Below are 144,179 nucleotides of genomic sequence, written 5' to 3'. Positions count from 1 at the left end.
TGCATTATATCCGATAGGGAATTGAACAATTGTTCTTTTGAGGACAAATAAAACACTTAGTTTGAAGAGTTAATGGTTTTGGGTACCAGTAGCAGTATGGTATATCTCCCAGATGGTCTCGAGGTACGATGCTGGCCTAACAAGCCAGTCGTCGTAGGTTCAAGTCTCGTCTCGGGAGAGACTGTTAGTGTCAGTAGGATCGTAGCGCTAGCCCTGCAATTGTCCTGTACACTAAATGGTCGGCCGCGAAGTCTGTGTATAAATAAACAGAAGGTCATGTTCCGAATCGGAATGTAACACCAAGGCTTTGCTTTGCTTTGTAGCAGTATGGTAACAGCCTCAGCGGTAGGTGCAGCCGGTACTTCCATGAGGCGGATGTTATAAGGAAGTAAATGGAAGCAGCACGGCGAAACAGTTCGGGTGTGCTTAGACGCGCGTCGTTTTTCGTTGTTGATATTATTCCCCACATGAAACGACGCGCTTTCGTACGATAGCGGCGGTATAAGCGGTAGATGCATTTGTCAACACCTACTTTAGTAAAGCTGAGTCTAATTTTCAATGTGAAAACACCTTTCTATTGTATTGGCCGTGCGCATTAGGCCTCTGCCAGGCTAAACGCGAAAAGCGGCGCGAACCGATTCGCCCGGCCGTAGGTTAATGTACAGCCGTAAATAGAGCTGTGTAATAGTATTATACTTCAACCTTGCGGTCGTGGCTTTGCACACAACCCTCCTGTGATTTTTTTTTTAATTTTCAAATTATTGGTATTCTTTTGAAGGGTTACTATGTCTGTATTAATAACCAGTCCGTTATTTGTTTGCCTACTGGTTACATTGTAAGTCTTTAAATAATATCTTTCTTAGATAAATCGACCAGCTCAAACCGATGTAGGGGTATGAGGTGGGACCATCATCATCATCAAATCAAATAACTGTACTATTGAAAAATTACAATTTCAATGCATATAAAAATTGCTACACACCTAAAAAAATCCAAACTGCTTATTTACTCGAGCAAAAAGGTTTATAATCCCTATCATGCTCTTGACGTTTTCATAGTCTATCCTCATTGAGTTTCAACAGGTACTGCCTTATTCCACCACTTGACAACCTAATTTTAATGGCAATGCCATGACATTACAGAAATTATTGGACATGTAACTATAAATTAACGTTCATAATCAACTGACAGTGGTTTGGCTAACTTTAGTTTTCATTTACATGCTTGATATCTTTGATACTATGTCCTCCTTACATCTCAAAATTGCCTTCCGCCCTTTATTAGGTTTTTGGCGGCTTTGTCGATGCACCTGCACCAGAACCTTCAGCCTAACTAGCCTAACTAGACTAACAGACATAACACTTCGAACAAATTTCCAATAAAATCATCGTTCGGATGATTTCAGTACTTTATGTCAGTAACACTAGCACCACAGACTAACAGACGTAACACTGGAACCTAGCTCCATCGCCACAGAAAAACGATCATTTCGAATTTCCAATCGAATAACAGTCATCGCGCGAAAACGCCGTCTGGGGCGCTTTCATGCAATTTCACCCACATTTTGTGGTTCCCCATTTGAAACATGCAGTAACGCTAGCGCTGATGTCGAAATACATGACGCAGCGCGAACACGGCAGCAGATGGTGCTAGTGTTACTAACGTAAAGTACTAGAATCATCCGGACGATGATTTTATTGAACATTTGTTCGAAGTGTTATGTCTGTTAGTCTGTGCTAGCACCATCTGCTGCCGTGTTCGCGCCGCGTTATGTATTTCGACATCAGCGCTAGCGTTACTGCATGTGTCAAATAGGGAACTACAAAATATGTATGAGATTGCATGACTGCGCTCCGGGCGGCGTTCTCGCGCGATGACTGTAATTCGATTAGAAATTTGAAATGATCGTTTTTTTTTGTGACGATGGAGCTAGATTCCAGTGTTACGTCTGTTAGTCTGTGCTGTAGCCATGTGCACCAGAACTTTTAACACGTGTGCCAAATATTGGTTAAGACGCAGTTAGCTTTGATTTCCTTAAGACTGGCTTCATACCAGGCGAGAGTGGAGAACCACAGACTAACAGACATAACACCTCGAACAAATTTTCAATAAAATCATCGTTTGGATGATTCCAGTACTTTACGTTAGTAACACTAGCACCATCTGCTGCCGTGTTCGCGCTGCGTCATGTATTTCGACATCAGCGCCAGCGTTACTGCATGTGTCAAATGGGGAACTACAAAATATGTATGAGATTGCATGACAGCGCCCCAGACGACGTTTTCGCGCGATGAATGTTGTTCGATTGAAAATTTGAAATGAACGTTTTTTGTGGCGATGGAGCTAGGTTCCAGTGTTACGTTTGTTAGTCTGTGGGAGAACTAAAAGCAAAGGTTACTTGTAGTCAGAACAGAACAGGACACACAAAAAATAACAAACTTTAGTGTACCTCAGGTTCAGAGTTTGCTTGGGAAAAAGGCAATTTGAGTAACTTTCGTTTGTCGTGCGCGTGACTGAAAGACAAGCAAACTATATATATATTCCGATTCCGATATCTATCATAAATACCTAAGCTACTAACAAACCCCATTGTTTTAAAAAAATGAGGTGCTTTCTTGCAATCATTAGCGATATTGCCTACTGTGCAACGCACGGGCTGTTTAAATTAGACGTCAATGATCAATTTGAAAACAAACTTCAAATTGTTGTTTATGCTATAGAAATCGACCTTCCGAATTTCGTTTAGCAGTTAGTCTCCAAAGTTTTTTTTTTCTCGAAAAAAGTTCCCATACAAAATTCTAGCTCAATCGTGTTGCAGCCTCTCTTCCAGAACCAGATATAGGTGTGTTGGGGCAGGTCGAGGTTCAGCGTCGTTGGTTATTGGGTATTCTTGATCCCAGAATCATTAAACTTGCCACGCATAAGACTTCTCAGCAATCAAAAACTATCGTGGACTTTTATCACAAGAAAGAACTTTATTTTTATACTCTACTGCGTATTATATTTGGACCACTTAATTTTATTCACGGAGCTATGGCAAGGCTAACCTTTCTTTATCGGATGTCGCTTATCAACTGAACTGGTGGCGACGATCACGATCTAGCATCGGCGCCACGATCGAGTAATTGATAAATGAGAGAGAGAGAATTCAATTCAGTGCTGATGGGTTCGGATCACATGATCGAACAAACTAAATAATCTAAACAAACAGGTGCTTATTACGAGAGTCACTTCACGGTGAAATCAGAGTGAAGTGAATACAGCCCTATTACCAGACTCACGTGAGTGAGAAAAACGTTGCAAAGTGAAATCTGCCGTAAAATCTGGGTGCCATATCACTAGGGATACCATCCGTCCTGATTTAGCGGGACATTTCCTGATTTTGTAATCCATTTGGAACGACCTGATTTACTTTTCATATTTTAGCATTTGTCCTGATTTTTCTGAATGATGCCGGATATTCAAAAAAGTAGCAAATTGTTCAGTATTTTCATCCTTACTCCGGGAAGAAACGAACTTATTTCGAAAGAATTTTTTCTTTGGTTGAATCTTGACGAGAGAAATTGTCTAGTCGTTGAAACCGTTAAACGTTTTTTGACAATTGTAAGGTTTAATTCAAACAGTTTACTAGTGTTGCATTTTTTAGGTATTCACTAACGCCTAATGAATCAAAGTTGCCAAATTAAATCGTATTTTGAAGTGCAAATCTCAAAATACGTGTTTTATTTATTGATACCTCAAAAAATAAAAATAGCTTAGATCAAATTTTTGCTGGAAAAAAGTTGTCCTGATTTTTAACTCTGACCAAATGGTAACCCTAGTTACACGTCAATTTGATTTAATTTCGTTCCAGAATTTTTTACCTGTATGTATGTATGTAAGTAGTAGCCACCATCAGTTCAAGGCTATGCCTACGGATGCAAGAAGATTGACTGTAGAATCGAATTTGTTAATCTGGCAACCTTCACGTTTATGTTGTTCCGAAGGGCCAAAAAGGATTGGGTGGACCCGTAAGCAAATTCTCTTACGCGCTTTCCACGGTTAGTGAAGACTTCCCCTCCAACATAAACATCCAGTTACATAATCAACACCTACGCCGTACAAACTGAACTTGCCTGATGGTTTGTTTGTTAGAAGGGTGCATTAAACATTTCTCAGGCCTTTAGGGAGAAAAACAGTTTCTCCCAGGTGATTCAGGCAGTCACACCACGTCCGTCCTCCAGCCATCAATTTGTTTAATACCCTGATGCCCCTCCCACCCGTGTTATATGATGTATGAAATATGTTTAAGCTTTATACAATATACTATAGTATAATAAATTGATAATTCAGCGAGAAGAACATACCTTAGTATTGATTAATTCATTACTTGCATGAATCCTACGCTCCGTGTATTTCATAGGAAACCGTATCCATACTACTCACCAATCTCGCCTTGTTTTAGTTCCTTCCTTTAACTTCTTCTACACTTATCCTCCGCTGTCTTGGCCTTCCATGATTCCGATGCTCACTTCTCATGTAAATATACAAGGATATGCCTTTTAATAGTATTAATTTGATTTACTTTGAACTTTTAGCTTTCACTTTTGACCTGCATTCTTTACATTTAACTATTTACTTTTAGCTTTAGATTGCAACTTAATTTTTTTGTTTTTTATTTTGAGCTCTAAACTTCGAACCTTAAAGGTTAAAAACTTTTTTTTTGTTTAATTTTTCATTTCAAAGCTTAACTTTTATCTTTTACCTTTTAATTTTTGCCTTTAAATCTTTATTTTCGGAGTTTTAGTTTTGATTTTTTTTTAATTTCTTATGTTTACCTTTTACTTTTCTTTTATATTGAATTTTTAACTTTGAACATTATTTCTGTTAATTTTTTTTACTATTATTTTTTTAACTTTTGCTTAGTGATTATTTATACTTTTTGCTTTTAATTTCCATTTTTTTTCCATCTTTTATAATAAATTAAAAGTATTTTTTTCTACGCCAGTTGCCTATTACTTTTTACATGTACTTTAAATGTTTTGTAGTTGAAAACTGGTTTTTTATGATCATTAATCTGATTTTTTTTCCAATATTTACATCATATTTTACTGTGTATTTTTTTTTATTATTTATTCTTTTTGTTCAAATATTATATTTATTTTTCTTATTATGTTGAGCCAGCGTCAAGACACTTATTGTATTCGAGTTTACGTTGACCGACCAGTGCTGATCTCTATTCCAGTAACTCTATACTAATCTGTTTTTTTCCTTATTATTTCCCAAGTCGACTTCTAAACTCCGTTATTGTAACTTCCAATCGCGAAACGCATCTCTACTAATGTTTTGTGTTAAGGTCTGTGATTGTACGCGTTTGTGTGAATGTATGCTTCTGAATGTATTATATATGTGTCCCATATATGAATGTATGTTTGCAATGCTTAGGTTCTTGTCTGTATGTGCACGTTTTGCGGGCCTAGTGTGTTACTGTTTTTTGTTTTGTTTTTTTTTTTATGTATGTAAACGCATGTACTTTATACATGTATTTTTTTACCCTTGCTGCTGATCTCACTTCTCACATCCCTGCATTCTCGTCCGTTTCTAACTCTCCGTCTGAAATTTCGCTATTTTCCTTTCCATATATTTCCTCTGCTTTATTTTTTAGTCTCTCCTTGTTTATTACCAGTTGGTGCCATTCTGTGTCACTGCTGTATTGCTGCAAATCATGTTCTAGTGAGTTTTTCCATGTAAAACTTGGTCTCCCTTTTTTTTCTTTCTGAAGTTTAGTCTGTATGCTAACTTTAGTGGATGGTTGTTTTCTCTCCTTTGAATGTGACCATAGTATTTGATACGACCCAATCTAATCCTTCGATTTATTGTTCTACCTGATAATGCCTTTCTCTTATTTAGTTCGCTTACTTTTTGCTTTCTGCAGTGCTTCCAAATATCCCTTAAAATCATTTTTTCGTATCTTGCCAGTTGTTGCCTATTCCTTTTCGTCAAGGTAGTTACTTTAGTTCCATATGCCATTGCTGGTGCTATGACCGTATTGTATATTAGTTTGCCAATATCCCAAGGTGGATTGAATTTTCTGCAAAATTCGACTACTGTCTTCGATGCTCTTGTTGCATTAACGCATCTCTGCCTTGTTTATCGGTACTTTATTGTTACCCGCTTTCTCTTTCGTATAACTTTCAGGTTCGGATGGCGAATTTTATGACGCTCACGCAGCCAACAAGTTAGATGACGTTTCCGCGGATAATCTGCACAGATTCCCCAGCGTTAACCAAGAGCACAATGACGAAACAAAAGCTAATCGTGTCGGTAGTAGTGATGCATTAGGCGAAGCGGAAATCAATTTTCTAGCTAAATTAAGGCAACGACAGCGGGAAAGCCAGCCGGTTCCGGCGGTAGGCATATTGGCGAGGAATCCCGTGAAAGATCAGACAGCGGCAGCAGAAAACTATGACGACTGGCAGTTGCAATTGCTTGCCAGTTTGAATAATCCTGCCTCATTTGCCGCTCTCGAAGAGATAAATCAGACACCGTCCTTCGATGGTGACCTTGGCACAGTGCTGAAGTTTCTGGCACAGTACACCGGTGAAGCAGCGGCGTTCGATCCAATGACACCGGATGAGTTCAACGATAACGGTGGAAAGCGGGCAGCCGCATTGAGATCCACCATGGCTAGACGGTCCCATTCCTCCAAGGAACCTGAACCCTTCGCGCCGTCTATCAGTATTGGTGAGTTTTACGGTACGGTCGAGCAGAAGTATATTTATTTTCTAACTTTTATTCGATTAATGAAATGTTATAAATGCACTTGCATGGCTGTATGTTACATTTGATTATAATATTAGTATCGTTATAGTTTCTTTAATTGACTGATATCAATTATAGGTATTCATCTGTATCAGAAAAAATCTGAGTGTTTTATTATTATGACAATCATTACATCTATTTTCTCAGATATAAATCTTAATGAATAGGTTATTTGAACAAATGTGTGAAAATAACATGTTTTGGAGATCTTGACAATTCAGATTTATCAATTCAGTTAAAATTCGATAGAAAAGTATTCAATTTTGTATTTTTTTTGGAACGTTTTAATCGTTTAAATGTTTCTAAATTCCGGGTACATTTCGAAATTCTGGAGAAACTCATACTTAGTACCTCGGTTCTAATCTGGTAATGTCATTCGATGGCTTTGCATGCTATCGAAATAATAAACATGCTCCATAAAATCCTCCATTTCATGAATCTTATCTTACCGGACGTAATTGTTCGGCAAAGGTAGGTGAAAAGTACTCTATGCCTTTTTTGTATGCTCATGCATCTACCTACGCTGCCTAGCAGACAAGTCTTTCCTAGACGTATGCTCAATTCATGTTTGATGTTCTAAAAGACCGTATCAATTGTGCAAACATTCTTGGAAAACTCCAATTCAATACCCCTATGCGAGCCCTTCGTCCAGCTGAATTTTTTCGCAGATCGAATCACCCTCTATGGAATGAACAAACCGATATGGCCCTACACGTTGGATGTGTCTTGTAATCATTTTAATGTGTCATATATGTTTGATTTTCGTCGAAATATGTGTTTAGACTAATAACTAGTAGATAAGTTAAATTTATACCCAATTCAAACACTTTACTACATCTGGACACTATTGAAACCATGATGCATTGAAATACCACATTGAATAGCTAATACGTTTACAAGCATCACCACAAACTTTCATATTATTCAATAAATTGTTTTCGAGTTTAATAGACGCAAGTTTTGCCCTAGAGCTCAAACTGAAAAAAAATAAAGATTATAGCTTTTTAACCATTTCTGTGAATCTTGGTGATTAATTTTTCAGGGTCAATTCAACATTAGGAAAAATTAAAAATATCGAAATTCATTTCCATTGCATTGCACCATTCACGGTCCACTCATCCATGCATGTAAGCCGTCATGCAAGCCTTGTTCATCACCACTTGGCGTTTCTTTGGTTGTTACTCGCAATCTATAAAGTACAATTTTGGAAGTAACAAAAATGTCATTTTTTAACCGCCTGCTGCATGTGCACTCCGTAGTCCTTCTAACACCACTAAAATAGTTTCTAATTACCAGCTAAAGACCGTGGGCAAATGGCTGGGCAGTGCGCACCACCAGTACTTCTTGTATTTGCAGGCATAAAATTGTGGTCCGTAGCATCCTGCCCAGCAGCTTCTATCCCCACATCCTACGACCTTTATTTGTGCGAAATTTTACTTTGCTATACACTACAGCAAATATTTGCTCAAAACTCTGTTTGCTTGAAGTATAGCAAAGCCTCTTTGCTCATTTGATAGCAAACAATATTTCGTCTGTCGTAAAGCAGGTATTAGACGAAGCAAATATTTGCTATTTTTCAATACAGATTTAATTTTGTGCAAATGAAAATCGTACCAAAAATAGCAAATATTTGCTTCGTCTAATACCTGCTAAGAAAGGGTGATCTCAAATAAGAAAGTGCGTTTTTAGTTTGCCTTAATGATTAATGGCCTTAACGGAAACTCGTAGCATGTGGAGGCGATTGGGAGAAAAAAAACGAACGAGTATGTTACGGTTAACTTTTCTCAGAACTAGAAGATTTCTATGATCTGGCAGTAAAAAGCACCCACCATTGTACTAAAAAATTCGCATATACATACTATATTTTACACACTTTTTTGTGGATATATTCTTCTTCTAAACATATAAAAATGCAGTCTGTCTGTCTGTCTGTCTGATCCATATAAGCTCTGAAACTACTGCACCGATCGGTGTGAAATTTTGTATATAGGGGTTTTAGGGGCCGGAACCAAATTTGGCATGTGGATATTTTTAGGAGTAACAAACATGTCCATAATAGTTTGACACCCCTTCCTCTTCTGGAAGGGTGGGGTTTCCTACACATGAAACACAACACGTAATTTGATATGTTGAGGTTTTTGAGAGCAAGGAAAATTTGCATGGTGGTTCGACACCCCTCCCTCTTCTGATAGGGCAGGTTCATGCAAATGAAAATCAAATTTTTCCACAACTCAAGAACTAATCAAATAAATGGAACCAAATTTGGTATGTTGGGGTTTCAATAAGGACGTGCTCACAGATTTATCATGTGTGAAGACATTTTCGTGTAGTGTGAAGATATATGGAAAAATAACCTGTCATCCTTGTGCCATGATTTCTTGTCGGCAGTGATATATTTAAATCACTTACGGTTGGTAAATTTTGAAATCGATTTTTCCGATAGTTCTGTTGTTTAAATTAAATAAAGTCGACGAGCATGTATTTCTTTTGATATTTCCTATCAAATAAAATAATAATATACATACCCCTAAAAATACCTTATTGTAGGGTAAGCAGTGCGATCCGACTGACACTAACAGTATTTCCCGTGCCAGAATTCTAATAAACGACGATTGGGTTGTTAGATCAGCTGGGTGATGAATGTGTCAAATTCATACAGTGTTCACAGATTTTGTTTTGCTCGGATGAAAGGCCAACACTAGATTCTGCCCCGTATGCTCTACAGCTCAAATTTTAATGTTAATTAATTAAGAGCATAATTATAATCGAGTTATAACTACATGTTAAATTAATTTCCATTGATTTTCGTCAGCATGGTTTTCGAAATGTTTACTCCGTTTCTTGGAACCTAATGAATTGGAACAAGCCATTGTTATTTTCTTTCGAATAAATGTTCTAATTTGATGTCACAAATCAAGAACGATGTGTTTACTTAAACAACAATTGATTGATCACAGGTGACGATATATTAATTGTTAACCAGCAGGTACATTGGTTGTTTTCAATTAGAGACAAATATCCTATATATAGCAGCCAGCTTCCATGGCATGCATCTCATCAGTCATTCCTGGTTTTTACCTGCTGGCATTGTTTCACTCGAAATGCACCTGAACGATGGCAGCCCGTGTAGGCGTTTTACTCGAAAGAAAGTCTACTAATCCATTTACATGGCTAACAATGATCTAATTTTTTAATCACCGCAGCACATGATGAATGGCTTGTACTGTAGAGCATACTGATATGTAGCATGCAAATTTAGATTGATTTATGGTGTGTAATACTCGTGAATGCTATTGTGAATGATTGTTTCGTGTGTGGTTGTATAAAATAGGTGTGAGATTTTTTATGTTGATGATACTATTTTGATTGTTTTTAGGGGCGCTTACAAATCTGGGCGATTTTTTTCAACACTTGAAGCACAACCTCGAATCGCTAGAATCCAAAAACCTTTCCCACGACCAGGTCAAACTGCTTGAAGGTCACAACATGGTTTCGAATCTTCGGAAAGGTAGGTAAAATTCATTCCAAAACTGAGAAGCTAATATATTAAACGATCCATTAACTGGCGGTTAACAATTCACTTGCAGAATTTATCGAAGACTACCCAAAGCCTACAGGCAGTGCAGCATTTCTTCACGCCATTCGGTAAGAAATAAATTCAAGACTAAGATTTTGTTCTTTCCAAAAACGTTTGGTTTTGTTTGCAGCAATTATCGTCCTTCTCACCGAATACGAGCGCTAGTATCAACCGTACCGGATCTTTACCGAGGAACAAATTATCACAATCCGGCGTGGAAGTATATCGGAATAGGAAAATGAGCTTCCCGATGATTTTTCGTCAACTTTCCTCGACATCATGTTAATAGATCGTGCTGAATAGACTACTGGGCTTGCCATACGAATTCCGTTATAAGCTTATTTACTTTGAATCGAACTCTGACTATCAATGGTACAATGATTAAAAAAAAACCTATCCAAGAACAGTGCTGATACAGAAAATATAGTGCAATGATGGCTGATATACCGTGGATCAAAATATTCATGTCAGTAGACTTTAATGAGCTAAGGAATACCTTCGATGTGTGGAATAAATTAACTTTTTCTCTCAATATCGACGTGGCAGTTTCCCTTGTTCACTACATAAAGTTTATTTTTGTTCGAGATACAATGACTGTATTGAGAGTTGTAAACAAAATAGATTATTATGAAGTATGAAAGGACTGGCGTAAAATATTTACGCGCTACACTACGCTCTCGGAATTTGGCTATCTGTTTATTAGACACAGACCTCACCCACGCACATAGGAGTACGTAGAACAAAAACCTGGCCAAAATTATTCTAATGAGTTTTCAGATAGCAAATGCGTCGAATGCTATGTATTTAGACATAAAAACTTATTATTAACAAGATTCAATCAAGTTAGATCACCTAGCAGTGATAAAAGAACTTTCCTCTGCTATTACTCTGGAATTAAAATAAGAAAGCTTCTACAAATATAGTGAGAGCATGACCTGGTGTTTACTTTTTTGCCAGTAATAGATTATGCTGCTCTTAAAGCGTCTTTTGAATCATTCGCTTTGGAAGGATCGTCTGATATGCTCTTGATAATGTTGGAAATCGTAGTACTCCTAGCAGATCTTTGAGTCTTGAAAAGTTCCCATTGGGAACTGCGTAACACAATTCATCCAATGGTACATTTTCTCTTAGCATTTGCGTTCTGCTCAAGAGACGCAATCGATCACTGCAATCAATGCTTTGCTTGGACGACATGAATGCGAAGCTTCTGACCAACTTTACAATTTTATGGCTGGGCTCAACAATTTTTCTCGTTTTGCGAAGCTGTCAATCTTTGTTTAAACTAACTTTTGAAGCGATTGTCAACTGAGTGTTTTTTGGAGGACATTTCAGGATTTTTTGTAAAATTTGGACTGCTGCGATCATTGTTTTTATATCTTGTGGTAATATTTGAGAGTTTCTTTAAGTTTTTCCTCCAGAAACAGAAACCTTTTATCAATCGAATGTTAAAGTGCTTAATCAACCCGAATAGGGTATTTCTGAAGAAAGCTCGGCAAGTTATGATATAATATTAAAAAAAACAATAAAATTTTTACAATGGATGTATACAAAGGCATGATAAGTGCTCTCATTCAATAGAAAAAATAGACTTGGTGGGAACCCAAACAAAAATCCCTTTTTGTGAAAATTTTGTCAAGCAACAGAGACTGAAAAACACGTGTATGGCAAGGCCTTTTTTCGATGCACTTTTTACAGCCTATACAACACATTACCAGTATAAATTTACTTAACATACCTTTATTGTCACCGCCCATATCAAATTTGCATACAAGAATCACTTTAAAGTTATAATAACATCAGTGGAAGTTTTTATTTATCGTAGAACAATTTTGTGACAATTTGTGGCTGTCATTTCGATTCGAACAGTTTCATTTTCACTTGATTCCTTCCGGCTACTGTCATCGAATCACTCCTTTCTCTCTTTCGCGTTTGCTGTTCATCGGATCGTTTCAAATGAAACTGATGACTATTTCAATTGACGGAAAGAGTGACGGAGAGAGATATTCTTTCATTTACTTCAGCGTCTCAATTGAAACTAGCACCGCATCGCGTCGTTTGATGATAGTTTTCTAATGCCGCAAGCCGCAGTTAAAACGGCAATGGCATCCAATAAAAACGTCACGCAAATTCCGATCAATATTTCGGATTTTTTTTTGCTGTTGATCACTGTTGCTGCGTTTCCACTTCGGATTGTGAAACCGGTTTAGGTGTTCTTCGTTTCATATCGTCACGGTTTTCATTTCTCCCTCGACCATATATTTAAGGGAACCTATACATTAGAGAAATGACAAGACACTCACCGTTAAGGCAACTGTCAACATCAAAACGGGCGAGCTGTATAATTTTGCATTGCCGTTATCCGTTTTGATGTTGATAGTTGCCTTAACGGTGAGTGTCTTGTCATTTCTCTAATGTATAGGTTCCCTAATATATTTGCGCGAAGTACTGTATGGAAGCTCCCTGTCTTCGTTAGCGCTCATTGTCATTTTCGATTGAGAATCGTCATGTGAGAGTGACGGTGATAATCTTTTCTTTCAATTGAAACGCATTCGTATCAGTTTCTAGCCCTTCAGTTGTCAAAATCAAAGCAAGAGCTGCCGAGTAGTTTTCATGTGACTCACGAAGAGCTTGGGAATGATACAAAAGCTTTTCAATTGAAAGCGACGGGTCAAAGCGTCACTATAACCTGATAATTGTCAATTGAAAATGACTTTGTCAGGCTCTGGTAGTAAGTATCAGAGAATGCAAAAAGGATCAATATCACGAGGTACACTGATATTTTTGTTTTTGTATTTTGGCCAGGTTTTTGACTGAAATACTCCTACGTGCCACCGTCAACTGTATAGTTGCTATGTTTACTAGACAAGCGTCATACCGAAATATCAAAATGTTTCATAAGAGTTATTTAAAACTGAGTTATTAATTTGAAAATTAGTAAGAGAAGTTGCACGAGGAGAAATATTTGCACACATGCATTTTCAGCTGATTTTGATCAATGGCAAGCGAACTTTTGTGAGGAATTAAACATTCAATGCTCTGTATGTTTCTTTCATTTCTACTTATTTGTTATCATCTTTTAATCTTTTTTGACTTTTTCCTAGAAAGGTGTAGTTATCACTGGAAAAACTAAAGGTATGAAAGTGCTCCAAAGGGCCGAATGTCGTTTATCACTCGTGTGTGTATGTGTGTGTGTAACGCTCTCCCAATCTCACTCGATTTTCTCAGAGATAGCTGGACCGATTTTCATGAAATCAATTGCAAATGAAAGGTCTAGATGCCCCATGAGATCCTATTGAATTTTATTATAATCGGATTTTTAGTTTAGAGGTTATGTATCAAAATGTAAAAATCACGAAACAACAGTATCTCAGAAACTGAACAAAATTGATTTCAAATGAACGGGCTACCTAAAAACCCTTATCTTTTGAATTTTATGAAGATTGGACATGTGGTTCAAAATTTATGGAAAGAAATGTGTTCTGGGGACTATTTAATCTCACTTATGTTTCTCAGAGATGGCTGGACCGATTTTCATAAAATCAGTGTCATATGGAAGGTCTCGTTGCCCCATAAGACGCTATTGATTTTTTTTAAAAAGGAACATTACTTTGCCTGTTATGTTTAAAAATGTGAAATACAGCTGTGAAAAGAAACATATTCCTTTTCTCACTCACTTTTCTCAGAGATGGCTGAACCGATTTTCACAAAATTAGTGTCAAATGAAAACTCTAGCAGCCTCATAACGCTTTATTGAATTTCATTGTGATCGGACAGTAACTTTGTCTGTAATGTATCAAAATGAGAAAATCACGAAACTTCATTATCTCAGAAACTATACAACCAATTTGAACAGCATTGATATCAAATGAACGGGCTAGTTGGGGTTTAACTGATGAATTTTATAATGATTGAACACGTGATTTAAAATTTGTGAAAAGAAACGTGTTCCGAGGATTTTTCAAATTTACTCGTTTTCTTAAAGATGGCTGAACTAATTTCAACAATCTTATTGTCAAAAGAAAGGATTGGGCAGCTAAGTTCCCATTTCATATGATTATAATCGGACTTTTATTTCAACCGTTATGTATTAAATTGTAAAAACAACGTAAGTCTATTATCTCAAAGACTACAAGACTTATTTCAACCTAACTACGGACTGTATCTCAAGCTTACAAGTAACAAAACTCATTACAATTTGATATGTGGTTCAAAAGCTAGGCAAAGAAACGAAATTGATTCATCAAAATATGTGGCATCAACATAATTCAAATTGCATATTGCTCTAATGAAGTCATGCTTGTCATTTCTCCTTAGAAAATCTTTAAAGTGCAGGAGAACATACTTGCATTGCGGAAACAACTGCTCTCACACTAAAGAGCAGATTAACGCACATGATAGAAGAGAACGACGAACGATTTTTATCTGATGAGCTTCCAGAAGCACCCCGCTGAAATCTCTCTCATGCGTGACAATGAACTATGGTGTACTTTCTCACACGCATGGACATTACGCACAATTATTACACAGCAGAGCTTGAGCATGGCAGAAGAGGAAAAGAGATTGGGAGAAAAAAAATAGACTGCGTTGCACGTGCCGGTTTAGTTTACCTATGTCGAATTCGTTTTGGCGGTGTAGCTACACGAGGACTACAGTTTTGCCCGGTAGGTTTTTTTTCACTTTCCGGACTACTCGCCAGTGAACACTGTGGTGTACTTCTGCGTATTCTCTGTAGAGTGATTCACCACTCTTGTTTCTATCAGATGGAGGTGAGCTGGAAGTGTGTTATCTCTCTGTAAGTTGGTTGTAATACACTTTGGAGTGGAGAAAGAAGCAGTGTGGTGAAAGCATTGCTACCTACACACAGGCACATACTGAAAGGGAAGTGCGCGGTGAATTTTATCTTCGCTCTTTCCGCATACTGAGGAGAATGACAAGCATGAATGAAGTATGGAGCTGACTCCCGGCCTCTCAGCATTCTCCCGGTTCTTGAAAAACGCACATTGGGTAATATTTCTCCTTTTTATGCTGTTCCCCGAAACCGGAAGCTACTACAGTCATACCTCGATATAAGGCAACCTCTATATAACGTAACTTTTTAAAATGTATTGAAATTGAAAATTAATGATACAGCAACTGTTTTTGGGCTAAAAATTGCTTCAAAAGATGTTTGTAGTAAGTTTTGAAACCAATGAAACCAACGCGAAAATTGTCCAAAATGGGCATAAGGAAGGTTTGAAAATACTAATACGTGATGGGAAATAGGTTTTCCTTCAGTAACAATTCACAGTCTTGCATCAATTAAAAAAAAAGTTTTTTGCTTGGTAAAATTTTCTCTAAATGGGCATAAGAAAGGATTAAAAATACTGATAGGTGATGGGAAATAGGTTTTTGCGCATCTGTGAGTAACTACCAAGAGTATTGCATCAATTAAAATAAATATTTTGCTTGTTGAAAATTGTCCTAAATGGGCATAAGAATGGTTTAAAAATACTGATAGGTGATGGGAAATAGGTTTTCACGCAACGTTGAATAATGTTTTGTATCAATAGAAAAACAATTTTTTTTTGCTTCTGAAAATATTTCTATCTGGGCATAAGAAAGGTTTAAAAATACTGATAGGTTATGGAGAATAGGTTTTCGCGCATCTTTGAGTAACCATTAACATTCTTGCATAAATTAAAAAAAAAATTCTGCTTCGATATAACGTAACAAAAATAAAAATTAAGTTGCCTTATATCGAGGTATGACTGTATCTAAAAATTTTAAACGGCGTCTGAAGTTGAATTCAGGCCTCTGGGTATCATACGGTTCCACAAATACTGATATTTGATGATATTTGGTCACTGTAGGCTGTTGTTCAGAAACAGAATGTCGCCACATTTTTTCCCAAAAAATATAATTAAGTCATGTAGTTATTTTTTATGTAAATGCAGTCAAACGCAAAAAAAATTGATTAGGGTATATTTATTTGTTTGTTTTTAAGCCTAGACGTAAACTACTTTTTTTTCTTCAATTCTGTGTGTGTGTCGAATTTTTAGTTTGTATATTATTTGTCGAAATGTGAAAATCACGAAAGTTCATTATCTCAGAAACTATTATTTTTTCTGATTTTCATAAAATCAGTGTCATATGGAAGGTCTAGTTACCCCATAAGACCCTATTGATTTGTTTTGCAATCGGACTATTACTTTGCCTGTTTTGTTTAAAAATGTGAAATCTAGCTATGAAAAGAAACATATTCCGAAGACTAGTTAAGCTCATTCATTTTCCTCAGAGATTGCTGATCCGATTTTCACAAGATTAGTGTCAATTTTACTGTAACCAGACTGTAACTTCGTCTGTAATGTATCAAAATGTGAAAATCACGAATCTTCATTATCTTAGAAACTACACAACCGATTTGAACAATATTGATATCAGATGAACGAGCTAGTTAAGGGTTAACTTAAAAATTATAATGATTGAATACGTGGTTCAAAAGTTCGGCTGCCCTATAGGTTTCCATTTCATTTGATCATAATCGGACTTTTATGTCAACCGTTATGTTATCAATTGTAAAAACAATGAAAGTTTATTATCTCAAAGATTACACGACTTATTTGAACGAACCTATTGTCTTACGAACAAGTTATCTCTCACCCTTACAAGTAACAAGCTTCATAACAATTTGGTATGTGAAGGAACAATTTGATATGGAAAGAAACGAAATTCAAGTTTATTTAAAATTATACCTGCTTTGAAAAAAATATGTGCCCCCAACAAAATTTAAATTTGGTATTGTACTATTTGAACGTTCCTGGTATTGCTAGTGATTGAAGAGTTCGAAATTAATATTCATTTCTTTTATTTCGCTTTTTCTTTAGCACTAACATAACGTCAAATGTCGCATTTTATTTTATACTTCAATTGTTAATTCAGAAACAACATCAATATTTTAGAACCCAAAGAGTGAATATACCTTCAAAGGATTGAAGTGCTCGTGTAAATCTATTTTAACGAATAATATGTTCGAATGAGGAAGGCTGGGTCTCACCGCTAGGTGGATTAATTTGGGGTTTTCTTATACTCTCACTCGTGTGGATGAAAAGATGTTCGATTCTAACAAAAGTTAAACTTATTATACATATTTTCCGGGAGACGATTATTTTGAACACCTCTCTTAAGTAAAAATTGAGTTGCTTTATAAATGAAACTATCTATCATAGATACAGCATAACCAATTTTGTTGAAAAGGGAAATTAAATTAAAAATTATTCGTTATACATTTCACACAATAGTTTGGCCCACGCGTGAGAGGAGTGCTTAAAAACTAGAAAAGCTGAATTTCTATAAAATCCCTTTCACAAAGAATACTCACTCTTCACATTCCTCACTGTCATCCGCCGCCTGAATAGCAGTGCGTGCCCTAAAGGGCCATCAATATGATATGACCAAAACCATGTTCCTACCGCTTACAACTGTATGGACATTCAACATCGCTTATTCCATTGCTTTAAACCTACGTAGTAGTGTATGAAAACATTTAGTTTTTTTGTTTGCTCACAATTAGATGTTTAGTATTATTGATGGGTCAGTGCACTCATCTGGACAACCGGAACATAATGATTAATTGTTATTAACAGCTCATTTTGTGCCAGGCAACTGCTTTTGCATTTTTGAATGTTTTATCACTAATATACTCCGGCGACACTCACCCCAGCACCTCCCCATGTTACCTACTTATCCATTAATTTAGTTATTCATAAACGCACCGGTCAGCAGAAAAACTATTTGAAAGCATTTATGAACAGATTCAATATCATATACCTATGTACAATGCAGCAGCAGTTAGCAACTTTGACTTGGTTTTTTACATCCTGAGGCTGAAGTAGATATTTTCCACATCATGCAGTGTGCAGGAGAGCTGAATTCTTTCCATTCAAAATTAGTGCTGTTGCTAACGCATCAAAAGTATAGTAAGTATGTATGTATGTATAGGTTTGCCAAGCCCATTAGTTAATCAAGTTCCAACAATATTTTCAAAGCACTTTCGCGGCACACAGGTCAGCAGTTCGTGTTTTCTGATGAACAACTCTTTGTCTTGCTACAGCCGCATAATGTCCAAAATGATCGGTTATGGGCGCCAACGTTGACCAGCTTTCCCGGTGTCACATAATCATCCTGCGGTACCAGAGCGCCACGTCAGTTGGTTTGGGGGCCATATCCAGGTGTGGGAGCTTCCAACTGGTATTTATCGGGAAAACATGAAAATCAACGTCGCGTACCAGAATACCAAGGTTCTGGAGAAGGTTGAGGCCTGGCACTTCGGGAGCGCTACACAAAGGATCATTACGTCTTCCAACAGGACGGCGCACCGGCTGACACGAAGAATATCGCTTTAGCGTGAGGTCAAATCGTTCGTATACTGTAGCGACTACTGTGCTGGAAAGAAGGCCCCGTTTCAGCTCTGACTGACCAAAACATGCGTTTGACAAGGCCCTACATTTTACAATAGTACAAAACAAAACTGTCTATTAAAGTTGCTATGCTACGTTGCAGAACTTTATGTTTTCCACTTCGTTACTGAGAAAACGTCAAAATGGGCTGCGTGCACTGTCCGCCATTACCGCTCGTGGAAAGCTGGATATGTGAGGCTGAAACTGACACCAATATTAATACACATAACGCAACGATGAAAAGTTGTATCCAAACTTTTTGAACAGCCTGTAAATGAAAACACGTTTGGTGGAACCGGTTTTTTTCTTCAAATTGAACTCTTTCACAAGTCCATATAATGTGCATTTGAGGTGTGAAACAATTAATGGAGTGTAACCGTGTGTGTGCCCCACCCCAAAACACGACCCGTGAGTTTCCGAAGCCGGACGCAACAGAACACAGGATCGTCACTTTCTTGTCGGGACATCAGAAAACAACTCCAAATCGTGCATCGTCAATGGTGAGTCGTGAAATGCGGTCAGAGTGAATGTTCAATTAGTGATCAAAATCACAAGCGTGTCGAGAAAGTGTTTAACCCGTAAAGACCCGGGACGGAACTTGTTTTTCGAAAATGCTCGTTCTCAGCACTGGAACGGTCGATTTGGGAAAACTTGGAATTTTATTCAAGGGGAATACTGCCCTTCCAAGCATAGTTGTCCCCAGTAGCGTAGCTAGGGGGGTGCGGTTGGTGCGGTCCGCACCAGGCCCACCACTCAAGGGGGCCCCCAAATCTTGCGAAGATCGAACCGGTCAACATGCCCATCTGTTAAGTTCAGATGTATTTGTACTCGCCACTCTGCTCTCGTGATCCACACGGACAAAGTATACGTGATACCGGTGTTCATTTTTACCATGATTCGTGATTCGACTGACGCCGAAGTTGAATGTTTTGCGATCGCAGAAAACATTCGATGCAACGAGGAAACACGCAACGAGGGAGCGATTTTTTGCGATGCTAAAAGCCAGTCTTGGTAAAGCACGCACCGCACTAGAAGCGGAACAAAAATTGAGCTCTTGCTTGCTAGTATCACGCACTTGAGCTGGGTGCTTCAGTCGATGATTCGGCACGCGAAGAATGAAGAATACCACCACAGAGCGGATATCTCTGCGTTGGTGTTTTTCCAAAGTTGCGTAGAGCGCACAGTGTAGCCCCGAATCATTTTGCATGCTTTTATGCTTCGTGGCATCTCCGTCTCCTTGTACTCTGCACTCTTTGCTATGTATATTACACGTTGCGGCCAATGCAGAGGGTGGGCGCTGACGACGTATGTGGGTGAGTGGGTGACTATATATTTGTGTTGTTTTGGAAATTAAATGTCATGAATTCAATGAAATGAAATGTAATGAAATTTTATGTAATGAAGCAGCAAAATAATGCTCTGTTTAATAGTTTCAAAAAAAACATGCCGCCAAAAATTTCCACTCGCCACAGTTGCAATTACTTGGATTTGTTTGTTTCGTTCTCACATTTGATGTTTTTTCACACGACTACTATACCACGAGCGCAAACCAGGAGGCTTATTTACGTCTTATGAAAAAATGAAACAAGGCTAAAAGCAAGGTGTTCTACGGGGTGTTGTTCTCTAAATATAGAAAACTAGATATAGGCATTAGAACCGGGGCGTATTACTCCTTAATATGAGATTTAAATTGCTTTATTTTTTTGAGCCTTCAGCCAGAAAATATAGTAGAGAATAATCAACACAATATTTTGATACTTTACGTCGTTTCAGGAAGCATCATCACCAATCTTGATTAAAAAAACGAGTTTATATGAAAAAAAAAATACAAAATTCCTGAACAAACTTGGTAAAGCACGCAAAGCATCTCAAGCAGAGCTTGATTGTAGTTCTACCTTCATACCCCACACGCATTCGGGCTAGGTGCTTTGGTTTTCAGCTTGGCGCGCAACAAATTAAGAAGAGCATCACACAGCAAATGTGGTCCCCGTGGCTCTGTGGTTACCGATGTCGGTCGGCTAGCTCTCCCACACGGTTGTGATATCGGGTTCGATTCCCGAACGAGTCGAGGATCTTTTCTAGCTGGAAATTTTCTCGACTCAGCACTGGGGCACGGTGTATCGTTGTACTTATCCTACACATACAAAATGTGCCAAAAAAATATCGGTAACGAATTCTCTCAACTAATCTAGTTGATCGAGACCGCTATTGGCCCCAAGGCTAAGCGTGCGATATTGTTTTTTTTTTTTTGTTTATCACACAGCAAATATCTCTTCACGGATCAAAACAAAACGAAAAAGAAAAAAACGCTCAACGTGCCTCTCGGTGACAAACACAAGGTTACCGCACTGCATTCGTAGCTTCTTTAGCTCTTGCGTCGAGCTGGTGCTTGCTACGAATGTCGCATAAGAAGATAATACGCTCGTGGTGCTGGGTGTTTGTAATTTGGCGGATTTTAAATCTGTAATTTTTGATTTTTCCAACCAGATGGAACGGAATATGAGTATCTAAATTTACCTAATTTTTGATTTTGCGGACAACGGAATAAATAAATAGAAAAATATAAATTTTTTGTTTGTCTCAATTTGTTTAATGAAAGAAAAAACTGTTCCGTCATTTTCATTGGGGGCCCACATTTTTGTACCGCACCAGGCCCACCAAGCCATAGCTACGCCACTGGTTGTCCCAGCGTGCATAAGGTTTGTGTACACTCAAAATATTTTTCACATTATTGTTACGTGAAATTTCCTGTACTTATTCATTTTCTGTCATTTTGCATGATTTATGTGACAAACATAACATCTACGTGAAAATCACATGCATACTATGTTTTATCACGTAGTATCTACGTGAACTTTCCAACGTCAAACAGAATGTCATAGATGAAGTATCGCGTGAACTCTCTATGTGAAAATACACAGAAATCAAAATGGCGAAGCTGTTGTCTAACTCAGTCTCTGACAATAAAATAGAATTTCTCGACGGCCTGCCAATAAGTGAGCTTTCGAAAAACCGTACGAATTTGACATCGAGCCTGGAGCTTACAGGTTTCACACAGATTTAGTTCAAAGGTCGAGGAGTTTCCTATACATAAGCAGTTGCAGCTTACAATAGTTATCGCCGGCAAATGTCGTAATATTTGTCCGTTTTTATGTCGTTTGATTCATTTACGAATCGGCGATTTTGCATGGCCGTGCGATTTAGCAAGCAATATTTCTATAATTTCTAAAAACTATTTGTCGTCTCTTAAGAATCGGGGAAACAAAATTTGGAAATTTTACGTTGTATCAATCGTAGTAGCTAGCAGATAATCGAATGCTTTCCATTTTACCGGTAGTTGAGTTCTACGTGAAAGTCACATAAAATGCATATGTCTGCTGTATAAGATTCATAAGATAAATCATTTCACCAGATCATGATGAACTCAAATGACAATCACGTAGAATCTACGTGAAAATGACAGTGGAAAATATTCACATAACTTTTCCGGTAATTATGACGTGAAAATTATTTTAAGTGTAGAACATGGGACTACTATGATTGGAACGGCAGAATGTAGCTCTAAGTTTTGGTAAAGATGCCACCCCTCTGGACCCCTCCCTGTTTTCGTGAGACGCAATATTGTCTGTGTTTTTTTCTAATTTTTCAAACAGATTGAGCAAACACTGGGAATTTTCATACGTATCAATTGCTCCATATATCAAATCATATCAGGTAGATGAAATATGGTATGTAAGAGTGAATTTTGGAGTTTCTAAATTATTTCAGTACAAAATCACAAAACTACGTACTTTTATAAAAATTCAAACAACAAAACCGTTTTTCAAATTTTAAGCTCTACATTTTTGCGGTGAGGTCTCTTGAATCCATACGCGATGAAATATTTTTTTTAGCATGCAAACATTTTGAGAAAAAAACAGTTAAAATTTACCAAAGTACGTATTTTCATGGAAACCTGATTTCCCAGTCTCCCACGGTAGGTTTCAACTTAGCTCTTCAATTTTCAAGCTCTATATTTCTAGAGTTTTCATAAGAACTCGCACTTTAGTGAAATCAAACTCGTTTTTTCTAAATTTGTGCATGCTAGAATAAATCTTTCAGTATCTTTGGATTCAGAAGACGTTACTCTAGAAACATAGAGCTTGAAAATTGAAGAGCTAAGTTGAAAACTGCTGTGGGAGACTGAGTAAATCAGGTTTCCATGAAAATACGTACTTTAGTGAATGTAAACTCATTTTTCTCAAAATATTTGCATACTCGCGTCTCACGAAAACAGAGAGGGATCCTGCGGGGTGGCATCTTTACCAAAATTTAGAGCTACTATTCCCCTTGAATAAAATTCCAAGTTTTCCCAAATCGGCCGTTTCAGTGCTGAGAACGAGCATTTTCAAAAAACAAGTTCCGTCCCGAGTCTTTACGGATTAGGTTACTAAATTAAGTTCAAAAAAAACTATCCAGATCTAACGCCAGGGATTTCCATTCTGCACTTGATCGGAAAAGTAAGCGATTTAAGCGCCACCTTGAATAAGGACCGCCCAATGTTTTTTTGCCCGGTATGAGAATAAGACCTAACCACAGGTAAGTTCTTGTTCAAACGCGTTAAAGCTGTCTCCAAATCAAAAAAACAATGGTTTGAGTCTGTGGTTTAAGCTTTAGCGTAGATAACAACCAAACAGGTTGGAAAACGTAACGCAATACTTATCGTTTGCCTTGCTCGTCATTCTTCTCCTTCTTTTCAAAAAACGTTTCGTTTTGCTGTCACCATGAGCACGGTAAACCAGGGTAAACCTAAGACAAGACGTGACAGCTGGTCACCGTTACATTCAACCAATTTGAACCGGCTGCTGATTGGCTGAATTCGATAACGCAATCGTCACGTAGAAAATACAACGAGGTTACTTTTCACTGTAAAGCAGTGATGCTGGAGAGTCATAATTTAGCTATTATAATTGTTCATAAATAATGATGCAAAAGTATGTAAGGTACATGATATTACCGAGTAATGTATTTCACTGTTATAACTTAAAAAATGCATTGATTAATCGTTTATTACTATTTCGGTTGAAGTCCAAGAAACTTCGAAAGAAAAAATTTGGGTACCAAGAAAATTAGGAAGAAAAAATTTGATAGTAGAAGTATGCTTTATTGAACATAAAATAATAAATAAGAATTGAGTGCTATTCGCCTATATATTGCAATTTTAATTTGTTTGATTTTCATTGACCTGCAAGAGTTGTTAAAAATAATCAGTCTGGCATCAACGGTATGGAACGTTCAAAAAAATTTCGACGGGGATGACGGCCGTTACGAAAAGAAAAATAAGAAGCCAGCTGTCGCGTCTTGTCTTAGCGGTAAACTACCGGCGGCGTTCAATGTGAGTGTTTGGAAAGAGCGTGCTCAAAATTGCTCCAAGTTTTGTAGCCTTGTTCTCAGTGTCCTTTTACTCCTATCCGATCCGGGTGGAGTGATAGGGTGAGTATTGATTGCGAGGACTGTCCTTTTTGTACCACCGGTCGCTCTCACCGAGTTTTACTCACCGAACGACAGACTCGTAGAAATAGGCAAACCGCAGCAATATACCGAGGCAGCTCAACATTTTCCTTCATCGTTTATCATAACACATTTTCCACTGTGATTGAACGCAAGCTAAAGCTGCGATCTCGTCGCGCGTGGTGGAGCCGCCTGGTTCCAACATAAGTACATGTGAAAAAGTCTATAGCCAACACAAACGAGAGTGTATAGCCCTCATCACCCATCGTCCGTCTGGTGCAAAGCTCTCCTTCCTGGTGCGTTTTGTGTGTTTTCCTGGTTATGTTGCGGAGGCTGCAAGGTTTGCCTTGTTGAGAAAAATTTTCTCGTTTCGATGGCTTGCGGAAAACTTTGAAAAGAAAACGATAGTGTAGTGTTATTATGTGAAAGTATTGAAAACATTTGCAGCACATATTTCAGCTAGTGCTCCTGGTTTTTTTTTCGCTCGTTGATAAACAAAAGTTTGTGAGACTTAGCTCCAGCATCTATGTCAACTAGTGCTAGTTAGGATTTCGAATTATATCCCCTGTAGAATAATCCTTCCAAAGGCTTCAAGGGTGAAAATAATCTATAAGAATTAATTTCGCAGTTGAAAGCGAAGACAGTTAGCGGTGATCAACAAATGAGTTAGTTTCGATGGAGAATAAGTAGGTAGTACGACCTTATGTGAATTACAATCGATCCTTCAAAAAAGCTGCGAACAAAAAAATTAATGAAGTTGTTCCCTTATTCCTCCGCAGTTCATTTTTTTGGTCATATTTTTGTTTGACAGTGTTTTGTCCGATAACAGCACAAAAAATAACCTCTGCTTGTTTACTGCGAAAGAAACGGTGTAAGCTAACTTGGCCCGCAGATATTAGCTTTGAAAAATTCTCGGTAGAAATTTAAAAGGGGCATCCCTGATTCGACGGTGTGTGCTAATGTTTAACTGTGCTTAAACTTGATCTGTATCTGTGTCAGCAGTTGTTTCCAGACGTGACTTTAACCACATTGGGTGAGCCGCAGAACAAAGCAAACGGAAAAACGAGCGAGAGTGAGAGATAGTGCTTTCCCGAGCGAAACACCTCTATCCCTCCCTGAGCCGCGATTGCTGTTGCTAATTTACGCACAGAGAAGCCTTGCTTCTACTGCACCGCAAACCTCGGAAGAAAATCAGGATATCATATTTATCAACGAAGTGGACAAAAATGTCGGCAAATGATGCAAACTTTATGTTGTTTTCCAACATTAGCGATTGTTCCTACGTATCATGTTATTGGTAAGTGTAAAACGAGTCATATCGCTGCTTTGCTTTTCCGGATTTTTCTTGCTTTAATAGGGATATCAACAGGCGCACAGGGAGCGCGCCCTGCAGGGGTGAATGTGCGCCCCGGTAAACTTCGACGATTGATGGGTGATGTGCGTTTTATTCTATTTTGATTAACCTGCCAAATGGGAAATGATTACTAAGCGATTTCTGCTTCGAATGGGTAATGTGCGTGGGAATTTGCTTAGTGGTGTGGAAATCGTCACTGTACTGTTTCTGTTCTGGATCCAGCTGCGAAGCTAGGTGTGCGCCCCCTTTCAATTTGTATTGTGCTGTTACTAACTTTGCATGCATTATTAGACTGTTATATTATGTTACTTCGTATTGTCTAACACATAACCGTGTTTGAAATCATTAGGTCAAAATCTAACCAGAGCAATCGAGTTATATACTATTCCGATTTATTTGAACATAATTCTCAATCATGCTCTATTGTACATATTCTATACTATATTTTATATTTTTTTCGTACTCTGTCGTCATAGTGTTTTATGATACATAGGTACATTGAACCTAAAAGTGAATGGTATGTCATATTATCTTTCGCTATTTCGTAGGACAATCAATCGGAATTTCAATGCATACCAGTAATTTTGTCTCATGTGGAATGAATCACCACTTTCGGCTAAGTGTTCAGCTGACGAGACACGCAGAGACTACCATTAGCGCCACGTTGTCTATGATTACTCGTACACGACGCAACATGACATCATCCTTTTATACGTATTCAGAAGGCTCGGTATTACATTCAGTACTTAGGCGGGTAGACAGCTTTTAGTGTCGAAACCGTAGACATGGTAATTGTGGAAATCATCATCGGGGAGCTTGATACCTTAGCTCGATTTGGTTTCATTTGAAAAAAAAGAGATATTGTGACCAGTTTCTTAATACCTATTTTGAAAGGTTAGGCATAATAAACATGGTTGTTTCATCATTAGTTTCAGTAAGGGGCTATCCACATACCACGTGGACAGCTTTGAGGGGGGGGGGGGGTTGGCTAATGTCCACGGTCCATACAAATTTTTTAGAATTTATATGGACAGTTGTCCACGGAGGGGGAGGGGGAGGGTCAAAATCGCTAAAAATCTGTCCACGTGGTATGTGGATGGCCCCTAAGTCCAACAATTGCAGACTATCGTATGGAAAAATTTCTCTCGCAGTAAGAAGGAGAACATAGCTTGAATATATTCAGAAACATTCAAAATATGCAAATCACACCTCATATGCACCACAGAGGAAAAAATAAGTAAAATGGAAGCTAAAATTTGCATATAATATGAGACATCCGATGTCGGCTTTCAACGCCCGTTATGAAACCCCTGCTGATGCGTGTTGTTCGCCCTTCAATCGAGTCCTAAGGACTGAAAGAAAAAAAAATCAAAGCTTATATAAAAAGTAAGATATAGATGTGCTGAATTTTTGGTACACTCTAGTATGCACTAGCCAGTGGAAAAGGAATTCCAACATTAGAGTGAATGATTTTAGCGAAAATGTGGAACACTTTTTGCAATGACAGCCTTTAGCTAAACACGACAAATGGCAGCTTTTAGCGATGGCTGAATTGTTATATTCTGTTAGAGGTTTTTTTCTGCTCCGACATTGAATCTCAATAACGTGCGTTTCAGATATGAAACAATATTTTACTAAGAGCTTCTCAGCAAAATTAGCTGATAGCGCTGCAAGGAAAGGATGAATAACTGTGAAAAATGACAAGAAATTGAACACCGGCTACGATTCCAAATAATTTATTCTATGCCAAAATGATACATCGAGCATTTCCTACGTAAATGGTTTCTGGCCGGTCTAGCACTTTTCTTGCTGCGGACCATGTCCTGAATGATAAATCTAGCGCTTATTGTTAGTGCTGTGTACGGGTTCATACATCAACATTTCCGATTGGAAAGACTCTGGAGAAACAGAAAATTAATGAGGGTTTCCTGTTGACCGTACTAAGAGATACGAAGTCTGCAACGTCTTTCTTTATTTCGAAAAGATGTAAACCAGTTTTAGCTTTTGTTCCCTTTGTAAAACATTCTTCCCTTTTATCTCCTCAACATTTCATCAATTTTTTACAAGACGCAACGTATGTTATTTATTTATAATTTTAATCATGAAACAATACAGCCGCCCCTGTAAATTCCTTAACAGAAAAAAAGTCGAAAAAATGTTTTCATAACAAGAGCATGCGAAGGATCACAACACAATAACATGTGAATAGGAATGCTTTTTTTGTGTGCCACCGTGAGCTTCACCACTGTGAAAACGAGAGCTGTATCGGCTCGCAATTTTCTTCCAGCAGCTCGTTTAGAGGTTATGATGCTTTATCATGCCAGTGGTTCTGTCTACAACGGAAATCACTTGGGAGTTTCGATGTTTGGTTTGGAACTCGAATGTGGATGTGTGCGAATAGAATGCCTACAGCGAGTGAAGGTACGAAGGGGTTTCTATTCCGAGCAACCCACGCAAGCGCTACGTGTATCCATAATAAATCGAATTCACGTTTGCGTTGTCGAAAACGGCACTGTACCTACACTTGAAATATTTTATAGCTTAACGGAAGCTTACCTTTTGTTTTGTATATGGGCGAGAGAACAACATATTGGTACTAGGCTGTATTGTGCGTATTCCTAGTATATTTTTTTTTCGAAAATTTATTCGCCCATTTTTGGTCAGTCTCAGATTGTGATAGAATCTCAATCAGGATGAAATTATTAATTTATAACTGAATGTGCTTCAAATATCAAGCTGTTTCACATTAAAGGATATCCGCAAATTTTGATTAAAAAATATCATCAGTAAAAATGGATTCTGGTTTCTGGAAATCAGCCAAGAGTGACTAAACATCACCCAATATATTATATATATTCCCGGAATCAGGACTCAGGCTTAGAAACCGAGAATCAGCCTCAATTGTCAATCAAATCCAACATGGTGACTTCAGGTTTCCTGAAAACACCCTTAAATGAACCAATTACATCCAATGTAGACCACAGACACCTTTTCGAACTCAAGATGGCTTCTTCAGATTTCTGAAATACAGTTGATTTGTGTTGTGTGATCGTCACTGGTGGGAAGTGTTATTTTTCTTATTTCATCAAAAGAGAACGGCAGGCTTCCATAGTTAAAAAAAGTTTACCGGAAATGCTGCTCTACATGGAACAATTGTTCCGTCGCCTCGAAAACGACGATTTCGATGTTAGAGACTGTCTTCAGAAAGGAAAATCGAAAAGCCTTCGAAGATGCTGAATTGGAGGAATTGTTCGATTATGAATGAAGGAACAGCACCTTCGGTATTAGAGGATTTACCCGTCTAGCCATTTTCAAGCGATTGCATGCTTCTCCAAAATAAAGTTGTATTTTTGTTAAAAAAAACCGCGAGAATTTAGTTGCGCACTTAATCCAATGTGAGCAATTTCGTATCTAAGTATTAACTCTAGAGGCCATTTTAACAAACAATTGCGATTACGACACCCAGTTTTTGTAAAACAGTCTAAATTCCGCAATACTCATATTATACAACACATACCATAGTGTACTATACACTATACCACACAAATACACATACCATACACACTTATACGAATTACATATAAATAGCACACACATCACACACGCTATACACACACCCACACTTACTCTTATCACGCTATACACACACACACACAAAGCAAAGCCTTAGTGCTACATTCCGTATCGGAATTTGACCTTCTGTTTTACTATACACAGACTTCGCCGACGACTGTTAAGTGTATAGAACAATTGCGGGGCTAGCGCTACGATCCTACTGACACTGACAGTCTCTCTGACAGCCGAGACTCGAACCTACGACGACTGGCTTGTTAGACCAGCGTCGTACCTTGAGACCAACTGGGAGAACTGGGAGAAAGCCATCTAATATCAAAGCAAATTTCGAAAAGCGAAGTTGCATGTACTTGGGTGAATTTTCGGTTTTCTAAAAGGAGCTGCGCATGGTCGTGGGTTCAAATCTTAGTAGGATCAGGCCATGTGACTTAGGCATGGGTTATTCTCAGGCTTCCCATCAACTTACCTATACGCTGAATTCAATTACATCGTGGTGTGACTTCATCTTAACAAAAAAATGATTTTCTGTTATCCAGCTTTCCACGAGCGGTAATGGCGGACAGTGCTCGCAGCCTATTTTGACGTTTTCTGTCAATATTCAATCGCAGTAACGGAGTAGACAATATAACAACGCCGTAACGTAGCATAGCAACTTCAACAAACAAGGGGCGTTTGGTTATTCAATCTTCTTCGTGTGTATGCCAAATCTAAATAAACCAAACTGTTCATTAAAGTTACTATGCTTCGTGGCAACATTTTCATGTTTTTCACTCCGCTATCGCCATTGAAAATTACTTGACCTCCAGAAGACGTCAAAATAAGGTGCGTGTCCCCTAAGGCTGTGCGAGATTTCGAATGATTTCGTTTAATTTCGCAAAACTCGAAATTTCCCGAAATTTCGGTTTCGCGAAATTGCCGAAAAATTCCGTTGAATTTCGCTAAATTCCGCCTAAAATTTCGCAAAATAAAACTTCCAATTTCGACGATTACGAAATTTCGGACCAAATTTCCGATGCACATTATTACATTATTTTGGTTTGTGCTCATTGCGACTATAAATTAAATTGAATATATCTCAGATATCTGGTATACTAAGTCAGACATAGAAGAATAAACTCTCAGCCGGTAATTTTTGTTTTTAAAGACAAAACCGTAACATCATGCGGGAGGTATATTTTATTCACGCAGAGCATGAAATTCATGTCATCACTGTCATATTCGAGGAATATGAAGGCGTCCAAATGCGCTACAAGGTATCTAGTAATTTGTTTGTAGGAATAAATTTTACGCATCTTTTACGTACCTCAGAATGTGGTTATATTTGCAGCCCACAAGGTTAAAGAGGTCACTTTTTGTCTTTCGTTTAGGAGGGCATAGCAATTTCTGTCAAAACTAAAGCTCTGAAGCTCTATCTTAGAGGCCAAATGTTCTATGCTACTCGACTTGTAAAAATTTTCAAGCGTTTTTTCGGATTTCTCTGTGTTAGAGGACTCCTCTTCGCACACCGTATTGTATTTAAATGTGTTATTTCGGATAGTTCATTGCTATCACTAGGCTGACCAGATATTATGCCTTATAGTGTGCAGACAGAGTGATCGATGTGTCAAGCAGAAAAAGCTGTAATTGCCTGAGTTTTAAGTATTGTTTCAAAACACTCTGACTTCAAAGTCAGCATAGGTTTCAAATCAAAAATATTTTAAACGTGTTACCAAAAAAGTATACTTTATCAACGAATGAATAAAAAGTACATGGTTCGCTCTCTATTTTGTTTGTTTGTTTGTTTGTTTGTTGCATTACAACATTCCATCTTAACTGTTGATTGGTTGAAAGAAAAATAATTTTTGGTTTGTTTCAAAGGGGCCGTTCCCAAACCACGTAGTCATATATAGGGAGAGGGGGGGGGGGTATCAAAAAACCACGAAAAATCACGCGGGAGTGTGGGGGTTAACGAATAGACCGCGTAGTCTTTTTTTTGACTTTTAATTTATTATTATAAGTCTGACTTATAAATTATTATTTTTTATTAATAAATTTATTTGACACGACTAATTAATAAGTGTCACGGAAAGTTTGAGAGTTGTCAGCAATTAACTGTAATCAAATTTTTGAAACATATTTCAAATTTATCCTAACGAAGAAATTTTTTTTTGTTTTAAACAGGCTTTGCCTTATATGGCATTTACTTCTTTAGAAAAATAGTTCTATTTTGCAATGCATCGGGATTTATGTTATTTTTCCTGGAAGTATATTTCAATACTCAACGACCGGTAAAAACAATATATAAGACCTGGATGTTCGTGAACTGAAGGAAGAAAGAAAGATGTTTATATTTTGTTCGACATTCAAAAACTTTGTAATTTATTAAAAAACTCAACAACAAATCAAAAATCATTTTGAATATCCTCAACAGAAAAGCGTATTTTAAATTACTTCCAGGTAAGGAAATTATTATATTTGTTAAAGACAATGAAATATCATCAAGAATTAAACAACCATTATCTATTTGTTATTTTGGTTTTGAGAAAATGATATTACTGAAAATTCTATTTACAATTTGCGCAATAACTAATAATCAGTTTTCCTGAACCTTCATTTTTTTATAAACTTTTCATACTTTATTGTTTATATATTTGCAGAATAAGATCACAGAACAAAAAACCACGAAAGACCACGGGGGAGTAGGGGGTTATAAATGGGATCAAAATATGACCACGTAGTTAAGGAATGGTCCCAAATGAATTTTATTATTTTTGGTGTCGCAGAAAATCACAGGGCATATATTTTTAGGACAAAATTATTTTCTACAACCTTACCAGAGACACTAGTTATGCCAGTCAAACAAACCGATTTAGCTGAAAAAATAATTTTAATCTCCAATTGGACACTAGGGTGGGACAAAAAATAAATGTTAGCTCCCATGCACTTTTTATGTTCCTTATGGGTCTCATAACAACTGTGTAACTTTTCAGATCGATCGGTGAAACGCCTGATTTGCGCCTGATTTTTTAAGTTCCCATACGATTTTATATGGGAAAATCCACTATTTCAATACTTATTTTCTAGAGATGTCAAATTGGCTCTTAAAAAATATCAATACATGATATTTGTAGGAGATTTTCCTGAGAAAAACTCTTCTGAAGACCGTAAGGCGCTACAATGCTTATAGAAACAGCTATTCACCCCAAACTGGTTGAATGTCTGACGGACGGCTCACCATTGAAATTTTCCAGCAACACTGCTACAGTATGCTGCTATTGCAAACTTGTTTAAGTATGAGAAATAATTTCGCTTGGAATCAATTTTCAAAGTATGATTTTTGCTCATAGTATCTTCGGGGAAGCCTACAAGATAAATTTGAGCTATATCATTTCTCATCACATGGTTGAATTTGCAACAGCAGCATGCTGCAGCAGTATTGCTAGTAAAATTCAATGGTGAGCCGTTCGTCAGATATTAGTTCAGTCTGGGGTGAAAATCTTTTTTCACAAGAAAGGTAGCGCCTTGCGGTCTTGAGAAGAGTTTTTCCCAGGAAAATTTCCTATAAATATCATGTATTGATATATTTTTAGGATCCAACTGGACATCGCTTTAGAATAAGTTTTGAAAAAGTGGTTTTTCCCATATAAAATCGTATGGAAGCTTTAAAAATCGGGCGTTTCACCGATCGATCTGAAAAGTTACACAGTTGTTATAGGACCCATAGGGAACACGAAAAGTGCATGGGAGCGAAAAAATAACACCATCGTTTTTTTCCCATATAACCGTGTGTCTATTGGACACTCTGTGGGTAATTAAAATATTTTCATAATCGAAACAGTTGGTTTGATTGGCATAGTGCCTTTGGCAAAGTTGTAGATAATAATATTGTCCTTCCAAAAATAAACATGTTGTAAATTTTTTTTAAGTATAACTTTTTTTTTACTTCTTCATCGCTTTGGTAATTTTTTTGTAATTTTTATACAAAAAAAAAATTTTGAAAAATATGCTTTTTTATATTAATTTTAATGCTTCTTTTACATTAATAAAAATGAATTTTTTAGAGTTTCTTTTATCGGAAAGATAAAATTACTGTCTAAAACTTTTCCAGAGACGTCACACTGATCAAAAAACTTTTGGCTCTGAAAATATTTATAATCACAATAACCCTCCCAAAATAGCATTTTAAATAGCTTTTCAGCCTATAGAAACGTTTATGCAAAGTTTAGGCCAAATCGAAAATGACAAAAACTGGGACATTTTTTGTGGAACTGCTCAGTTAAAAAGTAATTTTAAGTTATATTAAAAAATGTGCAAAAATATTGAAAACTTCAAAGTTTACAGAATAGTTAACTTAAATTTTGTTTTCCTCGAATTGATAAAGATGTCACTTAGTCTAGTCTGACTAAACGGTGTTGAGAAAAATTCAATTACACTTGTGAATTTTGCTACTTTTAGAGAATGCAGAAATGCATCAGAAGGCCGCCGAGGAATTGCTTATCGGATTCGTCGCTTTTACGTTTGCATAGGGAAAATCTCTTTGGAAAAGTTATCTTTGCTAGGAACACCAAAACTCACAGGAATGGTTGAAAACCTACCTACCATCTCTCATGTTTTCCAGTTCGAGCTCTAGGACAAAACTTGGATTTTGAATGATGAAAGTGCTATGAAAGAAGGATTACTATTTTAAACATAGTTGCATTCAAACCAAAAGAATCAGTTTTTCAGAATTTTATTAAATTATTATTTACAAAGACATTTCGAGTTTGACCTTTATCAAGATTTTAGTTTTCAACATTTTTGATTTTCTCGTCATTGTCGGTTTATAGATATCTGAATTCCTACGTTACTCTTTGTCGACCAGGTAAGCACCTTGCGATCAGCTGCTGAAGGGTACTTCGTTAGCGTACGCTCCAACGTTACAAATCATTGTAATGCTATGTTTCAGGAACATTTATTTATTTTTCGCGAAATTTAGAGACCAATTTCGTTTCGTCTCGAGAACTCGAAATCCACCTTGATTTCGTTTCGACTAATTCGGCGAAACCGAAATTAAGGGTTAATTTAGTTTCGTTTCGACACCAGAAAAGCCAGTTTCGCACACCCCTAGCGTGCACTGTTCGCCATTACCGCTCGTGGAAAGCTGGATACATGAAACGGGCCAGAAGGACGTTCAACGAAACTTCTACAGGGCAGGCTTGTTATTCTCCTCAACATGTGAACAGAGCAGAGTGAATATTCGCCGCTCACTTCTTACCCAACGTATAGCATTTTTTTTACACCGAACTTTTTATTCTGCTTTGGTTTACTGCCGCTCGCAGAAAAATTACACCACAGTTGAGCAAAGCAAGAATGCTGAATGTGAAAAGTGAGAATACACAGAAGTACACACACTGCTTAGATGAATTAAACAGGATTCGAAAAGCAAACACGCGTGACGGGATGCTGGGTTAATTTTTCTTTAGTTTCGAAATGCAAAGCAAACAACGCAATCTACTTTCCTACCTATATGTTACGCTCATTTGATATATGCTTAAGAAACTCACAGTCAAAGCACTTGTGAGAAAGCTCACATCAGTTCATTATCTCCCTAGAAAGATATTTAAGATTCCATCGTGGTGTGTTTTAAGAATATTAAAAAATCGTCGTAGTAGGTTACCTAGGTATCCGCTGTAGTTGTTTACGTGCAAAATTGGTAACCTAGGTAACCACTGCGGTGCTCGATTTATGTCAATTGTGTCGGAATAATTCAACATTTTCAGTATGATTTTTTCGTATTAACAGAAACTGATTTGGCAACTTTTGATAATCTTCAATGCCGTGAAAACAGATGAAAATACATACCTTCTGTTGAAATTTAGGATTTGTAAAAATTGATCTCATATATTTCTGCTGATTTAAGCTTGCTTTTGGAAGTTTGAGGTGACCATTATAAAGATTAAAGTATTCTTAGTGTAGTGAGTGATTTTGTTTAGTGATTAAAATTAAAAGTGGTCCGCTAATGACGAAAAAAAACTTCGGTTGGCTGCTGAATGAGTCCCGTTGTAGCCGTAGGGAAGTAGGTAGGTGATTGAAATAAATGAGTTTTCGAGTGCAGATGCCCGACTATAATATCTCTGTCTGTCTGTCTGTCTGATTCATACAGACTTGGAAACTACTGAACCGATCGGCGTAAAATTTTGTATGTAGGGGTTTTAGGGACCGAGAAAGGTGACTAAGATAGTTCAAGACCCCTCCCTCTTCTGTAAGGGGGGGGGGGGGGTTACAAACAAATGAAACACAAATTTCTGCACATCTTGAGAACTAACCAAATAAATGGAACCAAATTTGGCAGGTGAATGTGTTTAGGGGTAACAAACATGTTCATAATGTTCCGACACCCCTCCTTCTTCTGGAAGGGAGGGGGGGGGGGGGTTTCCACACAAATGCACTTTTGAGCACTATCACTAAAAGAAATTCGGAGGTTAATTGTTCCCATATGAGCAAAGCCCATGCCCTACATTCCGTTGACCCTAAACTACGCGACTCATGGAAGTTATAAGCATTCGAAATCTTCCTTTCTCATTTTTACGTTTCTCAGTATAGTGAAGAACGATGTGATCCTGTTGTGAACGCTGTTGCATTGTTTTTGACTGCTGAAAGGCTCGAAAAGGAAACAAATGATTTTCAATTGAAAGCTAAGGTAAACAGCATCACTATCGTCTGACTTTTTTTAAATTGAAAATGACTTTGAGCGATGACCGAGACAGAGCCATAAGACAGAAAAGATAGATTCATATTTTGCGTTAAGAATTCCGTCAATTGAAACAATTATCAGTTGCATTCGAAATGAACCGGTGGACACCAGACGGATAAGAAACTCGTTTGACAACGAAAATGTTCATCGTCGTTTGATGGCAGGTAGCCGAAAGATATGAAATAAAAATGAAACTGCCCGAATCGAAATTTCCGGCCTGGTCGTAAAAAGGATTGGGTTTTCAATCGAGATAACATTCACTTTTAGTTCTAACTCCGATCGCAATGCGGATATGTAAATAATATTGAAATCACACAGCTGGCCAATGCTAACTGAAAATAGATTGGAATATACATCTATTACTCTCATTGCAAAAGAAAGAAGACAAATGGATAAATGTAAAACTACCACAAACATTTATCTGCAGCGCGCAAGAGCTTACAGTATGGATTACATCTGATTTAGTGCTCTGAATAACAGGCTAATATCCTGCGTAACACTATTTCAGCATGGTTCTTTGTATTCAATATTACTAGCAACACAGCGTTTCCTATATAAATGTGATACTACAAGTACTTTTTTACAATCATTAGTAAGTTTTTTTCATTCCACAATCATTTGTTTTAAATTCATATTGATTTATTTTCGCTTTCCTTGTGTGACCAATGTACAAAATAAATACGCATGATGATGCGCTCCGCCCGAGTTAACAGTTGCGGATAACGGACAAACCGCGACATAACGAACCGAATCCGTTTCGACATGTTCGCCTCGGGGACATATCCGACAATTCGAAGCGAGTGGCTGTCGGTATGCATGTCAATTAGAGCGAACAGTAAAACTGATTAAGAGCGACAGTCGATGTAAACTTTGTGCCAGCGAACAAACGGGACACCAGGAAGGACGAGCAATATTCTAATCGGGCTGATAATCCGTACAAGATTGATGAGTTTGATACTCATTTATTGTATATATGTGTCTGTTGAACCGAATAATTATGGCGTCTGTATCGTGTTTTCCTGTGACTGATTCAAATTATGATGAATGCTTGTTTTTGATATATGTTGACACTAAACTTTGCTTTTCACAACAATCGTTAAGGTGCCGCCACACGTACGCTAATTCCCTTAGTTTCTAAGTCTTAGTTGATTGTAAAAAGCATTTTTTCATCACTGAATAGTAGGCTATGAACTATTCGGGCATGACGGAGTAGTTCAGGGTCTATATGTTATAGCTTTTGACAGTAAAATAGTCTCTGTCTATTTTCATCCAAATAATGCGCGTAAAAAAATTTTTGAAAAGTCTTTTTCATGTTGTTGAAAATATTGCATCCAAGCTGTTACCTAAAGTAAAACTCCACATATACGATGATTTCAATCAACGCAACATTGATTTTATTCCGGACGTCGATAACCACAGTATTTTACTTCCAATTATTGGCGAAAACGAAACGCTGCAACTGCTCTTTGATAAAACCTCTAGTTTTGGTCTTAATCAAATAAATCATGTGAAAAATGGACAAAATTGTTATCTAGATCTGTTAATGTCCAACATTAGTGAAGACTTTTGTGTGACGAATTCATTACAACCATTATGGAAAAACGAAGTTTATCATTCAGCAATAGAGTTTTCTTTTTTTGTGCATGTGATTAAAAGACCTGATGAATATGAATTCGAAGAGGTTTTTGACTTTCAGTCAGCAAACTATGATGAATTAGAACATAAACCAAATAGTATCAACTGGCAAGATGTATTGTGTGAAGGGGAAAACGTCGATTCGGCTGTAGAAAATTTTTATAAGATATTATCTGATTTATTTATTAGCGATATACCATTGAAAAGAAGAAGACGTCATGGCAATTCCAAATACCCAGTCTGGTACAATAGACAAATTAAAAACTTAAAAAATCGCAAACAAAAAGCACACAGAATATAAAACGCATAATAATCGTGGTGCTTTAACAACTTATCTTAACATTTGCGGCGAATTAAACGATGCCATTAGTAACGCGTTTGAAGAGTTCACACTAAAAACTGAGCTTGAAATCAAATCTTGTCCAGAAATTTTTTTCAAATATGTTAAATCGAAGTTAAAATCTGAAAATTTTCCCTCGAAAATGCAACTGCATGACAAAGTTGAAGAGAACCCGGCAGACATCTCCGATCTATTTGCTGATTTTTTTCAACAAAATTATACAACATTCTCAGAATCTGATCGTGACTATACATCCTTCACCAACTCTCCTGAGTTTCCCAACTATTTCAATATTTAGCTATTTCATTTAGCTAAAGAGCTAACTTCCCCACTGTTCTTTATTTTAAATTTGTCGCTGGAATCACAACTAACTTACTCGAGTTTATTAACTTCTCTTTGAACGCAATGGATAAAGGAAATTATATTGAAACCTTATATACTGACTTCAGTAAAGCTTTCGATCGCATTGGTATACCCCTGCTTCTCTTCAAGTTACGAAAAATTGGAATTCATTCACAATTACTCAAATTGATTGAATCGTATCTGACAGATCGTCAACAAACAGTCAAATTTAAAGGTAGACTTTCGAAACCTATTCAGGTAACCTCAGGAGTTCCTCAAGGCTTTCACTTGAGCCCTCTACTATTTATATTGTTTGTAAACGACATTTCCTTTATTCTAAAGCATGTAAAAACTCTTATTTATGCCGACGACATAAAACTTTTTATTGAAATTAAAAACGATGATGATGTAAACATTTTCCGTAACGAGATAAAATATTTTTATATTTGGCCTTCTTCAGCTAAACGTAAAAAAATGTAGTTCTATGGCTTTTAGCAGAAAAAGAAACATACCATGCATTATTATTTACTTAGGAGATCAGGTAGTAGAGAAATGTGAACGAGTTAGGGACTTGGGAGTCATACTCGACTCAAAATTAACATTTACTGATCATTACCATACAATTATCAATAAGGCTAGTAACATGCTCAGTTTTATAAAACGTTTCTGCTATAACTTCCAAGATCCATACACAATAAAAACACTTTATAATTCCCATGTCAGGTCACTTTTAGAATACTGTAGCATTGTATGGCCTCCGTTTTCTGCAACACATGTAGACAGAATAGAATCAGTGCAAAAGCAATTCCTGTTATATGCACTTCGTAATCTACGATGGACATCATTTCCCCTGCCATCATATGACGAACGCTGCAGACTTATCGACATCCAATCATTAAAAGCCCGTCGTGAATTCGCAATGATGTCATTTGTTAACGATATCGTATCTCAGCGTGTCGATTCACCCGAAATAGTATCAAAACTCAATTTGTATGTGCCTTCTAGAAATTTACGAGCTCGGACTTTGTTTTCTTTAAATCATCAACGAAACAATTATGCTAAATACGGGCCCATTAATCAAATGATGTTAGTGTATAACCAACACTGTGAAGCAATTGACTTCTATATGTTGAAAACTAAATTAAAACAATATTTCGATTCAACGCGCAATTTAAATCGATAGAAAATAATTATTGTAATAATCCGAATTAAGTGAAGAAACCATTATTCAATTATGTATAAACTCTTTTTCTTTCTTTAATTTGCATAAATAACATATAGCATGTAAGTTAGTTATAAACATATGTAGTCTACTTTTGTTTGACGAAATAAATAAATAATTAAATCCCGCGTTATGATGAAAAAAATGCTTTTTACAATCAACTATGACTTAGAAACTAAGGGAATTAGCGTCCGTGTGGCGGCACCTTTAGAATCATGTCAACTGCAAGCTATCCTTCTCAGCAGAAATTTAAACGTACTGTAAAGCTAGCGTTTCAACCTCGACCAAGGGTTAACTTCGAAGAACGTATTTAAAAAAGCAATTCAAATGTAATTTCTGCCATACGGTTTGAAAAAGTCCAATCTCATGTCGGAAATCTCCCTCCCTACTCGTACTTAATAAAAAAATAAAAAATATCTCGTGCCATTACAAAGGATAACACTGGCAGTGTCGATTAAATTGCCATGCCGTCAGGGCTTTTCCAGCAATAATGGCTACTAGTAACAACAGTGCTCCGACCCCAATGGAGCAGAAAAAAAAATTATTAGATCGCGTGTTATACTCTTATCACCGACTTCGGACCTTCATCAATTCCCAGCACAGTTCATCTCCACTTCATTGGTTTAGTTCCACCTTGTAGCCAGTTTTCATACAACCCTGCCGATCGCTATTGGGAAACAAGGCCTTGCGTTCAGGTCAGGACCTAACATTCTATGCCTGAGCTACCGACCGTCGTCGCCATTCAGATGCCGTATGACCCAGCAGCAAACATTGGCTGTAAGTTGTGGCGAGTTTGTGTATATATATGTATGTATGTGTTTGTGGGGTTGCAGAGCAGTAAGACCGAGCATCAAACACATGTTTCCACCCCATTATGTTGCATGTTAGCCACAATCATCATCGACCCGAGAGCACGGAACTCAAGCGGAAAAACTTGCCGCTCTAACGTAGCAAAAACCAAGCCATATATCACGAGGCTGGGTTTATTAGACCATCCTAAAGGTGGTCATTTTTCTTCCAGTGAAATACTTTCCGTGCGAAGTAACGCTAGGGAGAGAGAGAGAGAGAGAGAGTTGATAGTTCGATATATTCTAGTAATTTGTGCTTTACTATAGACCAATCAAACTACAACCTGATTAGCGATACAACGCAAAAAGCAGGATTGGTAGGCTCACTTTCAAATCATAACAAATCGAGCATCCCTGCTTCACACACCCTTGGGTGTCTACCGGCAATAAGCTTTCCCCCCAAGAAGCTAGTCACGGAAAAGCTACTCCGTATCGACGCCACGAGAGCTGGTTGACCTGTTGACAACGACCCGCAAGAAAAAGCTAACCGGTGTGTAGCGAATATACAGGGTGTAGCAGCAGGATTTCCGCACGGCATAAGTTCAAAAAGATTAAAACCACAAGACATTGTGAAAACTATTATTTATTTTTTGAGATTGTGATTGTCTATTGGTTTTTTTTTTTCGCAATAAATCTGATCATCCGGTGATCTTAAGTTTATTTGTTATTGCTGTAAAAAGGCATTCAACACTTATGGTAACTTATTCCAACATGAACGGTTTGTTAATGCCAGGAGCATATTGAGATCATTGGAAGACTGTTGGTGTGTCTCAGTGACGTGTATTAAGTCCACTTTTTATTACGTATGCCAACAACATGAGAATAGTTTTGCGTTTCTCTAGCATAGATCTTTATGCCGCGATGAAATTGTGCCAGCTATCCCATTGAGTTATCCAATGGAGGTTGAAAGACCCTAGGAGTATCCTAGGATATTTGACTAAAAAGATAGATATTCTAACTATGAATGTGCAAATCAACTTTTCAGGCGCTGAAACGAAATTAGCCCTCAATTTCGGTATCTGGGCGATTCATCGGGTCAGATCGCACAATATTCTCCTAATTGATACTCACGTTGAAATTATCATTTTATTAAATGAAATTCATAGATATAAAATAGATACATGAAATTGCAACAATCGACAACTAAATAAATCCGGAAATTTAATTTACACAAGGAAGAGTTGAATTTTCCCATGACTTTAAGTTATAACAAAACTTCTGGTAAATAGTCCAGGATGTAGAAATAAAAATCAAGCTTTTTGCTTAAAACTAGGAAAATAATATTCAATCAAAAAACGGTTAAATTTTTTTATTTAAATTTCTTTTCTAGTAAAACTTGACATTATTCCATAACTTGATGGAAAATGTAAGACAAGTTTGTGCTCAAATGTAAGGTATTTTAAAAATAATCAAATTCTAATGATGACCAGTGATGGGAAAGAATCACCTCTTGTGATTTTGAATACATATAGAGCAAGCCTAAGATGCGTTGAAATCGGCGTCAGTATGCGAACAACAAAGTATCGGTGTGGGTGCACTCTCTTTGCTTACCCTTTTACGAATAAAATTAGTAAACCGTTTCCGAAAGGTTTCTGTTCACTCACATGGAAAATGCTGCAACGTGACTTGGGAAAATAATTATATGAATACATCATTCATTGCATCGAAATTGTTCGAAAATATTGTTAATCGAAGTCTTCTAGCTGGAACGAAGCGTTATATTTCTACAGAACAGCATGGTTTTATACCTGGACTTTCGGCTACCACGAATTTGTTGGAATGTACGCATACTCGTTTTACACAACTGGAAGTAAAATGCCAAGTGGACGTTGTTTCGTTAACTTGAGTGGTGTACCTCAAGGAAGTAACTTTGGGCCGTTGGTTTTCACAATGTTTTCAAATGACGTCGGTATTTCACTTGGTGATAGATGTAAACTTTTATATGCGCGGATGACCTAAAATTATATTTCGTCGAGAAGTGCATAGAAGATTGTCACCTTTTGCAACACCGCTTGCATCAAAGTGATTTTCAGCATTCCTAAATGCTCTGTAATGACATTCCATCGCAGCCTATAATTTTTAATTACCACATCGATGGAGTCATGCTCAACAGAGTTGGAGAGCTGGATGACTTGGGTGTGATAATTCCTTGAAAGCTTTGTATTGCTCTTTACTGCTACCCATCTTAGAGAATACTTCACTAGTTTGGCATCCACATCAACTGATCTGCAGTCTACGAATCGAAAGTGTTTGAAAACGATTTGTCCCAATTGCTTTAAAAAACTTGCCATGGCGTGACCCACAGAATTTGCCTCCATACGGTGATCGATGCAAGCTTATCAATCTTGACACTAGGCGACGGAAGATTCAGCAAGCAACATTTGTCGCTAAGGGCATCCTTAACAGTGCGCTACTATTCAAGTTGTTATGGCGATTGTGTACAGCGCGGCTCTTTTGCTTACTCAAGCGTTTTCACACCGGTCGTTGCCATTGTCTCTGTTTGACGTTTCTCCAGCATAAACCTTTGGCAGCGCTACTTTCGGGCTGCCAAATTTGAGAGCGCGATGCTTGCCGGAGGCTCGGCTGCTATTTCTATAGCGCGTTTAGCAGCGACCGGTACGGTATGAAGTGAGGATAGAGCGCTGCCAAACGGGGTATAGAAGCGCACCGTTAAGGATGCCCTAAGCTTCTGAACAATGACTGTCCTAGACTGCTATCATTACTCAATATGCGTGTCTCATCGCGTGCTCTAAGGACTACTACTCTTATCCAAACATGGTTTCATCGCACAGCGTTTGGATTTAATAAGCCTATGTAGTCGATGATGCGTGCATTTACTTCTGCTGGAGATCTTTGAATCCAGTTAATTCTCAAGTAAAGTAGCAAGATCCGTTTGTTTTACATTATGACGTTAACGATAATGATACATTGCTTTTTCGATTTTATCAACAGTCACTTTTATCACTACTCGCCAAGTTCACGTTCGACTTTCTCAGGCTTTTTCCGCTTTTATCACGCTTTTTCCAAAAAAATCTAAATCAAGAATAATGTACTTCCAGTTGTAGAAATTGTATTTGAAACATAATTTTCATGTGTATAGTTTTATGAACACAATTTGTTTGATCAATTTTCTGACTAGGGCAACCAAATGTCATATATGTTACAATTTATTTGTGCCATAATTTTGTGACAAATGAACCGTGAAATTCGTATTTCATTGACTTTGGAGCAAAAATTACGCATTATTCGAATTCAAGCTGTTTCGTTATTTTACATCAGCTAACATTAGACTTTTCTAACCATGCTTAAGAATGGGCAGTACAAATCATATTGATATTGCATATATAATTGCCTTGAGAAAGTTCGAAAGTTCGCAAAAATGCTATGGAAATAAATATTATGAATCAATTTTTTCGTTTGTTTCTTTTTTTTTTTTTTTCTTCACATAACATTTATTTGACACGGCACAAATACAATTTAATGTTTAACGGCGCCAATTATATCTGATGACTTAAAAACTAAAGCAAATTTTTTATCCTCGCTGCCGACTACGAGCTGAAATTAAGTCTAACTTAAAACTAGCATGGGATTTCCAATCAGTGTTTTGTTGTTCAATGGTCGTCTGATAATCGTCGAATGGCATGTATGGATTCGTTCTGCTGAGCCACGATGTCGTGAGTTGGGACAGAGGCTCGTAGTCCTTGGGTCCTGGTTCTGTTGTGCGGGGTCTGGTTGCTGGTTTTGTGCTTAAGGTTCAAACGTGTTCTTGTCGTTTTGTTGGGTGTAGACGGAGGGGAACGGGACTAGACTGGGGCGTGGATGGATTTCAGGAAAACGTATATAAGGGACATGTAGGATAGGTCACGGCTCGCCAAGACATCACGAACAGGAACAGCCGGCTGTCTACCCTCGGCCTGCAGGGAAGCTATTAATTTAGACCTGGCGTCACGGTGTACAGGGCATGACCAAACCACATGCTCTATGTCGTGATAACCTTCACCACAGGCACAGATACCACTTTCCCCGAGCCCAACACGACGGAGGAGCGCGTCAAATCTATAGTGATTGGACATAAGCCGGGACATCACGCAAATGAAATCCCGACCTACATCCAACCCCTTGAACCACGGGTTCGTCGATACTTTGGGGATTATGGAATGTAACCACCTTCCCAATTCCCCTCTGGTCCAAGCATTTTGCCAACTGATGATCGTATTCTGACGTACAAGTGCGAAAAATTCATTAAAGGCAATTGGTCTTTCATAAATATCACCGTTTGTTGCGCCCACCTTAGCCAAAGAGTCCGCTTTCTCATTACCCGGTATCGAGCAGTGAGAAGGGACCCACGCTAAGGTAATCTGAGTAGATTTTTCGGATAAAGCACTCAGATGTTCCCGTATTTTCCCCAGGAAATACGGAGAGTGCTTAACATCTTTCATCGATCGGAGAGCCTCAATGGAACTGAGACTGTCCGTAAAGATGAAATAATGGTCCGTGGGCATTTTTTCGATAATCCCTAGGGTGTACTGAATTGCAGCTAATTCTGCGACGTAAACAGAAGCAGGATTATCGAGCTTATGGGAGACGGTTAAATTGTTATTGAAGATACCGAAGCCAGTGGACCCATCAAGAAGTGATCCGTCAGTGTAGTACATATTGTCGCAGTTGATGTTTCGATATTTATTGGAAAAAATTTTAGGGATCTGCTGCACGCGTAAATGATCCGGGATTCCACGAGTTTCTTCTATCATGGATGTATCGAAAAACACAGTAGAATCAGAAGTATTTGATAAGTCGACACGATTTGGAATATTCGAAGAAGGGTTAATATTTTGGGACATGTGATTGAAATACAATGTCATAAAACGGGTTTGAGAATTAAGTTCGATTAACCTTTCAAAATTTTCAATCACGGGACGGTTCAAGACCTCACATTTGATTAGAATACGAGAAGACAGGCTCCAGAAGCGGTTTTTCAATGGTAGTACTCCAGCTAAAACCTCCAAACTCATTGTATGGGTCGACTGCATGCAACCTAAGGCGATACGCAAACAACGATATTGTATTCGCTCCAGTTTGATCAAATGTGTGTTTGCTGCGGAGCGGAAGCAGAAACACCCGTATTCAATAACAGACAATATCGTTGTTTGGTAAAGCCTTATAAGGTCTCCTGGATGGGCTCCCCACCATTGTCCGGTTATTGTACGAAGAAAATTCACTCTTTGTTGACATTTTTTCATCAGATACCTCACGTGACAACCCCAGGTGCCTTTAGAGTCGAACCAGACACCAAGATATTTGTGTACCAAAACCTGAGAAATCGTTTTACCCATTAATTGTGTTTGAAGCTGAGCAGGTTCATGCTTCCTAGAAAAAACTACTATCTCAGTCTTCTCCGGAGAGAATTCGATACCTAGCTGTAAAGCCCAAGCAGACAAATTGTCCAAGGTATCTTGCAATGGTCCTTGCAAATCGGCAGCTTTGGCTCCTGTAACAGAGATTACACTGTCGTCTGCAAGTTGTCTTATCGTGCATGAATTTGCCAGACATTCGTCGATGTCATTTACATAAAAGTTGTAAAGAAGGGGGCTTAAACATGAGCCCTGGGGAAGACCCATGTAGCTAATGCGAAAAGTTGCCAAATCGCCATGCGTAAAATGCATGTGCTTTTCGGACAACAAGTTGTGCAAAAAATTGTTCAAAATTGGAGAAAATCCTTGTCGGTGAAGTTTACCCGAAAGAATGTCAATAGAAACGGAATCAAAAGCCCCCTTAATGTCCAAGAACGCAGACGCCATTTGTTCTTTACGAGCATACGCCAGCTGAATATCTGTTGAAAGCAACGCAAGACAATCATTCGTCCCTTTGGCACGGCGGAAGCCAAATTGAGTTTCTGATAGTAGACCATTTGATTCGACCCAGTGGTCTAAACGACGGAGTATCATTTTTTCCATCAATTTCCGGATACAGGATAGCATTGCAATCGGCCTATAAGAGTTGTGATTAGAAGCTGGTTTCCCTGGTTTTTGGATGGCGATCACCTTCACTTGCCTCCAATCCTGCGGTACAATGTTTTGCTCCAGGAACTTATTGAACAAGTTCAACAAGCGCCTCTTGGCATTGCCGGGTAGATTCTTCAACAAGTTGAATTTGATTCTATCTAATCCAGGCGCGTTATTGTTACAGGACAGGAGGGCAACTGAAAGTTCTGCCATCGTAAAAGGTGATTCTATCGCGTCGTGGCCCGGAGACGCATCGCGAACAATATTTTGCTCAGGAACAGAGTCCGGACATACTTTCCTGGCAAAATCAAATATCCACCTACTTGAAGACTCCTCGCTTTCGTTGACCGTTACGCGATTCCGCATTCTTCGGGCTGTGTTCCAAAGAGTGCTCATCGATGTCTCCCTCGACGTCTCGTTCACGAACCGACGCCAATATCCACGTTTCTTTGCTTTAGCCAAGCTTTTAAGCTTGGTATCAAGCTCCGAATACCGTAAATAGTCGCCAGGTATACCTCCCGTCTGGTAGGCCTTAAACGCGTCGGATCTTTGCGTGTAGACATCGGAGCACTCTTGGTCCCACCACGGAGTGGGAGGCCGTTCTTTGATCGTTACGCCGGGATATTTCTTCGTTTGGGCTTGCAACGCGGCGTCGAGAATCAAGCCCGCGAGGAGGTTGTATTCTTCAAGTGGTGAATGATGTTGAATCGACTCGACCGCTTTTGAAATCATTTCCTCGTATAACTTCCAATCGACATTTCGTGTGAGGTCATACGGAATGTCAATTGGTCGCATGCGAGTTGACCCGTTAGTAATTGAAATAAGAATAGGCAGATGGTCGCTACCGTGAGGATCGAGGATTACCTTCCATGTGCAATCCAACCGTAGCGACGTCGAACATAAGGATAGATCCAAAGCGCTTGGGCGCGCTGGAGGTTTCGGGATACGTGTCATTTCACCGTTGTTTAAAATAGTCATGTCGAAGTCATCGCAAAGGTTATAGATTAAAGAGGAGCGGTTATCATTGTATGGGGAACCCCAAGCCACGCCATGAGAGTTGAAGTCTCCCAAAATCAAACGTGGCGAGGGAAGAAGTTCTATTAAATCAAAGAGCAGCCGTTGCCCAACCTGTGCTCTGGGGGGAATATATATTGAGGCAATACAAAGCTCTTTACCTTGTATTGTCATTTGACATGCGACAACTTCGATGCCTGGAATCGAGGGGAGGTTAATACGATAGAAAGAATAGCACTTTTTAATCCCTAAAAGTACTCCTCCATATGGGGTGTCTCGATCAAGGCGAATAATATTAAAATCATGGAAGTTGAGATCAATATTTGAAGTAAGCCAAGTTTCACAAAGGGAAAATGCATCGCATTTGTTTTTATTTATCAAAACTTTAAACGAATCAATTTTTGGTAAAATACTTCTACAATTCCACTGTAAGACAGAGATAGAATCCTTCATATACGCAGTTGAATTAGGCATCGAAGGATACAATCGCTGCAAGGAGAGGCCATTGGGCAGTCAACTGCTTCAAAAATGATCTAACTGTTGGGAGGAATGCTGTAAGAAAAATTTTAATTGGATCGGGTACATTGAAAGTTTCAAAAATCCAGTCCACAATGTCAGAAAATTTCACTAATCCAGAGTTTGTTTCATCAACTGGGAGTGTAAAAGGAGCAACTGGGGTTTTAGATGTTCCTGGCAGTGCTGGGAACTCCTTCTGGGACTTTAAATTTGCCAGCCCAGGAGGAGTTTGCTTCGGTTTTTCCGCAGCACTGTTTGGTTTGTTTGTAACCTTCATTTCACTTTGAGAAATCTTAGGACCTTTTCTGGGAAGTTTAGGAGAGGAAACACTTTTCCTCTTTCTAGACTCCCCAGGATTGGCGTAAGATGCTCCCGCTGGTGAATCGTCAGAATCGGTTTCCTCAGAGGGCAACAGACCGAAGGGGTTCGAAGTAACGGGAGAAGTGGTAACGGTCTTCTTCAGCATGTCAGCGTAGGAACGCTTTGAACGCTCTTTGAGAGACCGTTTTATTTTATCCCTGCGCTGCATGTACACCGCACATGTCGAGAGCTCATGCAGATTTTCTCCGCAGTGAATACACTTTTCAGCGTTAACACTGCAAGAATCTTCCGCATGAGACTCCCCACACTTGCCACAACGTGCCTTATTGCAGCAGTAGGCGGCTGTATGGCCTAACTGCTTGCAATTCAGGCAGTTCATGACGCGGGGCACGTAGAGCCTCACAGGGAGACGAACCCGGTGGATCGAGACGTGGCTAGGTAGTGCAGACCCGGCGAACGTAACTCGAAACGAGTCTGACGGAGTGTATACTGTTTTGCCACCGATGATCGATGCTGACCGCAATTGCTTGCAGTCGAGCACCTTTACTTCGGGACACGTTTTGTTCTTAAAGCACCCTTTGGCACTTTGCAGTATACACTCGACGGACAGACTCGAATCGGTTATGACACCGTCGATCTCCACGTCTCGTGCGGGTATGTAAACGCGATACTCGCGTGTGAAGAGCTCAGAGCAAGCTATATCGTTGGCCTCTTTCAGGTTACCGACCACGACACGGAGCTTGTTAGGCCGGACCTTGGAAATTTCGGTCACGCCCTTGTACTCCTTCGTCAGGTCTTTAGAAATCTGCAAGAGGTTCAACTTTTTCGATTTCGGTCCTGCCTTTGGCCGAAAATAAACAGTATAGCTGCCCTGGGCTCCGTCTGGGTAAAGCCTGGGGCGAGGGGGGACTGAAGAATGAACAGGGGAGGGGGTAACAGAAGGGTCAGGGTCTGAGGGGTTCGGGGATGGTGGCGCGGGAGGCGAGGGATCTACATCCATCGCGCTATGTTTAGCGCACTAGCGCTGACAAGAACACGTACCTTTTTATTTCTCCCTTCCAGTAAGGTTGGTTGTCCGATCGTTCGAAGTAGCAGCCGTTACAGCCAGCAGCACCAATACAGCAGCACCAAACAGCCACCAGCAGCGAGCCAGGTGTGAGGTCACTCCGCACAGCGATACGACTCGCTGACACTGATGGCTTCTTCTTTTTCCTCGTTTGTGTCTCGTCCACTGCTGTAGCACAATCCAGCCAGCAGCCAAATCGGCTTACGCACCAGCTGGCAGTCACGATGCGAAACAGTTGCACAAAGGAACGACCTTGAACCCGGATTTATTTCACTCGACCAGGCAAACAATGCCAACACTTGTTCACACGTCTTTTGTTTTATACTCTATCGGACCGATCACCAAACACGTCCAGTACTGATGCGTGTTCGGCACAGAATGACGTTTGTTTCTTGAACATATTTAATTGAATCCAACTCAAAAAATTCAATTTTTATTATTTCGCTAAATTCACGGTTTCGACAAATTCTCGGTGAATTTTTTTTGACCGTGATAAAATCGAAAAAGCACTGTATATTAATATTCATTGAGACTTTATATTAGATGGATAAAATAAACTAATAACTAACTAAATAAACCGTCATTCTGTGCCGAACACGCATCACTATCGGACGTGTTTGGTGCTCCGATAGAATATAAAACAAAAGACGCGTGAGCAAGTGTTGGCATTGTTTGCCTGGTCGAGTGAAGGTTCAAGGTCGCCCGCCTTTGTGCAACTGTTTCGCATCGTGGCTGTTTGCTGGTGCGTAAGCCGATTTGGCTGCTAAGTGATTTGTGCTACAGCAGTGGACGAGAATCTCAACACAAAGGAGGAAAAAGAAGAAGCCAACAGTTGACAGCGAGTTGTGTCGCTGTGCTGAGTGATCGCACACCCGGCTCGCTGCTGGTGGCTGTTTGGAGCTGCTGTATTGGTGCTCCTGGCTGTAACGGCTGCAGCTTCGACCGTTCTGACGACCAACCCTGCTGAAAGGAGAAGTAAAGAGGTACGTGTTCTGTCGGCGCTAGTGCGCTAGATTTAGCGCGATGGATGTAGATCCCTCGCCTCCCGTGCCACCATCCCCGAACCCCTCCGACCCTGTCCCTCCTGCCAACCCTTCCTCTGTTAATTCTCCAGTCCCCTCTCGCCCCAGGCTTTACCCGGACGGATCTCAGGGCAGCTTTACTGTTTTCTTTCGGCCAAAAGCAGGACCGAAATCGAAACCGTTAAACATACCCGGTGTACATGCAGCGCAGAGATAAAATCAAGCGGTCACTTAAGGAGCGTTCAAAGCGATCTTACGCTGAGATGCTGAAGAAGACCGTGACCACTTCTACCATAACATCGAACCCCTTTGATCTGTTGTCCTCTGATGAAACCGATTCTGACGATTCACCAGCGGGAACATCTTATGCCAATCCTGGGGCGTCTAGAAAGAGGAAAAATATTTCCTCTCCTAAACTTTCCCGAAAAGGTCCTAAGATTCCCCAAAGTGAAATGAAAGTTACAAACAAACCAAACAAACCAAATTTAAAGTCCCAGAAGGAGTTCCCAGCACTGCCAGGAACATCTAAAACCCCAGTTGTTCCTACTGCACACCCAGTTGATGAAACAAACTCTGGATTTGTGAAATTCTCTGACATTGTGGACTGGATCTTTGAAAATTCCAATATACCCGATCCAATTAAAGTTTTTCTTACAGCATTCCTCCTAACAGTTAGATCATTTTTGAAGCAGTTGACTGCCCAATGGCCCCTCCTTGCAGCGATTGTATCCTTCGATGCCTAATTCTATCTCTGTCTTACAGTGGAATTGTAGAAGTATTTTACCAAAAATGGATTCATTTAAAGTTTTAATAAATAGAAACAAATGCGATGCATTTTCCCTTTGTGAAACTTGGCTTACTTCAAATATTGATCTCAACTTCCATGATTTTAATATTATTCGCCTTGATCGAGACACCCCATATGGAGGAGTACTTCTAGGGATTAAAAAGTGCTATTCTTTCTATCGTATTAACCTCCCCTCGATTCCAGGCATCGAAGTTGTCGCATGTCAAATGACAATACAAGGTAAAGAGCTTTGTATTGCCTCAATATATATTCCTCCCAGAGCACAGGTTGGGCAACGGTTGCTCTTTGATTTAATAGAACTTCTTCCCTCGCCACGTTTGATTTTGGGAGACTTCAACTCTCATGGTGTGGCTTGGGGTTCCCCCTACAATGATAACCGCTCCTCTTTAATCTATAACCTTTGCGATGACTTCGACATGACTATTTTGAACAACGGTGAAATGTCACGTATCCCGAAACCTCCAGCGCGCCCAAGCGCTTTGGATCTATCCTTATGTTCGACGTCGCTACGGTTGGATTGCACATGGAAGGTAATCCTCGATCCTCACGGTAGCGACCATTTGCCTATTCTTATTTCAATTACTAACGGGTCAACCCGCATGCGACCAATTGACATTCCGTATGACCTCACACGGAATGTCGATTGGAAGTTATACGAGGAAATGATTTCAAAAGCGGTCGAGTCGATTCATCATCATCCACCACTTGAAGAATACAACCTCCTCGCGGGCTTAATCCTCGACGCCGCGTTGCAAGCCCAAACGAAGAAATATCCCGGCGTAACGATCAAAGAGCGGCCTCCAACTCCGTGGTGGGACAAAGAGTGCTCCGATGTCTACACGCAAAGATCCGACGCGTTTTTGGCCTTCCAGAAGGGAGGTATATCCGACGACTATATACGGTATTCGGAGCTTAATACCAAGCTTAAAAGCCTGGCTAAAGCAAAGAAACGCGGATATTGGCGTCGGTTCGTGAACGAGACGTCGAGGGAGACATCGATGAGCACTTTTTGGAACACAGCCCGAAGAATGCGGAATCGCGTAACGGTCAACGAAAGCGAGGAGTCTTCAAGTCGGTGGATATTTGATTTTGCCAGGAAAGTATGTCCGGACTCTGTTCCTGCGCAAAACTTTGTTCGCGATACGTCTCCGGGTCACGACGCGATAGAATCACCTTTTACGATGGCAGAATTTTCAGTTGCCCTCCTGTCCTGTAACAATAACGCGCCTGAGTTAAATAGAATCAAATTCAACTTGTTGAAGAATCTACCCGGCAATGCCAAGAGGCGCTTGTTGAACTTGTTCAATAAGTTCCTTGGAACAAAACATTGTATCGCAGGATTGGAGGCAAGTGAAGGTGATCGCTATCCAAAAACCAGGGAAACCAGCTTCCGATCACAACTCTTATAGGCCGATTGCAATGCTATCCTGTATCCGGAAATTGATGGAAAAAATGATACTCCGTCGTTTAGACCACGAGGTCGAATCAAATGGTCTACTATCAGATACTCAATTTGGCTTCCGCCGTGCAAAAGGGACGAATGATTGTCTTGCGTTGCTTTCAACAGATATTCAGCTGGCGTATGCTCGCAAAGAACAAATGGCGTCTGCGTTCTTGGACATTAAGGGGGCTTTTGATTCCGTTTCTATTGACATTCTTTCGGGTAAACTTCACCGACAAGGATTTTCTCCAATTTTGAAAAAAAATTGCACAATTTGCTGTCCTAAAAGCACATGCATTTTACGCACAGCGATTTGGCAACTTTTCGCATTAGCTGCATGGGTCTTCCCCAGGGCTCATGTTTAAGCCCCCTTCTTTACAACTTTTATGTAAATGACATCGACGAATGTCTGGCAAATTCATGCACGATAAGACAACTTGCAGACGACAGTGTAATCTCTGTTACAGGAGCCAAAGCTGCCGATGTGCAAGGACCATTGCAAGATATCTTGGACAATTTGTCTGCTTGGGCTTTACAGCTAGGTATCGAATTCTCTCCGGAGAAGACTGAGATAGTAGTTTTTTCTAGGAAGCATGAACCTGCTCAGCTTCAAACACAATCAATGGGTAAAACGATTTCTCAGGTTTTGGTACACAAATATCTTGGTGTCTGGTTCGACTCTAAAGGCACCTGGGGTTGTCACGTTAGGTATCTGATGAAAAAATGTCAACAAAGAGTGAATTTTCTTCGTACAATAACCAGACAATGGTGGGGGACCTCATAAGGCTTTACCAAACAACGATATTGTCTGTCATTGAGTACGGGTGTTTCTGCTTCCGCTCCGCAGCAAACACACATTTGATCAAACTGGAGCGAATACAATATCGTTGTTTGCGTATCGCCTTGGGTTGCATACAGACGACCCATACGATGAGTTTGGAGGTCTTAGCTGGAGTACTACCATTGAAAAACCGCTTCTGGAGCCTGTCTTCTCGCATTCTTATCAAATGTGAGGTCTTGAACTGTCCTGTGATTGAAAATTTTGAAAGGTTAATCGAACTTAATTCTCAAACTCGTTTTATGACATTGTATTTCAATCACATGTCCCAAAATATAAACCCTTCTTCGAATATTCCAAATCGTGTCAACTTATCAAATACTTCGGATTCTACTGTGTTTTTCGATACATCCATGATAGAAGAAACTCGTGGAATCCCGGATCATTTACGCGTGCAGCAGATCCCCAAAATTTTTTTCCAATGAATATCGAAACATCAACTGCGACAATATGTTCTACACTGACGGATCACTTCTTGATGGGTCCACTGGCTTCGGTATTTTCAATAACAATTTAACCGTCTCCCATAAGCTCGATAATCCTGCTTCTGTTTACGTCGCAGAATTAGCTGCAATTCAGTACACCCTAGGGATTATCGAAAAAATGCCCACGGACCATTATTTCATCTTTACGGACAGTCTCAGTTCCATTGAGGCTCTCCGATCGATGAAAGATGTTAAGCACTCTCCGTATTTCCTGGGGAAAATACGGGAACATCTGAGTGCTTTATCCGAAAAATCTACTCAGATTACCTTAGCGTGGGTCCCTTCTCACTGCTCGATACCGGGTAATGAGAAAGCGGACTTTTTGGCTAAGGTGGGCGCAACAAACGGTGATATTTATGAAAGACCAATTGCCTTTATTGAATTTTTCGCATTTGTACGTCAGAATACGATCATCAGTTGGCAAAATTCTTGGACCAAGGGGGAACTGGGAAGGTGGTTACATTCCATAATCCCCAAGGTATCGACGAACCCGTGGTTCAAGGGGTTGGATGTAGGTCGGGATTTCATTTGCGTGATGTCCCGGCTTATGTCCAATCACTATAGATTTGACGCGCATCTCCGTCGTGTTGGGCTCGGAGAGAGTGGTGTCTGTGCCTGTGGTGAAGGTTATCACGACATAGAGCACGTTGTTTGGTCATGCCCTGTACACCGTGACGCCAGGTCTAAATTAATAGCTTCCCTGCAGGCCGAAGGTGGGCAGTCGGCTGTTCCTGTTCGTGATGTCTTGGCGAGCCGTGACCTATCCTACATGTCCCTTATATACGTTTTCCTGAAATCCATCCACGCCCCAGTTTAGTCCTATCCCCTTCCGCCTACATCCAACCTAACGACAAGAACACGTTAAGACCCCGGATCCGGAAACAGCAATCAGACCCGCACGATACTCTCAAGGTCCGAGGGAGACAATCAAATATGCCAGTCCGTAATGTCTTGGCCCAGCAGCGGAACAAATTTAATTTGCTGCTTACCTATGGCAATGGAAACCATCATACAGTAAACCAGTGCTTTTAATGCAAAATATTATAGCTTTAAGTTAGATTTAGTTTCAGCTCGTAGGCGGCAGCGAGGATAAAAAATTTGTTTTTAGTTATTAAGATACTTTAGAAAGTAAGTTACCAGATATAATTGACGCCGTTAAACATTAAATTGTATTTGTGCCGTGTCAAATAAATTATAGATGAACAAAAAAAATAAATAAACCGTCTCAGGAGTCTTCCAAAGGTTCAATCAAAAATGTCGAGCATTTTACTATAATTCATCTCAAAACCGATTTATGTAAACTAAAATGAACACATGTACTGAACTACTTTATAAATTTGATTTTGTTCCGATAACTGTAGCCAATTACCCGATTAATCTAAATAGTCGCAATAATTATCGGCTCACTCTATACCACTTATAGGAGTATGTGATATGCTTCTTATTCATCCGTACTTCTAAAAATATTAGATGTAGTGAATGTGTTGGATTTTTTAAGTGTAGTGAAACTTTGAGCTCGATTATCTTTGTTTTTTAACAACGCTCTTGTGGTTTGCACGAAAATTTGAGACTTATTTTACGGTAGAAAACCCCATTTGTACTTACCGAATGTCAATGCTCAATTTTAACAGCATATTATAGAAAGATTTTCCAGTTTTCGTACTCCAAGCTGCCTGCTTCACTTCGATTAACGTATAGTTGAGTGATCTGCGCCTTTTACCATCGCACTGGAATTCATAGTATTCTTGCGGCCAGGGAATATATTAAAGCGCGCTTATCTAGGAAATATATTGAACTAGCTTAAGCAAATTTGACAGTTTTTCGAAATCATTCACCAATACATGTACACAAAAATGATATTATTACTGGCAAACATGCGACTACTGTAGTGATTATTGTATATCAAAAGACGATAAAAGCATAATCATGCCTCAAGATAAAATATGCGTCTTAGCTGGGACACATTCGTTATCCAGGTTTCAATGTAATTTGGCATCTGGAAGGCAAAAACTTGATTAGGGAGACTTTGTGAAAATGTTTAGACGTTTGGCAAATTTCTGAGTTATTTCAAATCCACTGGAAGAATGAAAAAATATATCATATTTTTTGCACCACAAACCAGTCACTTTTCAAATTATGCATCCTATGTATAAACTTTGCAAAAAAAATATTATGAATTATTTTACAGTAAAAATGTTACCAAAGTACGTAATTGAATTTATCTATGCTTGGAATGGGCTGGAAATAATCTAACAATACGTTACATATCCTACAATTTTCGCACGAATAATCAGTTACTTTTCCATCGATCCGAAACTGCGATTAGTCATCCGTACCACCATCGTTAATGCTAATCCGGGACGAGTTTCCACTGTCGCAGTTACCGCAAACACTCTTGATTGGCTTTCATCTACTTGTACCCTATGAGGCCTGTAAGCCGGCCCACAACTCTTGGCAGCTAGCTCTAACAGATTAACTATCACTAGTGACTGCTTTTAACCTCAACCATCGATTGCTACTGTTGCTTTTCTTCGAAGCAATGATGGTGATGATGATGATGATGATGATGATGGTGATGATGATGATGATGATGATGATGATGATGATGATGATGATGATGATGATGATGATGATGTTGAAAAGTATGATACCATTGTTACAGATGTGAGCGTGTGTTTAAAACTTCTCAACTGTGTAAGATGGTGCAAGGCATGGGATTCAAGTTTTAAGACAATACGTTACATATCCTACAATTTTCGCACGAATAATCAGTTACTTTTCCATCGATCCGAAACTGCGATTAGTCATCCGTACCACCATCGTTAATGCTAATCCGGGACGAGTTTCCACTGTCGCAGTTACCGCAAACACTCTTGATTGGCTTTCATCTACTTGTACCCTATGAGGCCTGTAAGCCGGCCCACAACTCTTGGCAGCTAGCTCTAACAGATTAACTATCACTAGTGACTGCTTTTAACCTCAACCATCGATTGCTACTGTTGCTTTTCTTCGAAGCAATGATGGTGATGATGATGATGATGATGATGATGATGATGATGATGATGATGATGATGATGATGATGATGATGTTGAAAAGTATGATACCATTGTTACAGATGTGAGCGTGTGTTTAAAACTTCTCAACTGTGTAAGATGGTGCAAGGCATGGGATTCAAGTTTTAAGATTATCGCACCTGAAACAAAAAAGCACCTGTCTCAGAGTATGATAAATGGCTAATGTGCAATCATGATTACTTTATCTGTTAGAGGTCGACCTTGTCGGAGCCTCCGGTTACAATAATGCTAATTTTTTTTGCTCCAGTGAAAGCAAACAGAGAGCATTAACTTTCACAGTCTGAAAGATAGGAGTATTCCATGCTGTAGGGTTTACTTTACGTTACAGAAAACAATAGGAGGCAATCTTCTAGATAACACACTTGTTTATTGCGTCGAACCACATTTCCTATGATGTTTAATCATATTATCGACGGAGCTCCAACTACTGTAAATACTATCAACCTTGATGAAATAATGCACAACTGTTCATTTCTTGTACCTCTAACCTGTGATTATAGTGCACTCGATAGCAACTAAAACTGGCCATCATCACATCGGAAAGCGATATGGGCGTTGCTTCACGTCTTCTCTGGCTGCAAGTGACACAGAAAAGTTCTTCTATAGAGTTATCAAACATTCATGTATGCATATTTCACATACTTGCGCAAAGAACTCACAGGATGTTGTCCGCCTTATTGTATTACGTGCAGTTGCAGTTTTGGCAAATATGAACTTCCAACAGAGCACGACCACGTAGCGGTTCAACTTTTCCATGTACCATGCGTCCCCTTCGAATTGATTCCAGTGGAGAAGCATGGTAGCTCATGTTTATGTTGGATTTTGTTTCGATTGGTTTCAGGGCTGAGGCTACTCACGACGGCATGACTTTGAGTACGACTGACTTCAGCGTATGGAATGGAAAGTAAACCTCAATGTTACGTTAAGATTTTGTTTTCGTGAAGTTTAATATATATTTTAGTCTGGTCTAAAAAATCACAAATTCATTTCATGAAGAACTTCATATCAGATCCGTAGACAGAACATGTAAACAAAAGCAATTAGTTTATGTTGTCAACAGCAACCTAAGGCAAATCAATGTTCAGAACGCGTTTATTTTGCGTATATCTACTCACACTGCGGCCGCGTTTCCCTGAAAATCATATTACAGCTGACCATAAGAATTGAATCCCTTTATCAAGTTGATGTAAACCACATCTCCAAGGTGTTCGCAAGAAACACCCCCGCGGAATGCAGAAAGCATGTAACGAACACTGCTGGCAGTATCATCCTATACATATGTTGCCGCAAACTGCACCGTCTGTGCACTCTCTGCTTTGCAAGCTCTGCAGTGGGATAATGCTGTTGACTTGTAACAGGGTAACCATAAATCCGGCCATCCAGCTCCTGTCGCCGACGCCCGACAATAAAACCGTTGCAACACACGTACATCGGAGTGCTGTGGTAAAAGTATAAACCTTTGAGGACCCATTATTTACAGCATAGCTATGAACGTCATTAATCATAAGAACAAAACAAGGTTGATATTCGAATTTTGAACATTAAAATGTACCTATAGAATCTCTTTTATTCAAAGTGAACCTATCACTGAACATCTGCACTTAAAGGGATAGTCAGTGAGTGTAAAGCAAATTAGGATTATCATATTCCTAACGGACGACCTGTTGTTAGTGTGGCTGCAACAGTACAGGTTGTAAAAGTGCTTGCGGAATGGAATTAGAATGCACTTCAGTTGCCACGCGCCTTGGGGCCGACGTGAAACCTGGGTAGAACGACAAATTGAACAAATGTATTTAAAACTGTATTAAGCAGCTGGCAGTTAAACTGAAGCAGTAGGTCAACCAGGAGGGGAAATCAAGGATTAATTTGAAATAAAGAGTTATAGCACTTGGTAAAATAAGTACTGGAAAAAATTTACCATATTCTTCATTTCTGAATGTACATCTGAATTTTCATTTTAAAAAAATGATTTTTACAATTTTGACGTAGAACTACCTCTTCCGGCAAGCTTCTAAGGAAGGGTGTAAAATAAAAGTGTGAAATAGAAACATGCAATAATTTTTGTCCAATTTCAAATGCTTATAACTCGGTAAAATTGCAATAGATTTCCTTCATTTTTGCAGCAATTGTTTGGAAAGTTAATTACGCGTCCAACAAAATGATGACTGCCAAGCCATACATCAGATTTCGCAGATTTCGACCAATAAGAGCTGAAAACGAGGTCAAATACCATTCATTATAGGTATTTCAGAAACCTTAATGATGCAGGGAGTCCGTAAATTGACTTCAGACGGCATTTTAAGGTCCATAATGGCAACTTTTGGATTCCAATATGGGTATTTTCGTACCCAAGATGAAGATTACATACAGGGTGTTAGGGAGCTAGCCTAAAATCTTTTAAGGGGTGATAGTAGACCCAATTTGATGAAAAAAAAGTACACAGCATGCACTGCGTACTAGATCAATGCTCGAAACACGGTGGAGCAGAACATTGTTAATCTTACTACACTGAATGAAGTCGCAGCTTACTGCTTTTAAATAGCAGCCTAACTGAAAGAGTTAGACGCTTGGTGTCAGAGAACAACTTGTAGAGTAGACTTTGATGTTTAATTTAGTTAACAACAGAACCCATGTCCTTAACACATTTCAGAGAAAATTGCAGTTTAGTTCTAAAAAAACATTTCATTTTACATTTGTTCCTTTCTAAGTGCTTCTTATTCTATCAAATTCGATGTTATCAGGACACTATTGATTACGAAATTTTCTCAGCTTTCCAACAGAATTAAGCTAGCTATTATACTCTTTGTGCTAGACCTCATTAACGGCGAACATAACCGAAAACCTAGAAAAGTGAATAACTCTGCAGTAGTTAAATTTTGGCCATATGCGTAGGAGGATTTTTGTCATCAAATAGGGTCATCCCTTAAAGGATTTTAAGTGAGCCCCCTAACACCCTGTATTTTACTTGTATGGCGACAGATCATAGAGATCCTATGCCGAATCCAGAATACGCCTTCATAAAACTCGGTCTTGGGCTGTTCCTCTCCAGTCTCCCCTTTATTTTGTTAGGGAATTAGGATTACGTTGTCCATTGATGTGAACTTTTTGGCGTGTTGTGGGCACTCTCCATACGTTTTATCAAGAAGCTCGAAGTACTCCTTTACGTTGCCGCTTTCATAACGTACGTGTTGATAATGCTGTATTTGGAGAATTTGCCCTTGATTCTCAATACGCATTGACGGTCATTAAGGGGCCTTCAACTACTGACCTACCTCCACATTTGCCTTCCGCAGCTCACTGGCCAAGACGCCAGCGCGTGCTGGTTCGAGCATAGTCCTAATACTCCAAGTGCCAAGTTTCCGATTGTTGTCCTTTTTAGTTTGCCTAGGTGTATACCGATTGTTCCGATTCGCATTATTTTCTTGATTGTTCGTAGTAGGGTAGGGAAAAATTTTTTAAGCAGCTTCAAGGGCCGCCTAAGTATTGAGACAAAATACTCGAAATGTGTGAGGTGAAATACAAACATAAGTATATCCATTCGTTTACTATCTTTTTCTCTGTTAGCACTTGTTTTCAGAATGTAGAAGTAGAACTGATTTAGCAAATTTCAACAATACATAATTCATGTTTCCAATCAAAGGGCACTATTTCAATCACCCCTAACCTGTTTCAAGCAGTTTGTATCTGTATTACAGGGGATTTTCTTCTGCACTGAAATGAAACCTGAATGGAGCAATTTTGCTTGTTTATTCGATTGATGTTTATTTTAAGATTTTTCTGTGTTTAACGGTATTCTATTTATTCGTAAGACATCTAGTCAATCAGAGATTCGGTTTATAGCCATTGCATTTTCCGATATTGATCACGATTCAGAAGTTTGATGCCCGTTTTCTTCGACGGATTTGAATAGGTGCCACTGCTAAAGTCGTTACTCACCCTATATTTGCTTCAGCATAAGACCGTTACTAGGGTCGTGATGCCAAGTCTCACGACGGAATTGCCATTTAAGGAGAACAAATGAGATGATGCACAGAGGTAAAAAATATACCCTAGATTCTATTTTGTAATGCCGGATGGCAACTTTCGGTTTAAGAAAAACAGCCAAAAATGGCCAAATACGCCCTAAAATTGGTTTTTCTGGAATCGTGATGATCGCTAGAAACCGAAAAGCAACTCCAGAAAGCATTTAAAAATATTCGGGATGAAGCACAGAAGCCAAAAATCGGCACAATTTTAAAATTCATGATTATGGCTTCCAAATTCTTGAGAACACCCTAGAAGGACCGAATACTTACTAACCAATATAGGTATTTTCGGAATCGTAATGAGGCCCAAACATTCAACTCCAGAAGCTATTTTGAAGTTCCAGATGGTGATTTCCGATGTCACCAAATATCATCAAATAGGTGTAATTCTAAAAACGAAAATGACCCAAAAGTCAGAAATCGATTCCAGACGCCATTTTAAATTCAATACAGAGATTTATGATTTCTTGTAAAAAGCCCAAAATTACCAAATACCACCTAACGTGAGTATTTCCGGAATCAAGATGAGGAATAAACTCCAGACGCCATTTTGAAAACAACATAAAATGACCAAATTCGATCAAATATGGGTATTCTCGTAATCAAAATGAGGTCAACAATTCATCAAGACGCCATTTTGAAATTCGAAGTGGCGAAGTGGTTCTGGGATCAAGATGATGTCCAGAGACCGGAAATTAAATCCATACGCCATTTTAAATCCAAGATAGCGACTTCCTTTTTGGTTCGTTTGTTTGTCGCAAAACGCCAGTTAAGCAGGTATTAGACGACGCAAATATTTGCTATTTTTGGTACGATTTTATTTGCACATAACAAAATCTGTATTCAAAAATAGCAAATATTTGCTTCGTCTAATACCTGCTTTAGCCATGAACTGCATCTCGTTGATAACTGTCTTTCGTGTCTTCTAGAGGTTCCGCTTGACGATAGCCCAGTATTTTACTATACAGCGGAACCACAGGAAACAAATGGCCTGCCACACGACACGAGATATTTCTTTGCAAACTTTGACAGCCTAATGTAGCGATTTGTAGTTACCACCTTTTTGTAAGTTGACAGTCCGGCTCGTTTTTAAGCTCGATTCACAGTTGTAGACGACACTCCCAGCTTGCTTGCAATATCTCGGACGAAAAGTTTAGGATTCCGCTTTAAACTGCTGACCACATTTTCGTTATGTCTGTGGCCTTCGGATTTCGATTCCCCCCCCCCCCCCATCCTGTCTTGATGGCAGTCGGAAAACGTTCTCCAAACAGCCTTGTTATGTTAGTGATGGTTGATTTGGCCACATTTAGCAATTTTGCCAACTTGGTGTGCGAGAAGTTCAGATTTTTGCAATGCGCGAGCAAAATTTCGATACCTTACTTCGACGCCATTTTCACAACTAAAGAGCGAATGTCAGAATCAAACATAAGGCATGATACTATATATACATCTCTTCAAAATGAGGTGTGTTCAGGATTTTTTTCACACGATAAAAATAATGTGGCTAACACTCTTTAATGTTATTAGACATTTTCTTTAAGCCATTTCAGCATTTTCTTAGCATTATCTTAAGAGTGCATGCTGTTCAATCTCTTTTCTATATTTTTTAACTGAAAATACTATTGATCCCGACACCTATAGGATGAATAGTTCGGTTGAGACTTATTCGGGGGTGAAGGAACTCAACAATCGACCATCTGTTTATTTTTGATAGTACATCTTTTTACAGATACCTATAAACATTTTATATACAGTGCCAAATAAGTTCGAACCGTACTAGAATTAACTATAGTTATTAGAAATTCAGTCCAGGTATATCACACGCACCATATTGTAGCCGAATTCGTGATTGCGGGGGCTCGGGTCCCAATCTTGTGTGGAACCTCAAAATAGTGAACGAGTCTAAACCTTTATTTATGTTTGCAAATTTAACAAAAAGAAATGTCAGAAATTTTTAGAACATCTTTTTACGAGGTAAAAATTTATCAGTTATATACTCATTGAGCGTTGACCGCACTCTGCTGCCGCTTTTGAATCGACTCAGTGTTAGTGTTAGATCGACGGCACGCAGAACAACGACTGAAACACCGGCGCTAGTATTAGTGATATATTTTCGCACCGGTGTTTCATACTTCGGCAAACACTGGAGGCTTTAGCTTCGTGAAAACGCTGTTCCTAAGTCACAGCAACAAACGTCGCGTCATACTTCAAATACATTACTCACTCAGTGCTGCGATGTTTGGACATGGCTGCGTGAATTGACATCTTTCATTGTTTATAGTCGTCCGCAATTTATTTTTTAATCAATTTCAGACCTTTTTCCAGTTTCGTTCAAAATTATTATACACTAAGGTCTGTTTTTACGCGGGTTGCTTTTTTCCATTACAAAAATGGTACAGGGTATCTACCTCATTTCAATCACTTTTCTGTTTAAGGCCAAAAGTAATCATATATCCGTTTAAAAAATCACGTTTTACTATACTGTACACAATTACTGTTTTAAAATAAAAACGCAAAAACTTTCAGTTGCATTCACCGGAGGCATTTGGTTTAAGTTGGTTTTAAGTTAAATAAAAAATATAATCAATTAGAGAGCTTGAATCAGGCGACCGCGATGACATATATAAAATAATTGAACATGCTTCCCATGCGTGGACACGCGCTTCTTACACGTCTACTTGAAGAATGCAACACCGGTGGCATCAGGGTTCTACTTACACATTGCACAGCGCTCTTATGAAGTACGTTTATTTTCAATTTATGGCAATAATAGTAGATTGAACAAGTATATTTTCATAAGCTTTCGTTCTCTCTTTGCCATTGGTGAAAAAAATCAAATACTGTAGAAAATATAAATTGGCTGAAAGAAAAAAGAATTTGGAAGGCAATTATTAACAACTAGATTCAAAAGCTCATTTTAACATTTTTGTAATTTAACTTAATAAAATTAACGAGACTTGTTGTTAGAAAATATAATAAAAATAAACAGACGAAATTCGACCACTTACTAAAAGGGGGTTGAAAATTCAACTTAGACTACCGAGAGTTAGTAAAACACTATAAGGCTAATACAAATTTCGAATTCTTTTTATGTCCAAGGTTATCAAAGTTAGCAAAGGGGGTGGCAAAAAATAAATAACACCGAGACGAAAAAAAAAATATCTTTGATCAAAGTTTGTGTGCAAGTTATGACGTTTGTAACTTGCACTCAAATAAATGTTGAAAAATAACACTTAATTATTATTATTATTTATTTTGCTAGCCTTTTGACGACACTCTCGCTGTCACTGGACTTGTTTGTTAAAAAGGTTAGCAGTCGGGTAAGGAACGGCTTAAGCAGTAGCGCCTATTTTATTCAGTCGCAGAAAACAGGCCTCAAACTCCTGCTTTTTGATCAATATCGACAATTTCCATGATGGACACGAAAACTTTGATTGTCAAGCTGTCTTACGAATATAAGTAATACCGTTAATCACAAAGGAATCTGTGAACAAACATCATTTGAAACAAATCGACCTATATTGCAGCCTTTCAAGAGTCACTTCGGGTGTTGCAAAAAAAACGCCTGCAAAACAGATGGAAACTGCTTAAAATAGGTTCGTGGTGATTGGAATAGTGTCCCTCGATTGGTAACTTTCATTGATTATTGTTAAAGTTTGCTAACCTAGTTTTACAATCTGTAAACAAGCTCTGACAGAGAAAACGATAAAGAACCGATTGATATACTACTGTTTGAATTTCACCCAGCACATTTCGAGTATTTCGTCTGAATACACAGACGGTTCCTAAAGCTGCTTAGAATATGTTCCCTATCCTATATAATTTTGTCACGTTCAAAAATTCATTCTCTGCAACAAATCCCAAAAATACCATTCGGATACAGTATAAATCTTTAGAGTTTTTTTACTTTTTTACATCGTTTAAATGCTGAAATAAATATACCTTTTAAACAGTCATATTTTAGTTCAAAATATCCAAATATCCGTTAAAACTTCATGGCATCTCTAGTTTAAAATAAATACAAAATTCCAATCAAATCGAAAACTCACGTTTCGTCATGTAGCAATGATTTAAAACAATCAAATTCAACTTGCGGCATATTTTTCTGAGAAACAACTACTAAGCAAGTCGATTTGCTAAACGTCTTCTCGAGAACTGCGAAGAAGAATAAAAACCTATTCCAATCCCGACGAAAAAAAATGCAGAAGAATTCCCAAGAGCGGAAAACTGAATGTGCACCGGAAGTGTATGCGCATTAAAACACCATATAAACTTGAAAGTAGTAGTAAAACAGAAATGATGTATGCAACTGCCATATTGCCATATTGCCATATTGGCCTGAAGTAGAGATTAACGAAGTGTAACAGACATTGATTCACCGTAATTTCACTGTTAATGCATAGTACTCGAGTACGTGATTTTAATGACATTGCCATTAAACCCCTTATACGGGAACTTTCGACAAACTATAAAAAACCGGCACTCCGTAGGGTGGATTCGCTACCAAGCGATTCCAAAAGTTTCTTCCGATTCGTAAGAGTTTTGAGTAATGCCTCATGGATGTCCAACTTTTGTCGATGATTTCAGGCAAACTTTTCAATAACTGAATAGAACGTCTGCTAACTGTGAAGAGTGGTGTAGTTTTGTGTCTGCGCTTCTCCATTCAAAGCTGCCGACCTCAATTGGAGCTCCCGGTTCCGTTTCGAGACTCTTTTTGAATAGCGAAGTATATAGTTTCGATGCGGCACGTAGCCTGAATGACTATGAAATATTTTCGAGTTTACTCCACTAAATATTTTTTTATTTAGAAAAGAAGTATGCTCTGCTTAAGCACATGATGCTCTGTTCGTTTTTATCGGATATACATAGTTAGAAGGTCATATTGGTGGTTAAAATTTGGTATTTGAGGCTATGAAAAGCTCAACTAAATTAGTTTTTGTGATGTTCAAATATAATGCTTTTTGAAGTATTGAGTTGGCTGGCATGCCAAAGATTTTCCTAATTTAGATACTCGAGTCCACAAGCAATCGTACGAGAACTAAAGCAGACAGAAACCCGATTAGGCGAAATAGTCTGACGTTTATGCAATCAGCAAGCTTACAGATACACATAAACCAGCAAAATTGGCTTCTGCTAGAGTACACTACTGCAAACCTCCAGCCTGCCAACACGACAAAAATCCATCAGAAGATTGCTAAGAATCGTAGCATTGCAGAAAGAAGAGATGAAACTCCTTTTTGGCTCTAGACAAATTGCGCTTCGGCTTCGATATTGCTCTCAGAACATATGTAAGGTTAGGAGGGTGCCCAAGATGGGTTTTCTTTTAGTAGCTGCCATCAGAACCTATTTTTTACCACAGTCAATGTTATAAACACTTGCTCTTCTTTGCGGGCAAAGAGAAATAGAAACAATCGACTGGCACTTGGCAGGCAGACGACGTACGGGTCAGTGTTAAATGTACATAATGGGATTTTGGCTCGTGTATAGAAAGTAAACAAACGTGAAGAGAAAAAAACAATATCTGGGACGGAGAATTGGCAGGCGAAAGTGGTGAATCGGAAGTGAAATTGCTTCAGATACTAAAGTGCTAAGTGTCCTGCATACGGTATACGATATACACGACCATAAAATGAAGGCAGATAAGTTATCCGTTTATTCTCTTTGGGGAAACGTTCGGGTGTGTAATGTATCGTTTTTTGAAATGCTCGAAGCATGAGAATGCCTTCTTCTTATATAGGAATTATTTTATTTGCTTACCTCCGACTATGCATCACTCTCGAGATAGCAGCTGGTGCGGTTTGGCAATTTTTCCGAAAAAGAAAGATTACTGTCTTGAATCTCAAAGAGGACTGATTACTTTATCTTTATCGCTTTATACTTTATCGCTAATATTCGCAAAAAGGAAAATATCGAAAATATGGTAGAGATGGAATTCAAACGAAGCAAGTCAAACAGTTCTAACTAGTCGGCCCAATTATCATCCGCTAGCCATCGGAGCCACGTTTAATTATGGATCATAGCTGATCACAGTGGAAGCATTTATCACACCCACTAGTCAAATTTCCATCGGAATGATGAATTCGGAATGTGGTTCCATCCATTAGAGCGAAGTGGGTGGACATTAGGCGAAACGAAAACCTGACCGACTCTAGAGCAGACAAAAATGCAAATCTGTTCAATGCATAATGGTCCTCCAGCCTGCCGTCCGTCTCCCTAACGCCCGGGAAAATGTCGCAGTCATTTTCGTCGTAGGCTGGTATATTATATACTGTGGGACAGGATTATAAACGAATGAATAAAAGATTTATTACGCTATTTTGACGATACGCTTTATGGTTCTGATTTCACGAGAACTGGAATTCCCTGGTTGATGTCATAACACTAAAGTATATTGTGTGTTTGACTTCTGGAGTCCGTACGCTCTGGAATGAATTCTCTATTAACTTCTGTTGACAGTACGAGGAAGCTGGCTCTTATGGATCTTATTGTATTGATTCGCTTCTATCGTTTTTATGTTTGGAATAAACACAAAATCTGTCACATAGTTATCTTTACCAGGCACGGCGATAAACCTGATTTCTAACTATACGTGGCATTAGACATTCTTGTACACAGTTCAATGTTCAAACAGTTAACAACAACCATATCCATTAAGAATTGTTGTAGCAGCATCCACTGACCGAGCTAACTTTTATAAGTTAATTAAGCCGTACCGATGCTGATGCTGATACTCACTTTCTTACTTACGTGTTCCATCTGGTCCACTCATCTCGCTCGTTGCGCCCATCGCCTTTGTTGCGCGTTGATGCTGATACTGATAGCAAAACAGTTGTTCGTTGTTACATTCCTTGAAATGCTTAAATATGAATCAATCAAAAGTCCCTTGTGAGGAACCTATTTATTGTGCAATTTTCAGCGTATCGCCAATATGTACGGCAAATAACAACGTTGCTGCTACTTTGGGGAGCAGGTATATCAGTTCTGGGAAAGAAGAACGTTAGATCGCTTGACCTAAGATTGACGTCTTCACAAGTGCCAACGAAGAGGTAAAACTTTTCGTTGAAAGTAGCAATAATCGGAATTCATCTTGGCTGAGTGATTGGGGTAAGCATGTTGAAAAATCTAGATTGTTTATGAAGCCTGCGGCTATCAGGTATTGGTACTAGGGCACAGTAGTATTTCAAACGTTCATTGCAAATATTGGTAATTGGTAAATACAATCGAAGGAAAACAAATATTCGATTAGTTGTGCGTGCGTGTACCTTCTATCGGACGAACATGGGGAAGTCAACTAACTTTTTACAAATAACCAATTGTTTCTATTGTTCACATTTTTATTCATTACTTGTAGTTGGTGTTGCTGTGAGTTTTGTCATTCAGCTTAGTGAAACATTTTGTACAATTAGACAGTTCTCAAGTGAATTAGACTAGACTCAAGTGAAATTGAACAAACAAAGTAAAAGTGCAAATAAAATGTATCAAAAATGTTTGAATACTCAGTGGTACTAGTAAATGGTATTAAAAATTTCCTCTATCTGCCACACAATTTTTGATCGTGTTTGGAAGAAAGAAATAACATTGTCCTAAAAAGAATAGAATCTGTTACTAATCGTATAAATAAATTATATTTTATGTTGATAGAACTACAGATGGTTTGACAAATTGCATAGGGTACAATGGCAGACAAAAGCTATATGATAAATATCACCATAGAGCTCAAACAAAAAAAAGAAAAATTATTTGTAGCTTGTTAACGGTTTCTGTGAAAGCTGGTGCCTCTAGCAAGCGCGGAAGAGCTTTAAATGGTCGCATAAACATCGCTAAAGCAACACAGCGTGTGCGAAATCACAAATATACTGCTAGCCAACAATCACTGTCAACTGATTGGAGCGGAAAGTCTCTTTCATTCTCAACTCGTTCGTTGAAAGCTCAATTTCAAAGATTTCAAATTCAACTGGAAGTCCTTTTATGACAGTGGAAGTTTGCGGTGCTGCCGCAGAGTAATTACTCGCCGGGATCGTCGCTTCTACGTTTACTTATGGGTGAACTTCATTTAAAATCTTGGCTAGGAGCATCAAAATTTCAAACAGGGATGGTTAAAAAGCTGTAACCTTTCCCATTTCCTTTCACCTTTTTTAACCTTTCACTTTTTGAGCAATTTTTTTCCGCTTATGTCCACCAGTTTCAACACAGGTTTAAAAGTGGAAAAGGGAGTATTTGAATATTTTCATCAGCTTTTCCCAGTTTTTTAAAAATCGGGAGACGCCATCTTGGATTTCAAAATGATCATTTTATTTTATTTTTCAATTTGTGAGTACCTATAGTCCCGGCCCTAGAAATATCAATATTGCTTCAACTTGCTGTTTTTTTAATGTCATGCCATTTCCGAAAAATTAGAAAGTATTTGAGCATTATCCTAACTTTCGCCAAGCTTTCCAAAAAACGAATTTCGTTATCTTAGAATCAAAAATGCTATCAAACAATATTTGCTCTTTGGACGTCATTCAGGTTGAAACCAAAAGGCACTATTAAAACATCGTCGAATATTGATTTCCGGCTTTAGACGTCATCCTGCTTCTAGAAATAAAGGTTTTGTTTCAACTTTCCCAATTTTACCCAAATTTTCCGAAGACAAAAGTCATAATCACAAATATTTTTTTCAACTCGTTATGTAATATCGAATTCATCTTAAAACGAATCATGTTTTTGTAACAATAAATTTACGTTGTGTATTGGGAATCGACCGTGTATTGATATTGAAGGGTTTTCGGCTAAGCGGTCTTTAATAAATTCACCAGAAAAGTGACTTTTATTGATTTTTTTTTATTCTCGCTTATTTTCCGTCGGTCTATTTCCGCCACTGTTGTGGCCAATCACCGACGCCCAGGGAGGCGACTCCACACCCAGGACCCTAACTCACGACCCGTTTATTAACGGACCGGCGCCAACGGCTTTACTTCCTCATGCGATGGAAGGCGTGATCCCAGAGATTTTTCGTCTCAGGAAATCTCTCGGTGTCGGCTAGGATTGAATCCAGTTGACCAGTTGGGTTGGTTGTGAGTGGATCACGCCAACTCACAACCATCGACACCTATGTCGGCGGTGGGATTCGAACCCAGGCGTCGAGCGTGGTTGGCGGAGACGTTACCAACCACACTAGGCCCCCGCCGACTTTTATTGATGTTTTTAGTATGATTTGCAATTACGGACCGTATCGTACTTTTCATTCTTTATCTATTTCGTGTAAATACTTTACGAACTAATTTCATATTTTGTCATATGACTTACATTTTAAGTTTAGTGAAGCGGGCAATGTATGCAGTTTGCGAGAATGCGAAAATGAACGGGAATAGAAGGTGTGTCTTTTAGGCCAGTCTGGACGAGGGAAAAAAAAATTTCTAAGCCTAAAAGTCACACCTTCAATTCCCGTTCATTTTCGCATCCTCGCAAACTGCATACATTGCCCGCTTTACTAAACTTAAAACACAATAGTAATTTTATTATAAAGTAACATAAACAACGAGCTTGTAGAACGTTTAGATAAAAGTTCATTGTAACATGGGAGTTTAAAAAATTCCGTCATATGGAGGTAACAAATACGTTAGGCGACATCCATTAAGTACGTCACGCAAATTTTGATCAATATTACTCCCCCTCTCCCCCTTGTCACGTTTTGTCACACATTGGCGACCGCGATTATTTTGCATTTTATCCAGAATATTCAAGAAATGTTGATGTCAACCAACTTCAGATACATGATGTTTTGCAGAGTCTAAAAAATTTAGACCCTTCCAAAGGACCTGGACCTGACGGAATGTCTTCAGCACTCATGAAGAATCTTGCGAAGGAACTTACATCTCCTTTGTTCTGGCTGTTCAATATGTCGTTAAAAACCGGAGTCTTCCCAAATATATGGAAAAGCTAATTTTTGGTGCCTAATTTCAAATTTGGGCGGAAATCTGACATACGTAATTATCGTGGAATCGCTATTATCTCTTGCATTCCTAAACTCTTTGAGGCAATTGTCAATAAAAAAATGTTTGCTCAAGTCAAAAATCGAATAACAGACAAACAACACGGCTTTTTCAAAGGCCGCTCTACATCCACAAATTTACTTGAATTCGTAGATTACTCATTGAATGCAATGGATAATAGGAACCATGTTGAAGCTCTCTATACAGACTTTAGCAAAGCATTTGATCGTATTGACATACCAATGCTACTTTTTGAACTGCAAAAAATTGTAATTGAGTCTGGTCTCCTGAAGTGGCTTGAATCATATTTAACAAACAGACAAAAAATAATTAAATTCAATGGAAAGAAATCAAATCCCATTCAAGTTACTTCAGGTGTTCCCTGAGGCTCCCATTTTGGACCAGTTCTTTTTATTTTGTACGTAAACGACATTTTCTTCATCTTCAAAAATATCAAAGTCCTAATATATGCCGACGACATGAAGCTGTTTTTGAAAATAAAGAATCAGGAAGACATCAATGTATTTCAGGATGAAATCCACACATTTTACATACTACTACTTGAATTAAATGTGAAAAAATGCAATGTAATATCCTTTAGCAGAAAATTAAAAACACCCAATTGTAATCGCATTAGGAAATCAGAATGTAGGAAAATGTGAAAAAGCTAGGGATTCACGAATAATCTTAGATTCTAAATTTTGTAGATTTATCGGCTTAATCAGTCCGTGTATAGAAGCAAAAACGATTTTTTGTTTCTTGGATTAAGAAACAAAAAATCGTTTTTGCTTCTATACGCGGACTGATTAAGCCGATAAATCTACAAAATTAACCGCTACAGTCGACAAACAAACAAGTTAGATTCTAAACTTAATCTAATCGACCACTAGGGTTGTTAGGGTTTATCAATCGCTTCTGCTACAATTTTCAAGACCCGTCCCGCATAATCAATAACCATAAAACGTGCCTAACAACTAGTTCGGGATATGGTCACGACTGTATGGGCTATCGTTAAACCATATGGATTATCATCCGTTTATGGTTATTGATTATGCGAGATACACTATTAAAACTTTGTATATTGCCTTTGTGAGGTCAATACTGGAATATTGTAACATTGTGTGGTCTCTTCGTCCTGGCGCTCATGAAGAAAGAATAGAATCAGTACAAAAGCAATTTTTGCTGTATGCTTTTCGTAAGCTAGGTTGGACCTCACATCGTCTTCCGTCATATAAGGCACGCTGCATGTTGATTGACATTCAAACATTAAATGAACGGCGAGAGTACTCGATGGCTTCATTCATAAACGATATCGTTTCGCAGCACGTTGACTCAGCAGTACTACTTTCTAAATTGAACTTTTATGCACCCATTCCACAATTTCGACACCGTAGCTTATTTGCTCTTAACCATCATCGTACGGAATACGCGAAAAATGGACCTATAAATAGTATGATGAATTCTTATAATCAACACTGCGAAGCCATTGACTTTACGATGTCCCGGTACAAACTGAAACAGTATTTCAAGTCCTTGAGGCTGAGAACACAAAATGAATTTATTTTATGTTTATGTTTAGTTGAGAAATTAATGTAACCAGTCTACATATATGATTGACAAAATAAATAAATAAATAAAAAGTACGTCACGTCACAGCAACTCCCCTTCCCACACAAAAAATCTAACCGTGAGTTTCCTAATGCATTAAAGTGCCTGCCAGTCTGGAGTTTGGGAACTGACCTAACAAGCCAGTCGTTAAAAGTTCGAGTCCCGGTTCGGGAGAAACTGTTAGTGTAAGTAGGATCGTAGCGCTAGCTCCACAATTGTCTTGTACCCTGACACAGTTGGCTGCGAATTATGTATCGAATAAACAGATGGTCAAATTACGAAACGGAGTGCTTTACTAAATGCCCCGAAAAAAGAAAATAACATCTTGCCTAATGAATTTCACGGATTCTAGAAATGGGCTTCGTTTGCTGTAATCAGTTTCAGTATTCTCAGAAATATCAAATGAAGCTTCTCTCACAGTCATGTCAGTTTTATGCATCAACTCGAGCTCGTCAGGGTCAAACCTATTTGGGAAATTGGGACTTTCTGCTGATGCCTTGAACTAACCAGTTTCGGAAGAATTTTCCTTGCTGTTATTGTGTTTATCTGATTAGTTCCAGTTTGATTATTAATCAAAAGGTTGGAAATGAAATAAATATTCTTCATCTCAATCTCGAGGTACAATGCTGGCCTAACAAGCCACTCGTCGTAGGTTCGAGTCACGACTCGGGAGAAACTGTTAGTGTCAATAGGATCGTAGCGCTAGCCCCGCAATTGTCCTGTACACTGAATGGTCGGCTGCGAAGTCTGTGTATAAATAAACAGAAGGTCGAGTTACGGAATGTAGCACCAAGGCTTTGCTTTGCTTTTTAAATATTCTTCATGTGACGTCACATAGCATTATACCCCCTTCCCCCCTTCGTCACAAATTGTCACTATTTTATTTCCTCCCCCCCTCCCCCTATATGCGTGACGTACTTTATGGATGCCGCCTTATATTGATTCATGTTCTTGTAAGGCAGATTACGTAATAACGAGAAAAAGCAGGGGTGACATTGTGCGGCTCGATTCGAATGATTTTTGGTATTTTCGAGCACTTTGGACCAGTTTTGCTTCGAGCTCGAAGGAAGCTGTCATTGTCATTTGTTCTTTGGCTCCTCTAACCCACAAAGCCGAAAAAATACGAAAAACGAAACATAACGCCCACTAGCGACCATTTATTTTTGTTCGAGTTACTTGAAACGAGATGCGCAATGTCGAGTATAAAATCAATTTTCGAATGTCGCCGGAAACTGATTTCTGGTTTCTAAGCGCCATCCTGGTTCATGTACGTGGAACGGGACACAAAGCATATGAACGCTAAACATACGTATGTTTGGCATAGTATGCTTAGCATACAAACACGAAGCATACCGGACATGAGGCACGATGGAAACGACGCATACTGCCACAAGGAATATTCTTCCACGAATTTCGTTTTGAAAGATAAAAGCGTAAGCGTTGGGGTCAATTGGGAGCTCGAGTTTGTTTGTATGTTTAAGTGATGAGTAGCTATACCTAATCGAGGATAAATCTACACTAATTGCTAATTACTAGTGACTAAAACTTCAAACATGTATTGAACTGTATTTTATATTACACCGAATTATCATGATCTCGAAACAGGTAAAGCACTGTATCCAATTAGGTTTCGAATTTTTGTGTCTCCAGCATAAGGTACAACAGTGAAAGTAGGATAGGTCATCTGATAAAGATACAAGAAATAGTAGGAGGGTGGTATCAAAGACACGACCGCAGTAGGACTACGGTATTCTTCCTTTCTCAGTAAACAGTAAATACGAACTTATTCGGTATTTGAGACCTGAACGACTCACTGCACCGGCCGCTGTCGAAAAATAAACATCAAGAAAAATATGCTTATTTGCAAGGCTTTCCCCGCTAACAGCAACGTTTTGTAAAAGAGAAAATTCAACTAGCCACTTCAATAACAGCACTTTGAGGCACGAGATGACCGGTACTATTTTGCCTTTCCTCCTTTTAACGGCTAGCACAGCACCTAGCGTCCGTACGTCACTGGTACGATTTTAGAATGCAAATAATTGAAGTTGGAAAGAGGGAGGAGTTAAAAAGAAAAGAGAATGGTAAGGAAAGTAAAAAAAAATCGGAAACAGAAAGTGACTTCGAGTAAAAAAACAAAAACAAATCGTTTACTAATTCAGACCGGTTGTATCCGTTAGGCTATTGACATACTGAGGCGTCAAATGAAGCGAAGCAAGAAGCGTCGCAAAAGCGTCCGAGCTACTTCTTCGAACGTCTATATGAAACGCTCAAACCGGTCATACTCAAGCGGCAACGACGCGTCGGTAGAGGCGCGAAACAGAACGAGTAGTGTTTTGACGCGCGTATATTCACGCGGTAATACCTTGTTCAGACAAAATCTTTCATCGCAAGGTGCTTTACATTTGCTTTGTTTTGGTTTGGTAATTGAAAAAAAGCAAATAGAATACATTTTCGGTTAACAAAATGTTAAAATGTTTAAAAAATGTTAGTGCAGTAATACCATGTTCAGACTAAATCTGATATCGCCAGGAGCTTTTTATTCGCTTTTTTTTGGTCTTCAATATAGAAAATATCGGGAAAAATTTTCATGTCGTCAGGAAAATAACACTGGTATTTTTGATTGATATTGCATGCCTAACATACTGAACAGATATCATAAACTAGTTGAACGATACTCGGGGTCAGCGGGTTTAAAATTTAGAATAAATTCTTATATTTTTTACTACGTCTGTAGCGCAACTGACTTCAGAAATATCATTTTACTTCATAAAAAAAATCTCTATGTTTACTAAAAACGTGATTTACTGTGCTTGAAGAAGCAAAAAAATCTTCATTGGACGAATTCATATTTCCTTTAAACGAAACCGCTGCTGGAATCTAGAAATATGTCAACACAATGCATTTGCGACGCTTGCTCCAGTATGTCATAGGAAGCTTCACCCAACGCTTCTGTTTATTCCGCTTCTAATACGCTCAACGCTTCGCTTCATTTGACGCCTCAGTATGTCAGTAGCCTTAGTGTCGGCTGTGCTTGGGAAGAGTCAGCATGCAGCATTTAATGTCAGCATGTTTCAGGAAACAGTATAGCTCTGACATATACAGGAGATCACCACTTCCCAGAATGTCTCGGACGGGTACATTTGGTTGTCTTCCTCGGGCCCGCAGGGAATCTATGAGCTTTGACCTAACACCAGAGTATTCGGTACACGACCAAACAACGCGTTTAATGTCGTGTCAAATGCAATGATTACTCTCCACAAGCCCTATACAAACGAGATGCGTGTTAACTGTGTAATGACTGGACATAATTCTGAACATTACGTTGTGGTCCCCCTGGTTCTGTGGTTAGCTATGCCGATCGGCTAGCTTTCCCACGCGGTTGTGATGTCGGGTTCGATTCCCGATCAGGTCGAGGACTGGGGCACGGTGTTCGTTGTACTCATCCTACAACATGCAAAATGTGAAAAACAATATCGATAATGAATTCTCTCAACTAATCTAGTTGACCGTCGAGACTGAGAAGTTGTTGTTCAACCTGGAAGAAGATGCTTCGAAGGATTCAGAATAAACTTTTGAAAATGATATTAAAGCGTCCTCGCTGGTTAACCCTTAAATGCGCAATGTTGTTTTAAAACAACAGTACTAAAAACGTTTTAAAATATACATATTTTAGTATTTTTTAGAAATATAATTCATCAGAACAGCTCTCTAGACTCTAACGAAGAAAACTTCACAGCTGGAAGTACTGTATTTGAATGTTTTGTTTTTATTTTTGCTGTCAAAATCTCGGAAACGAAAAAAAAACATGGCGAGATTCCCGACTGGTGCTGACTGTCTTTGAAAATAAATTTTAAAATAAGGTTACTGGTTAGTGAAAACGTCTGAATTATCAGTAAATATACTAACAAAAGGTCTATTTTAAAGTTACTGTTAACAAAAGTAATTGTTTCGACTTTATTCTGCGATAAAGTCACAGTGTCGTTTAAAAACAACATGGCAATATTTGCATTAATGTGCAAGTAAATTTTGAATTTTTTTTATGCATATTGGTTAGTTTTAGAGCAGTAAACCTGTTAAACAAAGATTTTATATTTTTAGATGATTTTTTAACGTCGTGCGCATTTAAGGGTTAAGCACGAATGAGCTACATAGGCTTACTAATGTGAAAACAATGTGAAAATATGTCAAACCAAATTATCAATTAGTTCATCGAAAATCGAGACACCAACATTCACAGGAATGGTTAAATAGCTATAATCTTTCGACTCTTCTCGATCTTTTCGGCCAGTCTAATTCTACGAGTGTAACCAACAAAATCACAATGAACTATGGAATATCATGTGTATGAAAATCGCGCTACAATATAACGGGTCGAAAACGACCCAGTCTGACCGAAAAGCCCCAAAATTAAACATTACTACTGGCATCTAGCGAAAAACATCTGAATTTAGATGCCCTAATGTTCAAGCAACAAAGTAAAAAAAATCTGCCGAATATTATAATCGGTTCTGGAATCGGTTCATACACATCACTAGTAATAATTTGCTTAGGAGCACGTGGAACTGATAGCCACAGAATTCTACTCATACTTTGAACGGCGGAGTAATGGAGTACAATAATTTGCAATTCGTAACAATGAAACTAGAAGAAACGAGTATAGTTTACCAAGCTTTCTTTCTCTCTTTGCTACTGACGAACTGAACCAGACGATGGCCTACGGAAATGGGGTGACCAAAAACGAACTGTAAGAGAGGCTTTTTTACAAACAAATTCAGGAGTTCTGTTGAACTTTTCGTAGCTTTTCTAAATTTTGCAAATAAGATAAAAAGTAAGAAAATTTGAAAAAAAATAATGGATGGAATTCGACCGGTTACTGAAGAAGGGTGGCAGTTTAAAACATTACAACTGACTTAGACTGACGAGAATTGCTAAGTTGTCCAAATGATTTTTTTTAATATTTTGCCATTGAAAAAAAAGAGTTCAAATTTTGAAATGCATTTTTTGAAAAACACGAACCTGTTTTTTTACTTTTTCAAACAACAGATATTTAAAAAAAAACGTTACATTCCATTTTAAAATTTGAATAATTTCTCATCTTTTTTTCATAGACGAAAGTTTGTAGATCCTACGGGATTGTAGCGACAAATTTCCGAAGTATTTTGAGTAGAGATTCTGATTATACTGAATTGTGATGTACAGTCAGGTTTTTTTGCACGCAGGTTGCTTTCTGCAATAATTAAAAATTGGTACAAGATATCTACCTCATTCCAATAACGTTTTTCGTTCTGGGACACAAAGAAAAATCGCATTTTCAAAAATTTATAACATTGTATTTTGGCCTTTAGAATGACCTCTATCATGTTCAGTCAAAGTTCAAACCTTTTAGGACGGTTTTCTACGTCATTTTTTAACTGAATTTAGTCTTAATTTACGCGGTTCCATACAAATTTTGAACGTATCCCCCGCATAAAAAACTGACTGTATTACGTTATGTTCATGAAAACTTTACACACCTCTTTCAGGAGTAAAATGTATGAATGGAGCAAGATATTTAGTAAACAAATTTAGTTGATTTGCGCCTTACTCTGTAAATATTCTCTGCGTAGAAATCAAATAGATCGACAGATCTTTGAATATCTACTTACCTCTGGCTCTAACAGAATTAAATAGCGGTTGTTTACTAAAACGGTATATTAGTTCTTCGCTGTACCTTTGCTAGCCCAACCAAACGATCGGTTGAAATTATTTTCGTTCCTGGGCTGAAAAAAAAATGAACCAATCGCAAGGGAAACCTACCGTTTCCGGTGATATTAGTTTTTATTAATGACTAATAACTTCACTGTCCCCGCCCCTCTTACTTACTTTACTTTGTTGGCTAACGGACCGTTCACCGGTCTAGGGTCGAACGAATTAGAGATGTCCAGAGACACCAGCAAATCGTGCATCTACCTCCACCACGCACCGCGTGCGAGGCCTACCACGGTCTTCCTGGTTCTCTACTGAAAATAGTTTTGGCTGCTCAGGCATTCTGGTTACATGTCCAGCCCACTGAAGCCTGCCCCGCTGTATTATCTTCACTATATCAGCGCGTTTGTATACCTGGTACAATTTGTGATTCCTGCTTCTGCGCCACACTCCATCTTCCAATTTACCGCTAAGTATCGACCACAGAACTTTACGCTCAAAAACTCCGAGCACTCGTCGATCAGCTTCCTTCAGCATCCATGCTTCATGTCCGTAAAGGGCCACCGGGAGTATCAGCGTCCTATACAGCGCTAGTTTTGTGCGAGTTTGCAAACTACAGGTCCTTAGCTGGTTACGCAGTCCGTAGAAAGCCCTGTTCGCAGCTGCAACTCGTCATTTTACTTCACAGCTCATATCGTTGTCACATGTCACAAGCGTACCAAGATAAACGAATTCGTCGTTTTGCACTATGAGATCTCTGGACATCCAGCCATCGGAAGTCAATGGATATGAAACCGTATCATGCATTTTTGCTGAGCTTTTTTGTCGAGCAGTGCTCAACAAAAAAAAAACTCCATTATAAATTTTCACGTTCAAAATATTATAACTGTAGGATTCAAAAAAAAAACAGAAGAATCACATGAACTACAAACAACCGATGTAAAATCTGCTTTCCCGCTGGGATATATAAACTTCAAAACGTTAAGAGCATGCCTTAGTGCTTATAAGGTGCGAATCTGAGGCAGGTAAATTCCAACCATCTTGAATTTATTCATACTCAGTGGTGTGTATTAATATTATAAGAAAAGTTTGTATTACAAGTTTAGCTTCAACATCAACGTCTCGAAATGTCATGTTTCCCAAAATCAGTTTCTCATTACCACCAAAGGGGTTTCCATTTGCCAACTAGTAATATCGACCCAGTTCCGCCAACTATATGCGGATCAATTAATTAACCCATTTAGATGGTGATTAATATTCATTCATTTTCTGCTGCTAAATTTTACAGCTGAACCTTTCGCTTTTTGCTAGCTTTCTTGCGTGTGGCACCCCGCATGGCACTAACTGCACATTTGAATTGCAAAATAGTTTCACCTGCAGCACATTTCTGCTAGTAAAGCGTGTGCTTGACAGTTCACGGTTTGTTTCGTTAGTATTTCGATTGGAAAAATCGATTCGAGCAGTTAATGGAATGGCTAACATGAAGGGCGAGAAAATATCTGATGTGACTTGGAAAAGGGGAGATTGAGAAACATTCTTAAACAACTTATCATTGAAAATATACTAAACCTCGATTTTGACAGTAAAAATCTGTGATTCATTTGCTGAACTCTCCTGTTCGTGATTGTACAGCGCGGGCGTACTGTATTTGAATTATTGTAGGTGTAAAATATTTCTACGTACCGAAATTGGCTTAAAGTGAAACTCAATGTTTCTTCGAGTTTCTTTGTCCCCACAAGTTTCACATTGAGAAATTATTTTCCACCCATCTTTATTGTCTAAAAAACTCTAGCTAACTTCATCCCAGTCTCATGGCCACATTCCCTCTCCGTCGAAGAGGTTTCTGTCAATGATGAACAATATTTGGCAAGAGGGGACAACGCTTATCCGATGAATTAATCAATTTGCAATTAGCTGCTTCCGGTACGAACTAAAATATATTCTTTTTTGCTCTGTTCTCTGTTCAATTTTCACCCCCTTCAGCGAGGAAAACGTATGGAAGCTGTGCGAGCAGGTAAAAAAAGCACATCCGTCGGAGCTGCCGAAATGTTACGCTGTATTCGTGTCGAACGAGAGGAGAACGGTGCCTCTGTGGAGACAGAAAGCCGGCCGCGGTGATGAAAAGCTAGTGATATGGGATTACCACGTTTTCTTCATGCACAACCCGTCGCCAAATCGGTGTTTGGTGTTCGACCTGGACACCACTCTGCCTTTCCCGACCTATTTTCACAAGTACGTCACGGAAACGTTCCGCTCGGACTATGCGGTGACACCCGAGCATCATAGGTATGGGTCTGATTGTTTGGAAATGAGATTAAATTTTATGACGAATGAAACGTTTGATCAAGATTTTTCAGAGTGATACCAGCCGAAAAGTACCTGGCGGAGTTTTCGTCAGACAGAAGACACATGCGTAGACCGGACGGTTCCTGGATCAAGCCACCGCCGTCGTATCCTCCTATTCAGACCAACAGTGAGTGTTTGTTTTTTTTTTTTTTAATTATATCAAACAACCTTCAATTATTTCTTCCCCTCGGTTCAGATAACACTCACAGCCTCGACGATTTTATCTGCATGAAACCAGGCAAGGGACCTGGCAGTGTGTACGATCTGCTGCACTTCGTGCAACAGTTCTATAAGCCTCCCGACCGAAATATCACAAAAACTCAGAACTAAATTACGCTTAACGAATTGAACCGTGGACCTGCCACTGTATGTTGAAATTTGCTGGAGTTGAATAGAAATAATCGACAGAGACTTTGGCTAATGTCTCTGACGGCCGCTGTCCTGGCCAAAAATATGCGAAATGTGTTTTAATTATAAGCGACGTGAGACTTTCCATGTTTTGGCTGGTGGCAGGGATAATTATTTTCGCCAGTTGGGGAAAAATGGCCTCTCAACCCAAACAGCGACAGGGAGGTGCCGATGGGAAGCAGGTTTGCTGGATTGAACGGTCGTACATTTTGCTAGTGAATAATAGTGTAAATCAAACAATTCATAGTTAAACAGATTTACGACAAAAAAAAAAGAAGAAACACAGAAATCGATTCAAAATTTTATGAAACAAAACATATACCTATTTCAATGTAAGTGCGTCCAGAAACAAAGCAGAGCAAGTGTGGAATCAGATTCGAACGTATGTTTTAGTGTTATGGGTATGCAAAGTAGGAATGCCATCAGTCTAATAAATCTTTAAACGGTTAAAATCGCTTATGACTATATAACAGTACAGGCAAATGTTGCATTTATAAAACATCCCAATGGTTTTAAGTTTTCAATTCAAAAGTGACTGCGAGAAAGAGAGCGAAGAGTTAAATTAGGAATCGAAACGCATTTCCAAATAACTTTGATGTGCACAAATCTTATCGTGTTAAGCGAAAAACAAATTTAACCTACGAATAAACTATTCTTTATTGGTATTTAGCTAAACTTTAAAAGACAAGAATCGTTATCAGGGCGCTTTCTGTTTATGAGTAACCTAGAATAACGTAAGAGACAAATGGGTGGCTACGAGCAGTAAATTCGAACAAAACTACTACAATGTGATATTAGTTAACTAATTCAACTCAGCCAATTTCAACCAATTCTGATTTACCTTAACCGAACCGAGTGTATTGCGGAGTGTATTTCCCGGAAAGCAATTATTGGCAGCAGCATTTAGCTGTACTCATGCTCATGTTGTCGCACTCATTATTTGTTCCTTTGTTTACCTCATCGTGGATGTACATCTCATCGTAATTTTAGTATGACATGCGAGAGGCGTCTACTAATTAGACCCAGTCCATGCGTGCGCTTTTCGTGCGTTGTTTTATGCTGTCATGTGTAGTAATTGTTGTTTTGGGAACTTCTAGTCTGGTTCATTCCGGACTCGGTAATTGTGGACAGTATAATGATTTGCACGTAATTTGCGTGAACTACTGCAAGGATCAGCATAGTAATGCACCTGAAATGGTCGAAAATGATTGTTGAAGCAACAAATGGATGTAAATGATGTGCACTCGTTTTTCTGATGCTTTGGCAAACTATCAGTTGATTCAGAAAATGTAAATATTTTTCAATCTAATCCGTGGTGATTCCCAACCGAATGTTGATGAGACTAACGTACGAGGAAAAAAATCCGAACAAACTTTCAATTCCAAATTAAAATCTTGCGCAACTTATTTTTCTATACTTGTTTGTTTATTCAAGTAATGTAACTCATTTACAAACCTCATAGAAAAAACTCAGCTCCACAACGCGCTGATTTCCTGATTCTCTAGGGTACTTGCTTCATAGCTTCCTGAATTCCGGATGTTTCGATTGTTTTGAGCTCCATCTTGATTTTTCTATCAAACAATCGACGTTTTTTGTTCTGTAACCTTTATGGTAGACCATTCGCTTCAAATTTGCTCAGAAAGTTTCAATAGACTGCAGCTGTGGCACATTTTGAGGATTGTTTCCTTTCGGAATAAACCCGATATTGCCTTGCCGCAAATTCGCTAAAGTTGCATTAGCATAGTTTGACAATGCAAGGTCTGGCCAAAACACTTTGTAATTTTTATGGTACTTATATTTAAAGTTTTAAACCTATTTCATGCAGATACTTGTTCACCGTTTTTGAATCAATCGAATATTTATTGCCCAGCTCACGATATGATTACGCCGACCGACCAGGCGTTTCCGCCCTTAATTTCGCTCGAACTTTGCACTTTTGCAAAGCGCATTTTCGTCCGGAACCAGATTTTTATTCGACGGTATTTTCATTCTCGAAGAGTTTGTCAATAATGTGTGTAACTGTTTTTATCTATATCCAAGATCTTTAGAATAGTGGAACACTTCATTTCTAGATTTTTCTTCATTTCGCTCACAAAAATTGCAAATCAATTTACGACGATCTTCTTCCGACCACGCCTTTTTCCCAACTAATCGTCACTTGACAGAATCGACTAGTCGTGTTACCAGTTATATAAAAGTGGATCTTCATTTTGTGGAAAAGGATTTTTCGATTTGTGCAGCACTTCAAAATCGTAGACCAATTCAAAAGTTGTTCGGATTTGTTTCCTCACACGTTAATGAATATGGATAGGGTATTTTAAATGTTTGTTCATTATATTTTTATTTTAGAGACAGATGCTTGTCGTGCCGAGCAGAGCTATGATGGTCGCGAAGTTGAAAGCAGTTTAATGATAGAATCATAAAATCATTGTGCAAAGATTCGGTGGGCTGATCATAAAACTTTGTGCAGAGAAGGCTCATTTTTATTTTTCTAGATTTTCCATAGTCAATGAATGAGCAATTAATGCGTATTCAATTTTAACTGGATTTACAAATTTATTCTGGATACTCACTGCTTCACATCGTGTACGTTTTTTTTGCGGTAATGTTTTAACCCTCTAGTGCCCAAGTTCGCCTTTGGACGGGCTTCGGTAAAATTAATATAAATCTTTATTTAAACCCCAAAAAAGTTTATAAAAATTTATAGTGATTTTACCGAAGCCCGTCTTAAGGCAGGTTTGGGCACTAGAGGGCTAAAGACTCTTGCCGTTATTCATATATTCCTGCATCTCTGAGCGAAGTGTCCAAACGAATATCTTTTGAAGCCAGAATTGAGAGTTTGGGAATTATCATCACTCAAACCAGAATTATTCAGGCATTACTATTCTTGTTTGTGTAGGGTTTATGAGAATTACTACATCATCACAAAGTACAACTTTGGGGGTCATCCACAAAGTACAACTTTGGGAGTGATCCACAAATTACGCAATGACTGTTTTCAATTTTCAACCTTCCATATCGTAAAATTTCTTATAATCCTCCTCCCCTTCCAATTTTAATAATATTAAGAAAAAAATAAAATTGATTATTATATAGTATAATCATTATACATAGTCATTGGGGTGGGTCAAGGTAATCGATCGAAATAATTCTAAATATGCCGAAAGTGAATTGTTTTTGACTTCGCTTGGTGCATTGCATTTCAAATTAGTATGAAAATTCGAATGGGGCAACCTATATTTTTGCCTTTTTCTTCCTAGAAAGTTCAACAATGCTTTGTTAATGCACTACATTACGTGTAAGTATCCGGACGAACACATAAGTTCCGCCGAAATTTTCTGAAAAAGAATCTTCAGGATTGTCCTGTCTTTGATAACAGTATTCTTGAATGAGAATCATGTGATAAGAATTCGTCGAATTCGAAAGCTTTCACTTGAAAGGATTCTTAGAATTGGAAACGCCCGCAGGGACACATAAATTTCGGATAGATTCCCTAGGATTATTCACATAGGAATCGTGAGCGTCCTCTGATTGAAATCTGCCTGAAGTTGGCACACTGGTAGTGTTCAACTTGCTCAACTTGGAACTGCGATAGCATCTTATAAAGACATTCTAGCTCCTTAGCTTCTATACAAATCTTCATAAAAATTTGAATGCAATGTGACAAGCGGAAACAAAAGCGATCGACTTCTGGTAGGTTTAGGATTATTCTGGGCCCCAAAAGGAAGTTTCAATTTATTCATATAACGATGACACACTCTCATAATCATTCAGTTGAGGTGTCATCACATCAGCGATATTTTTTTTGTCCATTTTGTGTTTTTTATTTTAATTTTTGAAACCTACGTCCCACTTTTACAATTATTTGTAAGATATTTTAAAAGATATTTTTTCATAGTTGCAATACTCTTTTCATTATAGCAACGAAAATAGCGTGACAGCTGGTAAAAATTTGGCCTATGTATGTATATTTTCTGCTCAACAGTATAGACAAATAGTAAATAATCATCGAATATATTTTTGCTGGTAACAGTAAATATAAACTGTTTTCTAGTGAATAATAAACTACGAAAACAATTGTTTTAAATCAGTTTAATTAGAGTTTTTACGTTTAATTTGCGATTGTCGTTCATTTATCAATTATTGTAATTGGGCAGCAGAGATTTCGATGGATTGTACGGGAAATACACGTGCCACACATCGGCGTTCGGTTTCGGTAATCACAGAGGCTACAGCTCTTCCTTATACGTTGTCCAATGAACCCTGATGAGCAATACTTTCCTCAGACTACATGTATTTATTAATTTTTGTTTCTACTTCAATCGATTACGCAGCAAAAATCCATTAAATGTTAGCTTAGCGTTTATAATATTGGTATTAGTTAGATTGTTGCTGCTCGAATAGGAAGATCTATCGGGTACGAAACCTTGTAATCGTTGGTTGGGACAAGTACCATATTATTTACGATATTCTACACCGCCTTCTGAAGCAAAAATAACAAACGACAGCCAAATTTTGAAATAGTGACACAGAAGAAACAACCCAAGAACTGATAGACGTTAAATGCGTTTACGCGTGGAAAAATCAGTAGAGTCATCAACATTTCGATGTCATCAAGCTAGATGAAGCATGTTAGTTTTACCTCAAAAAAAAAAAAAAAAATTGTTACTATTTTCTTCTATATCTTACTGTTGAGTATATCCTAAGATTTTTCTCCAAATATTAATATTGAAATCATTATTTATATCCCCTAGAACTCTAAAGGTAATAGCTATATACTTTATACATATAAATTATAAGAAAATATATCTTTTTCCCTGCTAGTTCCAGCAGTGTAATGCACAAGTCGAATCTTAGTTCGAATTAAATATGCTACTTCACCTTCGGTGAAAAAACCGACAGTTTAAAGTCAAATAATTTGGCTAACACCTGCACACAAAACAATCCATTAAACCAAGAAAATTTTTATATTCACTAGCTCCGTATTCGGGAAGCTTTACCGGCTCACGCATAACTTTTTTCCATGTCGCTTACTTTCCATTCGACTCAGACTCGTGTATGATTTGCGATCCTTTGAGTAGTTTCATTAAAAAGAAAACGAACGTTAACATTTATTGAAGGAAAAGAAAAAACAACACAATTAGAAAAAAGACAACAACCGCAACAACAACTCAGCACGGAAATGCTAACTAGAAAGAGTCATGCCTAATAGTAACATCATTCTATTGGATGAACATTAGCTAACATTTGTACGACAGCCTTTTCTCGACTTTACGTTATCTTTCGAAGATACCTAGTTCAAGTGGTTTTAAATGTGCTATTGCAGAAGAATGATTGAGTTGACGTATAGGTTTAGAGTACCATAGAAAAAACCGAAATTGGCGGATTTGCTGGGCCCGTCGTAACTAAGCTGAGAGCTGAGATGTGACGATATCGTGTTGGTAATGCATTGTAATAGTTTATTGATTAATTTTGTAAGCTTGGTTCAATGTGTCAAACCAACGTCTTGAAATTAACAAGTGTCTTTTTTTAATCCCTATAAAGAAGCCGTAACATAATAAACACAAACGTTGTAAATTTTTTTCGGTGGTTTTCAACGAAACAAACTCTAGACGAATAACGCGGCTAGAAATTCTCGGAAAACAATCTCAGGCAGAGAACTGCCTGCGAGGTTATGTGCTGCAAATTGTTAAAAAGCTCTGCATTTGTGTGAAAAGCTTGATGTGAAATATTTCTGCGTTGCCTGAAATGTTTCAACAAGCTGTCTGCTTCTAGTGTTGTCACATCTCAGCTAAGGATATTATAAAATTAATAAAAAACACTATGCATTAACATTAATATAAATTATAAAATTTAGACATTATAAAAGTAAAAAAAAAACAAAAAACAAAAAATGAGATCTCAATCGGCAAACCGACCCGAATGAGTAAATAAGAGAATAATGTGATTGCAAATAGTCTTGTGGTTTACTGTAGTTTGTTTTTATTGAAGTAATGGTTTTATCAAATCATTTTTTATACGAATATATGAACAAATAAGAAAATGGTACTTATATTTACAAAACCAATAATCAAATTGATCTATGGCGGAGGAAAAAAATGACTCAAGTATGTAGAATTGCATTTGCAAGTGAATTAAATAAAGCGTGAAACCTTTTCTCTTTACCGTTTTGACAAATACCTAAACAAAAGTAAATTAAGACGGAGGTCTAAACCCGTTGTCGCACTTTTTACGGATTTAAATTTTTCTCACTCTTATACAAGTATACTTCAGATCAATTTATCGCCAGTTCCAAATCCGACATAAGGGGAAACACCCTAGAACATTTTCAACGAATTCAAATCTGATTTATTACGCATACATACAATACATACTTTATAATCATATGGCAAAACTGGTAAAGACTTTTGTCCGAGGCACCGTCTTGCATTAGTAGCTGTACAATATTGAAATGTTTTGATATCAGCATAAACTCAGAATTCACTTCTAAATGAGCACCTATCTTTAATCCTACGAAATTCTTCATTTAAACAGTACCAGTAGTCTACTCTAAGAAATACATCTACTCCTGTAACAGAATGATATAAACTACGCTAAGCTTTACTTTGACATTTGAAGTTGGTTTTTTACAAATTCCACTTACCACTAGGATGATGAGCCTAGATTTACGCAAACCTGTTTAGGATAATAAAAACGTTTTGATGTGCATCTTGTAATCCCAAAAATACTTACAAAAACATGTTTGATTCTTAGCAAAATATATTATTACCAATCACAACAATTCGAATACCATAAGAATGTTACGAAGAGTAAATTGTAATCAATTTATTGCATTTGATACTGCTAACTAAATGCAAATAAGGACACAACACAGCAACAACAACAAAAACAACAACAACAAATAAACATTCATTGATATCGGAGACCAAGTACCCGTATCGAAATCAAACACTAAAAACAAATGAAAGTTTCAATCGACATTAATGTCCTAGTAACAAAATTACGTTAAACTACCGCAAACTTAAATCGAGCAAATCCGCGAATATGCGAATGTGGTTTTCGATTTTCTTTTGCACGTTATAAAATAATGTGGATACCAGAAGGAAGAAGAAATTGACCTAGAATCGAAGACGCTGGCGCTAGAGTAACAGAGTAAAGCCGGGACGGTATGAATAGAAGATTTAGATTGAAAAAAGGCGATGGACGAGAGAACGAACGACAGTTTCACGATTTCCAGCAATCGTGATTGCTTCAATAATGGTATTATATTATATACAGAAATGCTGCTGTGATAATTAGTTTTTGATGACAGTTGATCCCGTCTCTCTGGAGTTTTTTTTTTCTTAGCATCGCGTTTCATTTGTTCATCAAAGTACAGCGAGATTTATTACTGTAAAGAAATTATTCATTATAAACAACTGGAAAACTTAATTGATGTGTGAAAGGTTTTATTTCTGTATAAAGAAAAAAATCGCCGACTCAAAGGTTTTCAATGATAAAAACTCTAAGCAGAATTAAACAAAAACAAAAAAAAAGCAAACTGAACATTTCCCGAAAATACTTTGAATTTGTCCCAAGATTTTATCAATTTACAAAATAATCAGTCGGATCGCATCACATCAATCAACATCAATCAGTTCTACTCGACGGTCCAAATAGGCAAATATCATAAATGGTAACTTCTACTCCGCTTCAGTGTTCACCACTCAAGTGCGGCTCCATTCAGTGCAAACTGGCCACAGAAAGAGGTTAGATAATTCGATCACCGCAAATTCCCTCAGCACACACGCGACCGACAATTGCGAGAACATTCCGAGATCGTTCTAATTGCGATTTCACACATTTCCATTTGCATAAGAATCTTTTGAGGACCCCACCCGATTGTCGGTTTCCTTTTGCGGGCACTCGGGACGAATACCCTCGCCTTCAAACTGTGGCTGCTTCTTGATGTGCTGCTGGCCGCAATTTATTGTATTGTCTGTTGTCTGTCGCTGCACAGACTGTAGCCGTTTCGGTGGAAGTAAATTTAGATTTTATTATCATTCGCGACATCATACGATTCTTTATGGCTGAAATCGTGCAGTCCGGCCGATTTGCGAAATGACACGATTACAAAATTATGTTTTGTTTCATGAAAATGACTAAAAAGCATAATTTATTGCTGGAAACATAGAAACAATTAGCTTTATACAATCCACAATTTTTACAATCACCCTTTTTTAACAGTGCACCAACCTCAGAAGTTTCGCAAGGTAGACATTCCTTTGCAAGCATCTGTAAAAGAATCGTACGATATGACGTCCCGCCTTTATCAGTTAGCACCATTAGTGGGGTGGACAACCTGATGGCCGACACCTGATTTCAAATTCTCAACATTGCGTAGCTTTTCTACTAATCAAACTAGTTCAGTTTTACCTACTAACAACCAAGGTGCATTCACTACCCCCAAAAGACCTTGAAAAGAGTGATCATTTCGGTATGGATATCGGTTACGTAAACGCCAATGAGAACCAGTTGGTGTGAACGTTCCAGAACGCGGCCGAAACCACAGCCATAGCGATTCCGGTTCTACAGCCGCGCGGTAGTGATATTAACGCCAGCACAGACGGGATGACGTTGCCGTGTTCCGACACTGTCCATAAATGTTGCGACAGATAGGTTCAAAGGCCTCTCGTGCTTCGGAATTGCATATAGAAAGTATCGTGAGTTTGTTCAACATGATCGATTTCTCTGTCCACTCACTTGCACCCTTGAGAGATCGCTTATGTAATAATTTCCAACCGTGAGACCAAGCTCGCTGTTGTATTATAGCTGTGTATAAATAAACACGCGATATCAGTGGAATTGTTCCAGACATTATGACGACGCTGAGCTGGACATTTATTGGCTCGTACCCTTTGGCTGTAGAATAAGCTGGATGCTGGTGTTGGCGTTCTGCTATGGAATTTGAAAGTTGTAGCCTGTAGTGTCGATTAAGTTCTCGTAAAATCTCTCTACACGAACTTAGTCGCACACATTTATTATATTTTTTTAACGAGAGTGACTGTGTAGTTAAGTCGTTCGATGTGTTTTACACAGATGAAAAGTCAGCTGATCGACGAGAGGTGTAGGTATACTATACAGGTGAACAACTTTGCTCGTGCGCCGTTGCTGTATTCTAAAGTTTAATGAACTTACCCGATGAAACAATAATTTCACATTGAAAAATTTTCCATTCTACGTACGTATTATCCTATTGCTTCAATACCCGATTGATTGTCACTATCAAGGTTGTGGTTGTTCTGAATCTACAAGTACACGTAGATGCTGAATTTCCCTGAAATTCATGTAGCACGTCATGTAGAATGTTATCTAAGGTAACAAAAATGCTTACGCTATCAAGTGATAAAGATCTTAATTATGTACACATGTACAAATGGATTATTCAAATAACCCCAAACCAACTTGCAGATCATATCATGATATTACAAATATTCAACGAGAAATCATGCGATGCCTGGACTAAACTTTACGCAATGAAGAATCTCTTATGTAGAATGAATAGAATAAATGACAAATGATTTTATGTCGTCCAAATATTGCATTTTCAAATAGCCTTTTTTTAATAATACGGCTTCATAAGCTCCTCTTATGCCGCAATACGTTTGAAGCATCAGATGACGTCCTGTTGAGTCCGTTGAACAGCGAGATTGAAACTTCACAATAGCTCGTGGAAGAGTCCACGAATAATCATAGAATCTATCAATCTTTGGTTAAACCTGAGTAGATCATCAATATCCTAAGCCTCCGCTGTCTTCGCCTGCAGCTGGATTCCGATCCTAAAAAAAGTGTCGATTTCTCAACGATTTCCAGCTTCCCTGTATTCCCGTGAAAACACGGAACCTCGAGAAGTTAAAGAAAAATTCCCAAAAAAAAAGTTATAGAACGGCGAATTTGAACTTGCAGCACTGAAAGCACTTGATGCTTATAAATGTACATCCAAGATTGTCTGGGAATGTATTCTCACATTGCGACAGCTATGTCAAACAAACTCAGTAAATTTGTATTGGGTTCCAGGACATTGTGGCATTGGTGGGAATGAAAAGGCAGACGAACTTGCAAAACAAGGATCTAACTCACAGTTTATCGGCCCAGAACCTTTCTGCGGTATATCAAACTGTGCAGTGAAAATGGAGCTTAAACGCTGGGAGGAACAAAAGGTGATAACCAATTGGTTTGATGTCAAAAAGAGTTCCCAATCTAAAAGATTTATCACACCAAACGAGAATCATTCGAAAAAGCTCCTAGAGCTCAACAAAAGAGCTCTTTGTGCATACGTCGGCCTAGTAACGGGGCACTGTCCGAGTAGATATCATTTAAAGAACATTGGCCGGGTTCAGGATGATATCTGTCGCTTTTGTAATATGGAAAGCGAGACATCGGAACATCTGCTGTGCAGTTGTGGTGCATTATTTGAACGCAGATCAAGGTTTCTTGGCAGTGGCTGTTTACAGCCCAAAGAGATTTGGTCTTTGAATCCTGGGAAGGTGATTGGCTTCATAAACCATATTTCACCTGACTGGGAGCGTGTCGGTGCAGGTACCTGATCACTCAACAATAGTGGTCATTGTATTTTGCAAGGAGACACGTATAGCAATTGACTGGGATATATATTACAAAAGTTCACATCAATGGACAACGTAATTCTAATTCCCTAACAAAAAAAAATTTGAACTTTATTTCCATCACATAGAAAAATCACAGGAGGGTTGTGTGCAAAGCCACGACCGCAAGGTTGAAGTAGAATACTTTTACAAGAAAGATAACCCGGCTGCTTGCGTGTCAGTCATTTTGAAATCGGATTTGTTTCGTATATACCGCTTGTTATGCACAGTATCAACAAATCGTAATAAACATCACACTGCTTTGCATTTGCAGCAGGATTAAACCTCAGTTGCAGTTTATTAAAAACCATTAATATGCTCTTCCAAAAACATTTAGTAGCCTCGAAAAAGGCCGATTGCTGCAATTGCAATTTTCATTCAATTATTGCATAAATGCTTCATGGTCAGATATACCAGCTGCAACTGCTACGCTATTCGTAGCCATGCCACAGTTGTGGCCGCTATACGCTGCCATTGGTATCCGCTGTCCCTGCATCAGCTGGCCCAGCTGCTATCGATGCTGAGATCCGCTGCAACTAGTGCGCTATCCATTGCTACGCCACAGCTGTGGCCGCCATCAGCTATCGCTGGTATCCAAATCCATCGAATACTAACCGATTTATTAGCACTTGAAATTGGACATATTTTTCACTTTTTTCGGTTTTAGATTTTCATTTCACATCCCTATGCAGCCAAACTTCCTGAGAGAAGTATTCTACTTCAAAAAATGTCTGAAAACAAGTCCTGAAAAAGTATTGAAACTTCATTGGTTCGGTTAGTAGATTTCCTAAAAATTTGACCAGAAAAAGAACATAAGAATGTTTAAACTCGCTTCAGTTAGAGGTGTGCGTTCTATACTGCAGAAGACGAGTCAGAGAGAAACCCTCGCACTGTCTGTGGAGCTCGGTTTTATAAACATTGGGTTCCGTAACAATTTTTGGAGATTGTTAATCAACTGACCCGTTAGTTCGTTTCCTATAAAGAATTTCTACGCGGTCCATTGAATCAATTGAGGTGTTATTGGGCTGTGATTCTGCTGCTGGTGCTCCTAGGTCAGTTTCTGCTCCGCTTCTATTTACTGCAGCGGTTCTCAACCGTCCGCGTACCCCTTGGCGATATTCTCCAAATCAATTGTACCCCCTGGCTTGGTTTGTTGTCGCAGTGTGGACAAGAGTAGTGGTAGATTATGTTGTGGCAGTCTGGTTCAGGTTTCAAATTAATCTCTGGTTTAGTAATCCATCCACCTGTCGACCAACCTCGCTGGCATCTGTGAGAAGGTTTCCATCCGCGTCGTTGCACATGTGCTGGCTTGTGGCCCACAGCCTCTGCGAGACTGGTTTACCTTCTCATAGAACTTCCGCGTATCAATAGCACGGTACAGCTGCTTCAGCTCCTCGTGTTGTTGGCGTTTCTTTTGTCTCAAAATCGTGGTCATCTCGTTCCGTGCCCGTTTGTAACTGGCCTTGTTTTCTCTCGTTGATCCGCCCAGGTATATCGCCCAGCTCCGGTTCTTCTTATTCACCGCTACCTCGCACTGGCCATCATACCAGTCGTTTCTGCCACTCGGTGCTTCCACTCCTAGTGTTGCCGTTGCAGTCTCCCTGATAGCTGTGAGAATGCTGCACCAGCGTACCTCGAGAATCCCCTCCGCCGTGGGTAGTACCGTTTCCAGCTGTTGCGCGTATTTCTCCGCAGCCTGGGAGTCCAAGAGCTGCTTGATGTTGAGCCGTGGGGTACGGCGATATCGCTCGAAGTATACGGTCGACAGTTTTAAGTGCAAAAATACCGCAACTGAGTAATGGTCCGAGCCAATATCCGCACCGCGATTAGTGCGTACATTTGTAATGTCTGAGAAGAACCGGCCGTCGATGAGAACATGGTCAATTTGATATGCTGTACGTTGGTCAGGATATCTCCAGGTGGTTTCGTGGATTCCTTTCGGAGAAAGAAGGGACTTCGGACTACCAGTCCTCGGGAAGCTGCGAAGTTGACGCATCGCTGGCCGTTGTCGTTCGTCACAATGTGCAGGCTGTCCGGGTCGATCACCGGTTTGTATATGTATTCCCTACCGATCTGAGCATTCATGTCCCCGATGACAGTCTAAATGTCTCACGGGAGCAGCTATGAGAGTTTCTCCAGCTGTGCGTAGAACGGTTTTCTCTTTACATCGGGTCTATCCTTCGTGAGGGCAGTGCACATTGGGGATAGTTGTAGAACCGGCCTTGTATTCTCAACAAACACAATCTGTCACTGATCGCCTGCCACTTGATCACACGGCTCCGCATCCTGCCCAGCATTACAAGCCGGTACCCAGCTCATTGGTTGTACCGCCGCTCTGGTATTATTGTGCTCTGCGGCCACAAATGCTCCGTACCTTCTTCCCTCTCCGGCAAAGCTCCTGGAGCGCAACGGTGTCGAAGTGGCGAGGTTCTAACTGATCCAGCAGAGTCCGGTCACCACCCGGGGTGTTCAGCGATCTACGGTTTCGTCGCCTAGCTCGTTTCCGATTGTTCCGGTCCGTATTCAATTATTGATTGTTCAGAGTAGTTTAATTTTTCGGCATGTTGCCTTACTAGGGATGCAGATGTCTAGTCTCGCGACGGGGCTGCCTTGGTGGGTGTAGCTGGCGAGACACCAAATTTCATAATTCAGCGCTCCGCTCCGGATCAGACGCTGTTAGAGCCGACCCTAACTTAGAGAATAGACGCTCTGGCAAGCTGTTCTCCTAGGAGAATAAATAAATAAATAAACTTGCGACTAAATCCCAATATTATTAGAGAGATCGTATGCAGACTTGTCATTTCACCTTAGAAGAATCAGCTTGTAGGAGAATATCTTTTACTGCGAAAACAACTGCTCTCACACTGGAGGACAAAGCGACACACTTTCTTGAAGAGAGCAGCGAATCGTGTCTATCTGCATTCTGCATAGCTTGCGAAAAAAACACCGCGATGGAATATGGTATCATCTATTTCTCACACGAAAGGATACATTGCTTTTTACTGTATGACTCTCAAGCATATATCAAATGAGGAGACCATCTAGATAGGAAAGTAAACTGCATTATTTACTTTGCATCTCGAGACTGAAAAAAATTAATCCAGCCGCCTGACACGCATGTTTGCTCTTCGAATGTAATAGAATTTATCTCAGATTTATCTCAGCGGTATACTTCAGTGAATTCTTACTAGAGTAATTCAACACTCTTGTTTTGCTCAGCTGCGGTATAAGCAGCAAGTGTATTAATTTTTCTACGATCGGCAGAAACACAGCTCAAAGCAGTATAAAGAAGTTTGGTGAAAAACATATTGAGGAGAATGACAAGCCTGTTCGTATGTATTGAGAGATGCCACAAAACTGACCACTTTCCGGGCGGTATCTAGAACATGCTCCGATGTGGTAACTGTGATCCTAGCTCCCAGGAAACTAATCAGTGTGATTTGAAGTGCCGTATAATAGACTTGCCGAGTTTCAAATGCTGTTCATACATTATGATGACCGGAATTTGTTCCGTTTATATCTTTGGAACCAGCTTATCAACACCAACCAAATTCAACTGTAACGTAAAAAAACCTTCCAGCACGTGAAAGCGTGCTTGACCTATCCCTTTGCTCGACATCACTAGCGTTAGATTGCCAGTGGAAAGTAATCAATGATCCTCACGGTAGTGATAATCTTCCAATCGTTATATCAATTGCTAATGGTTCAACTCCCACGAATCCAATCGACGAATCATACGACCTCACACGTAACATTGATTGGAAGCGTTATGAAACTACCATAGCGGAACCCATCGAGTCTCACGAGGAACTTCCTCCGGAGGAAGAATACGCGTTCCTTTCTGGCTTGATCATCGACGCCGCGACTCAAGCTCAGACGAAAGACGGGGTAACAATTAGACGGCGTCCTCCTACTAAATGGTGGGACAAAGAGTGCTCTGAACTGTACGCGCGAAGGTCCTCGGCATATAAGGACTACCGAAAGTACGGCTCTGTTAAGCTGCTTCGAAGGTACGAGGTACTGGACAGGCAGATGAAAAGCTTAATAAAAGCGAGAAAACGCGGATACTGGCAGCGGTTTGTAAACGCGTTATCGAGGGAAACAGCGATGAGTACTCTTTGGGATACCGCCAGGCGCATGCGGAATCGTAACGTTTCGAATGAGAGCGAGGAGTATTCAGATCGCTGGATACTCGATTTTGCCAAAAAGGTCTGTCCGGACCGGAGCAGAAGACCTTTCGCGACGCGTTTTTAGTAACTACGGAAGAGCCTCCATTTTCGATGTTGGAATTTTCAATGGATCTCCTTTCGTGCAACAATAAAGCTCCAGGGTTGGATAGAATTGAATTCAACTTGTTGAAGAATTTACCCGATTCTGCAAAAAGACGCTTGTTGAACTTGTTCAACTAGTTTCTTGAGCTAAACGTTGTTCCGGACGACTGGAGGGAGATAAAAGTCATTGCTATTCAAAAACCCGGAAAACCTGCCTCTGATCACAATTCTTGTAGGCTAATTGCTATGCTCTCTTGCCTCCGGAAATTAATGGAGAAAATGATCCTCTTACGGTTAGACAAATGGGTCGAAACAAACGGTTTACTTTCAGATACTCAATTTGGCTTCCGCCGGGGCAAAGGGACGAACGACTGCCTAGCGTTGCTTTCTACTGAAATTCAACTCGCCTTTGCTCGGAAAGAGCAAATGGCTTTTGCATTCTTGGACATTAAGGGGGCCTTTGACTCTGCCTCTGAGAAGTTTTAAGCGAGAAACTTCACTCACAGGGACTTTCACCAAATTTGAATAACTTTTTGTTCAAACTGTTGTCAGAAAAGCATATGTTTCTCACATATGATTCGACAACTTCCCGAATTAGTTACATGGGTCTTCCCCAGGGCTCATGTTTAAGCCCTCTCTTATATAATTTTTACGTCAATAACATCGATGAATACCTTGCAAATTCATGCACGCTAAGGCAATTTGCAAACGATAGCGTAGTTTCCATTACTGGAAGCGAGGCTAACGATCTGCAGGGACCATTGCAAGATACCTTAGACAATTTGTCTGAATGGGCTCTTATGCTGGGTATCGAATTCTCTCCGGAGAAAACTGAGCTGGTCGTTTTTTCTAGGAAGCATAACCCAGCCCAGCTGCAGCTCCTATTAACGGGTAAAACGATCTCTCAGGTTTTAGTCGCTAAATATCTCGGGGTCTGGTTCGACTCTAAATGCACCTGGGCTTGTCATAATAGGTATCTGACACAAAAATGCAAACAGAGGATTAATTTTCTTCGCACGATTACCGGAACTTGGTGGGGTGCCCACCCAGGAGACCTTCTAAGGTTATACCAAACAACGATCAGTTCTTGAATACGGTTGTTTCTGCTTTCGCTCCGCTGCGAAAACACACATTATAAAACTAGAAAGAATACAATATCGTTGTTTGCGTATTGCCTTGGGCTGCATGCAGTCGACCCATACGATGAGTCTTGAAGTGTTAGCGGGTATTCTTCCGTTGAAACATCGTTTTTGGAATTTCTCTTACCGGTTACTTATTCGGTGCACGGTCATGAACCGATTAGTAATTGAAAATTTTGAGAGGTTGGTCGACCTTCAATCTCAATCCAGATTTATGACTTTATATTTTGACCTTATGGCTCAGGATATTAACCCTTTTTCATACGTTCCCTTCAATGTTGCACTTTTAGATACTTCCAACAATGCTATATTCTTCGACACCAACATTAAAGAAGACATTATTGGTATCCCGGATCAATTGCGATCGCAAGAGATTCCCAAGATTTTTTCTAGAAAGTTTAGACATGTGAGTTGTGATAGAATGTTTTATACTGACGGATCTCATCTAGATGAGTCCACTGGCTTCGGTGTTTTTCACGAAAATTTTACCGCCTCCTACAAACTCGATGCTTCTGCTTCCGTGTACACTGCAGAACTTGCTCTCTTGGGATCATCGAAACCCTACCCATAGACCACTACTTCATCTTCACAGACAGTCTCAGTGCCATTGAGGCTCTGCGATCGATGAAGACTGTGAAGCACACCCCATATTTCCTGGGAAAAATATGGCGGTTTTTAATTGCTTTAACAGATAAAAATACCGGGTTACCTTAGCGTGGGTCCCTTTTCATTGTTCCATTCCGAGCAATGAAAAGGCTGACGCTTTAGCTAAGGTGGGTGCTATTGATGGCGATATTTATGAAAGACCAATTGCTTACCGCGACGACGCGAGACAGGACATAACACTTATTATTCTTACAAAACATAAAAAGGAGTAAATTTACCTTTTTCGTCGACCGGTTTCGGGCTACGATCTTGCCCATCAGCTGGACGATGTCCGACTAGTTACTTGTGGTAGTTTCCGATCCTGATACGCAGAGAGTTGTACTGTATTTACAGCTTCGTTAGATGGAAGAGAGGGGACGATATTGGGGGGTCGTCCTCATTCATTAGTGGGTGGTCAGTGGTAGTGATGTACATGGATTCCCATGCATTTAAGTGTGCAGTGTTTGGTAAATTAAACTGATAAAAAATGTACAAAAAACCGCACACTTAAATGCATGGGAATCCATGTACATCACTACCACTGACCACCCACTAATGAATGAGGACGACCCCCCAATATCGTCCCCTCTCTTCCATCTAACGAAGCTGTAAATACAGTACAACTCTCTGCGTATCAGGATCGGAAACTACCACAAGTAACTAGTCGGACATCGTCCAGCTGATGGGCAAGATCGTAGCCCGAAACCGGTCGACGAAAAAGGTAAATTTTCTCCTTTTTATGTTTTGTAAGAATAATAAGTGTTATGTCCTGTCTCGCGTCGTCGCGGTATGTGATTGTTCTTACATTGGCACAAGAAAATTAATAGACCAATTGCTTATGATGAATTTTATAGCATTTTGCGTCAGAGAGCTCTAGAATCAAAGTTTTTGTAGTTTTTTGGTAAATCGTCAGTATTATATCAATAGTATTTTACAATCATCATTGAAAATTATATGTTTTGGATCGATTATCAAACTTCACTCTGTTCTTCAAGTTAAATTAATTACCTCGAATTCAGCGTAGGTCCTAAATTCAATAACTTTTTGACGGTATGAAACTTATGCCGAATTTTCTAGTCGGTCGATTTTGCACCACTGATCAATTCATTCTCGGATGGGCGCCATTATTTTGTTACCCCTATTGTTGTTTAAGTAGGATATTTATGTTTTATCAATATAAGATATAGGCACCTATAGCGATTGAAATGCTAAATTACATTGGTTTCATCTATTTCCTCAATGCGTTATTCCGGATAGGCGCGCACCGAATTTAAATCATTGTTGTCATTTCTCAGACACAGGGAAATCCTCCCGCATGCTACCCAAAACATCAATGGTAACGCTGCATGCGTCGCATTCTTTTGCGCGCGTGTGTATTAGTACCAGTCCACCCTAAAGTCGCGTGTTCAGCGGCCAGTATTTTCAGCAGCTGATTGACTGCGGGTTGCAAATAGTGTAGTATGGGTGCGCTGCACTGTACAAGCCACCCGCTTGTGTTCGTACAGCGTGTGCGGTATGCCTGACTTTGGCCGTCCACCAATCAGAGCTCGTCGTACGATCATCCGATGTCCGGGCCAGGTGTGCTGGTGCTTGCTCTGACGCCTAGCGTCGGTTTTTCTCTGCCGATTTACGCTACGCAGGCAGTTTGACAGCTAAGGAAACAGCGTGACACGGAGGTGTATTGTAAAGTATGAATTCGGTCTGTTTGAAGTGTAAATATGGATGTACTCCTGAATCAAGGCTAATAACGGTTTGCTGTAAGCAGAGTTGCCAATAAAATTTTCAATTTAACTGGAAAAAGGCTGAAGAAAAAACTGGATTCCAAATAAATTTGTAAAAAAGCAATAAAATGATTTCGAGATAGCTTTTTTGTTATGGAGACTAAATCCAGTGTCAGTTTCGAATACAGCAACTAACGAAATAACTCTTCGCACAAAATTACTCATTTTAATCAGAACTGTTTTGTTTCGGGCTTACATTTTTTTAAATTATGGACTGGAAAATTTCCTCTAACAGCAGCAAAATTTAAAATTACGCAATCAATCTACCTCAAAATTAAGAAAATAGAGCTTTTTCATTTACTTTTATCTCCAACAAAAGTATTGACGCGGCATTTTCTTCCGTTACATCAGTGAAGTTTAAATTTCAATTATTTCTGACTTCGCTATCTTTTGGTATCTAATTCTTCTAACAATTTTTTAACTGCTACGCCACAGAAAATAAATAGAAGATTTTTTTCACGGTGTGATAAATTTGTTTGATTTTATCTCAACCATGTCATGCAGTCTTTAATTAGATCGTGCTTCGTGCGAGAAGATAGAATACTGAAAAAGCTGTTAGAAATTGTCAAAATAATTTATCAATCTACAAAACACGTTTTAAAAATATTTCCGGAAACCAATCGGAGTTTGAGTGAATAAAAAACTGGATAAAACTGGCAAATATCTGAAAAAACTGGAAGATTTTGGGAATAAACTGTTTGACTGGATCACTTGAAAAAAACTGGAGGAATCCAGTTTAAACTGGAACATTGGCAACCCTGGCTGTAAGAAAGTTAAAATCGAATTGGATATTAAAGGTACGGAATGCAATAAGAATATGCAACTGCAGGATTCTTTGTGTGTAAACTGGTTGGCGTTGGTTGGTAGACGTGCGTGATACCGTTGGCTTAGTGTGAAGGTGTATGTGAGAGCACATGTTCGCTACCAAGATCTCACACACATAGCGAACTATTCGCCTGCGCGCCTCATCATCGTCGTCGTGTAGTGTCTGCCATACATTGAGGGCTAGTTCTCGCCTTCACGGCAGGCAAATCAAGCAAGCAGATATAGTAAAATCCAAACCAAGGCTGTGGAACATTAGGAACCAAACGCTCGGTCGCGCAGGTTGTGTGTAGTCGGTTCTTCGTTGACGAGAAAAACTACTTCTAGTGGAAGCAAAATTTATTATTATTTATCTTCACTTGTCCCGTTCATCACCGTATCTGGTAGCAGAAAAAAAAATCGAAAAACGGGTGTGTGTTGTAAACGGAGAGAAAATTGAGGTTTTATAATCGATTATACCAACACTGGCGGTGGAAAAGCTTTGTGTTTCTTCTGACGGCGCGCGGTTCGAAAACGGAAAGCCCATACTAGTTGGTTGTGCTGCCCAAGAAAGGTGACAACGTTGGTCAATTTTCGTGCGAAGTCGCTGAGCCGTGTGTGCTGAGGAGTTAATTTATTTGAAAATAGTTCACCATACTGACAAATCAAGGCCTTTGTTAAAACGAGAGAATTACCCTGCAGGAAAAGGGTGCAGTGCAGTGCTTTACCTATCGTGTGCATTGAAGAAGTGCCCGAGTCAGAAAAATCGCATCACTGGGAACGAGCTGTCAAATTCCATACAAAATGAACGGATACGCAGACCTGTCTAGCAACATAGAAAACAGCCGGTAAGTGAAAGTGGTGATCCGATGTTTTGTGTCACTTTCCAAACCCCGAAATGCGGCTGTCGAAGTCTGTGAGTTTTGTTTCGGAAAAAACTTCTATGTTAGAGGTTGAGGCTCGAGTTTTCCCACTTGCGTTGGTGTATAAATTCTTAGCGAATGAAAATTTTTACTGCGTCAGACGCACATTTTCTGACAAACAGTCACACTATACCTAGTCTGGTCGGATGTCGTCATCGGTATAGCTAAAATTCTATGACTTGTCGTTTGAATTATCGATATGTAAACGGTGTTGGAACTAGGAACACTAACGGAGTTTTGTGTAGAAAGGCAGTGGGTATGGTTCTAGCAACGTTGCATAAATTGGACAGATTGTAGAGTTGAAGGCGGCTTCGTCATCATTTCTCTTGTGGTCGCGTTTAAAACAATCTGCACCATTAAGCCTTATTTTTTACAATATCAACAGATAACGAGAAGCTAAACAAAATTTTGCTGCGAAATTCTACATGAGCGAAAGTGATGGAAAGATTTTTGGGCGTTAACATAAAGAATAGTAATGTTGTACAGCATGGTGTCCACTTTTGAAAAGTTAAAATTATTAATTGGTTTCGTGCAAACTGAAAAGTACAAAATAGTTTAAAATTCTCAAATAATACCTATCCTTTAACTAAAAAAATGAGTTCAGATAATGAAAAACTTATAAAAAATCCTTAAAAATTGATGGCTAGATGAGCACATTTAGCAGCAGCAAAATATATTTGTTAGAAACTTTTTTTAACTCTGAAAATTTGTTACTCGAAATCCAAGAGCTACGAAAGCATACCTTTATATTTATATTTATTTATGCTATTGGTATTAGAAAAAAAATGGAGAGTTCCGAAGAAGAGTTTATTTTACAATTTAAGTACCGTAAACTGGGATGACTTTGATCACTTTTTTGATTGTATCTCAAATATTTTCAGAATATACTGAAAACAATTTTATTCGATATTTTTAAAATAAGTACTGACATGCATTGAAAAAGATTCAGTCACTACTTCAAAAGCTTAGCAACATTTTTGCTGTTTTTAAATATGCTTTAAAAATTCTACACCAATCATCATTCCGGGGTGACTTTGATCACTTCATTGTTTTGATGAATATGGTGTAACACTTTGCTACTTTCACTAAATTGAACAGCCTTAAACGGCTTAAACAAGTTAATAAATATGGAAAGCAATTTGGGGGCCATCCACATTCTACGTGAACAGTTTATAATGGCGAATGTACGAGATTCATACAAATTTTTTAGAATATATATGAATTGTTATCCACTGAGAGAGAAGGTGGGCTAAAACCATCAAAAACTAGTCCACGAGGAATATGACTTATGAAGTTGGGCAAATTTGCATGTTACTTCACGTCTTGGGTTTTTGTTAAGAAGAAATATGTAATACGCTGTGGAGAATATTGGGACTCAACATATCCTTTGAGGAAAAACTTGCAAAAATAACAATAATATGTATTGTTATAATATTTGTTCATCTTAAGAACTAATCTGGGAACAAAACAAAAAAACTTTACGTATTGCAACTTGTTGTTTTGAATCTGCTTGAACCGATTGTTTGTATGCAACAGAAATCGCCAAAAATACACTTTATTTTCAATTATTATTTTAGCATGAAAAACACTCTTTAAATAGCAGGAAATGCGAACATATATCCATGCATTCAGTGAAGATTACGACAAGTCCCAAGCACTACGAGCGCTTTTTTACCACATTTTCAAAAAAGAGGTACAGTGATCAAAGTCACCCCAGTTTACGGTACAACTCTAAGGTCGGAAACATAGTGAACGCCTACGCGAGCGATCTACATCGAATTGTCGATAGTGTCATAGTTACATCTTGAGCTTCAACTCGATATTCAAAAAATAATTTATCATTTCAGAATTATTATCAACTTTCTATAGTCCAAAATGCATTTGAAAGTGGCTAGCCACTACGGGCCAACTAGTAAAACAATAAAATTATAAAAGAACATACTATTTTTTACGTTCGTTGATTGTTGCTCTGAATAATTTTTTTATCGATTTTCCGAGTGAAAAACATTTGGTACTCCGGATAATCAAGTCCGACCTGTTACACTATTGAAAGTAAGTGATATGCTTAACATTTTCCGTGTTTGTGTGTAAGTTTCTTCTTCCGTTTCAACATTACTACTCCACTACAACTAGTCTCTTTCATTTTTTTCAACGATGTTGCCAGTAACAATTCTCTGGAGAGATCTCTGATAGGTTTTATTGTCGAAGGGATTTATTTTGTTAAGAGGAATTAGTCTTATCGTAACTTCATTCCTCGTGCCAATGTTGTCACCAATTACAACTTCCTAGAAAGGACTATCATTGCTCAGGTTGGTTTTATTATAAAAAGGCCTTTTTTAACCAGGAGTAACAAGCAGGATGTCGAAAACCTGGAAAATCAGGGAATGTCAGGGAATTCGTTTTCCTATCAGGGAAATCAGGGAATATCAGGGAAAACTGGAAAATAATCAAAGAAAAAATTTTACCCGATACGTGATTCTTTTTTAAATGGATCTTTAGCACAAAAACTGATTTTATAGCATAACAAGCTATTTCGAGGCCGGTACTGTTCGGTTTGATATCGATCGAATACATTTTTAACTGCGATTTCAGAGTTGGGTTCATCTACGTTGCACTTTTTTGTGCCAAATGCTGAAAAATATCAGGGAAACTTAAGTTATATTTCAGAGGATATTAGGAAAAATCAGGGAATTTGGTTTTGAAAATTTTTTGCCACCCTGAACAAGTCTTATCGAAATCTCGTTCCTTCTGCCAATACCGCGCCATAAACACAATTCCTTGAAGAGAATCGTTACATGTTTCTCTGACCAGTTTTATTATAGAAGCGACTTATTTTGTCAAGAGAAAAGTTTGTGATGCAGAATTTAGCGTGAAGGAGAAGTATGTGGCGGAAAATAAACCCATGTTAAAGTCCTTTGAAAAAAAAATTTTTTTTATAAAAACCTAAATTTCTTTCATTTTTTTTAACCAAAGTTCCGTAAATTATATTGTTTTTTGTAAAATAATAAAATTTCAATACGACTTTAATTTACTTCGCCAGTCCTCAGTCATCACCAGTACCAGTTGCGAACGTTTCGAAAGGTATCAAGCAAACCTCTATGCATCTAACGCTTGAAAAACGATCAAACAACGCAGCAGCAGGTTATCTTTGCTCTCTTCTTTCATGATTTCTCTGGAGGTGTGAAGAAGTATGGGGAGAATTTACGGTATCGTCGACGACGACGTCGACCGCGAGATGACCGTAGTGCGCATCAAATCCGACACGATACCGACGACATATACCAAAATGCGCAACCGGGTGGCCTTAAAGGATCATTAGTAAACTGAAAAATGCGAAACGCGCTTCTAGCGTGTGTGTTTGTCTGTAGATTATCTACAGCTTTCTGGTGATGTCCAATCACTGACATTGGCTTAGTTTTGAGCCATTGTTTATGTTGTAACTGCGTTTGTGAACTGCTAGTAGAGTCGCAGTTTTTGCAGGGTGCAAGGTTATTAGACGAGGAGTTTCAGATCTCGTAATGTACAGGTTTTTACTCCGTATTATACTGTCAGACTATTTATATTACCTCCTCTGCAACCGAAACCGGTTTGTTTCTGTGTGGTTCAGTTTGAATTATTCTAAATTTTCTACCAAACGCTAAATATAACCGAAACAACTTAGGAAATATAATCCGACTACTGTGAATCCGCATTCTTGCGTTAGTCCCGGTTAAGAGGTGTGTCAGATTTCACCATGATGCAACCATGAACCGAGCTTTGTTTAGTTAACTGAAACTTAATTAGGTTTATGCACATTCGTCTCCGTGAAACAATGCCAATAATAGGTACGCAAAATAGAGTACCGATAGCGAACGTAAATCGCAAAGATTCGAATAGTGTACAGGCGAAACAAAACCCATTATCCGAAGCACACAAACGCGAGTGTGCCTTACAATGCCACATTTCAATGTTCACTTGATAATTCGACACCCAGAGGTCGTCTACTCCACTTTCTGCATTCCTAAATCAAGCGGATCGGACCGTCAATTGGCTGGTTGGGGGTGTGTATGATCGGTTCGTCCCACCCAACACCTCGCAGGCCACCTGGTGCTAGCACTGGTCAAACTAGACGACCTCCGGATAGTGCGACGAAAGGCCGCGTCAGCTTTGTCGTTGAACGTTCCGATACGCATAAGCGCGAATGCATATCGCTCGGATTATCGCTGCTGCTACTGCTGCTGCATTGTTGCTGATAGCAGGCAGAGACAACGGCATCGGAAAGTTTAAGGTCAGACTTGTGCAACAAGCCGTGATGTGAGTAGATTCAGGTTTGCTTGTTTATTCGTGCTGGCCGTTCGACGCGGTGTTTCATTTGCAGCTTGCAGCTTGAATACCGAGCAATCAACGCACCGATTATTATCGGAGCCATTTGGGGAGCAGAATTTTAGCACTATCCTTCGACGGATCCTTGGCTTACGGAGAATGTGTAACTTGTGACCGTCAGTAGTCTACAACCGAGGGGAAGTCCAGTCAGCGTGGTGGGAATATTAAGCATATAGCATTTCGGTCTGAAGTGTGTTAGCAGTTCGACTGAAAAGAATCCGAAGTTTTCAAGCAGGAAAAAATTGTAAAATTCAACTTTATTATTCAAGATTGTAACCTTCGAGGGTGACATAATGTCTTCTGATTCAGTGATTACTTCCTGATCAGTTCCAAATAATTGTCCAGCAACCATCCTTTTAAGGTTTGAAAACGGGAAACAACCACTCGGGGCCGAGTGAGGTGATTGAGGAAGCAATTTTGTCATCGTTTTCGTTTGTCATACACTGTATTATTTTGATGCAAAACTTTTTTCCAACATATTAATACGAAAGCCATAATCATTCAGAAATTGCGAAACTGGGCGCGCAAGGGTCCGAAATCGTACGATACGCGTCAGCCAGCATACAGACATACCAGCAAACTGCTTTCACCCCTCTCGTTTAGATTGTCTCGATGTCGAGACTGGTATTGCTATCGTTCAGTATGGTACTGGTTTATCTTAGTATGACTCTAAACATAACAATTTTCGCAACTACTTTTGGCCATCCAGTTCGAAAAATAGTACCTAATGATACAACCAATTACCATCACGTCAATGTAACTTCTTTCGCTAATACAAAGTTACTCCTGCGTACGTAACATTCAAGTAGACGCGCCTTGCAAGGTCTCCATAATTCGTCCCTAGTGTCCCCCGCCTCGCCAGCATAATACGTTGTCTCTTCTTTACATGTCCGTGTACCACAGTATTGGTGGTGCCGCATTGGTTCATGCGCACTACCGTCGCCTGAAAGTGGAAACACGCATCTGGCCAACGGTTTTCGGCGATCAGATGATTTTTGCAGCAAACTTCCCCTCCCAAGCGTGTTTGTTCTACATGAACGGTTGCCAAATTTCAACCCGGCAAATCCGTTCTCAGGTAAAATGTGCCCTCTCGCCCCTAGAATTATGAACCTCACAGAAGCAAGCGCACAGCCGAAGGGCGTTTAAAGCTCTCGTTACTAGCGGCTTGCTACGGAGGGTCAACCGGATGGCGGTACCTGCATTTCTCAAATATTTGCGTTCGCCGGGAGGTTATGTAAACAAATGTTGCGTCAGTTTGATTCTTTTTCCGTTTCGTAAGAAATGTACCTCCATAATAGCGAACAATGACAAATGAATATAAACACGGATTGGATCGACGGATTTGATTTTTTACACTTTCGATGTTATAATAAGTTGCCCTACATTATAAACCGCGAAACCTGTTGCTCGATACGCTCTCATTGAGGTCACGTTCGTGTCGTTTTGAACTTCTCAGCAGAGTTGCACAAAAGTTCTACATATTTCCTTCTCTACAGAAACAAACCAGTTGATAAGGAAAACAAAGTCGTGATACTTGCTTAAGTCCTGATAATAATCCCCGCGCCCTAACGGGGAGACACGTTTCTATATAACATTGTTACATCATCGTGTACTCGTTTCATCGAGTTTTATTACCTGCACCTAGCTCTGTTGTTCTCCACAATATATCAGCAACTGAGGCAGGAAGTGAATCACCAGCTGTTCGCATGATTGGAACGGTATTTCGCGTGCTGTCTGCAGATAGTGAATTTATTAGAATCAGCAAGCTGATAACAAGTGCTTTGGCATTATTGCAGTTAGCAGGAAAAAAATTGCTTCATCATCTGCTATGCAAATCATTGACGGATGAGTTTTACTATCACACGTTTATGGACATGTTTTTGCCTTTCTCCTAGAAAGGTATAGCAATCACTGGAAAAACCGAAGGTATTAAAGTGGTCCCAATGACCGAATGTCATATACCACTCGACTTCTCTCGACGAACTGAGCATTTTCTGTATGTATGTATGTATGTATGTATGTGTGTATGTGTGTGTGTGTATGTGCAACTTTTCTCACTTTTCTCAGAGATGGCTGGACCAATTTTCATAAAATTAATTGCAAATGAATGGTCTAGTTGCGCCATAGATTGCTATTGAATTTCATTGTAATCGGATTTTTAGTTTAGAGGTTATGTATCAAAATGAAAAAATCACGAAACATCAATATCTCAGAAACCACATAACTGATTTCAATAGAACAAGTTTCAAATGATTGGGCTATCTTCAAAACCCTTAATTTCGTTATGATTGAACATATGGTTCAAAAGTTATGTAATGAAAAGTTATCCTGAGGTTCTTTAAACTCACTCATTTTTCTCAGTGATGGCTGAACCGATTTTCACAATATTAGTGTCAAATGAAAGGTCTAGTTGCCCCACACGTTGCTATTGAATTTCATTGCAATCGGATTGTAACTGTGTCCGTTGTTCATAAAAATGTGAAATCACATAATGAAAGTAAACATATTGACTTTCTCCTAACGATCACTGGCTAATTAAAAGGTAGAAAATTGATTGAATGGCCGAATGTCATTTACTACTCAGCTCAGTTCGACGAATCGAAGAGTTTCTGAATATATTCATGTATAGGTGTATATGTTTGTGTGTGAGTGTGTACGTGCACCTTTCTTTCGCACTCACTTTTCTCAAAGATGGTCTGACCTATTCTTTCTATCTTGGTGTCAAATGAAGGGTCTATTTGCCGCTTAGGTTGCTATTGAATTTCATTGTAATCAAACTTTTAGTTTTGGCGCTGCGTCAGAATGTGAAAAACGCTCTTATATCTCAGAAGCTATGAACATAGTTCAATTCAAATAAATGGGCTTTCAAACCCTTAAACAATGAATTTCATAATATTTAAACATGTGGTTTGAAAGTTATAGAAAGAAACGAAACCCGCAGACTGTTTAAAACTATAGCTACGATCAAAATATGTGGCCTCAACATCATTTAAATTTAATATTGCACTATTTCAATGCTTGCGGCCTTGCTCGGGATTGAAGTTGAAATTGAAAGTCATTTGTATCATTTCACTTTTTGCCTTTCTCCTAGAAAGGTATAGCAATCACTGCAAAAACTAAAGGTATAAAAGTGCTCAAAAGGGCCGAATGTCGTATACCACTCGACTCAGTTCGACGAGCTGAGCATTTTCTGCATGTGTGTGTGTGTAACGCTCTCCCAATATCACTCGATTTTTTCAGAGATGGCTGAATCGATTTCAATGAAATCAATTGCAAATGAAAGGTCTAGTTGCCCTATAAGACCCTATTGAATTTTATTGTAATCTGATTTCTAGTTTAAAGGTTATGTATCAAAATGTAAAAATCACGAAACATCAATATCTCAGAAACTACACAACCGATTTGAACAAAATTGGTTTCAAATGAACGGGCTACCTAAAAACCCTCAACTTTTGAATTTTATGAAGATTGAACATATGGTTCAGAAGTTACAGAAAGAAACGTGTTCTGGAGGAGACTGTTTAATCTCACTCATGTTTTTCAGAGATGGCTGGACCGATTTTCATAAAATCAGTGTCATATGGAAAGTCTTGTTGCCCCATAAGACCCTAATGATTTTTTTTGCGAACGGATTATTACTTTTCCTGTTATGTTTAAAAATGTGAAATCCAGCTATGAAAAGAAACATATTCTGATGACTACTTGGGCTCACTCACTTTTCTCAGAGATTGTTGACCCGATTTCCACAGAATTAGTATCAAATGAAAGGTCTAGCTGCCTCATAACACCCTATTGAATTTTGATATATTCGGAATGTAACTTTGTCTGTAATGTATCGAAATGTGAAAATCACTAAACTTCATCATCTTAGAAACTACACAACAGATTTGAACAATATTGATATCGAATGAACGGGATAGGTTAGGGTTAACTGATGAATTATGATTGAACACGTGGTTTCAAAGTTTGGCTCCCCCATACGTTCCCTTTTCATTTGATTGTAATCAAACTTAAGCAACCGTTATGTTTTAATTTGTAAAACAACGAAAATCTCTTATCTCAAGTATTACACGACTTATTTGAACATAACTAGTGTCATACAAACGAGTCATCTCTCAAACTTACAAATAACAAACGTCATAAAAATTTGATATACTGTTCAAAAGTTTTGTAAAGAAAAGAAATTCAAAGACTATTCAACACTATAGCTGCTTTGATCTATATATGTGGCCTCAACATGATTTAAATGTGGTATCGTACTATTTGAACGTTCCCGGTGTCGCTCGTGATTAAATTGTTCGAAATTAAGAGTCATTTCTTATATTTCGCTATTTCTGAAGCACTAACATTACGTCAAATTTCATATTTCATACTTTAAGTACAACATCAATGTTTTAGAACCCAAAGAGTGAATATACCTTTATGGATTTAAGCATTCATGTAAATCTATTTTTACAAATAATAAGTTTGAATGAGAAAGGCTGAGTCTGACCACTAGGTTTTTTTATATTTAAAATATAGCATATAGATAGAAGTTGGAAGCTTCCTCAATTGTTAAAAAAATTGCAACAAAATCATAGAACCATTATCTATTTTCACGTTTTTTCTGACATCGCACTATCTGATTATCAACTACACCCTCGTTCGTTCGAAGAGACCGAAGATTGCAAGCAATTTTTCAGACAAACAATTATATGCTACCAGAAAGATTGGGAGAAGATTTGTCTAGTCATGGTCGATATTTTCAGAAAATAATAAAGTAACTATTTTTTCGCTATGCAGCCTCTTATAAAGATTCGATGCGGTTCTAGATTTGTACTCCTGATGAGAATGGCGATACCTTCAAACGGATGCCCAATATTGAGCTATTTGAAGCAACATCGAAGATTACAGATGAACCTAGTTTGACTTGCTGAGAAGCGGTCCAAAAAAAGTTTCTAGGCTCATTCGGAAATTTATTTTTCTTCGATTGAAATTGGTTGAAAGATATCATCTAGGCTGGATTGATTTCTAAAATGGTAATAGCGGAATGTTCTATATTCCGATGCAACAAAAGTAAATATGATTGGATCCGAAGAAAAACGTTGGGCTTCTAAACCATGGTACACAATAAATTTTAACATGGAGGACGAAATATTGTGGTATAAAGTTTTTTTTTTGGAACCAGACTGCACAGTGATACGAGAGCTCAAAATCGTGAACTTTTTTGTTTACTCTTAAAATGCTTGTTTTAATGACATATTATCTTCGAAAGAAGTTTGGTATTCCGACGCTAGTGGTGCCGCCAAATCTAACTTTTCAGTCACGCAATTCAGATAAAAAGTGTGTTCAGCTTAGTTGTAGATAACACTGGTAAATACAGGTTCTGCTCTAGAGATCAAACTAGAAATAATAAAAGATTTTAACTTTGTAACTATTCCTGTGAATTTTGGTGCTCCTAGTGAAGCCAACTGTTCCAGAGATTTAAATGAGTTTTCCCATAAGCCAACGTAGAAGCGACGAACCCGACAAGCAATTACTCTGTCGCACTTCTGCATTCTAAGACACCAACATTTACAGGAATGCTTAAAAATCTATAATCTTTTTAGAGCAACTATTTTGAGCTTTAGGGTAACATTTTTTGTTGTCTTTGTCGACCTGTGTAATGTTGTCACGAAAAGTTATATTTTTATAAATACCATCAGGTTTTTTACGCAGATTCTTAATTTACGCGGATTATTTTACGCGTTACTGCGTTAATTAAAAAAACGTGGATTTTCAAATTAACGCGGGTCGGGAACCAAAAACGTCTAGGTGTTTATTCAGTAAAAGTAAAAAAAAAACCCTCCGCCCTCCGAAAGACCAACATAAAAAAAAAAATGCATTCCAAAAGCTCAAACCGGAAAAATGAAAGATTGTAGCTATTCAACCATTCCTATAAATTTTGGCGCCCCTAGCCATCACTTGATAACTTTCTACATTACTCTGTCTTTGTAGAAGCTAATTTTGTGTGTCTTCTACAGTTTTTAGATATTACATAAAATCTTATTTCAGGATTCAATATGAAATATACCTCCAAAAGAAGAGAGGCCAGTAGAGAAGTTTAAAGACATTCCTTAGGCGGCATCCATAAATTACGTAACGTTCATAGGGAGGGAGGGGGTTCAAAAATTGGGTTTTTGCGTTACGTAATTTATGGATGTCGCCTTAAGAGGGCCCATTTTGATTTGTTCAGAAGAGTTTTAGGCAGCTCAATTTTCTACCTAAAGAAATTAATTTGAAAGAAATCTGAAATAATCGGTTTTTAAATCACATTCTGTTATCAAAACAATTTTTTCCTGTGCAGGATCTAAAATCTATTTGTTTTCAATTTCTGTATGGAAGTGCAGACAATTCCTTAGAAGTCATCCCTTGACAACTTTTCTTTAACTCTTGTCATTATCGTACGCCCATGTGAACGCAAAAAACGTGAAAAATGTTGGACAAAGAAAAAAAATTGTTAAAAAAGACTTTTTCCTTCGTGATCCACTCTTCTTTTTTTCGTGATCCACCCTTCTTTTTTTCGGTGTAGTTTCTTAAACTTATTTACTTAATTTTTTACATGAAAGTTCAAACAGTTCCATAAAGTCGTCCCTTGACAATTATCCCTATCTCTCGTCATTGTTTAGATATATCGATTTCAGCCCTTTTCGAATATTACTAATAAATATTAGTCATATTAGTTAGACCTTCACACCCACAAAGTTTAGTTGAAGTCGAAGAGGGTGCTGTCAACATCTGGTCGCGTTGGCGCGAAATGCATCACTTCACAAGATGCTATAAAGAAAAAATCAAGTTTTCACAGAAAAAAAAAACATGTCTTAGGCTCTGCAGAAAAATGACACCAGAGGTGTGTTTTTTCAGTCTTTAGATAGAAAGCGAAAAATAAGCAAACAGGATATATGATACAGATTTGGAAAAATATACCGCATCCCGAGGGGACTTGAACCCGCAATCTCCCTGTCTCCGGCATGGTGTTTTGACCAATTAAACTACGGAGGACGGTGGTACTGCTCCACAGTCTATATGCGTATCACATTCCACTGCCGACTTATTCCATTGCTCATCCCTTACTACACACACTGCTGTGCACAGCGTTCAACGTTTGGAAAATACCGAAATTGATTAGAGCGTTAACGGTTAAAAAGTTAAAATTAGCTTTACACTGAAAAGAAAAAAAAATAAATAAAAAAATGTTCAACATTAAATTTGACTGAAAATTATCTAGACCATTGATAGGGTAAACAAAGAATTTTCGAGTCATAATTCTAGAGAAAACAAAAACAATTTGAGAGCCAGTTCGTGAACACCCAAGTAGGTCTTGTTTCGAGGTTCTCCCATCGGACCGAAACTTTCAGAGTTTGTTTATCTAAAAAATCAAACAATGTTTTGCATAATCTCAAAATTTTAGAAAGGGGTAAGTGGGATAAAAGACCTTCCAAAAATTATTGTACAAAAACTGCTAAAAATGTAAAATTGTTATAACTTTGAGTAAACGAATCGATTTTTCTGAAAGTTGGAATTTTTTTTCTGCCCTATAAAGGGTATGAAATGACGGTTATTGGAAGTTGGTGTCGAGATTACATGATGAGAAAATCGCATTCTTCTAAACAAAAATAGTGATTTTTCCCGCTTTTCTCTCTTACCAACAGATCTAGGTTCAAAATCCAAACAAAACGTTTTGAGGTGCAATTTAGGAACTTTCATTTGAAATATTCAAAATTGCGTCGATGCGATATAAAGATGCGTGAGAAAATCATATTTTTCTATAACATGTTTTTGACCATCATTTCAACCTATTGTGTAAGAAGCGGAGCTCCGTTTTGTGTCGATGCTTTTCTATTGGGCTGTAATTTTCAGGTTATTTTTTTTCTACAATGACGTAATAGTTTGCATAATCTGAGGATTTTGGAACAGGGGTTAATGGGGTAAACAGACCCTCCAAAATCTTGTGTTTGGAAACTGTGTGTAAAATAATTACTGGAAATAAGAGATTATGTTTCGAGCCAACAGCAGAATGGATAAATGCCAACAAAGCCACGCAATACTTTTTGTCAATCTTTTTTTGAATAACTAAAGAGTCGAATGTAGTTTGCAACTGAATAGACTTTATATATAAATTTTTGGCGACCTTTTTTATCCCACTTACTTTATTTCAAAAAATCAGAAATTATGCAAAACATTGCTCTATTGTATAGATAAAAAACCCTGAAAGTTTTAGCACGTTCGGAGAATCTCGACTCAACCTCCCTTGTAAAGGTGGTTGTTGTTCCGGCGAACTGGCACTTAAAACAATATTTAGGGTAGAAAAATGAACCCCTTTTCTAGCTTTTCTTATTAGAATCTGAGGATTATTTTTTTTATCTACCTATGCGAAAATAACCTCAACTCATTCAATGCATTGTTACAATTGTGGCATTTGAGCAGACGCGTAGCTACTTAAAAAAAAATGTAATTCTACGTCAAAAAAACCATTTCACTCTCGAAATTCTCGAAATATCACGATTGAGATTACATGCTTTTTATGTTGATGATTGTATTGTTAAGGTCTTCGTTTAAGAAAGACTTAAGATTTCAACTGATCTGTTCTATATACAGCAGTAAATATTAGAAGCTGCCCATGTTAGTCTCTCACCGTTTATCAATGTTAACCACCGTCACTCTACTGTAATTAGCCTAGTTTTTCGAACCTTCAGGTAGTAAAATGCCCATTAGTTCGCAATTGTTAGGATATACTGCTTTTACAGAAGAAACGATTGGTTTTGACTGACAATTTTTATAGAATCTTTCAATCTATTTGTTTGAAAATGCACAGCAGCAAAAATCTTTTTTTTTTAGTTTTTATACTAATATACCTACTCAATGCTTTCCACAGAACCCCCAGGCTGGTCTGGAGCTTTAAACCAGTTGACGCGATGTCTTTGTTTAGTAAACAACGGAAGGTAAACTTTCTGATGCACTGGATACAATGAAACGAGTTAAGAATTTTTCCAAGTCCGGTACCCTCGGAAAAAAATCTTTCAAAATTTTAAACTTGAACGGACACGGAAACGACACGAAGGACAACTGGGCCCTTCAAACCGGTCGGCTCGAATTGTCTGCAAAACTCGGTCACGTTTCTATCGAGGATACCCCAGTCCAAGGGTCAAGTGTATCCGCAGACGCGTGCTAGAATGCTCATCTGTGTGTTACCAGCTCGTGGCTCGCAGTTGCGGGTTATTTACCGATGCGTTTTGTTGGTAAACAGGTTCTACGGCAGCGGTGCTGCCTAGCAGGTAGAGGAATCAAGCAAAACATGCCGACTTGGCACATGTTGTGCAGAACCAACACCACCGTGTGTGTTCAAGTGGGTTTCGTTTCAACCTAGCCGCTGAACACAGAGCTGAACCACAGACAAGCCAACTAATCCATTACTGCTACGAAATCTACAGTGAATTGTGAAAAAACATTCAATTTTCCGCCGGTAGATCAGCGCGGCGTCGACTTGCACGTTCCATCTGCGAACGTTCCGGGCAGAGACCGCGGACTGCGGCTACGAGGAAAAGTAAAAGTTGATTCGATGTTTGTACGACGGCAGTAACGAACAATGCTTCGGGCTTCCTCTTGGCCGGCAGAACCATCGAGAAACATCGATAGAGAGAGAGATCCGCTGCGAACGGTTGTTTTGTTGTTGCTGGTTGGGAGGTTGTTGACGAAGGTCGCCAACTCGTTCAAATTATCGAAACCTGAGCTCAACTCAGCGCAGAGATGTGCAAAAATGAATCAAAACCGAAAGAATGGCTTGCTGTTGTGTTGTGTGAGCTCTGAAACAAAGAACGCACAGGTGCTCTGCATGATTCCGACCGAGGCGAAGATCGAGTTCTGATTGTATCTCCATATACCTACACGCTTATTATTACAACATTTGCGCGCTTCCTTATCGTGTGCCATATAAGGAATTGATGAAATTTTTATCGTTTTTATTTGTGCTGAATAGTTCCCGAAACAACATGTTTTACGTATTTCCACCTCGCTTGAAAGGTGAGCTCCGTCATTAGCATTCTTCTTTGAATTGGAAAACAGGTTCATTAAAGTGGTTTCCGTGCCGGATTGAAAGGTCTGCTGCATTACTTGACACGTTCGGCGATCAAACGTACAGAATTTGCGTATTTTTTCCGAAATTTGCAATTGTGATGCGCGCACAGAGTGTAGGGACAGGTCGCAATTGTAAATTCGTCGTGGGCCATGAACTTCGATCGCTTAAGTAAGGGGTATTTGTCGTTTGTAGCTTGCGTTGTTTGTTGTTTCGGTTATTTTTTGTTGTTGTCACTTGTTGAGGGTAACGGAAAGTAGGTTAGCCTCTGTATAAGCAGCGGCTCTGATCGGTTTTGTAAACATTCGGCTGTACCTTTGTACCCATCGTGTAATGCCCTAAGTCGTGTGTGAGGATGGCATCAGTGTAGAATCGCCGGACTTGGTTAGGATTTGCGCTAATCTCTCACAATGCTTCATATGATGTTCCAGTTTATGAAAGACATCACTATCAAAACACCGCCGGAGTCGCCATCATAATTCGCACGTTCACACGTCTTGCGGAAACTTAAACAATGTGAAACGATGGACAAAAAACTTAGCTGCAGCTGTGCAATAATAGCATTCTTATCCTTTGATGTTGTATTATGAACAAATCTGTGGAATGCACAGGCCAGATAGCACTTTAAATTAAACGATAAGTTCTCTACTTTTTTTAAGTAACTGTGTCAATAATTTTACGGAATTCCACATCAAGAAAACATAATTTTTGAACTCCAAACGATGATTTTTGAGTTCAAGTTTTCTAAAACTGGTTACTGTTGTCTGTTTCAATTATTATTATCTTCTTCAACAGCATCATCTTAGTTAATAAAAAAACATCGAAAATTTGTACAGATGTCTGATGCAAAACCGTCAAACATATTTCAGTAAAAGCATCAATCACTCTTGGCTGGATGGAATGTTATTCGATGGCAATAATGGCATACATAAAACAGACCACCTGATTCGATTTTTTATTCCCCCTCTCGATGATCACGCGGCTTAGTAACAAGCACTTGCAAAGGGTTATGATTTATCTTAAAAATCGCTTATAAAAAGATGTTCATCGCTCTGTACCTTACACTACACACGATAAAAGAAAACGGCAAAATGGAAGACGTCCAGGCACGCAGTCGTAAAGCTGCATTACGATCGAGTTAAACTATACTGGCTTCCACCACGTGTGCATAGTATTGTAACCGGTTTTGGGGCAGGTAGAGCTAGTTTCATTCATAGAAATGCTTTCAAGTGTTTCTTTTTTCTCTCTTTCTTTAATGGGGAAAATGCATAATCGATTACGATGGCTACAACTGAAGTAGGTTAGTTTGATGGTTCCGTAGCTAAATGCCTAATTGTACAATGCTGGAGCGAACTTTAGGCGTTTCGGTTTAGATACCACTTGTGACAGCAGCAGTTTAAAATGAGGTCATGCTCGAAACTTTTCATCTCATCATTGCTATTTAATGTCAACCGCATTCTGAGAATTTCATCGTTTCATTATTTTCCGCATCATCAAGGATCAATTCTTCTAAGCACTACCATAATTTCCAAACTTTAGTGCGTCTTATGTAACAGGGCAAAGTGTGTACACTAGCGGCCGTACGAGATTTCCAAACCGCCCCAAAGCAAACAGTCAAGTCGCAATCTTCTAGTGACGACGGTGGTACAACGCGGCAATCGATCGATGGTTTCTCGAAGTGTTCAAAGATCGTTCGACTAACCGCGAGGCACACACGGCATTAGCCCCCGCCGTCTTCGTTCGGCTTAAGCCTTTTTTTTTGCTTCAAAAATGGCAAACACAGCGCGCTGCAAAGTGCGCGGCGTCCCTGCTTCGCTTCGCTCTTCCCTACCGGGGTGACTGTAGAGCGAAACTTCTTCTAGCACGGCATCTGGTCGGTATGCCGAAACTTTTGCAAATCGAAATACCAATCGAACCATTCCGCCCGTAAAACCTCACCATAGCGGCGTGATCACCATAAGATTGAATCTCTGCTGCTGCAACAGCCATGCGAAGCGAACCGAATGACGACAATACGTTCATTCACCATCAGTCTACGGGCGGCCGAGGGTCTACTTTTTCGCCAAGGTCGACTACTCTGGCAGTAGCAGCAGCAGCAGCAGCAGTGCGCACCCCGAACTACCTTCGACGTGAAGCAATCTACTAGTCGTGTGTAGTAAGTTGACTGAAAAGCTTATTACCATTTAGCCAGTCTTCGTAGGTTGCCACCGTGTTGTTCTGGTCAATGATCACCCAACGTTTAGTAGTTGCGAGAAACTCTTATCACTACTACCACTATTGCTACTACAAAGTGGTGTCACCAACACTTAAATCGTTTTTGTTTAGCCTAGAGTTGAACAACTTTTGTTTACATAGTTGCTATACTTAGCTTGTTTCAGGTCACAGTGCACTAGAGGGGTAGTAGTTTTTCGCAGAAATTCAGTTAACCCCATTAGTCACTGTTGAACGACAGTATAAGATAGGCTGTTTTGTTTCGTCATCTTCTTTGTCAACTCTTGAGCCACTCAATGCGCTGAAACTAATGCACTGGCCTTTTTTGTTGTTGTTGTTTTCGCACGCAGCAAGTTTCTACTGATGTGTGCGGGTAAAACCTAGATCAGATCAAGCTAATAATAGTAGTAACAAGGGCGAGTGTGCGTAGCATTTGTTCTTTTTTTGCAGAAATAGTGTAAATAGTAGGAAGAAAAATCCCCCAAATTGTTAATGTTGTTTATGTATGTTTCATCATCTCTGAGATACAGGTAACAGACGAAATGTATGAAAAAATCATCTGTTTTTATTCTTGATTAACATAAATTATTCTTGTATGATCCTGTCTAGATATGAATCGATCTGTACCCTACGAGATGGTATCCTGAAATGATCATTCCTAATATTGATGATATTTCTTGGTGAGAAACGTTTTCTTTCCTTTCACGCAAAAGTTCGAACCTAAGCAACAACTGCGTTATTCAGCGAATAGCGACTATGGGTTCGAAGCAGAAGGGACTATTTCTTTCCAACGGTATGACTAATTATTCCAGTGATTTTTGTCAATCAAAAAACGGGAAAAGCATGATTATATGTTAACACAATCGGTGCTTTATAGATGGGACACATCCCTTAGCCTGGCTTCCACCCAGTCTTCGTTCTTTACAAGTGGATAAATTTCGAAAACTTTCAATATACTTAGATGTTTAATAAATAGTAGTCTATCCTTTTGAGCCGTAGAGCACTTCCTATTGGTGTAATGGAGTATTATGAATGGTTTTACTTCGGATCTAGTCAGCTTTAGGGTTCTGAACGTTGTCTTCTACGACCACAGTAAGGGATATAGCAGAAAAACATTCCCTTTATTGGTTTTCACTGTTATTTATTAGTCTCCGCATTCTACAGATACCTTCTTTTGTTTAGCATTTCCATGATAAATAGTCTAATGTTGACAGCAAAAAAAATTGTTTTCGTTGAACTTTTCATTGAGCGGCTTTATCGAAAGCACCCTCTTCATCAAGGAATGCTACTGAATCTCTTTATTGTCAAATGATATTTTATTTTTATCTTAATCCTATGCAAGGTTGGGACTGCAGATTTGTAGATTTGAGGATATATCTGAAAATTGATTGAATTGATATGTTAATCTATTGATGTAGAATCACGTCTCACGGAAACGTTCTGGAATGGGGGTGTTAATTAAAATACCGAAAACATCGAGAGCGTCACGAAAATTGTCAAATTTTAAATCCTAACAACTCAATCAGTTTCAAACGGATTTTCTTCATCTTTGCAGCGATCGATTGAAAAATAAGTTAAGCGTCCGCTGAAATGCGTAAAACTGCGACTCTAAGTTACTGACATAAACATATTGATACAAAATAGTCTATCGCAATTCGAACAGAATTATCACTGAAATTTAGCTTCTTAGACTATCAAATTTATCAATTTAATCAAACCAATTGTCAGAAATATATTGAAATAAGTGGGCTATCGAAATTCTAGGCTAACCTTGCGGTGGAGTCTCATACACAACCTCTTCAACTGTTATTTTTTTCCATAATCATTAACTTAGTTGAGGCAAGACTTATTGGTTTGAATGCTTTCGGAGTCCCATAAGACTACTTATCTTTATGGAATCACTGCTTAATGTCTATAATTTATCATTCAGATGCATTTTGAAATATCTATTTTTTTATTAAATGAAAAAGTATGAGGTTATGTGCCAAAAGGCACAAACATAGGTTCAACGTAGGACTACGAATGGTATGATAAAATAAAAATGGTCCGTGGCCTTCTAAACCAGTTCTTTCTTGCATCACTAGTGTTTACCCAAAAGTTTAGTTCAAATGCCTTACCAATTGGCGTTGCTATCCAATGAGAGTATTCTTGCAACCATTTAATCTATCGATCTGCTGTCTCTTCAGTATGAAAAAAGCTGAAATATCCGTGTTCTGCTGGACGTTTGCGTAGATCAGCATAATTTTTTTCCAAAAGATCTGTAGCAACGAATTTGACTCTATTCATCTCATTTGTTTGAGCCGTCAGGGTAGACACTGTTTACACGGACAGACCTGAAAGCTGCTTCCGATCTAGTCGACCACGGAATACCTTGGGAACGAAACCTTGGGATTTCTGGTGATCTCACAAAATGGATGAAACCATACTTGATGGACCGAGATCTTTGCGTCAAAATTGGTTCGGAAGAATCGGAATATCTTACCAATCTCTCCGGCATTCCACAAGGCAGCAATTTAGGTCCCCTACTCTCACACTTTCCATCAAAGCAGTCTCCGTTTTATTACCAGCTGGGTGTCGCTTACTTTACGCAGATGATGTGAACAAAATTCACGATAATCAAAGCCTTATCCAACTGACGGGAACTACAACTAATTTGATCAACGAGTTCGAGGCATGGTGCAGAAAAAATCTGTTGACACTAAGTGTTCAAACAGGCTGTGTAATTCAGACCGATTTATGGCCGCACAATTCAATGCCGTCTTCGAATTTTCCAAGTTTAAATATCGATTGACAAGCGACAAACTCTCTTGTAGACGATAACCATTTTAAACTTAGACCATACCTGGGCCTGATGACTTTACAAATAAATAACCAACAAACAAACGGCACACTCGCAATCATTTCGACTATATTTTCGATGTCTGCATTAGGGAAATCAACGAATCGTGTGAAGAATATATGTGAGTATTTGACCTTGAAACTTTTTTTGTAATTTTCACCATGCAATAAAAAATTAATCGCATTATGTCATAGTAATTATTGAATTCGGGATAGTTTTATAAGAGCTATTAGCATTTGAAAACTTCCATTCCGCCAACGAAAAACGTTACATGCTCAACTCAGGTTTCACAGAAGGTACCCCAGTGTAGTGAAGAAAGACGTAGCTCTACGTCAAAAATAAAAAATGACTACTGTAAGGTCTTTTTTTACGCGGGAGACGCGTTTTAAATTTGTATGAGCCCACGTAAAAAAGATTTTTCTGAGTTGAAAAATATAACGAAGAAAACCATCCTAAAATGTTTAAACCCTATTTAAATATGATAGTGACAATATTTTAAACTTTTAGCATTTACACATAAAATATGTTTTTTTTAAACGGATATTCGATTACTTTTGGTCTCAAACGGAAATGTTATTGAAATGAGGTCGATATATTGTACTGTTTTTGAGTAATGGAGAAACACGCGTAAAAAGGTCTTACTGTTTGAAAAGACGAATTGACTTCGTGAAAAATAGCATTTTTCATGTAAAACTGAATTCATTTAGAGACTTAAAATACTTGTTGCTAGGTGGAACAAAAACTCTTGAATTCTAAAGATTAAATTTCTGTAGAGATAAGATTGAAGTTTTTCAGTACAAATTTTAAAAAAATCGCATCTGCTAAAAGCATATGCAGGCTCGGATTTAAAGGGGGGCAAAAGGGGCAAATACCCCGGGCCTTCAGACATGCGGGCCCTCCCTAGTCCAGGGCCAGATGTGAAGACAGAGTGGAGACCTTTTTCTTCTGCTCGTCATCTTCTAGCGTAAGGATTTTTCAAAACTTCAAATTTCCTTATCTTTAATTTTTTTAATAAAAGAGGGCCCCACGAAAAAAGCTGCCCCGGGTCCCCAGCACCTGAATCCGGCCCTGGTCATGTGTCATCTACACTGAACCAAGTAATCATGTAAAAGTTGTTGGAAAACATATTTAGTTTTTTTCCATGTAGGTTTTCCAATAGCATTTATGTGCATGTCACTTAGAAACTCACATTACGGTTTTATTTATATTCATTGGAATAATCACATGCAGAGGCGTCTCGTCCACCTGTTCAACCTGTTCATAGGACAGGTAGACAATCTCAGAAAAAAGTGATTTTTTTCACATTTGTAGAGTGGATGAAAAATCATCGAAGGTAATTTATTTGTAATTTCAATGTTATCCCGAACATTCTTATTTTATTTTCTACATAGTGGAAATTTATGCACCGTGAAGAATGTAACCTGATGGGCTACACTTCAGACTACGCCATACAACTCACACGAAACGCAACCCACACGGCCACACGCAATAATGACTACCGTTTGTTCAGACCTTTCGCCTGAACTAACCGTCGTTCAACACTTCTCTGCACCTTCAAGTGCGGCTGGATGCAGTCATTTATGCTCACCACTACTAATGCGACGCCTCGCGTAAAAATGACATTTTTGGTTCAAACTTTCTGCTGAACAAAAACGATGTCAGCGAGAGAAAACATTCATTACACACCACCTCTCTTCAGTGTCTGGTAATCTGTTTCGTTATACCTTTCTGTTTCTTCTCTCGACGTCATTGAAATTTGAGAGAGACCACGTGGCCGCGAGAGTTCGCAGATCCATCTTAGAGCTTTCGTAGTGCAAATGAAAAACGAGCAAATTCATTCATTATTTCTGTCAATGTGGTGGAATTCTTCCGTCGATGTATAGTTTCATTCATACCTCTACACCCATTTTGTTCATTCGAAAACTTGAACCTCGCATAGTCCGCATAGTATACGTTTGTCTTCTTACGCGCTGCTTTCTTTTTAGTTTAAAATTTTAACATCGTCAAAGGAAACGCTTTAGCATTGAACTAAGATTTGATAAACAAAGATAGGTTTTTTACTCATGCGAAAAGTTTCGAGGCAAAAAGATCATAAACATAATTTTAATTATCGTAATACAAAACCTGAATAATACTGACATTGCATATCACAACGCCATCCGTCGAGCTAACTTTACTAGTTCTTCGACGGATCAAGAGTTATTTACGACTAAAACCGATCATTTAGAATCATGATCATCATTAGTTATGTTTGGCCATATTTATCGATTTCCTGAAAAACTGTCATGGTTTCGTTCAGAAATATAGTATAATTACTTTTCAGGAAGTTTCTGGCGTGGTTTTAACACGTCTTTGTTAACGCGGATTTCGGAATGTACATGGTTTATCACAGGTATTTCCAGGAAAACTAAAATTTTACTCGGATGATTTTGAATAATATTTCTTCCAAATTGTTTATTTAAATTTAATTTACGGTTCAATTTAATTTTCGGACCTTGAGAAAATTTATTGTAAATTCCATTGGCTTCACCCCGAAAAATTTTGTAAGTCCCAGGATGTCGACAATATTATGTGCAATTTTTCTTCGACCACTTTGAGGCTCTTCTTGGCATTCAAATACAGAAGCTTTGGAAGTCCAACGGCGGGTTGATAGCCAGAAAAACCAGAAGGAAGCAAGAATCACTGTTTCGATAGTTTTGATCTTTTTGAGAGGTTTTATACGCACAAAGATGGTTCTAACGCAATATTTTCACTTGATTTCGCTAGGGAAAAATGGAACAGCCTGCGAAAAGTTGATGTTTCTGTGTGTTTATAATCGGACAGGTTCGATCTACATAGATTTCACATTCGCGCCTATCGCTTCACGGCCGATTCGACTATGCTTGAACGAGACTTATCTACATAACAACAACTGGGAAACAAATTTGTCTGTCCATTAGTGATTAAAAACAGGATTTTTTTTCCCGTGGAGTTGAAAGTCAGAAATCTAAGCACGAGCACATTGCATGTAAATTTTGTAAATTGTCAATGTAAATTTTGCTTTGATGCCTTTGAATGCCTTTAAATAACGAAGATTTTTCCGTTGCAACTGTTGAGTACCGAAATTGTAAAATTGTATTCTAAACCGATTAGAAGCTTCCGGAGATTTCATAGTTATAAGTTTCTAAAAATTCAATACTTTCGCGCCTCTTACGGATTTAGTTCAATCAATCTGAAGTACCGCAGGGAATCCTACTGGGTATTCGACTGTCGATAATATTGATTCAAAAACGATTATGTTCTCTTTTGCAGCAAACTTGCAGCTTGTAAAATAATTTGCTTTATGTTCGACTTGGGGATGTTTTCACTTAGTAATGTAGTCTTATTTGTAGTAGAAATGGATTCAAGACTGATTAGTTTAAACCTTCATCAAGTAAAACTGGAATTTTAGTAACATTATGCCTTATCTATCTAGCCTCCCCAGCTGGTCTCGAGGTACGATGCTGGCCTAACAAGCCAGTCGTCATAGGTTCGAGTCTTGATTCGGGAGAGACTGTTAGTGTCAGTAGGATCGTAGCGCTAGCCCCGCAATTGTCCTGTACACTTAACGCTTGGCTGCGAAGTCTGTGTAAAGTAAACAGAAGGACAAGTTCCGAATCGGAATGTAGCACCAAGGCTTTGCGTTTATGTCTTATCTACAAGTATTAATTTTCTTTCTACTAATTAGGAACTCAAGAAAAAAAAGTTGGTAGTAAAACATTACATAGACGCGAGGATGCAAATGATCAGAATTCGCCTTTTTTCTTCACTGAAGAAAACGATATGATAGAATGATGATGAGAATAACCATAAATTTGCACAACAACGCTGCGGACAATCTGTTTTCGCTGCCATTATCATCGCCCTTGCAGATGATCGCAAACGCTTTACCTAACTGTCCCATGCAACGCATAGCAAATCAGCTTACTCTAACGTTCGGGCAAGACGAGAAGAAAACCGCAGCAGCAGTAACGTTCGGTTAAAAGTGCAAGTGCAATATGTAAATTACCTTAGCTCGGTTACCGCCGCAGGTATCGCCTCCACTAGATAGACGGTAGTGGGTCGCATAATAACTGGTTGTTACTAGACCTGCGGGCGAAGGTGGAGGACAGATAATCGAGCGTCAAGCTATGACATAAACATACACGCGAAAGAATGGCCATCGTCCATGTGTACCCGTCTTTCCCGGCGTGGATCGACCATTCCTCGTAGCGGATTCGTGTCCGTGCAGATTGGAATGCGAATGCACAGCAATAAAGCTTGTTAATACGTGGCATGCCTCCTGGTGCATGTGTTGGCCTGTCGGTTTCTGGAGCAATCCGGACCGGTCGATGGAGACTCCTGGCGCCGAGTGCAGGTATACTCGCCATCGGTTCGAATCAATGGTGGACAATATGACGCCATCGGTCGGCTAGGGTTACCAGTTGCACACCTGAGTTCATCTGCCCTTGGCTCTTGCATGCATTTGCTCGGTGGGAACGGGAATTTCTTCCCATGTGCGTGGCTTCTAGCCGAATTGCATTGTAGCTGACTGTTTGTGTTTCTATTTATATTTCTTGTGCAAACGTTTATTTTCGGTTGTTGTGGGATGGGTGGTATCATAAGGCAGAAAAACGTTGCAAAAATAACAGCGTTCCGCTGAGTATTGCAATTCGTTCATTTCGTGCGCTCCCGAACCTATAATTAGGTTAGAAACCGTTTTAGTTGAATGATTGCTCAGACAATCGTTTGATGAATTCTCTAAACAAGCTTGGTTGGTATGAAGTATAGCTATTTAATTGAGCTAACAGTCATAGTTTTTTTTTCGATATGCTTCTTTTGTTATACCGATTTTTTCTCAACAAAAGTTACTCACATATAACTGAACCAGTTTCGGATTTGCCGGGTGGGAAACCCTACGCTCTATGAACAATTACCTCAAAAGCGATAGACAGACTCGATCGCGTCACTTTCCGGGCATCACACTTTGAGAGCGATGAAACGTTCCATTCATATTTTTTCATTTTTTCCTCCATCACACCAACACAAAGCCGGGTACTGCAGAAATTCGCCTTTTCCAAAATGTGGCGTGATCGTACGATCCGCATCCTCTCATGCCGCACATCCTTCACCCGATCCCGCACCAGTAGAAGCAAGCTCTACATATTGTTGCTTGTTTGAGATGCTTTTCTGAACATTGGCGAACCTGTTTGCAGTGTGATGGTGACAATAAAGTTTAAAACAGTTTTAGTCTAAGCAGTTTTAGTGATTAATTTTTTTTCTACGAAAACAGCTGTAGGTCAGCAAAAATCCAATAAAATGTAAAACAGCAATTACACGCTAATGCCATTAACGTACTATTTCATGTGCTAATAGACGACTTGACGTGGGAATGTTTAGTGTTAATAAGTGGCCGTCAAGACAGACGGAACCATAACTATATTAAATAATTACTGGAGTTTAGCTAAAAAACTCGATTTCATAATCCGCATTCACTTCTAAACTCCATCACTGCTCAGTTACAGCCCAGTTTTGGACGCCGGTTCAATTGATTTCACGCTCCACTGCTGAAACGTACAACGGTTGGGTGACTGGGTGAAAACAGTCCGGAACCGCGTGGCCCTGGTTTTAGTTTAGTCGCTAGTTACGATAGCCGAGGGTGTGTCAATGCAGTAGCGCATCCTCCGCTGGCGACGATTCGAAGCTTTATAATAATTAATAACATTGCCCCAACTATATCGAACAGCCCCGGTCAGTTGGTTTGGATTGTCTTCGGCGATTTTAATAGCCTTGAAATGAGTTACGATCATACTGCGAACAGGGTTGATATTTGTTGACACTCTTGAGTGAAAGTGAAAAAAAGCATCCATAAACGTTATTTTTTTACAATCCTTTCAGAGCTCTCCTTTCCCGCTTTTTGCATGGAAGTGAACTGTCAAAACACCTCATTATATTTCATGCGATGGAAGCAAGACAACAAAATCAGTTTATCAGTTAACGAAGATTGTCAAGGCATCGGTCAGTGTCAGTGAAAAAGTGTTTCGGTGAGGTTTATTTTGGTTGAGTGGACTGTTTGTTTTTCTTTTTCGCTTTGAAGTGAAGATCATTTGGTTGGATTTGTCGTCAAATTTTATTCCGTAACCGTGAACGATGCGCGCGATCTATTTCATCTGAGTATAACAGCACGTTACTAAGACAAAAATCTAGTGTATCTGAAAGGGTGCTGCGATCATTGGAAGTGAAAATTGAAAATGATTGGCTGTAATTTTCAAAGAATTTTGCTTGGGAAAATGATTTTTATCAGCACTGACTGCGAACGTCGTGGTATGGAACATTCGAGAAGATTTTGCTACTCATCTTCGTCAGTGTTAAGTTTTTCAATGTTTGTTTTGTGTTCTTCACATTTTGACTTGAAGAGGGTATCTCCTCAGTCAACTCAAGATTCCTGACGAACGAATTCTATGACGCAGTGTGAACTTAAATAGAGCTTTCATTAGTTCTAAAGTTAAGTACCAATCCTCACAGTCGGAGCTGGACGGATTTCCTGCAGTGTCCAAATCGGCAAACCGACTTTGGTTTCATGCGTTCTGACTGACTGACTTATTTCCGCTTTCCAACTTATGAGAGGAGAGAATGCACGAACCAAGGCCACTCTAAAAATTGCTAAATTCCTTAGTCGAACGTTTCAATCTACGAGAATTTTCGATTGGCTCGCTGTGTCTACCTGGAAATCAAAAGCTTAGGTTTATGCTTTCAATTCATCCGCGGCCACCTCGTTGCTATTTCAACTGCTTCATAAATACCATAATCTCTCTACGATACAGCCATCGCCGAAAGGCCAACTCGATACTGGCTCTTGGTTACAAAACTCCTTGTACGACTCCGCTTTTTACTTCCACCCAATAATGTTCGCTGCGGTGAGCGCGCATCGTTACTGGGGCGAGGGGTGCTGGGAGAGCCGGCTTTGAAAAGAGCTCGCGAAACAGACGGGTACCGGTCGAAGTCGAAAAAAAGCCCAATCGATTGCAGGTAAACAAGTGCTGTTCTCCTCAATTGACGGTGCTTGGAGGATTTACGATGGTGGCGGGTGTTGGCTGGTGGAAGGTCATCTGGTGAGGCACCTGTTCTGTGCTGTCAGTATGTTTACGGGGCACAGGTAGTTTCACTGGATATTTCGGCACGATGAATGATTTGATTGATGTCTTCGTAAAAAGAATAATTAATCGGTTGGGTCTATGACCCCCGCCAAACTAGGTTACTCTGTGGTCTTCCGACCGGAAAAGTGCCTTGAGACAGTGTGAAGTTGATTTTATACGACTTATTACATTTTTTTTATTTTATCTTTCTTTCAGGAACTGCTTACGACGAATTGCACGACATGACGATCAGGAATTCTCGAATCAAAGCATTCTCAACGCCATGGAGAAGTTTGTCAAGACAGTCAATGCCATGGAAGAGACGATATTGGTGCCTTGCCGACTGATGGACCGAAAGGTGGGTAAACCGGCTGGAACAAAGGATGGAGTCATGAGAAATACCTGACTAATCATGGCACCTGACTACGGGTTTTCATTACATTCTAAGAGTTCACGGTCGTCAATGTATAGCGATTTTAGCATGGGAGAGGGAAATATCTTGAATCATTGAGAACAGTATATTGCAGCGCAATAGGTGAACGCTCAACGGGAAAGCACCCCCGGTATAATAGTCTAATAAAACACGTGCCAAGGATCGGCTAGAAATCGACGTTGGCTCACATTGTCACCTCGATTGCGACCGTGCTGCAGCAAACCATTTTCTATTCACCTAGGGAACAACTGGCTTTTTACATCTTAGGATGAGGGAAGCCAAATTCAAGCTTTCATCACTTTTTCAATACGAGGAAAGTAAAAACGCTCTTTCAATCTCATCCCCTCCCACAAGCGGTTGATGGCGCGGCAGTCAATTGAAAGCTAACATTACGACACACTGTTCTCGTGAGTGTGGCAACCGTAGTCGCGCACAACTCTCGTGGAAACACGACTAATTGATAGAAACGACGATGAGGGGATACTCAGCTCATCACCAACAGGAGGGTGTACGGAAAGGCGCGCTGGCTTAAGTATCGACGAGTTTTCGAGATGAGACCGACTCGAGGATATGCATCAAATGTTTTGCGCAGCAGGCAGGCAGATCGTTGCTGTAGCGGCAATTGACCATAACTATGTTTCTGCACTGTTCTGTCGGAATTAGAACCACACGGTGAAGCACAATCGGTATCTCGAACGAGAATCGAATTGCGACACGTTTTTGTTTCCGGTGTGGTTTGATGAAAGATTACTCTCAATTGTGCGAAAGAGCGGAAGTGCTTAATCGCCATTAAAATTATTATTTTATTTTGTTCATTTCGGTTAGGGGTAATCTGTTTCGCATTGCTGTTCTGAACTATGATCTAACAAATATTAGGAAAGTTAACGTAAAAAAATATAGTAGACTTTTTTTTCGTCATCCCAACAAAAGAATCAGACGAATCAAAAAATAACCACACGTGTAGAAGTACTCTTTTAATTATGAACGAATGATCTGAGAAGAATGGCCTGCGCAGTAGATATTCGAATTAAAACCATGAGAACTACGCAATAATGAGAAGCGAAACCAGTCACGGATAGAAAGAAAATATCCATGCCACCTGATAAAAGAAAAAGAAGCGAGGAGTTTGAAGAACCTGAACAGTAGAACCACTCTCTCATGAAAACTTTAAGCTTCGCCGGAAACAGAGTGCATCCCACCGCGCGCGTGGAATCGAGAGCTGAAATGTGATTGAGAGCCAATCGAAAAGTAGAAGTGGTACATCGATGAGTATTTGAATTTCGTCTGGAAGTGATCTCAATGGTGTGGCAGCAAGCTTCGGAGAATTGTAGATGAAATTGGAATGCCATCTAGCTGTTGAAGAACAACAATTCGGCTACTTGCAGTTACTTCAAGCTAAGGAACAACTATCCTACACAATAGAGTGATCGACATAAAAAGCGACAAACTTTATTGTATTTTACGAAAAAGTTCAACGATTTCAAACGATCATGACTGATTTGGATGTAGTACTACGACTCTATGCAAGTTGCTGAGTTATAAGCATTTCAATTCAAATGCTTATAACTCAGTCAGCTTTCAACAGAATTCGTTACGCATTCGCCTAAATGCAGAAAAAGTAATTTTATGCTGGTAACTAGTAAATTATTGAAATAAGTCAATTCGACTGACAAAAGCAGATTTCGGCATTTCAGAGCTTTTTCAGCTCTGGCCAAAAACCACTTAATATGAGTATTTCCAGGATCGAAATGATGTCTAGAGATCGATTCACTCGAGACGTCATTTTTGAATTCAAGATGGCGACTTTCGGTTTCTGAAAATTAGCATAAAATGGCCAAATGTCATCCAATATGGATATTTTTGGAATCCGGATGATATTTACAGTAGAAATGGTCAGGTTTCGGGTTTTCAAACCCGAAACCCGAACCCGACCCGTACCCGACGGGTTCGGGTCGGGTTCGGGTTTGAAAATTTTTAAAAGTGTCGGGTACGGGTCGGGTTCGGGTTTTGTGAAAAACAATTTCGGGTTCGGGTCGGGTTCGGGTTTGAAAATGTCGGGTTCTGGTCGGGTTTGGGTATTAAAACCCGAAACCCGATTATAAAATCTATGAAATCTCGGGTTCGGGTCGGGTTCGGGTTTCACAATTTCGGGTTCGGGTCGGGTTCGGGTTTCAATGGAATAAAATTTTCGGGTTCGGGTCGGGCTCGGGTTTGAACGAATAAAAAAGTTTCGGGTTCGGGTCGGGTTCGGGTTTTGACCGAAAAAAAAAATTCGGGTTCGGGTCGGGTACGGGTTTGAAAAACATCAAACCCGACCATCTCCAATTTACAGATTGTAAATTCTAGACCGAATAGAAATTGTAAATTCTACAGAAAAAAATGCTTGACCGCGGATCCAGCATCGAAAATGAGGTTTATGCGTTCAATCTTCTTTGTACATGGTAACGGCAATCGTTTTCTCGTGCACGGTATGCTTGGCCAATTTTTTCGGCAAATTCCTTTGAACGTGTTACCAAAAGCTAACTCACACTGCAAGAGAGTCTATCATTTTGTGAATATTAACTGAGCAATTTGCTTCGAGCTTTCCACATGTTATCACTCTCAAATAGTGTTGCAGAATTTCGAAGCTTCAAAATGAAAGTAGTAATGTTTGCATTAAAAAATGGACTTTTTTCGAATGGTGATAAAAAATAAGACAGATAATTTAGTTTGATAAATTTTCCATGGAAGGTATATTAAGGTTAGATCCACTTAATACCTGGTCGCAGCATTTTATTTACTGTGGCGCCTCTAGTAGCGGTTACGAGAAACCCACTGCGCTGTCACAGTGATGAGGAAGGTGGAAATTTCGATGATGTAACGTGAAAACATGAGAAAATTTTGCACACTCGTTGAAAATCCTGTGCCTTAAATGCCCCAAATCAACCGTAAATAGCGTGCTGAAACGATTCAATGAAACTAATCACGTGCTGATCACAGCAACCGCAGAAGTGGAACGATTAACAAGCAGCTACGATTGAAAGTCTGCAGGGCAGCATGGCAGCAGGGATCACCCTGCCTGATTTGGTTAAGAAGTTCTCGGGCAAATCGCCTCGCCAGCAAGCATCCCAACAGGACCCTCAAGCAGAATCTGGTTGCAAAACACCGCGCTAGGATGCTGTATGAGAAAGTCTTGACCAAATTCGACGGCTGCATTTTAATGGACGATGATACATATGTAAAACTGTATTTCGCGCAGCTCCCTGGACAAAAATTCTATGTGTCCAAACGCGAGTGTGATGTAGCCAAGCGGTTTAAACTCGTGTTTGCTGACAAGTTCGCTCGGAAGCTAATGGTGTGCCATGGCGCATAGGATCTGCAGCTGTGGCACAAAAAAGGCAAAACTTTCATCACCGGATCAACCATGAATGGCCAGGTGTACAAGAAACAGTGCAGCTAGAAGCGGATTTTGCCGTTCATCTAATCACATGACGGTCTGGTGAAGTTCTGGCCTAACTTGGCCAGCTACCTGGAGTAGCTTGATAGCCCACCAAATTACCCAGATTTTCGTCCATTTGAAAAATAGTGGGCGATAATCAAGACCAAGTTGAAGAAAAATGGCAGATCGACAAAAAACAGCTGATTCACATGGATGGATGGTGAAAAAATGGCTGATCGAGTTGACAGTTCCACTGTGCAGAAGATGATGGGCGGTAAAAAACGGAAATATTTCTGAGTTCTTCCTTCGTTTGATTTATCAATTCCTCCTTAGTTTTCGCGACATAATTGTTAGATCTAATGCTTCAGGTTCACCCAGAAATTATCATATTCAGCCGCACCATCTCCAACGATCGCTTCGAGTAGTGAGCCGATATCAGACGCGGCCAGAACACCGCGTCCCCATTATGGTATTTATTGATTAACGACGCAACTTCCGGCAGGCAATTTGTACTGTAAATTCACCCGTTCACCGCCAGTCCGAAGCGGCTTTAACATCCCCTTCTCGCTGATTGTCAGCCACAGCAGCACCTTTTTGAAGAACTTGGTGTGCGAAATAAACTTCAACCTCGGAGTTCAATTCCTTCATGGGGGAAGTAAAATACGAAAGGCCCTGCCAGTCGTTGCCATCCAGAATGAAGTAGGTCTTGTTATCCATCTCCACCCCACGTCGTGAATTGCTTAGGAAATCAACGACTATCTTACTCAGCCGCTGCCGCAGCGCCATTGCCTGCAGTTCCGAGACCAGTGGACGGGACTGCCGCTTCCTATCATGTACGTCCATGTGCGCCATGTACTTTTTCGCACGCAGCGATGAAGCCGCCTTTACCTGGACCTCCCTTTTTAGCATCCTTTAAAGTTTCGTGTCGCTCAGGCGGAACCAGACTTTCTTTCGATGCTCTGATTGTTGTCCAATAGTGCCAAGATGTTGTAGATGCCGGATCGAGCGCGTCGACGCGACGGGGTACCGTTTTTTGAGCGCGCACATTTCTGAACGGAGTAGTTTCACTGTCTTCGCCATCACGGTTAGACCTTGATCGATAGAGCTGTCAATTTTTTTCCGCTGACTCATGGGTTACTATGCTTTATGCTGCATGCGTAGTTTCGTTAGTGCGTGTGAAGGTAAACCCATGAAAAATCGGCATTTTTTGCCAATTTTTTTACCGCAAACGTTACACGGCAGCTACGAGTTCACTTTTGTATAAGATTATTATTAAAATAAAGGACAGTTTTGGCATATTTTCTGTGTATTCAAAATATAAATCTCAACATTTCTTATGAGAGTTATGAGAACTAAAATGAAACACAAAACAATAAAATTAGAAAAAAGATTTTCCATAACAGAGAATTCATGGACAACTAAATTTGAAAAAACCTATTATTTTTTTTTTAAAAAGAGTAAGATCAAACGCTTGCAAAAATTGATCAATATTGAAACTTTATGAGCCTCTAGTGTGTGTAAATAACATCCAAATAATAAAATAATACAAGGTAATGTTGAGATAAAAAAAAAACAATGAAAAAATATCAACGAAAATAAACTGTGGTTAAGTAGATGCGAAGTCAAATGAATTCTCTTCCAATTTAATATCTTGCAATACTTTGTTGTAACTTGTTATTGTTTCAACGGGCTTTATACCTAGTTGATTTTTTTTGCATTATCCAATGTCTGAATTTTTTTTCCAAGATTGTTAGCAATTTTTTTAAGAAAATAATTACCGCGTTCTCTGCAGCATCACTTGCATGCTTCTTAGGTTATGGTTGTAGTTGCGAATTTCGATTCAACTTCGATTATTGATAATCCTCTCCTGGGCAACCATTTTGTCAGCGGGCATAATTATTTATTATTCAACAAATTTGCGTCATCCCTGGATAATTATGTTTAGTTTGACCGCCCCCTTTGGCAAACTTCTTATCTAACCCAAAGCTAATATACTCATGTATGCCGTGAGGGTCGTAAACTAATTGCTCCCGTCATTAATTTCAATATCATCTGCGTCATTTGTTTGTAATAACTATTTTGAGATAATGCTCGTCCTATGGATGGTAAGAACTGCAACAGAAGCCAGTTATCGATTAGAGAAATAATCATAACGGTACACCAGCGTTGGAAATACTGTCCCTTGTTTGCTATGTTTTATATTTGAAATATTTTTTTAAATAATGTCAAATGAAAAGAAAAGCGTTTTACAATCGGAAAATAATGTTTATAAACAAACGCCAATCTTCTGTATTGACAAATCGGGATGATGGGACCTTTCGAAGCAGTAAAATTTAAAATAATCGCAACTTATTTATAGAAAGTTCGCAGCTCACGCTGGCTTTGCATGCCGTGAGGCGCCCTAATTCCGTGCGGCTCCTTATTCCGTGCACTCCGTATCAAAATGTGAAAAAATATCAAATATAAGAAGATGTTTCGAAAAGTAATGTTTGTTGATGAATTTCTGTATACTATCTGCCATCCTGTGTAAATTTTTGACGTTTAATGGTACGCAATGCCACGAAAAGAAGAAGAAAACAACAATACGATCGACGAATTTCAGTTTTATTTTTCAAGCTTGTATTAAGAACGAGCAGAGAATATAACGTGTTGTTTTTCGGTGTTCTATAAAGTATTTCCGTGAAAAAGTGAATGAATTGTTTTTTGCAGGTAGCATTTTATAATCTGGTTCAATATTGCATTGTTTTACTAAGTTTTAGTGTTGAATTTTTCAAAATAAATGTGAACGGATTTTGGAAACCTTCTCTCTGCGCAGCTGCCTAATCGCAAACGCAACTCGCTCGACAATATGGGGAAAGCAGAGAAACGATATACCGCAGCACAACTGGGTAAAGCTTTGGAGAATATCCGAAAAGGACATTCTGTACGTAGTACGGCAAAGCTGTTTGGAATCCCAGCGAGTTCTCTGCAGGACAGACGGAACAATCGGTATCTCAATAACACAGCTGGAAAGCCACCCGTTCTCTCGCAAGCCGTTGAAGAGGAAATCAAGAAGTGGATAATAAACATGGCCAGAGCAGGATTCCCCGTCAGCACCACACACTTGAAAGTTTGTGTTGCTCAATATTTGAAAACAACAAAAACTGAGAACACGTTTAAGGATGGTGTCCCTGGCAAGAAGTGGGTGAGCGGTTACATATGTCGCCACCCAAACATTTCTAGGAGAGTTGCCAGTGCATTATCGAAACAAAGATGTGTTGTTAATGAGGAACACATTCGAAAATGGTTCCGGGAAGTGCATGATTACCTTGTTCAAGAAAACTTGATGCATGTAATGGAACATCCTGAACAAATTTTCAACATGGACGAGACAGCTGTCAGAACCATTCCAACCAGAGAAGTAGTACTAGTGGAGTCCAATGGAAAACATGTTCATGCGAGAGTTGGAAACTCTGACAAAGAGTCTTACACGGCACTTTTCGCTGCAAACGCAGCGGGTAGACTAGCCCCTCCGATGATTATTTACCCGTACAAACAGAGAATGCCACACGAAATCTACCAAAATCTTCCAAAAGGATGGGCGGCCGGCAAAACGGAATCAGGGTGGATGAACAGAGACCCGTTTCATCTCTATCTGCGTGACGTGTTTTATCCGTGGCTCCTGAAAGAGAACATTTCTTTTCCTGTTGTCATTTTCGTTGATGGACATACATCCCATGTTTCAATTAACTCAACAACGTTCTGTAAAGAGAAAAACATACTCTTAATTTGTCTTTTCCCCAACACCACTCAGGTTACACAGCCTCTGGATGTGAGCTTCTTTAGACCTCTCAAACATTTCTGGAATCAGATGTTGGTTGAGTGGAGAATCAAAAACGGTGGAGCTCTGCTTCCCAGGAAGGAAATCGCTCCTTTATTAAAAATGGCTGTTGATAAAATGTCGAACATGCAAACAATTTTATCAAATGGATTCGCACGTTGCGGTCTTTATCCGTATGATGAGAATGCTGTATGTTACGCTTCTCTTGTACGCGATCATCAACATAAACTAGCTTTTGATTCAGCGCAGATTGTTCGGAACATTTGTATTGACGATCCAGAAAGGATCCACGACCAACCAACCATCAATGAAAATTTGCAACTGGAATTAGAGTCCTTCATGACACATCAGCAGCTCGAAATGTTTAATCGCAGTGAAGCATTTGGGAAATGGCTTGGTTCTGTCGAAGACACCAATTTGTACAAAGTTTGGCAACAGATTAAGTTGAAATCAACCAGACCACCGCTCGAACCACGCTCGGCTATGAATAGCAACGAAGAAAATTCAATTGAATCTGGAATGACATCGATTCTGGACACCGACGACGAGGAACCGTTTGCAGGATTTGATGATTCTAACACAAATGGTAAGCTTAAAACCGTTTTAATTAAGTTAACTGCAAAAATATAATTTTAGCAAATCTCAACTCATCTGTATCTGGTAAAAAATGTTTGAAGCGAAACATATCCGACGCTTTTCGAAAGTGTTTCCAGTATCCAACGGCGAGGAAACAAATGCAGCCAAAGCGAGCACCGAAATTACGTCCCCCAGCTGTAGCAACGAGTGATGCGTACCAACAGTATGTTAACTTCCTTGAGAATCAAAGAAAAAATGAACAGATGGAGAAGGAGAAGAAGAAAAATGAAAGGATTGCTAAGAGAAAGCTGAAAGAAAATGAAATTTTGCAGAAAAAAGCAATTAAACGGTTGAAAAAAATGAAAAAAATAAAAAAAATGACTAAGTCGGAATGTATGAAAAACAAAACAACTAATAAACTTATTGAAATTCTTTTTTGAAATAAACCTTGTATTTAATATTAGTTTTTTTAACAAAAAAAATTAAATACTGTTGTATGATTGCGTAAAACATGAATTTTTGCGATGCGCGGAATTAGGAGCTTCAATGCACGGAATTTGGACCCTTTTCATCACAGTGCACGGAATTAAGAGCTTGCACATTCATTAGGTTTGCTCGTTTGATTCTAATATCCGAAAGTTAATAGACACTTGAGATATTTTTCATTAAAGTAATATCAAATATGCTATCTAAATCATATTTTACATCACAAATATGATCGAATTTGAAATTTTCACAGTTTCCGAAACATTGATATTTCTAAACTGCGCGGAATTAGGGCGCCTCACGGTACTACCTATGTCATCATTGTATTTTCACTTTCCCGCCACCAGACAACGATCCTGTGTGTTAAGCATGGACTAACAAGCGACTTTATTTGTGTTTTTTCTTTCGATTGCAGGTTGGCGACTCCACCGACACAATGCCCGTGGAGCAGAAGCACCATTCGCATCATTACGGCAAGAAAACCGGCAAGGCGTCCGTCCGGGACGCACTGAACACATCGGACCTGTTCCGGCTGTACAACATGCTGAACATGGTCAAGGTAGATCTGCTCTGGGGCCGCCAGGATTCGGAAGAAACCTCGGAGACGGCCGAACAGAGCGCGGACAAAAATGCAGCACGGTACAAGCAGAAATCGGCATCGCCGGCTCCGGCTCCACAGCCACCAGTAGAGCCAGCTGTCCTGTCGAACAGCAGCAGTCCGGTGAGTGATACGGCAGGTAGTAGCGTTAAGGGTCACATTCGTCGTCCGAGCACCGTGTCGACGACTTCCACCAACAGCGTAAGCACACTGAGCGATTCCGAGAGCGAGATCAGCGCCGAGAACGATTCCGGAATCGAGTCTGAGGGTAGTGTAGATCAGGACAAAAGCATCGAGCTGGCCAAACAGTTCCGAACACACCTGCTGGGGTTGTACCGATCGCTGGAACAGATGACCGAGGCGGCCAACTACTTGACGGCTCGGTATCAGAGCGACGTGGGACCGGTCTAGAGGGTCTCACTCCCGTGCGATCAAACAAGAGATAGAGACAGGTAGAGTTAGACGGAAAATGTTCCCCCGGTGATAGAAAAGTGTCCCCAAGACTACACACGCATGTGTTCGCGCGGCGCGCGTGCGCGTTCAGTTTCTATGTGAGAACGTGAAACCAAATTTCTAAAAAAAAAAATATTGTCAGAAAATACTTTAGTAATAGTGCGCAAAAGCATCAGACGGCAAACACTTTGTATGCGTGTACTTGTGTAGTAGTGTGTAAGCAGCCCCTTAACAATCCCTTTCGTACGATTTTTCTGTAGGTTCTTTTGCAGTGTTGTAGGTGCTGTTAGTGCACTGATCAAAGTGTGAGCGGTTAGGATGAGTGGACTAGAATGAGTTCAGCAGAGACACAGCATGAAGCGAATGGCGAATTTATAAGTTCATGCACACATTTAGATAATAATGATACTAAAAGTAGGAAACTTCAAAGATCTGTTCGTGTATGACACTTTCTAAAATCAAAATAAAATGTGTCAAAAGAGTCATACGCTCCTGCTTCCAGAGTGTTTCGCTAAACTCAGTCTATCTATTGTATACAGTGGTGACACAACAGATAGGAATGATTTATTGACTATTTAGTTTAGTAATGAGCGGAGATAGAGGTGAACAAGATTATTTATTGTAAAGTAATTAAACAGCGATGAAACATTTTTCTCGGATTATCCGCATGTTTGCTCGTTTTTCCCTCTTCCATTTGTTTGTGCGGAAGTTACACGCGTGTGTGTGTGTGTTGGGTCTTAGCGCAAACCGACAGGATTTAGCAGATAAAAAGCAATCATTCAGGTCCCAAGTCGGCAGGCTTGCTCTGCGTTGGGAGTTTAAAGTGCATGTTTTGAGATTAAAGAAATCATTTCTGAATATCAACCGAATCGGAGGCTGAAGCTATTTTCAGGAAAATGCCAGAAAGGAAGCTTGGGGTTAGGTGATAAAAGCGTGAAGGAAGTCAAATTCAGTGATATAATTGAAGAATGTTATCTCGAGCAAAGAGAGAGAAAAAATAACAAATCATTGTCGACGGTCAGATGCATAAGCAAGTAAGATATTTTGTTCCGGCGAAGAAGCTTGTAAATATTCGTTTTGTAAACATTAGGTTATTGTTTTCGCTTGATTTTTTCTTCGTGACTGGTAGTTAAGAAGCTAATGAAGAAGACTAAATAGTTAGTGCAGGAAGTAAGTTGGATACAGAATGCAAATTTGGTGGTATGGTTTTAATATTGCTCTGTAGTCTGAACATAAAGTTTAGACTGAACTCCTAGCGTTTAAGGTTACAAAACTTGCAAGCTTTCAAAATATCCATTTTGGTTTGTAGCAAAATTGGCTGACATTACGCTTTTGTGGCTTGGTCCGACTTCTATTGGGCTGTTTTGTAAATCTATTTCGCAAACCAGTGACGTTACGGGAATATGTTAGAACAAATTTCCCCAAGCATTTACTTTTTCAGACAAGATTGCCCAAGCAAAATACCTGGCACAGTTAATTGTATAAAATTATACCTTGAATTTTCTTTGTATATTTCGATTTGTTATTCGATGATATATCGCGAATTCGGTTTGATCTATTAAAATTCTTAGGGATTTTGGCCAAGCATAAGCTGATGTCAGTCACAAGAAAAAACTATGTTCGCTCCAAAACTGCCGATTTCCACTGCGAATGTTTTAGGCCAACTTCTACACCGCCTTAATACAGATGACATCATCTTCTGAAGTTATTTACTTTTCCTACAATTAATCCACGGAATATTTTCACAGTTATTTCGCCTAAAAAGCTTGGTAGCAGGTTTTCTTGTAAACACAACAAAATTTAAGCTTTTTATCGCAGTTTGCTCGCAATGTTCAGCTTCCTCATGTTTTGCTCAATTTAGATTTAACCGTTTCAACTTTAAGCTTATTTATTAAAAATACTTCTCATCATAAGCTGATCATCAAGTAGCAAACTGGCCGACAAATTCGTAAACTCAAACGCAACTACTGATGTCAACTGTATTACCTTTCTCTCGTGAAAAAGTTAAAAAACTTAAATTTTTTCTACCTCCAAAAAATGGAAGTTTAGGAAAAAAGCTGCGAAGTTTGTCGATTCACTCAAGCTACACAAGTTTTGACTAATATTTTTCATGTATCGTGCAATGGGTTCACAATGACCGACACCGTCGACGACTTTATTCGTTCGCTATCCGTCGAGTTGAAAGGGAAAATGCAATAAAAGATAATTGAGTGCAATTGACAAACGCGAGAGGAAGGTTTGCTAGGCGGGGGAAACTTCGCGAACAACGGGTATGACTTGTCGACTTGGGTGAAGTGAAAGAAAACATGCAAAGGCTAAACACAACTACACTGCAGTGGAATGTTTTGTTCGTACGACTTATGTTTAGTATCGATTCATTCCGTTATTTTTAATTAAGCAAAAAGCAGTGGAGGAGCGAATAAATTAAAAAAAAAATAATGAAAGGACAAACCGTGGAAACATTACGCAACATTGTTGTGATATGAATTCAAATTCAAAAGAATCGCGAATAATGCTGAAGGTAGTTAGCTTGTCACAAAATTCGGGTGAGTTCTCTGTAATGCACTCACTTTTGGTATAGTGTATTGAACGAATAGGATGGAAATTATGATAAATGATTTCATACGAAAGCGAACACATACATAAGCAAGAGATAAAACGCTAGAGAAACAATGGTTGATATAGAGAAAATGTTATAAAAAGAATAAATTTCAGTAATAAAATAAACTTAGAAAATAATCAAGACTCGAGTTTCCTCTCTCTAATGTTGAAGGTGTAGTGAAAATCACAACTTGAATCTGTTCACTTGGTCACTTTAGCTAGCCGTTGAAAGAAAAGTATTGTATGCAAATGTTTTAATAAAGTCAAGAAGACCGCGTATATCCCGTAAGGTAATATTTGAATGAAATAACTGCTTATAAATCTGCATGCGTTCTCTTAATGCTTTATTTTATGGCGCGTCCAGCGTCCGGCATCATACATACTATAGATGGCGAATCCTGCAAGATCAAGCAATGAAATGTGCGTTTTAATTGCGGTGTGAGCCACGCCACTTAGCACACACACACTCGAGGGTAGCATTGATTTGCAACTAATTACAATGCAAACAATGAGTCGACAACGAATTGCGCGCGTTACCTCTGTTTCCCGATTTAAAAACTGCTTAGAATGATCGACATCATGGTTAAATTTCGTCATGCATCAGCAAGAAAGGTGGATCCACGTTCGTGCAAACCCCGAGGACAGAATGTAAAACTGTCAAGTGGAAGAGATTCTCAGTGATGGTGCTAATTTAATTTTTACAACACTCTTGGCTCTTGGCAGTCGGAATGGTTGCTGGAATCTCCGTGCCATAGCGCATCAATTAACAAATCCACCTCGGATGATACATCATCATTCATGACTCTATCCGAGCGACGTGCTAGCGTCTAAGCGACAGCATGCGTTATGCGGAAGTTGTGCCTCGACTGAAAAACAAGGCTGTTGTCTTGTTTATGTCTAGGTGAGATGTGAATTGAATTCGCCGGTTTCAAAGTTCACGCAGTTATTGCGAAACAAAAAGTCATCCACCGATTTAAAAAAAAACGAATAAAGCAAAGAATTGTAGCGAATATGAAAGCAAAACTCTATTTTGTAGCTGGAAATGCCAAAGTTAGGGGTTTATACCCTGAAAGGCGTAAATTCCTATTCGCTAAGATAAAACGCGTGGAAAAAAATTGTGCGACATCAGCAAATTTGATTTATTTCATGCAGTCATGTTTAGTCCTGTGCGCCGCCACGCCGCGCCACCGCCGCCGACACTTACGCACGCCGCCGCCGCCGATGATTTGGACTCGGCGCGCCGCCGAGAAAATTTTTAGCGCGTCGCCGAGGAAATTTTTACCGCGCCGATAGTGATTGTGTATGCTGGATTTTTTCCTGATTATAGAAATACCGCAAATCACAGCCGATAAGGGAACACTCTACTTAATCTCTACTACTACTTAATATACAGTAACGCGGAATTTGGCAATTCTTTATACCCCTTCACTCCGACGTAACGCAATTTTGCATGGTGGCCTCACGCAGTGTGCTAGGCATACAGACGCGAGGTTTAATGGATGTGAGGCATACTGCCATATGGCATAACGGACGCAAAGCCGAATGGACGCGAGGCTGAATACAATATTGTATGATCGCATGAGATCCAATTATCATGACTATTTGTTCCGGATTTGCAACATACATTCCGCAGCAGAGTCTATTGAAAAAAATGTTGCACCCTCGATGATTGACAAAAAGCGTCATTCAATGAATTCTATATTTAACTCAAATATTTTCTACTCTATGTATGTAGTTTAAGCGTAAATATATTCCTAAAGAGTTTAGGTTGGACATAATATTTTTTCAAATCATGCGGCGCAGACGCATAATCGAGGGCAAGGAAACGTGGCGGCACTAAGCTGCCGTGGTTTCCACAGTCCGTGCCGGCCGCCGACCCGCCGTCGGAAGCGGCGGCCTCTTGCACACAAACGACTGATCTAAAGATTTGCTGAGTCTACTCTAACAGAGTTTCTTTCCCTCAGTTAAGTCCGAACGAGCGGTAGCGAGTAAGGACATCATTCGCTCGAACAGCGAGTCGGCCGAAGGCCGCGAGTGTATTGTTTTCTAAATGACACCCTGAAGCGAAATACATGTTATTAAAAGAGGGCTGTGTTGATGACGATTATACCGTATTCCGCCTCACTTCCCATCGGCCTTGTATCTATTCGGACTTGCGTCCATTCGACCTCGCGTCCCTTCGGCTTCGCGTCCATTCGGCCCCGCGTCCATTCGGCCCCGCGTCCATTCGGCCCCGCGTCCATTCGGCCCCGCGTCCATTCGGCCTCGCGTCCATTCGGCCTCGCGTCCATTCGGCCTCGCGTCCATTCGGCCTCGCGTCCATTCGGCCTCGCGTCCATTCGGCCTCGCGTCCATATGCCTCGTGCCCGTATGCCTGCCATCCATTATGCCTAGCGTTCTATGCCTTGCGTCCGTATGCCTTCCGTCTGTATGCTTAACGGGTTGTTATCATTTACGAATGTTCCCTAAGTGTAAATTATTTTAATTTGTGGAAATTTGATACAATATTTGACATTAAATATTTAGACTTCAGTCTTTTTTATCGATAGATATAAAAAATTTCGAAGTCATTATCAATAATTTGCACAGGGCCAGTTTGCTTCGAGAATATTGTTTCAGTTATTATAACATAAGGTTATCTTTATTTTTAATTTTTATGTAAACGTATGAGCAATCCCGGAATGTTAAAAAAAATAAGAAAAAATGATAAGTGGTTTTTCATCTATTTTTTTGGTAAAGATTTTAGTTTTCTCTAGAATACTAAGTTTTTTTTAGATCAATATGCGAGAATTCACTGAAAATATGTTTTTGCGATATGTTGTTTTTCTCCTTACTTTGTTGCTTGAACGTTAAGGCATCGAAAAAAACACTTTCGCTATTTTCCATTACCATGGTGATATTTGCGGATTTTTCGGTCAGAATGGATCGTTTTCGACCCATCATATTTAAGGGTGATTTTCATAGTAATGACATCATATAGCAAACAAAAATTTTCCAGATGGTAATGAGGAATCTGTGGAGTTTAACGGAGAATTCTGATTGAAGGAAAAGAGTATCCCTTTTTTAAGTTTTTCCATATAAATATATGAAAGTTGAAAACGACCCTCTAACGTAAGATCTATCGAATTTCCCAAAGTCGGTCTACGGTTAATCAAAATGAACTCATCGACAAACTATCTATCTTTTTTTATAAAACTGAATGTCTTTAGAAATAGCAGTGTTCCTTGCAATTTTTTTGGAATTTACACTTGTTTTACTTTCTCTGCTTGGTTTATTATTTTCTGGTTGCTCAGTTGTTTATTTACTTGATTTCTTACCATTTTTATTTCTAGTTTTGACATGTCAACCCTAACGCAATATTTTTTTTATTAACGTTGAATTAACAAAAAACCGAAAATGAGAGTTCAAAGCACACATTATGCGCAATTATAAGTGGTAATCAGTGTCACGCCGATACACGCCGCCGCCGCCGATATAAGCCATCGGCGTCACGCCGGCCCGTCGGTCGCCGCCGAAGTAAAATGTTTTCTACGCCGCCGCCGCCGATGATATGGTCGGCGCACAGGTCTAGTCATGTTTAATGTCATGTTAACACTTCCACACTACAACGAGACCACAAAAAAATGTTTTCTGCATGCTATTCTATTAGTTAACTGGTAATAGGATTTTTTAAGGACCTATAACAGTCCATATTCCCGAGCTTAGATCACAATAAAAAAATGTTGAAAAAATTTCCAAGTTGCTTAAAATATACAAAACATAATTCTAAAACTAAAGGAGCACTAACAAGGCGATTATAAAGGGGGATTTTTTGAGAGCCTTCTTTTAAAAAGATTAATGAAACATCTAGAAGAGCATTATGTATGCCAAATTTTTGTTGGATTCGACATATTGGTTCTTGCTATTTATTCTCGATACTTCATGCAAAAGTTGACTACTATCAGGTTTCATATAGTCGATGCGGAAGGTTTAATTTGGCATGTTTTCCACTTT

The 144,179-nt window shown here is 38.9% G+C and overlaps 3 protein-coding genes across 5 annotated transcripts in view; all 3 read left to right on the top strand.

Annotated features, from left to right (window-relative positions):
- Window positions 1–10,910, top strand: part of LOC129724541 (uncharacterized) — a 30,976-nt gene extending 20,066 nt beyond the window's left edge. Inside the window, exons 2-5 of one of the 2 annotated variants that reach the window (XM_055679526.1) lie at window positions 6,178–6,723; window positions 10,178–10,309; window positions 10,389–10,446; window positions 10,509–10,910. In XM_055679526.1, coding sequence (XP_055535501.1) covers window positions 6,178–6,723; window positions 10,178–10,309; window positions 10,389–10,446; window positions 10,509–10,620 — 848 coding nt within the window. In that variant the 3' untranslated portion in view covers window positions 10,621–10,910. Of the gene's footprint in view, window positions 1–6,177; window positions 6,736–10,177; window positions 10,310–10,388; window positions 10,447–10,508 lie in introns of both variants that reach the window. The other variant, XM_055679525.1, reaches the window with a different exon arrangement.
- A 13,300-nt stretch (window positions 10,911–24,210) lies between these two features.
- Window positions 24,211–88,244, top strand: LOC129726207 (protein N-terminal glutamine amidohydrolase). Of its 2 annotated transcripts, XM_055682959.1 has the most exons (5): window positions 24,211–24,285; window positions 25,306–25,600; window positions 80,193–80,495; window positions 80,558–80,682; window positions 80,752–88,244. In XM_055682959.1, exons 2-5 carry the CDS (start codon window positions 25,530–25,532, stop codon window positions 80,883–80,885), a joined length of 633 nt encoding a protein of 210 aa, XP_055538934.1. In that variant the 5' UTR covers window positions 24,211–24,285; window positions 25,306–25,529; the 3' UTR covers window positions 80,886–88,244. The 2 variants fall into 2 exon arrangements, with proteins under 2 accessions (XP_055538934.1, XP_055538935.1); XM_055682960.1 differs by lacking the exon at window positions 24,211–24,285 and having other exon boundaries at window positions 24,323–25,600; window positions 80,567–80,682.
- Window positions 88,245–100,449: 12,205 nt separating this feature from the next.
- Window positions 100,450–140,328, top strand: LOC129726206 (uncharacterized). The gene is made up of 3 exons (XM_055682958.1): window positions 100,450–101,091; window positions 128,018–128,159; window positions 136,950–140,328. Exons 1-3 carry the CDS (start codon window positions 101,048–101,050, stop codon window positions 137,541–137,543), a joined length of 780 nt encoding a protein of 259 aa, XP_055538933.1. The 5' UTR covers window positions 100,450–101,047; the 3' UTR covers window positions 137,544–140,328.
- Window positions 140,329–144,179: the final 3,851 nt, after the last annotated feature.

Source organism: Wyeomyia smithii, chromosome 2 (genome assembly GCF_029784165.1).
Source record: "Wyeomyia smithii strain HCP4-BCI-WySm-NY-G18 chromosome 2, ASM2978416v1, whole genome shotgun sequence".
In the NCBI taxonomy this organism is placed as follows: domain Eukaryota; kingdom Metazoa; phylum Arthropoda; class Insecta; order Diptera; family Culicidae; genus Wyeomyia; species Wyeomyia smithii.
Note: the sequence above shows the minus strand (reverse complement) of the source record. Positions and strands in the feature narration are given on the sequence as shown.

Excerpts from the sequence above, each read along its gene's own strand:
- LOC129726206 (XM_055682958.1), top strand. The coding sequence starts at position 101,048 with ATGAACGGATACGCAGACCTGTCTAGCAACATAGAAAACAGCCG. Across the intron at positions 101,092-128,017 it reads AGCAACATAGAAAACAGCCG|GAACTGCTTACGACGAATTG; the intron begins GTAAGTGAAAGT and ends TCTTTCTTTCAG. Across the intron at positions 128,160-136,949 it reads GCCGACTGATGGACCGAAAG|GTTGGCGACTCCACCGACAC; the intron begins GTGGGTAAACCG and ends TTTCGATTGCAG.
- LOC129726207 (XM_055682959.1), top strand. The coding sequence starts at position 25,530 with ATGTCGGCAAATGATGCAAACTTTATGTTGTTTTCCAACATTAGCGAT. Across the intron at positions 25,601-80,192 it reads TCCTACGTATCATGTTATTG|CGAGGAAAACGTATGGAAGC; the intron begins GTAAGTGTAAAA and ends CACCCCCTTCAG. Across the intron at positions 80,496-80,557 it reads GTGACACCCGAGCATCATAG|ATTTTTCAGAGTGATACCAG; the intron begins GTATGGGTCTGA and ends CGTTTGATCAAG.